At 43.9% G+C, this 136,160-nt stretch overlaps 3 protein-coding genes across 7 annotated transcripts; all 3 read left to right on the top strand.

Annotated features, from left to right (window-relative positions):
* Positions 1–11,524: 11,524 nt before the first annotated feature.
* On the top strand, positions 11,525–46,918 carry LOC133111977 (DNA-binding protein RFX7). The gene is made up of 9 exons (XM_061222630.1): positions 11,525–11,973; positions 24,514–24,547; positions 33,969–34,054; positions 35,320–35,442; positions 36,157–36,276; positions 37,927–38,008; positions 38,237–38,444; positions 38,710–38,993; positions 39,284–46,918. Exons 1-9 carry the CDS (start codon positions 11,840–11,842, stop codon positions 42,662–42,664), a joined length of 4,452 nt encoding a protein of 1,483 aa, XP_061078614.1. The 5' UTR covers positions 11,525–11,839; the 3' UTR covers positions 42,665–46,918.
* A 4,281-nt stretch (positions 46,919–51,199) lies between these two features.
* Positions 51,200–90,467, top strand: LOC133111153 (E3 ubiquitin-protein ligase NEDD4-like). Of its 5 annotated transcripts, XM_061221307.1 has the most exons (29): positions 51,200–51,463; positions 53,160–53,233; positions 54,799–54,877; positions 54,987–55,025; positions 57,832–57,885; positions 69,756–69,806; positions 70,370–70,431; positions 72,709–72,805; positions 73,348–73,511; positions 73,949–74,066; positions 75,171–75,272; positions 75,642–75,716; positions 76,645–76,764; positions 77,889–78,149; positions 78,282–78,359; positions 78,951–79,005; positions 79,208–79,266; positions 79,614–79,679; positions 80,013–80,242; positions 80,892–81,013; positions 81,216–81,286; positions 81,891–81,986; positions 82,488–82,561; positions 83,499–83,559; positions 83,856–83,915; positions 84,056–84,163; positions 86,838–86,934; positions 87,106–87,178; positions 87,669–90,467. In XM_061221307.1, exons 1-29 carry the CDS (start codon positions 51,419–51,421, stop codon positions 87,769–87,771), a joined length of 2,694 nt encoding a protein of 897 aa, XP_061077291.1. In that variant the 5' UTR covers positions 51,200–51,418; the 3' UTR covers positions 87,772–90,467. The 5 variants fall into 5 exon arrangements, with proteins under 5 accessions (XP_061077291.1, XP_061077288.1, XP_061077287.1 ...); XM_061221304.1 differs by lacking the exons at positions 51,200–51,463; positions 53,160–53,233; positions 54,799–54,877; positions 54,987–55,025; positions 57,832–57,885 and adding an exon at positions 59,304–62,293 and having other exon boundaries at positions 75,645–75,716; XM_061221303.1 differs by lacking the exons at positions 51,200–51,463; positions 53,160–53,233; positions 54,799–54,877; positions 54,987–55,025; positions 57,832–57,885 and adding an exon at positions 59,304–62,293.
* A 5,569-nt stretch (positions 90,468–96,036) lies between these two features.
* On the top strand, positions 96,037–132,362 carry LOC133111929 (protogenin A-like). The gene is made up of 19 exons (XM_061222568.1): positions 96,037–96,103; positions 97,977–98,279; positions 110,060–110,204; positions 110,717–110,850; positions 111,348–111,644; positions 111,912–112,071; positions 112,438–112,685; positions 115,737–115,901; positions 117,443–117,748; positions 120,154–120,342; positions 126,715–126,810; positions 127,108–127,294; positions 127,707–127,834; positions 128,548–128,718; positions 129,894–130,076; positions 130,822–130,945; positions 131,123–131,249; positions 131,489–131,602; positions 131,964–132,362. The coding sequence occupies exons 1-19, from the start codon at positions 96,037–96,039 to the stop codon at positions 132,360–132,362; spliced, it is 3,543 nt and encodes a 1,180-aa protein (XP_061078552.1).
* The last annotated feature ends 3,798 nt before the right edge of the window (positions 132,363–136,160 follow it).

Here is a 136,160-nt window from a genome sequence, read left to right as displayed (position 1 = left end):
GCGTAAAGAAATCAATACTCACCGGCTCTTATGCTAAGTGCCTCTTGTGTGAGCAAAGATTGAATCTTCACCGGGTCATGAATCATTTACCTCGTGATTAATAACAGCTCAGTTTGGAAGTACAGGGATCCCACACTTTACTGTGTTCCAGTGCGATAAGCCTGCCTGTGCTTTAGCGACTGAAACAGATGGGCTGCCATCGAAGACCTGCCATGTAGTGACCAAATGACTTCATGTACAGTGTGTATCTTGAAGACTTGAACACTGTTTTGTCGTCTGTGTTTGAAGCATTAAGATTGTTTTGTGGGAAAAGGGACCTTACAGGATGTGTGTTACATGCACCAGTTTGTTTGTCTTGCATGCTGCCTGTTCGAGGGATCTGTACTGGTGCCTGCCACTCTTTATATGGGGAGAGTTTGTGAATACTTTAATTGAATCTGAGGCCTTGTGTCAAACAGAAAAATATACTGAAAAGCATAGTAGTATATAAGCAAAGTATACTTGAAAAATTGTATTTTCCAATTTAAAATGTTTTGTGTATACTTTTCTGTGACTTCCAGATCTGAGCCTGACTTCATTGGAGAGCAGGTTGATTATTCCAAAGTATTGCTTCTTTCTTTTTTTTTTTATGAACATTTTTTCATAATTAACGTTCTGGTTTTCTTACTGTGGGGAAAATGGTTTGACATATTGTGATAATTTGTCTCCATTTTCCCTTTCTATGTTTAGGAGATTAAATCTGAAGATATAAGTGCAGATGTGTCCACAGGGGTCATGGGTAAGGGTTTTACTTGACTCTTCAGTGTAAGCTTTTGTTGTGTGTTGTGCTCTATTAGATGGTTTATTGTTATTTATTGTGTTTATCTAGAATCCAAAGTCGCTTCTGTTTCTGCAAGCTCTGCTGGGAGTTCCGATGGTGCGTTTGCCAATCCAGGATCTGAAAAGTTGAAGGACAGTGGAGATGATGAAATGGACAGGATGAAAATGAAAGAGGAACACGTGTGGTAAATTTTTACTGGATCAAGGGGGCCAGAGGGACCACAGCCGTCTCTGCTGGAGATGACTGAACCAAGCCTACCGGCTGAAATTATTTGAATGTCTTTATATTTATATTTTTCTTAATTATATGCTGATTCTTTTAAGTAACGACCATATTCTGTGTATATTTCTCAGTATTTTTCAAGACCATAGCCAATTCTGTGTCTTGGTGGTGGGTGGAGAATCGATTATACTTAGGTTATGCAAAAGTTGCATGTGCAGTTTTTGACACAGGTGCATCAGTACAATTCAGTTCAGTCAAGTTGAAGCATTCGACAATATGAACACTGTGAAACCTGCATGTGTTCTTCAACTCCCGGTAGAAATTAATTTTAATTTTAAAAGCTTTTCACTATTCCATGATGCTACTTATATATTTCACTCAGGTTTTTTGGAGTAACTAAACTGTTGATGAAGATTAGCCGTGGCAAGACTGACAAAAAATGGAGCAGAGCTTTCGTAGGCTTTGTGACTCTGCTTTAAACCAGTCATGCTTGGTTCAGACCAGTTGATGATTGATGGTTCACCATTGCTTCACCCATTCTTTAGTTACTTCAGACCTTACTCTCCCAATCACTTGTACCTGTGTTACATCTATACAGCTGAAATATGTGAAAGGTTTGTTGACTTTTTTGTACAATTTTCATCTTTGATTTAATGACAAAGTTGCTTTATTCAGGAAAATTGTTTCATTGCAACATTGTTTTGTATTTTTACTCTTGATGTAAGTAAATCTATTTTCTAGTGCTGTCCCCTCTCCACTACCTGAAGTAACTGATGATTTTTACATTTATTTATTTTTATATTTTATTTTTACACATGGTGTCAGACTCAATAATTTTTGGCAGGGCAGTCTGAGGGTTGCCATAGTTACCTGTTCCATGAACTGATGATGTCATGCTTGGTCTCCATCTTGCTATGCTGTCAGATGCCTGTGTGTTTAAGTGATCCAGTCGTCCCTTAAAGGCACAGCTCCTTTCTTCTCCATGCGTTCCATCACTCAGAAAACCCGCAAATGTTACAGCAACGTCAAACATTATTGCTGCATTTCATGCAGTCTTGGTCGATCACAATATGATTTCAGAAATATTGGTTCACAATGGGCTAGTCGCTGGGCAGAAAACCTCTTCTTGCTGTGGTGAAATCTAAAACACATCTGTCAAGGGTGCTGTGTGGATTCTCTGATCCGGTTATAAGAATTAATTAAGCCTTGAGTGGCAGACAAGCACCAAAGCGTTCCTGTTCCAACAACTCCCATCTGATCAGTGCCTGCAACTCAAATATTAATACTCTTGAGCATTTTCAGTAGTGCTAACCAGTCTGGTTTCTGAGTAAGGAATTAACTGTTAATTTGGAACCACATCACAAGTCACGAGTAGCCTTCTAAGAACAGTTCAGAGAAGGGACTAAGGTACTGTTTTGAGGCAGCTGCCATTGTTATCTTTAAGCAGTCTTTGCATGTGTGTTGCATAAGCTGGATTCATCCTGGACCCTTTTTAGTTCTGAGGTCTCCATTTTTAATTTTCCACCCAGAAACCAACCCCTTCTTTTGAGGTATGTTTCTCTGCTCCCTCATGGCAATATATGTAATGCTGCCAGTTATTGTTTTATTGCAAGGCAGAATTGTCATAGAAATGTTAACTTGCTTAGTTGACAGATTAGCCAGTTCTCAGGAGAACCGTGAAACCAGAGCGGTTTTTTTCAGTAAGTGAAATGCATTTGTTGTAGAACATAAAATGAGACATCTCATGAGAATGAATTGCTGATTAAAATGTATAGTAATGTGTATAACATGCCTGACTAACTCGGTAGGACAGGTTTGCTGCGCGAACGGGCTGAAGGGAGGTCTGGCGCCACCTTGTGTTAAGCAGCTGCATGTTCAAGGACTACAGTCTCCTGTATCAGTTCTTCCTGAGGCCACATTGTTTAACATATTTCACTGTGAAATATTTTATGTCTGTAAATGAAGAATGTGTTCTTGAATTATTATTTGTTCCCTATGCAGAAGCAGACCAGCACATGGTCACCGTTTTTATATTTTATATCTAAATGATACTTAATTTTCTTCTCACTGACCAAACTATTAAGAGCATAGCATATGGTGGGCGACAACTGGCCCACTGGCTGGCTGGTATTTGAATAGCACATGGCTAGGTATTCAACAGAAAGCCAGGGTTTCCTGTCTTCAACACATTTCTTTCCAGGACGTTTTACGTGGGCAGCACCTGAAATGTACAGAGGGAGAGACTGAGATCACCGTTGTTGTGGAAAGATTGATTGTAATGTAATCGTTCTTGGGAGTGTGGCTGGGCACATTGCACTGAAAATATTTTCCAGGACAAGTTAATTGTTTTCCATGATATTAAAGGCAATTTTCCCGTTTACAATGACTGGAAAGCTGCATGAAAATATTCCAGGTTTTCCATGACGCCCGGAAAGCGCATTCGTAAACGAGCCGATGTTATTTGTGTAAGGCACAGTCTCGAGTGTAAACGGGCGGAGGTTTTAACGAGCGCCGAGACACTTAGCAATGCAGCCGGCAACCAGAGGGAAAGGAGGAGATCCCTTCTCTGTCGCGTCTACTGTTAGACATCCACCGAATGCTCGTTAAGGGATTTTAATGAGCTTTTTATGGTATTTGTTTTCATGACTTGTATCAGGGAAATGAAATGCACCACAGAATCTGATGCTTGGTTTGTGTAAAGTGTGTTCTGTGTTGTTTGCTACTGGGGTGGATGTGCATATCGATCGAATGTACCTGGGTCTAGGGTGCATATAGATGTTCATATTTGTGTGAGTGAGAAAGGTTTAATAAAATCCTGTGAAATAATAATAGCAGTTTATATCAAAGTTGTAGACTGATCTCATTTTAGCCCATGTTAGTGAAGAATCTCATTAGATACATTTCAGTTCCATGGGAAACCATTTAATGCAGTATACCAGAACCTAAGGTATACCAGCAATATGTTACGTTTAAAAAGCAAAACTTCTCTTCATTGACATGTTTGTGAATGGAAAAGGATAATCATATTTCAAAGATTAAGTTTTACAGTCCTAGCAGCAAGTTTGCTGTGCAAACATCTCACTTCAAACGCATTCAAATTGTTCTTAGTTCTTCCTCCATTGAGACCTCGTTCTACAATTGCATTGGAATGCCTTTTAGAGACTCACATATCCATATTTGTGCATATTTGTTATGCCCACAGTACATAATCCTTCATTCATGTCCAACATGCATGAACTTCAAAAAGTTCTTTATGACTATTGCATTAGTGAGCTGTCCCTGCCGAGCACCGCCTTTGTGAATGTATTCTATATCTCTGTAGGATTGCATGATTAAATAAATATTAAATTAATAAGCCTTTTAAAATCCAGGCTTGTGACTCACTGGAGACCTGGAGTCGCCTGCTCCTCAGATTAATAGTTCTGCCGAAATTCCCTCCTTGTATGAATATACATGTATTTTATAACGTGGGTGTGAAATTAATTTCGATCAAAGTTGTTTCATATGGCTGCTTAAGATATGTCTATTCTCATGAGATGTCAAAGCCTCAATCTTTTTATAGTTTGACCTTTCACTGCATTCATTTAAATTTTACTTCCAAACCAGTGATTCTTCTGTTTTTTTATGGCACAAGTTATCACTAATGTCTGCAAAATAACATGCTAACCACCCAAACTTGTATTCACATCTTTCCTTATGCCTTTCCTTCACTTTGGTTACACAAAGGAGGTGGTTTATTTTGTAGCAGAAATCAGAGGATTTATCTATGACCAAAATATCCCTGGTGGAGAAAACGGCACAGATCGTTGAACATAGCTATGCTGGAGGGAATAGTTTTGTTTGACCTGGTTGATCTACAGTCCCAGTTTGGCCGGCACTGCTCAGTTGGGCCAGCTTTGATTGATGCTAATCTGTGCTGTTTTCCACCCAGCAGGAATGGGCTATGATTCACAATGAATAATATGTCTATCCAGGTAACTATTATAATTTATTATCTTTGTTCACTGCATTAAGACTGTTGCGTTACAAAACATATACAGGTTGACCACATTGACAATGATTAACAGCACCAAACCGTCACGTGAACGTTTTAAAACTGAAACGGGTCTGAACGTGAAGCTTTTTCAAAATTGTATTAAATAACTGGTCGCCTTGTTAATCTTCTCAAAAACTACCCTCGTGTAAAAGCCAGCGATGACCAGTTTGAAATATCAGCTACCCGTAAAACATAGCTTCAGCTGGTCAAACCATATTGAGCATGGAGCTGGTCTGGTCCACCAGCTCCCAGCTGTTTCAAAATCTACGCTGAACAGTTTTTTTCAGCAGGGTGTGCAAATGCGAAACAAAACAGCCAGTAAGAATAAATACATACTGACTATTTGACCCTTTTTGAAGTGTTCCATATCTTTTGAAACTCAGTTTGTGTTAACACGGCGTTCGGGAGTGTTGCCCCAGGCAACAGCTATAGGTCTCTACGGAGAACGCAGGTGTTGCCAAAGTTCGTGGCACTTGAGGAACAGCGGCAGGCTCACCTTTACGCCTATATATCTTCGCTTTGTTTCATTGTGACTATTTGGATGCTACAGTTATCAGAGGTCTCACTAATGATGCTCGGTGGGAGTCGGTGATTGTCAACGCTGCGCTGAACGTGGGCGACACCGAAGCGAGAAGACTCCTTGAACAGCGAGCAACTGAAGCGTGAGTGGTCCTCCTCTGATCTTCCTCATCATCACGACTTTAACACATAAAAAGAAGAGCACAGTTGTTGTTTGTTTTTCTCTCGTGCGAGTCTAGACATCTGTATATCCCAACAGTGATAACAGTGGATGAACATATTTTGCCTGGAAAATGTTTTATCCTCTTCCCTTCAGACGTGGCTTGCCAACACTACCCCTTTCATCCCCCTTTTCTCGAATGACACACGAGAACGTCTGTTTTGTGAGCAACACTCTAAACCTCCACCAAATAGTTTAATTTTCTTTCAGAGGGCTATGACATAATTTATCCTTAGTCTGTTTATTCTATATATTATTTATTCAATAACATTGAATTAAGAGATGTTTCTAGGAACATGATGAAAAAGGTTGCATACTCGTACTGTATAGGCTACTACAGCGAGGCACAATAAAAAAGTGTCAAATGAGTGCAGGGGAAAATACACATCATGAGAAGTGTAGCTTGTAGGCTTGTAAGACATGTACATCCCTCAAGTCAGGCAAGGATGAGATCTTAACATGTAACCATTCATTGGAGCAATGCTGACTGTTCTCGGATAATTTGTAATACGTGAGTGAGCAAACGATAAATGTGATACTGAAGATTTAGTAAAATAATATATAGATACGCACATCGACCAGGGTACAAGGCAATGGGGCAGTTGCGATTGTAATGCGATTGTAGAGCCTGCACACTCAAACTCAATATAATAAGCAATTCTGTATTAGTATCAAACAACCTTTTGATCCATTGTGGATATTTGTCAGGTCAGTTGTTTGATACTAATAAAGAGTGTGCAGACTCAACTTCAATTATAAACCGAAGATTTCTGAAACATACTTTACATGCATCTTTTCCGAGTTGGGCCAGTGTGGGTGCAAGTTATTTGAACTGGCCCATGGGTACTACACATGTGTCCTGACCAAAACACCTTACTTGCCAACTATTGATTATATAGCACACAAACTAATAGTAGGCAAGTGAGCTGTTTCAGCTGTTACATGGCCATGGTTCAGCCAAAGCCTCTAAAATCATGACCTTGATGAGTTTAATTGGGTGCTTGATTTAGTGCTTGAGTAAACAAAAAACTTTTTCAGATCAAGCTCCGCTAGATTAAGATTGAGATCAAGACCAGCAAGCTCAAATAGTAGACTACTTACATATGTAACTGGTTGTATTGGCTGACAACTGCTTATGCCATTAGTTCCTACAGCAATACTTTGAGGATAATGAGTGAAATATACATTTCCTTGTCACATGTCCGGGAAACACTGTTGGCAATTAGGCTACTATTACTTATTGAGATGTAAAAGCTTCAAATGATACGGAACTGAACACTGAGGACCAAGGAAAACTTATTGCCAGAAGAAGCAATGATAATTGATGAAGCAACAGACACGCGAAGTTCGAAGTGTGACTTTAAAATTACACCACTAGATGGCGGTATTTATTAACCAAAAGCAGAGCCAAAGCTCACTCTCCAGGCAGCCTGGCTTAGTCAGAATTTTCTTTGAACGAGTGAAACAATGGCTTCCATTCATTAATTGTAGATCTCTAACAACAGAGGTCATTATATACTGCTTATCCACTAAGGCAATAAAATATGGTCAAAGTAATGACGAGAAAATGGACACAATTTGTTGGCTGTGTACAAGAGGTTTTACCAACATCTTTGGTTGTATTGACAAAGACAGTTGAACAAGTGTGCTGTCATCGTGGACTGGATTTGCAACAAGTTTGTGTATTGTTTAAATTCCAGAAAAGGCACTATATAGCTGCAAAGCGGTGATATACAGAGTCCAAGCAGGCAGTGCACAATGCCATAGACCAAGAAAAAATTAGCATTGTAGCTTGACCTTTGAAAGCTTTCCTTTGCAATGTAGTAAGGCAGTTGAACATAGTGTTCATGTTCCAAATTGCATGTTGATCAGACTTGATGAGAAGATTTAAAAAAAGAAATGTTTGTTCAACAACGGCTAGCAATGCTAAATGTCCAATTATTTTTGAGGGGCCATGTTTTTCTACTTTAACTGTTTTTAACTCCTTTCAAGTTTAGTCTTGTTCAGATCGACATGCCCTGTGATCCAAAAAGCATCTTTCATGGTCAAAGACTAAGTCTGTAATTCATCATACCAAAAACTAGAACCATCACATAACATTGTATGCTAATTATCATATCATTGGCCAACATTTAGCCATCTTTTAATATATGCACCTTTCCTTTGCAATTTAGTTAAACAGTTCAATAAAGTGTTATTGTCCCAAATGGCATCTTGCTCAGACTTATGCTTTATAAGGAGAAGTTTTTTAGGTATTATTTTTTCAACTGGAACAATGACTAACAATGCTAAAAGTTAGATTATTTTATAGGGACAATGTTTTTCAAGCTATTGACTCTATTCAAGTTTTGTTTTGAATCAGAACATGTTTGGAATGTCTGGAATTAATTTAAATGATTTTAATGGACATGCCATGCAAATGAGTCAATTTGATTGGTTTGCCATATCAACTATCCATCCATCCATTATCTTAACCCGCTTATCCTGAACAGGGTCGCTGGGGGGCTGGAGCCTATCCCAGCATACATTGGGCGAAAGGCAGGAATACACCCTGGACAGGTCACCAGTCCATCGCAGGGCACACACACCATTCACTCACACACTCATACCCACGGGCAATTTAGACTCCCCAATCAGCCTAACCTGCATGTCTTTGGACTGTGGGAGGAAACCGGAGTACCCGGAGGAAACCCACACGAACACGGGGAGAACATGCAAACTTCATACAGAGAGGCCCTGACTGACTGGGATTCAAACTCAGGACCTCCTTGCTGTGAGGTGGCAGTGCTACCCACTGCACCATCCGTGCTACCTGCATCAACTATTGCATTGTAATTTAGTTAAGGACTAGTCCAGAGAAGATACACACCAACTTATCAACATTAATTGGATGTACAGTTCATGATTTTTGGTGTTTTTCATAAATTTCTAATTAGCGGAATATAGTGGAAAGCATTTTTGGCCCAGCATTTTTGTTCCTTGTGAACAGGGACATCTATCAGTCTTGGTGCCATGTCTCTGAGACATCCATCCATCCATCCATCCATTATCTTAACCCGCTTATCCTGAACAGGGTCGCTGGGGGGCTGGAGCCTATCCCAGCATACATTGGGCGAAAGGCAGGAATACACCCTGGACAGGTCACCAGTCCATCGCAGGGCACACACACCATTCACTCACACACTCATACCCACGGGCAATTTAGACTCCCCAATCAGCCTAACCTGCATGTCTTTGGACTGTGGGAGGAAACCGGAGTACCCGGAGGAAACCCACACGAACACGGGGAGAACATGCAAACTTCATACAGAGAGGCCCTGACTGACTGGGATTCAAACTCAGGACCTCCTTGCTGTGAGGTGGCAGTGCTACCCACTGCACCATCCGTGCTACCTGCATCAACTATTGCATTGTAATTTAGTTAAGGACTAGTCCAGAGAAGATACACACCAACTTATCAACATTAATTGGATGTACAGTTCATGATTTTTGGTGTTTTTCATAAATTTCTAATTAGCGGAATATAGTGGAAAGCATTTTTGGCCCAGCATTTTTGTTCCTTGTGAACAGGGACATCTATCAGTCTTGGTGCCATGTCTCTGAGACAGATAGTTCAAAATGACATTAAATAAAAAATAGATCAAATGCAATAGGGTACTGGTGGACCCCTAATACTACTAATAATAATATTAATAATAATACTCATCATCATCATCATCATCATCATAGTAATTCCTTTTCAGGGTTTTAAACATGTTGAGTGAGCATTTCTCCTAACCTCCTTCAACAGTACAAAATCTCAGTGGTAGGTTATCAAATATGCAATACACAGGTTTAGAATTACATGGCATAAATTTGTTTAAAATGCAACCTAATCTGGTAGTTCGCAAAAACACAGGATTTTCCATCCAGTTCTTCCTGTTTGTCCACTGCACATTGACTGAATACACAACAAGGTTCATGCGTAGATACTTGTATATCAAATTACATTCCTGAGGAAGAACTGTGTAAATGTACCAATTTAAAATAAGAATAAAATAAAAAAATGAAACAATGTTCATTACATTCTCCATTGTCATGTCAATTTAATGATATAACAACAACTGTGTTAAATGAAAAGTATGAACTGTAGTTCCAGACCTAGAAAGTCCTGGTTGTAGATTACGATTATTGTTTCACATAAAATGTATGAATCTTAGAATAGAGAAGGCAGGGACCAAGTGTGTACATTTGTTTCCCTACTGTGTAAATATAGGTAAGTCATTTGTATGCAGAAGCCAGTAACCTAGGCTAGGGATTCTCAAACTTGATCATATAAATCATCCACACAAAAAAACAGATAAAATATTAAACAATGGTTTAACGGATAGTATCCTGTGTCTGTGCCCCAAGACTTTTCATTGTCAGATTATATTTTTATAAACTACCTAGATACATTGTGTTTAAAAAAATATATACTTCAGTGTCTTTCTTATGAATTATAATCTGTTCGAATCACATGGATATATTGTTGAGATGGCTAGTTAGCATGCTATGCTGTTAATTCATGACACAGACCCTAAACAACCTTGGCTGCTGAAATGCCTTTTTGTGTGGTAGTAGGCCTGCATACACAAGTCACAATTGATTGTTCTACAAAGCAAGTTCAGCTATTATAATGTAATAAGAGCACAAAGAGGTGGCTATAATCTCATAATAACTCTGTACATAGTTTGTTATGAATAGTTTTTGTTCCTGCATGTATGTAGATAGCTCAAGAATATGACGTAATCAAACATGGCTTTCTTTGATTTGAGACAGAGAATAGCATACAAACTTCACTATAATACCATACAGGACAACACAGGAGCAGCCTAATGATTCTGCAAATAGAAGTCAGTACAGTATGTTGGCCCAGCAACAATCCACAATTCAGAAATGGTGCACTTAGATTGAGGACATTTATGTGACATCATGCACAGCACTGAGCTACTGACTACAAGTCTGAAACCTTGTGGTCATCCGGCCTGGTTTTGCCCTGGTATATGCATAACAAATAGATACTATGCTGATAGAGGAAGTATGCAGTATTCACTGATGGTGTTTATTCACTAGCCTTGACAATTGGAACAATACTAAGGGCACCAAGGGGAAAAATTAGGTTTTAAGGCTGAAACCATATTACAATGTCTACGTGAAAGCCTCGAGCTCCAGCTTGCAAGGCACTAAAAAAAGAGTAGGCAAACCTAACTAACCATCTCCTAATGTGGTCAAATTCTATAGATTTGGAGGGTGCACTTATAGATATACCATTATACATTTAACTACGGGAGCTAACAGTTAACTCCACTGAAATGGATTAGGTCCAAAAAGGAAAACGAATAATTTGGGGCGCCTTCAATACATTTTTAATGGAAATTGGGCGTGATTGATACCATGGTTGTGCATTACCAACCGACGTAATGTCCAGTGTCACAGAGTAGTCAAGCTTGGCTACAACGACAAAATACAGGATCGTGGAAATATATTTAAACAACAGAGCCTGAGATTGTTCATAATATAAACAGAATAGTTGAAATAGAAAACCAAACTGTATGAAGAGCATGACAATTGACAAAAAGATAAATCATAGAATGAATATTAAATGTTCCAGCGGCTCACTCTTCTTCGGTTGCCATTGTAGCTAATGTTGTTGCTGCTTTGCTGCTGCAGTGCGCCTGCGCAACCACTGCCTGGCAGCAGCAGCAGCAGCAGGCGTGCTGGTCGCTCCCTTGGCTGCAGCGGAATCCCAAGCGAAGCGTGTTTTTTCCATTCCCTTTACATGTATCTTTTGTACATACATGTAAAGTGTCAGATGCGAAGTATTTAGTCATGATTTTCCATTATTCAGACCGGTGGATCTAATGATAACTGAAACGGCAGCAAAGGGGTGGTGGTTCCGTGATGTACTTTAGTCGGGGAAGAACTGCTTTCTCGAGGTCCAGGTTGAGGCCTACTTGTTAAAGACCCCCCTCCTCCTCCTCCCCTCCTGAATCTCATCGTGATGGCAGAAGATCAACAACAACCTGGTCACCTACAGAAGCCTATCTCGGGAATAGGCTCTTTACCATCTCTGGTTCCAGGACTGCAGGGGGCGGAGGCCAGTGCATTGCAGCACAAAATAAAAAACTCCATCTGGTAAGAACTTAAAAACAAATGCTAGACGGTTAGCTGTTACCCCTCCCCCTTTGGATCAATGAAAACATGTGTGTGTCTTGGTAGCGCGCTAGCGGGCTAATCTGCAATAACATTGCTTTGCGATTGACCATTGGGGTTTTCATGCTGCATTTATTTCATGAATGTGTTAACATAGAAGTGACGTTATAGCTGTTAGATAGCCTAGCTTACGTTAAACATTATCCACCGTGAAGCAAGTTGGCTAACGCCACAGTATAAGAAGAGATGGCTCAATGAACGTTAACATTAATTGCCATGTCATGTTAATTTAGCTAAATACTCATCGGAATCGAAGTGTCATTATTTTGACTAGTATTACCATTATATGTGGTGGTTAATCTGGTTTACTCGAGCCAATACTAATCGCCGTGCCATTTAACTATAACGTTGTTCAAGTTCTGCTCTCAGCTATTGACAAATTCATTATAAACACAATTTGTTTGATATGATGGCCATGGCAGGAAGACTATTTTGATAACAAATACTGAAATATGGCTAATGGCTGAATAAAATCAGTTAGCTAGGTTGTGCTGTTTATGCTAGCTACATAGGTGTGTCCTGTCCGAATTTAGCTCTTCACATTGCACTGGTGGCTAGCTAGTTAGCGTATTGCAGCCGTGCGAGTTATGCTCCTGTTTTAAGAATAAATAATTGGGTACAGGTAGTGGGTAATGTATTTGGTGCAACGTAATGTCTGTGCTACTGGAGCTTCTGCACTATGGAAAATACCCTCATTTGCGACGCTAAATACACATCACAAATGATGCTACTAGCTTTGCATGTGCAGATTACAGTGACTGAGAAGGATTTGCTGGGAAATATTAATTAATACTTGTGCAGTCCATGACGTGCTATGGGTCGTAAATCTGACAGGGTGTATGGTGTTATGCGTATCTAACCAGCTTGCTAGCGTCGTTAGCTAGCTAACGTTAGCATAGTGTCAATGGCTGTCCGTCGTTGGCATCTCATGCGTATTCTTTTTACGCTTTATCGTGGCGAAAATGCTGTAATGGTGAAAACGCTGACACGGTTATTCGTAGCCCCCACCGCCCCACAACCACCGACAGCATCATCACCACCCTGAATTTTCGAGAGCTGAATATTACAAATATATGACCTCCAGTACGCTATTTGCCAGCAGGCGTAACGGGTACACACAGTATTGTAAAAACCAACAACGGGCAGTCGTGGGGTGATGGTAGGCGTTGCTGACAGTAAATCCTCTTGTTTTTGACATTGCCACGCCTGCTTTTATTTCCAAAACTAAGGTGTTTTGCATCGTTTCTGATATCTCGATATCACTAGCTAATTTTTTTTTAACGTGATACAGAATCCTCCCATTCAGTTCATCTTGACTACAACCGCTTTTTACAGGACTACTACTGCCAAGTGCCAGTGTTACTATCTCGGGGTTCCTGAGTTTGCGGTCTGGTGCCATTGCAGTAATATTTCAACGGCTTTCCCAGCAATTATTCAGTCTTTTGGAACACAGAAAAAATATACTCTACAGAAAATCGAGCGTGATAGACAATATCTTTATGCATTTATGTGCATTTCCTCAAAAACTTTGTGGCAACAGGTTCATATATTGCTAATCGTACCAAGGGGCAAGATTATGCAAACAATAATTTTTTTCTTTTTGAATGCATTCAACAGTGATGGATCTTACTTATCTAACTAAACGAAAATGTGTGATCTCTGGATGACCTCAGTTTAGAGAGGAAGCCTCATCTCAGCCTCCTCCCACCTTGACTATTACAGGGAAGGAAATAGGCACTTGCTTTATTTTATTTTCATCTTATTTTCATCCACAACAGGATGACCAATGAACAGACATTGACAAACAGACTGTTTTGATTTCTGAAGAGTGTTGACCACTGCAAATGTGGTTGCATTTGGTCATGATGTCCAAATTTTGCCTGTACTGTCAAAAACGCATCACTAAGAAAGAATGGTAGGGGTTGTTAACCAGGACTGGGCTAGTATGCTGTGTCTGAAAGTTTGTGCGTATCAAAGACTGTTTCTGAACCACATCCTGCCTCTGGCCTAGCCTAGTGCATTGTCAAAATATGCATTGTCCATCCAGTCCACATTTTTAAATTACTTAGTCCAGTATGGCTTTGTGTAGTATTTTTTAAAAGGCCAAATTCAAAAAGTATTGTTGTATAGTTTAAACCAGTGTGTTATAAAAATGTTGGTTTAAGAAATGTATCCACTCTGTTGTTCCTATTGCAATGAACAATTTTGACATTAATTTTCAGCTTGTATTGCAACGCCTGGATACAGTTAATAATAGCCATTTAGCTCTCTGTCATGATAGTGACATTTGGTTGAAATGCGTGGAGTTTCCAATTTTCAGCATATGTCTGATAATATTTATATAAATGTAGATATTCCAACGCCAACAGAAGGACTGTGATTTCCTATGTAGTCCATGTCTTTAAAATTCTCTGACATGTAAAAGATCTTGTTTGTCGAGTAGGTTAACATTTCCATAACTGAATTTTGGGCAGAAATTCAAGCTCTGCTCTCCAGTCAAAATACCAATAGCACTCTGATCTGCATAGCTGAATCAACTCAAAAATGAAATGCATAAATAAATAGTTGGCATTTATATAGCGCCTTTATCCAAAACGCTGTACAATGATGCTTCTCATTCACCCATTCCTACACACACCAACGGCAATTGGCTGCCATGCAAGGCACCAACCAGCTCGTCAGGAGCCTTTGGGGGTTAGGTGTCTTGCTCAGGGACACTTTGACGTGCCCAGGGCGGGATCGAACCGGCAACCCTCCGACTGCCAGACGACTGCTCTAACTGCCTGAACCAATGTCGCCCTATCCGTCTGTATAATTTTAGCTGATAGCTTCTAACATACCAGAACAGTTCACAATGTTAGTTTTTCTGCTGATTGCGTTTTTATGATGAATACACATCTATTAGTAATAAGTTTGGATCCTGAAAATATGAGAATCTCATTGTTGGATATGCCTGTGACTTGTTGCTTGTGGCTATTAAAAGTAGTATAATGAGGATTAAATATACCTACTCCATACCACTGTCATTTTACCATTATTACCACTATTGTACCTTACAATAGTGGTAAAAGGGATTTATTATAACAAGGAAAGAAGCGTTTGACATGATTGTTTTAGTGCACTAGTTGTGTGTGCACTTTCAGATGCTTTGTGGGAAACAGTATGCCTGTTGCAATCTATAATTAGATGTACAGACTGCATAAATAATTTTAACATGCTGTCTACTGTGGTTATTTAAAGAAGTAAATCTAAATGTCCTATTGTGCTGCTCTCGGTTGTACTGGCCAGAAAACAAGTCTGGGCTTGTTCTCACTGCACTTACGTGCCTGTTACATGTGTGTGCTTCATGGCAAGCTCGACTGATGAGGTGCATTTAGGCCTATATGTATATTTTTACCTTGCAAAGATTAGCAAACATTAAGATACATGGTTTCACAACACATGCTGGTAACTCAGCCAATATTTTGTGCTGTTTTAACATTTTTGGAATCAAGGTTGTTACTGTATTAGGTGCATGCTGACCTTGGTAATCATGAAAATGTTCAATCTTCTCAAGCATTTTGCTGTGTTTTTGTTTGGAATTTTATACCCATGCATTGTTACTCAATAGTGTGTTGAATAGGCTACATCAGTAAAGCCTTAACATTACCCCTGATATAGATTAAAGTGAAATGTTTTGTCATTTTATTTTCCTTTATGTTTCTCATTTAATTAGTAATATAATCCGTGCAATTATGTGTTTATGGCCACAATCGCATACTTTAAACATGCCATTTTAGGTTTTTTTTTAAAGACAGATCTTAGAACAAACCCTTGCCAATTGCCCAATGTGTTTAATTGGTACTTCCTTGATTGTATATTATTATTAACCTCTCCGTGATAACCGACCGGTGTATTTGTTCTTTCTGCATTCTTCCTAGCTCTGCAATTTTGTATCTTTTTTGGTCATTCAAATAAAATGGTGTGGGTTTGTTTTTGCACGGTTTATTTCTTGTTCGATACAATGAAACAATGAAATGCACTGTGGTCTACCTTATTGTTTTATTTGTATTGTCGTTCAGCCAACGCACCGTCTCCTCTGTGTGAGGATTGTCTTGTGAAATGGTTCAGGTTTATTGTCATTTGTAAACATTCTTCACCTGCTTGTTAATGTAATGTACACTCTGAGGTATTGCAGAGCTATTGAGCTCATTTTAGAGTTCACCACCATCCTGTTTTTCTGCTATGATGTCTTCAAGTGCAGTGAGTTGGCAGAATATTCTGAAAAAATATGCAGTGTGATTTGTGGAATGCCTTTCTGAAGTACACGTACACGTACAAGTGATGGTATACAGTGGGCTCCAGAATTATTGGCACCCTTGATAAACATGCACTAAAAATGCTGTAAACTAAAACAAAGTTTTTTGGCATCAAACAAAGTCTTAAATAAAAAGTCTTTAAATAAATAAAAATATTTCACCAAAAAGCAGGTTCCACAATTATTGATACCCCTGGTTTAATATTTGGTGCAAACACTCTTGGCAAAGATGACACCCATGAATCTTTTCCTATAATTTTTTGGTAATGTTAAATAACATATTTGGAGGGATTTTTGACCATTCCTCCCAACTTTTCAGAATCATTTATATCCTTGGGATACACCTCTCTTTAGTTCAGACCACAGGTGTTTCATGGATTTAAGTCTGGAGGCCATTGAGGTGGCCATTGAAGTCTGGATTTTGATTATTATATTATATTTGGAGCCATTGTCCTGCTGGACAATCTCCCTATGACCAAGTCTCAGCTTCCTGGCAGAGGCAACCAGATTGTCTGCCAAGATTTCCTGGTACTTTGTTGAATTCATTCCATTTCCCATCTTAAATAGCGCCCCTGAATCACTGGCAGCAAAACATCCCCAAACTGGCAGCAAAACATCCCCAAACATGATATTTGGCACTAAGTATGAGGTGCTTCTTTTTGTATGCATTCCATTTTGTCACCAAACATGTTGATGGTGTGTATGGCCAATTTTGTTCTCACCTGACCATAGCTCATGACTCTTCCAGTTGTAGTCCAATGAGGTTTTGCAAACTGAAGATGCTTTGTTTTATTTATTGTGCTCAGTAAGGGCTATCTTCGTACCACCCTTCCAAAAAGTGTGCTATGGAGGTACCGTTTTATGGTTTTTTTTGTTGTTGTTGTTCCAATCTCTGCACCATCTTCCTTGTCATTTGTGGTGATAATATGCACTTCCTGGCAAATTTTTATTATTATTTTATTAATAATAAAAAATATAATTTTATTATTGACCTTACAGTGTTAAGTGTATGTTTTTCCATTTCTGTATTTTTTGGTACCTATTACCTAACTTGTGATGGGCAATTACCATCTGTGTCTTCTGAATTGACAGTTTTTTGGCTTTTCCCATGCTGATGGTTGACAAAGTGATTTTGCGTGCTTGTGACACCATTGTTATGCTCTAGTGAAACAGGAAGAGCTGGAATGGCACACTATAGTTCCTTTTGAGATTAACTAAATTAAGGTAAAATTGTATTGCCAATTTCACTTTGATTGTATTACAACAATTATTAATAATGTGCCAATAATGTTGGTGTGGTTTTCAGAAAAAAATGAGATGAAACATGACCATACCATAAATGTATTGAAATAAAAGTACAGTTTCATCCATTTTTATTAAGGGTGCCAATAATTCTGGAGCCCACTCTGTATTTGGGCAATGCCAGCATTATGGATGTGACATTTGTACACAAAATGACAAACAAAATCCCTCAGAAAACTACTCTTCTTATGTGCAATGTTAATGCATATTATCATGGCATGAGGGGAAGGCCTAAAATAAAAATGATACAAATATTTTTAAGGCAGAACAAATGTGATGCAAAAAGACAGGTATTTTGGCGAGACTGTGAAAAAAAACTTTGAAATTTAAAGTTTGATATAAAGTTTGATTTGGTAATGAGGTAGGCTTGGCTGAACATAAAAATAGCAATTTTGAAAATATTTATCTTCGTCTTGATTTTTATGAGGAGATACCAGCGTTATGGATGTGACACGTCTGAAATGCACATTGTTTGACGATTTACTTCCCAATTAAATTTTATCAGTTGTTGTGATCTGAGATGGTTCTGAATGTCAGTTTTGACATTGAGAAAACCATCTGAAATGGTTTTGAATGTTTTCAAGATGGCCACCAAGTAGCATTGATTTCAATGGTAATGGCACGAATGCAAAACAATTTTTAAGCATTTTCCTGTTGTTAGCCTACATTTTTATCAGATTTCAAAATGGTCACAATTGACTGTTTGGGACATAACAACTTTAATTGGGAAGTAAGTTAATTTTTTCATGCTCAGGTTGACATTAAAACTTAAATAAAAATTGTCCTCCATCAAACAACATTCCATAGAACAGTGTTTCTCAACTCCAGTCCTCGGGACCCACATGCCAGAAGGTTTTTGTTGTAACCAGTAACTCACACACCTGATTTAATGATTGAACCAATCAAACCACAAAAATGCCCTTGATTAGTTAAATCAGGTGTGTGAGCTACTGGTTACAACAAAAACCTTCTGGCAAGTGGGTCCCAAGGACTGGAGTTGAGAAACACTGCCATAGAACACTGTCTCTCTACTCCAGTCCTCAGATGCACTTGCCAGGTTTTTGTTGTAACCAGGAACTCACACGCGATTTAACTAATCAAGCACATTTTTGGTTGTTGGATTGGTTCAGTCATTAAATCAGGTGTGTGAGTTCCTGGTTACAACAAAAACCTTCTGGCAAGTGGGTACCGAGGACTGCAGTTGAGGAACATTGCCACAGAATATTATTCATATATTCTCTTCAAATTTAATTTAATTTAATCTAACTCAGGTTTTGCCACACCTACTCCAGACTATAGCAGACGTGGGTCAGATACATAATTGTTTTGGTTTTGGATATACTGAGTGTATTGGATTTTATGAAATACTCTAAAAATTGGCTCTTAATTGGCGGAATGTCACCAGGCAAGATCAATCAAGCACAGAAAAGTATTTCCAAAACAATTATGTATGTAACCAAGATCTGGACTACAGTATAGAGTGCAAAAGTAGCTTAATTATTACCAATTTCTCTTCACTTATGCTGCTGCTGTTTGCATTAGTATTCTCTTCACCAGGTAATTACAAATTTGAGTGATAGCTACAAAATTCTGAGAATTTAATTTAATTTGATTATTTTTTTTGCATTTTGTGGATTCATGTTCATATACTGTTAGAAACTCAACTTTAGTTTACTTGAAGTTTCAGCCAGGGTTGGAAACTGATGAGTAGCCTCTCGAGGAGAATAGAAGAGAGTTTGTTTTCATCCCAGGTTCCATCAGCGACAGCCTTGCATTCATGCAGAGTTCAAAACATAGTTTTCCCATTTCATTACAGAGCAGGAGAAAAGATGACTCAAAGGCTTTACTCAAAGGCTTTGCTAATTCAGTGAGCTGCATTTTGAGAAAATGCCTGTTTTTCCAACATGTGGGTGACCCATTGATAGACACTACTTGTTCAATTGGCAAGTGGGAGTTTGTACTGAAATTAGAATGAATAGAAAGTCAGAGGTTCCTTTGTATTTTGTTTTATTTGAACTCAGATTTTATTGGTTAAGTGAGGCTCAGTAGACACATTCACTGTGGGAACAAATAAGCACACACAATTGACATTTCCCTATTTAAAGGGATGGTTCACTTTCTGTGGTCTTTTTATTGTTCAATGCATATTTTCAATTGGGCCTGGCAGTTGTGTGGTGATGGATATTTTAATATTTAGAGAAGTTTCTGATGACCTGCTGATTTGCAATGGCTTCATGGTCTGGAGCAAGAAAATCTAGCCTGCTTCAGATATCTCTAAAGCTGCTTTTACTGTGGCATTGATAAACGTGTTGTTCTATCATTTTTGGGGTATTTTTGTTGCTCCTTAAAATGGATTAGCCTTTAATGTTTTTTCCATCCTTGCTGAGTCTGTTTCTGTAATTTAAATGGAGGCTTCATGTCCCAATTGTACGTTTGCTATATGAGTGACTCATTTTGGCAAAGAATTGTTTGCTGGAATAGGAGACGGGAAATCAGATAGAATAGGAAGGCAGGGATGAAGTCCCAATCCGGGCATTGTAGATGAACCTTCAAAGAGAATTGGAAATGAGCTTCACTGCTGGCAAACATGGCGCTGATTTCTCAAGGCGGTGTCCTCTGGTGTATAGGCTAACACTGCAGTTAACGCCACTGAAACAGTATTAGCAGAAATAATAATAATGAATTGTTAAGTAGCCCAAAAAAATAAATACAATAAAAACATTCATTTCTTCAGCCGTCTGGCTGTGTAGAAATGGTTTTGTCTATTAAGGGTGGAGAGAAGCCATTTAAGCCTAAATGGATCCCACTGGGAGGTGGTGGTAGATTGTAAGATGGTTATCTGGTAGGATCTTCATGTTTAAATGTGCAACTGCCATTTGTCCTTCCCAAGTAACAGGCTTTAAACAAACTGCCTTTGTGTACCTAGAGTAGGTGGGGAGGCAGCACTGTAACATTCACTGTTAAACCCAACAGCCACCAATCCATTCCATTAATTCAGTTTTGCCCTTCATTTCAATGTGATTTACAGATGAAAGCACATCTTGGTGTTATGAGGAAAGGGGTGGTTTGGTCACGTCGTCGCTGGAATAGTTGATTTCACTGTTAATATGCAAATAAGATCCGTTACATTTTCCACATTGAATGCAGAAACCTGGTTGCAATTTGACGTGTGTTCTGTAATGTAAATCCGTAAAGGCCAACATGACCAGTGAAATATTGCTTATTGATATTGACCCCAGAATGTCTCTAAGTCATATCTCCCTCACATGCATGCACTTGTCCACATATGTACACACACGTGTGAATTGATTTGAAACTCTCTCTTTCCATACTTTCAGGCTCAGATGCGTTGCTATAATGATTTGTTCTGGATTTCTTCACCTAGAATGAACTGCACCTTGACCCTCCTCTGTCTGCCTGTGCAATTAAACAAAAAAGACATTACATTTGGCAGGAGCAGCCAAGGTTTTCAGTTCTGACATTGAGGGAATCTGAGCTATGGTTGAGAACACATTGAATCTGGCTGGAAAAACGTGACCAATTTAACGTGAAGTGAGTTAATGCTGTCAAACCTGTAAAACAGTTCACTTGCTTCTGTAGCCTTTGATGAAATTAATGGAGGCAAAATGGGGGAATGGTCCACCTATTCAAATTCAGTGCTTTAAGCCTTCCTTGTGGTCCTGGTTATTTTATTATTTCGAAGCGTTTTCATTTAATTTAGATTCCCTTCAAATGCGGGATACTTAATGGTTTCTCTGAGTTTGAAATGCTATTGCTATGCTATTACTTTAAGGACATCAGTCAGAGTGAGGGGTAGGGAAACGTTCTTACCGTGACCTAGACCAGGGTATTTCGGGACAAGCAGACATTGTTCTCTCCACTAGTGACCTCTTAACACTGGAGTAATTCTCTGAAGATGAAAGAATCGCAACGGGGAAATGGCTGTCAGCCGTGTGTATTTCTCTGTATTTCTGTTTATTTATTTATGTACGGTGGGAAGTGGTGTAAGGACAACGTCCAGGTCAGCATGGGTTGAGTCAAATGAAGTTAAATAAAAATGTATTCTGATTCATTTTCCAAAAAATAATGCTGTGATGGGGTTTAAAAAAATGTATTGGCTATAAAATGTTATCCAAACAACCTTTTCTATTTCTTGACTGAAAAAGGACGTGGCAAGACAAATTGGTAATACTGCCAGATATATGGCAATACCCATACGAAGGTATGCAACTGACAAACTGGAAATTGTTTGTAACAAGTGCAGTGTTGTCAACCACATACAGTGGGCTCCAGAATTATTGGCACCCTTAATAAAAATGGACAAAAAAGGCTGCATATAATAAACAACATGGATAATGATCTATATTTATGTCCAAACATACCGGAAAACTATGTTCTTTTATTTCAGTACATTAACATTACGTCTCGTTTTTCAAAGTTTTTTATTTAGTAATCAATTTCTGGAAACCAGAGGTCCCAAATGATTGCCGCCCCTAACAATTATTGTAAATAAAATCAAAGTGAAATTGACAATACAACTTTACTTAATCTCAGTCTAAAGGAACTATATTCTATCACTTCCTGTTTCTCTAGAGTAAAAAATGTGGTAACAACATGCAAATTCCATTTGTCAACCACCAGCGTGGGAAAAGTCAAAGAACTGTCAATTCAGAAGACACTCACACTTGACCATCACAAGTCGGGTAATGGATACAAAAAATGTACATAAATGGATAAACATCCCACTTATCACAGTAAGGGCAATAACAAAAAGGCGTAAAACATATGGAATGGTCACAAACTTGCCAGGAAGAGGATGTAAGTCCACATTATCTACATAGATGTAACGCAAGGATTGCAGTTTAAGAATTGCAGAGATTGGTTGTGTATTGGGGTCACCCAGTGTAACCCCCCCCCCCCCCCCATAAAATGGCACCCCCATACCAGCAGACTCTTTGGAAGGGTAGCACAAAGACCGTCCTTGAGTGGAATTATGAGTGGAAGAGAGTGCTATGGTCAGATGAGACCTAAATTTAACTGTGTAGCCATACACACAATTCGCAGTCAGCAAAATAGAATACATACAGGCAGAGGCACCTCATTGATGTTTTGGAGATGTTTCGCTGCCAGTGGTCCCTGGGCACTATTTAAGATCAATGGCACAATGAACTCAGCAAAATACCAGGACATTTTTACAGAAAATCTGGTTGCCTCTGCTAGGAGTCTTAGGTCATAGGTAGATTGTCCAGCAGGACAGTGACTCCAAGCATACATCAAAGTCCACACAGTAAAAGTAAAAACAAAAAACAACAACCATATTCTGCAATGGGCATCTCAGTCTCCAGACTTAAATACCATGAAAAACATGTGGTGTGAGCTGACTGGGTTAATTGCAAGACCAGCTTTGGCAAGGGGTGTATTTTCCTGCTCAGAGTGGGGTGGGGGTTTCATAATGTAACTTAACAGGTAAATTAATGAATGAATAAGAGTGTCTGTGAGATTCAGGACCCAACCGTGCATTCACAGAACATCTACTTGTGCTGAAGCATCAGTCCCTACAGTAATATGTTTTGGCCAGTGTCCGTTAATAGCCCTTTTTTTACACCACCACCACCACCACAACCACCCATAGCTGCCTTCAATGCAACATCTACAGGGTTTTCTTGTTTTCATTTAAGAGCAAATTGCCAATACCCCCCCCCCCCCCCCCACTACCATGGGGTTAATTTAAGGCTAAGTCTGTCTAGTTAAGTCGTGCCCAGTCTTTATGCAAGCTGGACGAAGACTTTAATTGTCATGAGTTTTACCTGGACAGAACTCGCCTAGCAACAGTTTAATACGTCTACCCTGTCAAATCTCACCCAGTAACAGCCTGTTAATCCTTACTTACAGTCCCACCAAAGAATAGCTGAATACTATGTGCCATCCAATCTTAACCTGGTAAGCCCTGGAAGCCTGGCTCGTTTGGCGACAATCTTAGAAGTCTTACCGTCTGTCCAGCTGAGTAACCACCTGATCAACCATATCTCGGATTGAAAAATAAAACCTGGATGTTTTTGTTTGTTTCTTCTTCAGCTGGTTAGTTTTTTTTCTGTCCACATTGTAGAGCTCAGTTTTCAGCCAGTTAAAATAACATACTTTACTTTGGCTAGTATAAAACATTCCGAGTTATTAGTACAATTCTTCTGTGAATTTGAATTGCTTTTCTGTCCATTTCATTGTTTTCAATTAAAAACACAGCCTGCGACCTTCAACGCTAGTCTCCACCTTCCTCAATCCAGTGCCTCCAACATAATATTTCTCTGCGTTCATAGATCTGCATTTCACAGTTAACCTCTGAGTGTTTCATATGGTGCGTTGTCCCTTTTCATATTTATAGGCTGGTTTGACATGACCTGACATTTCTGGAGGCTTTTGAGAGGTAATTAGGTTAAAGCAGGATAAGGAAAACAGCACATGCTAGTAACGTTCCTGTGCTGTTTTTGAGCCTGTTTACTGTGGGAGTGAAGGCGATGTAGGTGTTGGGGGGGATTAAGGGATGCATTGAACATTTACATTGGGTTTATCTGCAACATCTCAACTGTGGATTAGCCTATATAGTGGTTCATATCAGTTGGGGAAGCATCGCTGACAAAGATAACCCAGGCATAGCCAGGGTATTATTATTAGACTTGTGCTGGGCAGTGTCTCCTTCTAACACATGACATGTGCTTTAGATATATTGGCTGTGGTTGAGGAGAAAGGTATTGGGAGGTCATTCTTCACATAACTCTGATTTATTAATATATCTGGGTTAGGTTTGTTACGCAACTTGTGTGTCTACTTTACTGACTGTCTGTGTTCCTCTGTTGTTTTCCCCCCAGCAAATCTGTACAATCAAGAGTGGACAACATATTGGTAAGTGATAACAAATTAATTTAAGCTTGACTTTGGTTTTTTTATGAACCTTAAAGAGTTTAGAGCGAGAGAGAGAGAAGGTCATGAACCTGAAAGAGAAAAGGCCTACATTTTGAATACCGTGTAAACCGTAATGGTGTCCAGCAAAATCCTGTCATTTTGAGTTGAGGATTAGATTGAGCTCTCATTGGAGAGCAGACCTTTTGAGAAATATGCAAAAATCATAATGGTGGGTGAAGAAAAGGTTTGTTCTGCATTCCATAAAATCACAAAACCAATTCATATGAAATTTGCATTATGGAATGCACTACCCCATCACACCCTGTGCAGAAAAGGTGCCCACAGAGATTCTTGATTATATTAAATAAAATAGAATGAAAAAAAAAAAAAAAAAAGTATAATGTTTTGTTTTCCTTGCTCCTAGTTATGGACAGAAAGATGTTTACGTACAGCACAAAGGCAAAATATTTGCAGTTTGACCTAATAAAATGACAAGAATGCTTTGCTGCAATGTAGGTTTCAGTTTGAACAGGATTTTAAATGCAGGTTTCTGTTGTAGCTGCTGTCCAAAGTTGAATTACTTTGACTTCTGACATTTTGAACATTGTGTATATATTTACCCTGTCAGACCTCTGCCTGATTTGTTACAGGTTATGCTATGGCATGTTACATAAGCAGCTCTGAGTCGGTCCTTGGGCCCTAATGAGGCTGAACCAGCGCTCCCGTTTTGCTGATATTGCAAGTTTGCTTGTCTTTGTTTTAGATGATAGTCTGTGCTAGTCATGCTATTTCTGTTTTCAAAACACAAGAGCTGTTGTGGTTTTTGAGATTGCTCTAGGAAAAGTTTTGGCTTCAATGCTTGGCACTGTATTATAGGCAGAGATATTATTTCTGGTGTTACGCCATAACACCAGCCCCCCTGTTCGGCTGGGACTTCAGGACGGCACAGCATGTTCACATTCTAATGCTGATGAAACAGTCTCTCTTGGCGTTCATTCAAGGTGGCAAACATTAGCTAACGTTCGCCAACATATTAAAAAAAAATTATTTTCGTCGCTAACGTTAGCCACCAGTTTGAAAACGTGGTGCGTGGAACAAAAATGGCTGCTGATAGGGAAATTGCAGAGAGAACACATTTTTAGGCTGCTATAATACACTCTAATCAACATAATATTTGTTCTTGCCTTAAAAAAAGAAATCACAGGTAAGCAACAAATCAGCTAGCATTGTTAGACCTAAGTCGCATCTGTTTCTATTAAAAAGCCGTTGGTGGTGAACTAATATTTAAAATCGCTCAACAGTTACTGTTTGGCGCAAACCTAGGTCACCGTGAATGTTTTCTGTCTTGAATGCACATCAGGTAACTGAAAGCAAAGACTTCTAGAACACTTGGAATTTTGGAAAAACATTTTTTTTAAATCTACTTTTTAAGGGATTAATTTAGATGATAGAACAGAGTGACAGAACCATAGAACAGGAACCCTGCAGTTTTTATTTATTTATTTTTTATCCTGTTTTTACTCCCTGCTCTGGTGCTGAATCTGGACTGCACCAGGGTTGAATGTGGCCAGCAGCTCTGTAGTAGGAGCTACTGTCACCCTGGGGAGGGAGGGCTTCAGGCATCCAGGGAGCAAGCATCTCATCGCAGTCTGGCTGTCGAGCTACACATGAAGTGTCTTCCTCCGACTCGTGTCTGTGTGTCACCAACTTGTAGACTGCGGGCAGAAAACAAGCCATGGCAGGGCATCACATGCTTCAGATGAAGGCATATTCTTGTCTGTGCTCTCAAGGATTGATCGGAGCAGTTGCTACAATAAATGCTGCTGAACACATTTGGGCAAAGCAAACTGGTTGAAAAATGTGTATCCATCATATGGAGCCAGTGCAGGTACCCCATTTACCAGAGGACCCCCTCTCCTGCAGTGAAGCAGGGCTAGCCCTCATCACTATCTTCTGTGGTGGATAATACCACATGACCCCGGACACAGTCTACATTGCCACAGTGGAGATTAATTGGATTGAAGACCCAGGGGCTCATTAAGAACTTATGCTTTAGCTGGAAGGTGGCAGCCAGGAGACCCCAAACATCTTGCATGTATAAGAAAATATAAGCAGATATTGGTGCTTTGGCGTACACTGGTTTGTGGTTCATGTCCATGGGATGGAGGTGGGGTATCATTAAGCATTTGCTTGTTTTTTTAACAAGCCCCCCCACACACATCTTCTGTTCAGCTTGAACAGCATCCAGCAAGTTTGACGTGATACACTTGGGGAAACAAAAGAACAGACTCCCTTGGTATTGCATGTTACCTTGTCTTACGACCTCGTCAGTATGGAGAGCAGCTCTCAGCCTTATAAGGAGGGGCTGTGCGTTGAAGGGCTTGAGCTGTTCCATGCAGTACAAGTCCACCATTACTCTTCCACTTCCCCTTTTATTAAGGGAGAATTAGCATTTATTTATGTGTGTTATGTTATGTTGGTTGCCATCCACAGATGGCTACCATCCACAGATGTTAACCTGGGCCTTACTCCTGGAGGTGTTACACAAATGTGTAACGCTTGCTGGAGGGGCGGGGGGGCTGGGTGTGATTGCTCGGTTAATAAGATCTGGGTGCGCGTGCTTCTCGCTGGGCTGGAGAAGTGACAGGGAGGTGGAGGTGTCTCTCAAGGATGGAAATGACAGAAGCGTGGTGAAAAACACTCCACCTCCTCACTCGCGCTCCAGCCCTGAGTATGCGTAGCTGTGTGGGCAGGATACACACTGTTGTGTTTGCCACGTATTTCAGTTAAGATGGGTGAATGTCTGACAGGGCCAAACCAATATGAAACCATTTTTTATTTTAATTATATTCTTGTCCTTAAAGGAAAACTGCTAGCTAAAACACACTTGCAGCATTAGTAAACTTGATATTTAGGGGGCCAAGCAGCAATGCTGGACCTTATTGTATTTGTGTTTTATTATGTCTTCTGCCATTTTCTGCAATTCCATCAAAACCGCTTGTTAACTTTTGTCAAAATGTTGCACAATCATTGATCCTGGCATACAATAGCCATGCACCAAATTTCACCCTAATTTGCCTCATGGTGGCGCTATTATTGACAGTTAAATTAAAAATGAAAAAATATGTTTCTCATAAAGAAATTCAGCTAACAGCAATAGATGCATCTATTGTTGTTCGTTTTTAGTTGGCACGATAGTGAGTTAAACTCTCTTATTAAACTCCATTCGGCCTGCTGCCAATATCTCCATGTGACGTCATGTCGTCCGGACTACAGAACTCTAGTTTAATTGCGATAAACTGAAATACTAGCTACGCACAATTAGACTTGGGTTGCATTGCCAATATGCGAATTCTAACAATGCCAAAGTGATTTGTGGGTTTTCCTTTAAAGTGCATTTGGCTTTTAATGACCTCTGTATCAATTACCTAGCTACCTGTCTGTTGTAATTTACCTACTGTAAATATGTTGACTTGTCATAGTCTGAACAAAATGGAGGCCCTCGCGGAGTTTGTAGTGCTGTGTGAATCGGTTAGAGAGGAGGCCCGTGTATGACTGTCACACAGAGATGGAGGGTCTCTGAAGACCCTTAAGTGGGGTCGGTGCCAGAGAGTGAGAAATGCGCCTGACCTCTACGCTCCTGTCCGCCTTCGCTTTGTTATTGACTCTTGCAATCTTACACACATTCTTGCATCAGCACCCGTCATTAAACTTTTATTCCAGAGTTGAATTCCATAAGGGATGCATTTTTCTCCCCCCGTTTTTCTTACATTCATTTAAGCTGACTTTGTTTTTATTTCTGCTCTTAAGGAATTCTCTGAGACGGGAGAAAAGCAGGAGAAATATAGTATTAGTATCCATGTTTCTGGAGCTCATCTCAGGCACGTTTGTTCAGGGAGGTTGTTTTCATTTCTGACTGACATGGTATATTCTCAGCTCAAAACTTCAATTTCCTAACCTTTTCCAAAATGACAAAGATGAGGTGGAGGTAGGTGCCAGAAAACATGTCCCCAGTGAAGGGACCCTACGATACTATACGATTGATCGATAGTTTGATTGGTTAGTCAGTCAATCAAAAGAAAAAAGGATAAATGTATGTTGTAGTAATGTGGGTGTGGAGTGGTATTATATTACTTTGTGTAGAGAATGGTATATGTAAAATACATTAACTTATTTTTTAACCTTTTGGCTGCTCGCAAACCTGCTATCGCTGATCCTAAAGCTTGCAGTGGGAAAATCAGGCCTGCTTCAGATAACAGCGGTAATTTTGGGCCTGGGTCAGTTCACCCAGCCCCAATCTTTGCCCCCAGGTATTTGCATAGGAATGAGACTGGGGTCTGATCTGGGGTCAGCCCTGGGAAGTAGAATATTTGCATAGGAACTGAGACAAAGCTGATCTGGGGTCAGCCCTGGGAAGTAGAACGCATTTGCGGTGCTGTGGTTGTAGGTGCCTACAGGCCAGGGCAGGGCAGTGTAATCCCTGAGCACTGCAGTGTTTTTTACCGTCCAATGGGATGGGTGCCTGGGGGAGGAGCCACAGATCCCCATCCCCACTGCATCAGGCTGAGAGACCTTGAGGTAGAATAGCCATCCAAAATACGCAGCGTGCTTCTTTTTTTTCTGCCATTTATCTTGCTCTAATTGCTTCATTCTATAGGCAAAATAGTGTTGTACTATCACAATTAATCTATTGTGGGAAAAAAAACAGTATGTACCATTTAAAATGCTCTCGTGAACTTAACTGTCTGATATGGCAGCAATTATTCATAAAGACCCTTTAGAAATGTATTACGTTGACAAGTAGGAGTCTAGGATCAAGCTTGTTTGTAGTGCAGCAGTGCTCCTAAAATGTGTTTTTGCCAGAGCTCCTCGCTGTGTTAACGGTGGACACGTCGGGATAGTGTGAAGGACAGGTGTCCTCTGCTGTTTTTGGAATAGGTCCCAGGTCAGGGGTACCTGCAGATGTTCCACAAAAAAATGCAAATGAGCGTTTTGAAGGGCTCGAAGCTGACGCAGTGTGGCCAGGTCCGCTGGAGCAGTGCCAGTGAGAACACGGCGTTAGTGAGGGGTGGCAGAGCGGGGCGCCGTAGTTTCGGGAGCGCCAGCGCGCGCGCGTGCTCCTCTGTCCGTTCACCTTTCTCTCTCCACGCCTCGCGCGAGGCTGTCTCCCTCCAAAAATGGAGAATCCTGCAGAGGCAGCCAATAGGGTGGCTGTGTGCGTACGAGTAAGTGTGCGTGTGTGTGTGAGGGAGAGAAACACTATAGAGAACCACTTATTTACCTTGCCCACCCCACCCGCCCCTCCGTTCACAACTGCAGCTCAGTGGCTGATGACTTAAGCCATTCATGAGCTCTGGTTCCCCTAGCAACAAAGAAGCGAATAGAAAAGATTGGGGGTGAGAGGCGTCTATTCTTAGAAACCAATGGAAATGTGTGGGGAGAGCTGGAGTGTGGAGGCATCGCGCTACAGGTCAGCCTGTCTGTCCCCTGTCCACTGGGGGGGGGGGGGGGGGTAAATCCAGCTCCCTCTGTGTATATCGCTGCTCATTGCATTCCCGGCGTCTGACTCACTGCAGTAGTCTGGTCATAAGCTTGTGTTTCTGTGTGTATATGTATGTGTGTGTCTGTGTGTTACTATCCGGGTCTTGTGCCTGCGCGTGGTGTTTGTGTAGGTTTGCGAATGTGTGTAGTGTTTGTGTATATATGTGTGTGTGCGTGTGTGCCTGTGTGTTAGTATCTGGGTTTTGTGCCTGCGTGTGGTGTTTGTGTAGGTTTGTGAATGTGTGTAGTGTTTGTGTATATGTGTGTGTGCGTGTGTGCCTGTGTGTCTGTGTGTGAGTATCTGGGTTTTGTGCCTGTGTGTGGTGTTTGTGTAGGTTTGTGAATGTGTGTAGTGTTTGTGTATGTGAGCATGTGTGTGTACGTGTGTGTTACTATCTGGGTTTTGTGCCTGTGTGTGGTGTTTATGTAGGTTTGTGAATGTGTGTAGTGTTTGTGTATATGTGAGCATGTGTGTGTACGTGTGTGTTACTATCTGGGTCTTGTGCCTGCGTGTGGTGTTTGTGTAGGTTTGTGAATGTGTGTAGTGTTTGTGTATATGTGCGCGTATGTGCTTGTGTGTTACTATCTGGGTTTTGTGCCTATGTGTGGTGTTTGTGTAGGTTTGCGAATGTGTGTAGTGTTTGTGTATACGTGAGCGTGTCTATGTGTGTGACCCACTTCATGACGCCACCTAGAGCCAGTTTGCAAGGCACTGCGGTGTCTCTGTCTGTCTCTGTAGCTGAGCGAGGTTTCCACATGATTAACTTTGGGTATTCCTCAGATTAACCTCAGATGACTCTGCTAGGAAGGGAGGCTGAAAATGGGAGCCTGTGCCTATTCTGCACATGAGGAATCTGTGATTGTGATTCGAGTTTAAGGTGATTTTTCAGTGATTTCTCAGCGTAGCTTCCTCCACACCATGCATACCTTGGGAGGTATATTAGCACGCATATAAATAGCGTATGCCCTCACATTCAACATGTGTCCGAACAGGAGATGTACAATACTGTGCTGTAGTGTTTTCGGCTAAATTACAGTCATTGCACTTCATTTGCTTTTATTTGTGTATGTATTTATTTTAGAAAGAGAGTGGGGGGGGGGGATACAGAGTTAGTAAGCGGGTTAGGGTGTGGGCAGGCAGGAGCGTGAATGGCTGCATTCGCTTCTGCTGTTCGACAAGCTGGGACGCCCATTTTACACGACCTCCTCGCTTAATAGTCACAGACACGGATGAATCGAGCGTTTTTCCGGGGGTTTGCCCGATCGGCGGTCGGCGTTGCTGAGAAACGGCGATGCTGGACGTGCTGTTCTCTCCGGCTGGGCTGCTGCTGCGCGCCTGCAGCCAGCCAGTGTCTGCCTCCTCCTACTCCAGCAGAATTTAAATCACGCCTGCCCCTCCCCGCCATCTTCCCTCTTCCCTTTGAAGCGGGGCGGCGGAAGAGCCGTTCGCCGCCTCTGTCTCCGGGCACGGCGGCCATCCCGCACGCGCTTCAACACCACGCCGTGACCGCCGGCGTGAGCGGAAGCAGAGCCCTGCGTGTGTGTGTGTGTGTGTGTGTGTCTGTGTGTGTCTGTGTGTGTCTGTGTGTGTCTGTGTGTGTGTGTGTGTGTGTGTCTATCTGTCTGTGTATGCCAGTCTGAGTGTGTGTGCTGTATGTGTGTGTGCCTGCCTGCCTGCACGCATATGTGTGTCTGTGTCTGTCTGTCTGCTTGCGTGTGTATGTGTGTGTGTGCGCCTGCGTGTGTGTGTCTGTCTGCCTACGTGCGTATGTACTGTATGTGTGTGCGCCTGCCTGCATGCATGTGTGTGTGTGTGTGGGTGTGTGTGTGCGTGCGTGTGCGTGTGCGTGTGTGTGCGCGCGTGTGTGTGTGTGTGTGTGTGTGTGTGCGCATGTGTGTGTGTGTGTGTGTGTATCTGTATCTGTGTGTGAGTGTGTGTGTGTATATGTCAGGTCTTCCCAGTGCTTATATATGTGCAGGCCTTCCTCTCTCTGTATCACAACCCCAAATTCACTGCATATTACCAACAAATGACCCTTCAGTGTTTCTGTGTGTGACATTCTGTCTGTCCCCTCTCACTCATGTGGGCACTGTTCAACTGATATAACCGTTTCAGTATAACCAGCATATACCAGTATATAACTGTACCAGTATAAACTGTATCTGTTTGCCCATGTTATCTCAAGCCCTTGCTGATTTCTCATTGTGTCTTTCATTTTGTGAAGCCTGTTAGCCCATGTCAAGAATCAGGTTATTACTTGTAAAACTGTCCCAGTTTTTAGCCCTAGTTCCTCAGCTGTCCTCCACCGGCACAATGTGCTAAGCATGTTTACTAAGCGCGTTGAGCCCTCCAGTGAGAATCAGTGTAACAATCTCCCTCTGGTTGCGGGGTTGATGGAGAACTTTATCTTTGCTTATGTTAGGCCTCCTGCGTCTCCTGGAGACTGTTTCCCTGGGAGTATTCCTGCTCTACTTTAACCTCATATCAAGGGTCAAGTCAAACGCCCTCCCCTTCCCGTGTTGCCTTTTCCAACCTAAGAGTCATTGTGCCTCATTTTGAGTGCCCCCCCCCCCCCGAGTTGTGCAGTAGGTGGCCATGCAGTGTCAGGAACACATTGGCAGTTCACTGGGAGAGTTGTAGCCGGGTCTCCCCCCCCCCGTTCTGGGAATCTTGTCATATGGAAAGTTCCGGGCGGGACACAGTGCATGTGGGTGCAGTTTGGGGTGTGGCGGAGGAGAGATGAGCGGAGACGTGTCTGGTCCATGTCACTGGCGGGATTCCTCCCCGGTCCCGGCTGCCTGCTCTTGCTGCTCCTCTCTCATTAATCCCTCATTTACCTCCATAATCTCATTTTCAAGATCATCCCTGTTTTTGCAGCCAGGTCGGGCTGGTTTACGACCCGGCCATCATTTTGTACTTCGTGAAGTACAGTGATGTAAGGCCCTTATCCCAGCATGCACCCCTGTCCTGTCCTGCCATGCCCCCCCTCACATACAGCCTTGGAGCAGGTAGTCTAATACGCATTACTGCAAGTAGGAGGGGGATGATTCCTGCCTGTTTCTTGTGTTCGTCTTGTTGTCTGTTGAAAACACTGCACACACAGGGGCACTGTAGCAGAGATGCCCTCAATTTGGGCCACTAAACGATCTCCCAAAATATCCAAGTCGGTATCGGGATAATATGGGACTGTTAACACTCCTCACTTTAAACGGTTCTCCGGTTTCCCCACCGATGGATTCCGTGTCCCACTTGTAGGCCAAAGTCCTCCAGCTGAACGCCGCCCTCCTCTCAGTAAGTAGGGCAGCCTGTGCTGGGGTAATTTGTAACTGTCAGCCCCGTGCGTCCGCCGCGTGGCCGCAGCTCGGTAAAAGATGCAGGCGCGCTCTGCAGGGGCGTTTCTCCGCCACAGCTGCGCTGTCCTCGTTCCTCCTCCTCGCGCTTTGGGCCGGTCTCGGCCGCGCAGGCCCGAGGCTCCCGAGCCTCCGTTTGGGCGCCTTCAAACGTTCTTCTGTGTCTTCCACGGCTGTTGAAGAACTGTTGCAGTCGCTCTCTAACGCGGCAGTGTGTAGCGAACACTCCGGGCGTCTCACTGCCCGGAGTCTCATACAGCAAGCCTGTCTCATCTGTGTTCATTTCCTGATATGCGTACATACAGTATGTTCCACATCTCTTAATTAGTTTGGGCATGTTTGGGGCAGGGTGTGTTCAGGAACTAATTCAATGAAACGGGCAACCGGTTTCTTGTTAAATGCTTTTTTTCCTGAAATAATATGTCCAGGAATAATATGTTTTGGCTCCAGATTACCTTCAAAGAAATGTTCAGTTTTTATTGCATATGTTTAATGTACAATGTTTAATGTTCTATTGCCTTTTCTGCAGCAAGATGTGGAGAAGTTTACAGACATTGAAAAACTCTACCTCTACCTTAAGCTGCCTTCTGGTCCCAGCAATGCCACTGACAAAAGGTAAGTAGAGTTTCATAGAGTTATTTCAATATAGAACTATATATAATTTTTTTTATAAGGGAAACTCCACTTTTCTGTGACAATGTGAAACATGTTTCAAAGTTGTGACTAATACAGGAGCCCACATTCTCACGCATATCATTCTCATGGTATCACTACATTATTACATTACATTAATGGCATTTGGCTGACTTTTGTCCAAAGTGACTTACAGTTGATTAGACTAAACAGGAGACAATCCTCCCCTGGAGTAATGCAGGGTTAAGGGCCTTGCTCAAGGTTATTATTGTGGCTACACCGGGGTTCGAACCACCGACCTTGTGGGTCCCAGTCATGTACCTTAACCACTACTCTACAGGCCATGTGGTCCAATCAGTATTGCATTTACCACACCCACCAATGTCAAGTGTTAGCAACTGTTGTTCTGCTACCACCATTCACATGTGTGGATGATACTTGTTCTTGTGTCAGACAAACCCACTATGTGTCATTCTCACATCTCACTTTTGTCTCGCATGAACCATGGCAACAGAGGAGAAAACTTTCAACCCCCCCCCCCTTCTAAACAAGGATTTGATTCTCTGAAAGAAAGCAGAGCATAGTTAATCATGCTGCAGCTTTGGTATGCCTGCTTTACTGTTGATTACGGAATTAAGGCTTCCCTATGGAATACAGAATTCAGACATTCCTTCGGTGTTTGCATTCTGTCGCTGGAGACTTTCTCTGCCCTTCTATTATTGAAACCCTCCTCTGTGTTTCTCACAACCCCCCCACATGGACATACAGCACACACACACATCACAAACAACCCCCCCGCATGGACATACAGTACACATGCACACACACGTACACACACACACACACACACACACACACACACATCACAAACAACCCCCCCGCATGGACATACAGTACACATGCATGCACACACACACACACATCACAAATGCACACACACATGCACACACACATCAAAAATGCGCGCACACACACACACACACACACACACACACGTACACGTACACGTACAGAAAAAAAATTCATAATTTAGTTATCAAAGGGCCATCTGGACTGGAAAGCACTATTTTATTATTATTATTATTATTATTATTATTATTATTATTATTATTCCTCCCGATCGCTCTCTTTGTAAGAAAGTGTGCTTGTTCTTTGTTGTGGAAATTGGGTAGATTTTATTTTTATAAAAAGTGGTTTTGAAGCTAAAGTTAAAGCATTGGGTGTGAACTTATTTATTGTCGTTCCAGCGATCAGAGTTCCATGTCGTCCAGCCGAACACAGCAGATGCACGCGTTCAACTGGATCCGCAATCACCTAGAGGAGCACCCCGAGACCTCGCTCCCCAAACAGGAGGTCTATGACGAGTACAAGTGAGTGCCTGCTGTGGGCTGGAGGCCGGCGTGGCCCCGGGGCCCGTGTGTGACTCCCTCTGCAGAACGCAGATAAAACCTCAACAGTGATGCAACGATAGGTCTTACAGTAAAGACATGCCTCCGCAGTTCAGCAAGTAGGTGTTTTCAAACAAAAGGAGAGAGAGATACTCACATGGATTCTGGAGTTTAAAGAGGGAAGAGATTGTGAGTCACTCTGGAAGAGTTCCAAATCGTGTACCAGCAAGCAGGAGCGCTCCAACCGAAACTAGATCTGGATTTTGGCGTTAAGCCCCGAGTTGCGTGGCCTGAAACAGGGCTGCTGTCCTTGCTTAGTCTTACTATTTGTAACACACACGTTGTTTTTGGAAGCATGTTGCCATCATGATGAGCTGCTGAATTACTGTAGGCACAGTCCCAAATGAAAAATGTTTGCATTAGAATGGTAATTAGTGGCCATCTTCATTATATATTAAATAATATTGTATATTATATCATATGTGTAGTTAGATTTAATGGTTTTCTGTATAATAAATATTTAGTTTGTTTAGTGTATCATAACCCCTACAAGCTGCCATAGTCTTAGGCTTCATCTCTTTCCAGTGCTATTTCACAGTAACTCCTTTCTCCCTTATGTCTTGAGTGATGTGTGTAGGGTACGTAACAAAATGGTGCCTGTCCTGAAATGAACATTCCTTCTGCATTGTTTTTCAGGAGCTATTGTGACAATCTGGGCTACCATCCACTTAGTGCAGCAGACTTTGGGAAGATCATGAAAAACGTCTTCCCGAACATGAAGGCACGTCGACTCGGCATGAGAGGCAAATCAAAATATCCTTCCATGGGAGTGAATAACATAACCTCTCTGTGTGTTACAGGCAAGCATCAGCTACCCTTCATTAAGCCACCTAGTATAGAACAGGAACTAAATCAGCAAAAACCCCTCCCACCTACCTGCTGAAGGTGGATTGTGTGACTTCATACAGGAATAATCTTTTCATTTTCAAACAATGTCTGTTAGTTTCAGTCCTGTCCAACATTTCTATAGCAGTCCAAACTAATTGGGAACACTGTGACATTAAGGCAGCAAGTTTATAATTATTTTGCTTTGGGAAGGGGGGAAAAAGTCCTGGGCAAAACAATATGTGACTACTGTTTACGTCCAGTTTCTATTCTGATCTCCTGTGCCCTGAAATATACCATGTCTGTTCTTACGGATACAGCAACGCCCCAAAATCAGTAGACCTCAGACAAATATGTCAGTCCAGCTAAATGTTTGTGTGTCCGTTGTGGCTGCCACTAATTGTCTTGATTTCCTTTTTGTTGATTTCCTCATGATTTGCTCAACCTCTAGCTGGCCTGTGTCTGTCAACTATCTGCAGACGTGAAAGATGCCTAAAAACTCAGACATGTTTGATACATCAGACTTCCAATCTGACATTTAATTGAGTGCAATTTTATTTGTTTTCATTTTTGCATATTTGTTGTTTATTACTTATGAGCAAAATTTGCTGGTAAACACATGGTGGGGTTTTCTAAGAGGGTATCCTGTTTGTCTTTACCACTGCTTCCTCAGAAGCTAATCAGCGCCTTTATGTATAACACAAATAACATTTGGTCTCAAGTGACCATTGCTGCATGTCCTGGTGTGCTCTTGTCCTGGATATTAAAATGAAACTGACGTCACATGCAAAATCATGTCCAAGATGAAGTGGTATATCTTAAGTGCTAACACTTGAGTTCTTGTGACACATTTGGACGGATTTGCCCTTTTGTTCCGGAGGGCTTCAGCATTAATTGTGCGTGAATGCAGCACATTCATGTTTCACCCATAGCAGGGGCTTTCAACAGTTTCTGATCCACAGGGTAAAACAGTTTTATATTTTAAAATATTTCCCCAAAAATCTGTATATAGCCATTGCATATCAAGTTTGGCCAAAACCCCCTACAAGTACCTTCAAGGACCCCCTGGGGTCTGCGGGCTCCCTATTGAAAACCATGGACCTATACAAAAAGGATAGCACAAATGTGCTCTGCAGGGCTTGAGATGTTTAGACTCGTCATTCACTTATATTTCTCATAAAACCTTTAAAAACCTGCACCGTAGTGTTTGATTGTTGGCAGTAATGCTGGAGGGGAAAAGGTGAGCTTCAGTGCTGGTGGCTGGGGGATTGTTAGCTATGGAAGCTGTCGGCCTTGGCCAGAGGTTTGAATGCTGTGCACAGCATGCTCCATTGCACATACTGATTCCCTCCTGGGCCATTTTCTCACTCACACTATTCAACAGCCCCTTCTCCTCCAAGTAATGCGCTTCTCCGCTCAAGGGACATTCAGGTTTGATCTGATGATTAATTATTTATTTTTAAATTACATTAGATTTGGGGTCTTATCTTCTCATTTTGTTGTCATGTTCACGCCCTGGAGTATTAAAGTCGAATCAAATGCTGTGGTTTTGTTCATTGAGCCTTAACATCTCCTCACATACTGCTATAGTGGACTAAGGAAGAAGGCATTTGTTCACATGCCATCTCTGCCCAACCTGGATCTACATAAAACAGGAGATGGGGTAAGTTTTGAACACAGTGGAGATTTTTGTCCCCCTTTTTTAAAATCCCTTTAAAATGGGACAATTTTAGTGAGCTATTGTGACTGACTGATCTGGGCTACCATCCACTTAGTGCAGCAGACTTTGGGAAGATCATGAAAAATGTCATAAACTGATCATCATAAACTAGATTTTTGTAAGTCACTGTCACTGTGAGCGCTTGGTCATGCGATTTCCCTCTCTGGCCAGTGTGAGGCGCTGGAGCCCTCGGGCCAGCTGCCCAGTGCGGAGGACGAGGTCCGCTCGGCCGCCTGTGGCCTGGTTTGTGAGTGGGCTCAGAAGGTGCTGACCCGGCAGTTTGACTGCGTGGAGGACCTGGCTCGCTTCTTGCTCAACAGCCACTATATCGGCACCAAGTCTGTCGCGGCGCTCACCGTGATGACCGGAACTCCCAAAGGTACTGGAGTGGACAAAACCGGCAACAGGGGGTTACTTCCTTTCTAAAAGAGAAGGATATCTATCTGGTGGTAGTCAGAAAAAAGAGTAGTGTTCGAATAAGTTTTGTTCTTGACAAATTAAATCTGAGAGTAAGTCTGAACATGTTCAGTTTGTGATGGCATGCATACCGCAGTTTCAGGGTTATTTACTGCTGCAGTTCTTCACCCCCTCCTAGCTGTAGTTGCTTTCTGACCCGACTGACTGACTGTCCCGTTTGGTCTCAGGGGTGAAGACGCCGACGCCAGGCTCCGCGTTTGTGCCGACGGCGGAAGCCAACACCTTCCAGCCCCAGGTGAAGACCCTGCCATCCCCCTCCATCGATGCTAAACAGCAGCTGCAGCGCAAGATTCAGAAGAAACAGCAGGAACAGAAGCTTCACTCCCCGTTGCCAGGCGACCCCCAGGCCACGCCCGGCACAGGGGCTGCCATCCCCTGTGGAAGCCCCGCCCTGCTCTCCCCGCAGCCCACCATTGGCATCGTGGTGGCTGCCGTCCCGAGTCCAATCACAGTAAGTCCGGCTCCAGCACCTTGTCCTAACTCTGAAAAGGTCACGTTCATGGTTCATGCCTTGTCACAAACCCAAGTGACATATGAGGCTATTCTTATTTTCTAAATAGCATTTGTTTGTTATTTGTTGGAGAGAATGTTTAGACGTTAGCAACCAGTCATGAAAGTCAATTCCCCTTAGGCCCATATTATATTTTGATCTAGAACTTGATTTCATGAATATGGTAGTATGCTAATTTGCCTTGTGCATGTGGGGCCTTGTCTGATTGTTTTCTACATGTTGCTGTGCAGGTACAGAGGGGCAGGCAGTTGATGACCTCTCCCAGTCCTGTAGGCACGACGGAAGGCAAAGTACTGCCGGTCAACTTTCAAGTGGTCACCCAGTCAATGCAGCCTGCCAAGCCGTCCCCCAAGACGCCACAGAACTTCTCCGCCAGCCCTGTGGGGGACCGCTCAGCCCGCCACCGCTACCCCCAGATCCTGCCCAAGCCATCGGCCACCAGCGCCATCACCCTGCGCTCGCCCCCGACGCTACTCATAACCAACAGCCCCATCAAGACCGTGATGCCCACGCCGCACGTGGGCTCCGTCAACGTGGTAAAGATGACGGCAATATCCTTGGCGCCTAGCAGTAGCACCACGACCACCACTCTGCGGCCCGCCTCTGCCGGTGTCTCGGAAGAGCACAGACACGTCCCGCAGGCCAGAAGTGGCTCTGCAGCCTCTTTGCTGTCCCCTATAGCCAAATTAGGGCACGCTGCTGCCATGACCCCCACCATCGACATCAAGATGGAGCCTGAAGCCATAACAGACAGCAACCAGGCCCTCGTTGCTGACAGGCTGCACGCCACTCAGGAAGCCGGCAGTAGGCAGAAGGGCGAGGGAGGTGCTAAGCCCAGGGCCGCCAGCGAATCAACGTCCCACGCCAAGGGCTCGTCGGGTCTCGAAGGAACGACCAGGCCCAGCTGCGACGAGAAGTCCCCTTCCAACGACAGCACTGTGGCAGCTTCTGCTAGCAGCAATAACAACAGTAACAATAACGAAAGCACTTTGTACCTGACCATCTCCAGTCAGAACACCAGCATTGCTCTGTCGTCCGGCGGCAGAGCCTCTGCTGCAGCGTCGCCCAAGGAAAGCTGCCTGGGACCGAAAAGCCCGAGGAAACGAGCCGGCTTCAGTCTGGAGTCGCACACCATGCCCGTCAAGAAGGTGTTCATCTCCCAACAGCCGATTGTGGGGATTGATAATAGTCCCAAGCCCGGCATCAAGAAAATTTCTAGGGCCGGGACACCTGCTAAACCCGAAAGCGCACCAGCAAGCACACCAAGCAAAATAACCGTCAAGCTGAACTCGACTGTACCGACTCGGATACTAGCGCTCTCGGACTCCCCTGTTGGAAACGTAAGCGGTTTCCAGACTGTTGTCAAACCCCAGACGTCCTCCCAGGTCAAACCTGAAGGGACACCGTCTGACATGGACACCAGCAGCAGCAGCAGTCTTGTTTGTCAAAACCCCACCTCAAACCCAACGTTACTGCAGCATATCACAATCAGCCCGCAGGTTGTGTCCACTGGCTCGGACGTGCTTGAGGCCTCTGCGGTAAATGACTTGAAGAGCTCCATGTGGGCGGAAGGGCAGCTGGATGGCATTCAGCAGCAGCAAACGTATGTACAGCAGATAACAGACCATAAACAGATCTCTACGCCCGTGATGGACCAGCTCCCCACCATGGCCCAAGCCGCAGCCTCAAGCCAGCTGACTCTCCACCCTGACATCATCAACTTCGCCGGAACCCAGTCCAGTGTGGATTACTTCCCCTTCAACGATGACGACATGACACAGGACAGCATTGTGGAGGAACTGGTGCAGATGGAGGAGCAGATGAAGTTGAACAGCGGCCTGCAGTCCTTCAGCAGCTGTGTTGACCTCGAACTGCAAGACCAGTCCACCGTGGTGCAGGGTGCCATCCTGTCCACTCACCAGGTGGGCAGCACGCCCTTCTACCACTCAGCCCACAGCAGCACCACTCCCACTCACACGCCTACGCCGACTCCCACGCCCACCCCCACCCCTACCTCCGAACTGATGGGAGGGGTATCCAGTCTGACTCGGGAGAGCCCTTGTTCGCGGATGGCGCCCACCACTCCAGTGGACAGCGCTCTGGGAAGCAGCCGGCACACGCCCATCGGGACCCCGCACTCAAACTGCAGCAGCAGTGTCCCCCCCAGTCCGGTGGAGTGCAGGAACCCTTTCGCCTTCACGCCCATCAACTCCAGTATGACCGGCTTCCACGACGCCAGCATCATCTCCAGCAGCCCAGTCAAACCCATGCAGAGGCCCACCGCCACCCATCCAGACAAGGCCAAGCTGGACTGGATGAACAACGGTTACAACAGTGGCTCTGGAGCCTCGACTATATCCAACAATGGCATCGGCATCCTTCCTAGCTACCAGGACCTGGTAGAGGACCATTTTAGGAAGCCCCACGCCTTTGCCATTCCCGGGCAGTCTTATCAGGGCCAGTCCAGGCACGCCGATGGCCACTTTGGCCGTCTGACACCTATATCCCCGGTGCAGCAGCAGGTCACTGGAGTGACCAGCCTAAACAAGCAGGAAGGCTTTGCAGTGCCTGCCCCCTTGGACGGCAAGGCCGCAGGCTCTACGGGAGGCGGAAACTTCCGCTGTCGCAGCGTAAGCCCCGCCGTGCGACAGCGGAATCTGAGCGGGAACACGGCCTACTCCAACATCCCCAGAACCGTGGCGTCCCCCTTCAGCTCCCCCATCACCCCGGAAGTTCTCAACATCTTCGCCAACAGTCAGTCGGACGTCAGCAGCAGCAGCATGGCCCAGAGGAGCCAGTCGGTACCGCTCAACGTGATGATGCAGACCGAGGTGTTGCCCATGCAGAAGCAGAGCAACAGCAAGAAGATCACCAACGTGCTGCTGAGCAAGATGGACTCTGATGGCGACGACGCTGTGAGAGGCCTGGGCATCAACAACCTGCCCTCAAACTACACCGCCCGCATGAACCTCACCCAGATCCTGGAGACTTCCACCACGGGCTTCACCACCAGCACTGGAAGTGCCAACCACCAGGCTCTGGGCGACTCCAGCCCTTCTCCCTATGAGTTCCAGAGGCCCGGGCACCATGTGAAGGGTGTCCGGAATGACCAGATGGGCTTTGTTTCCGGGGAGGATCAAGCACAACCGGGGCCCGGAGAGCAGCAGCTGGAGCGGGAGCAGGAGCTACAGCCGCAGCTACAGGACCAGCAGGAACAGAGCCAGCCACAGCTGCTGTCTGAGGACCAAGAGCAGCAGCAGCAGCAGCTGGATTTCAATAACACTGTTAAGGACCTGTTAGGGGAGGATGGGTTGAACCCCAGCTCCCAACTGGTGGGGCAGGTGGCATCAGAACTCAATGCAGTGGCATCCGATTTCTCCAGCGACATCAGACTGACTTCGGAACTTTCCAGTAGCATCAATGACCTTAACACTTTAGACGCGAATCTACTGTTTGACCCAAATCGACAGCAGGGGCAGTATGAAGACCCTACACTGGAAGAACTGAAGAATGATCCCCTCTTCCAGCAAATATGCAGTGAGACTGTCAACTCTGCTAGTTTTGACTGGCTGGAAAGTAAAGACCAGCCTACCGTGGAAATGTTGGGTTAATGTTTTGTTTTTTTTGTTTGTTTTTTTGATACAGTTTTTTATTATTTGTTTTAATTATTTTTTAGTTGGATGTCTGTTTTAGTATTTCTCTTTCTCCGTCTCACATTGTTTTGTATTGTACAGCACACTGCAACATGAATCTGGACATTTTCACATTTGTCCAGTGAGAAGTGCCAGCCTGAAGTGAAATTATCACTCTTGTGAGTGTCTCTTTTCTTTTTCCTCTCTCTCTTGCTCTCTCTCTCTCTCTCTCTCTCTCTGTCTATCTGTATCTATCTCTATCTCTCTCCCATCTCTATCTCTCTCTGTCTCTGATATTGGAAAGGAATCATTATGGATTGCAGCTGGGTAATTCAATTGAGACACTGAGGTAAATTAGCATGATTGAATTTTCACACTGTCAATTATTGGATGGTGGAGATTGTTTTCATTGGATGGCCAGACAGCTACATTATGCTTTTTTATTTATTTATTTTTTAAAGAAAGCCTAAATATGGGATAGTAGGGATTTTTTTAATTAAATAGTCTTCTTTTCACCCTGGTAAGTAATGTTCACTCCATTGCCAGAGGTTATGCTGTTGAACAAATAATGCAATGTTTTTCAAAGGACAAATCATTAAGCTGTTTTAGACTGTTTTTCTTGGGGAAAATTAATCCTTTCTCAAAATAAGCTCTTGACACATGACAAGAACCTCTTGCTTTGGACTGATTACCAAGGATTGCTCGGAAATGTGGAAAACTCTTGCAGTCCATATGTACTTTTGAGTTCCTATTAAATGTTTACCACAGTGTATCTTTTCACGGAGTAACCAGCAGCATACATGACATTATGTGGGCATTTCTAATAACTACTGCTGGTCTCTTTTCTTGCCATTTCAGGTTGCTCAGATTGTAGCAGGGTGCTACCAGGTGCTAAATTAAAAACAAAGATAGAATCATATACCAAATCAGTGGTAAAACCTTTAATATGTTTTCATTGTCCGAAAATTTGAAAAGAATACATAAAGTCTATATAAAAGGGAAGTGTTTTTATTTTATTTTTATTTTTTTATTGTTTTTTTCCCACAAAAATGGTTATTAAATTTATTTGGAAATAGGGAATATCACATGAGGGAAGAATGGCAGCTGGATTTTGTTGGCAGTGCTGAACCGTTTTAATGTCTTATCTGCATTTAAGAATTGGGGATGTGGCATTTCATTTGCAGCTGAATCGGGGCTTCTGTGATATGAGCTTCAAAGCCTCTCGGCAGCTGTTGAAGAAGTGTATTGTGATTTTATAAAAACAAAACAAAAAATAGTTAATTATGTATTTGCATACATTTATATTGGGTAATACATAAGGGTTTGTTTTCCCCCCTTTTATAAATTAACATTGCATTTGTTCACTTTTTTTATATAGTGTAGTGGTTGGCCTGAATTGCCTGAGACAGTTCTAGCTTGCTGAAGGATCAAGCACATATTTGGTGGGAAGGAAGAGATTGGCTTTATTTTGCATTAATGTGTTTTGAAACTGAAGTGCACAGATATTGCCTTCTCTTTGTAAAATTAAAATTAAAATGACACCTGAAGGGAAGAAAACATTTTCTCAATGGAGTTTGATGAACTTGTGTCGTTTAATTTAGAAAGTTGATTGTTACGAATGAAAGGCCATGAATGGACGTGTGTAAAAATGGATGGATAATGCATTTAATTTTAGGCAGGACTAGTCTTACTTAATGTTTACCACAAATGTTGAAAGGTATGAGCAAAAGGTCAGTATTGTCCTAGTTTTCTTGTTCTTTTTAAGTTTTTGTTTGTAACTACGTGTCTCTCTACTTTTGCGAGTTCAGTCCCACAGGCCTCCAAACCATTTGACCCGTCTGAATGGTTGAAGTGTTTGCATGTTAGGTAATGCTTCAAATCTGAATATGTTTATCGCTTGTATTCTTTATAGGATATCTAGTAGATGGGTATGGATGCAGTTTTTGATTGAAAATGTTGTCAATGTTGTCAGTCGGGAATGTGTTGATGGGGAAAAATACATTTGGGAAGAGAGGTCCCAATTTCATTGCAGCTGTAAGTTCAGTGGGATATGGGACATCAGCTTCATAAAAATCATCAATTCTAACAAATGATGTACAATATTCGAAATTTCAGGTCAGAGGTATCAAACCAAAAACAACACATTGCTTCAGTGGCATTGCTTCAGTGAGTTCTTTAGGTTGTTTTTAAATCTACCGACATGATACGCTTCTACATCCATTACCACTGAGGATAAAGACAGAAATATTTATTTGTATGTCCTTTCCCATCTTCTCTTCTGTTTACACTCTCTTCAAGCAGAACACGGGTCACCCTCCGTAAACAGTTTTTCACAGTGGGTTGTTGAACTTTTAGAGGTTACCTTTCCCAGGTTAGAAGAAGACAGAAAAATATGGAGAAAATCAAGTTTGTTGTTTATCAGGGCCTTGCGGTGATTCTGGAGTATCAGCCTTATGTGCATACCAAAGAAAAGCTATTGAGATGGAGAGGAAAAGAGAATCAGATCTGTGAGTATCGTTAAATCTGCTTACCCAGTGACCCCCCACTCCCCATACAGGCCTCTAGCCTTCACAGCACACTGGTTTGAAGGCTTTTACAGTTATGGTCATTGTGAAGTCCTTTAATTTTGTCCTGCAGTTGGGATGGAAATGGAAATCAGTGTTTTTACTTTATTTATTTTTTCTTTTTCTTTTTTTTTTAAAGGCGATGACTTCTCTTTAGCACTGGGAAACTTGTATGGAAAAGCATGCTAATATCCACACTACTGGTGTTTTAAAAAAAGAAAAAAATGAAAAAAAGATGATGTAGCAGGATGTATTTTGGGTGAATTTTGTTGACTGTTGTAATTGCGCTTAACCCTGTTAAAAAGCTCCATTTGTAAATATGACAGATCCACTGAAAGATCCAATCAATCAAGACATGTTGTATTATGACCATTATTGTACAAAACTACAATTCTGTGCACCTTCACAAATACTACACTGAGTATATTGGATCTATAGCCAGTGAGATATGCTGTGTTTTCCGCTTCTGGCTCCTGTCTTGTACAGATGATGATGTTTGTTTGGTTTCTAGCTTTGTGGTGTCTGTCGTTTGTTTGCTCTGAAATGTATAGATTTCTGCATTTGCAGAAGAGATGTGTACTTTGGGTAAGAACAATAGCATGGTTTTTAAGAAAAAAAAGTATTATGATATATTAGCAGGTTGCTTGTCTTTCTGTGACAGATATGTTTTGTGCCCAGAACTTTGCAGCAGACACTGGAAATTTAAAGGTTCAAAGGTTCAAATTTCAGCAAGCTTTCGGCGGTTCATGTTATTGCACTAAACTTTTTATGAACCAAGGGTTTGGCACCTCTTTTAGGACAAATGCAACACAATTGAAGCCCGCAAAAAATAAAAAAATAGAAAAAGAAAAAATATTTTTTATAAACAGCTTAAATAAGATAAAAAATAATGAATAAATGAGAAGTGTCATAAAAAATGACAAATTAATTGTCTTATGTAGCAATGTGCATTGATCTCCATGAGATAAGTCTTTACGCATTCTCATACAGGAGAATATAAAATGCGATTTAAGGAAAATTTTAAAAATAAAAAGAATTATCAAATTTTCCTTCACCATGTTGATAAATGATCATAAACATGCATGTGTGTTGAATTCTATTGTACAGACTATCCTTAGTAACCACTTTCTTTGCTGTAAAGAGGACTGGTTCTGTCAACCAGAAAGGTGTACCTTCTGTCACGACAAGTTACTTGCATTGTTCGATGTTTACTAATACAGATTAGTACGTGTTCTATATGTTCTGTTTATGAATTTATTTGGTTTATTTGTGTTTTTTAAATTATTTTTAAGAAAAATATACATCTGTGAAAAGTTAATTTTGTTTTCCTTTTTTTTTTTCTAAATCATTAAAAATAAGCACTGATGTTTGGAGTGAATGAAGAAAAAAAAAAGGCTTTTCTTGTAGTGCACAGGAGCCTCCTCATGCCTCTCTCTGCTGTCCCTTTCACTCACCCAGTAGAAACCCTTCTTTAAATGCTCCTCCTCTCCATTAGACTTGTAGAACCTTCCGCAGTAATGTTGTTGTCTGGTGTAAAGCGGACCGTACAGTAGTTTGGTAATGTTGCGATAGCGTTTTGGCCATGTTAATTTTTTTTTTTTCTTTTGTTCTTTTTTCCATTGAAAAGTGCTCAAAGATGTTGAGATTTTTTAAGTGGTTTTAAAAACCAATAAACTTTTTTTAAAAGAACATCATTGCCTTAAATGTATTTATAATTGTGTGTGTATGTTGGGGGGGGGGGGGGTGCCATCGGTATAAAGATAGTGATCTAAATATTGCATTTTCTGATGGGTCTTTGATATTGCAGTTGAATACAGTGAGATTAATAGCTGATGAAACGGAATAGGCATATCAAGTGAGCACATACATCTTGGTTCCTGAGCGATTCTCTGTGTAGCTACTTTACAAATCAAAGCACAGATGAAAGGGCTGTATTAACAGACAACCACTTAAGTGCTTTTTTCCAATACCTGCCTGACAAACAAGGTTCAAGGTTCCTGCTTTGGTCCTTGCAGTTACAACAAATTGATCGCAGATGCACGATAGCGTTTCAGCATTGATGCACGACTTGAGGAACAAAGGCTTTCATCACCATGGTGCTTTTAAATGTATTCAAGATACTCTCATTACTGTAAACTGGGAACAGCTGAAAATTACATTACTAGCAGCTGAAAATGTCCAAAGGCAGATTGGTACCAATTATTTGAAATGTATAGATATATAGGATGCATGCCATTATTCTCACGGTCTGGGCATAATTTGTATTCACAGCAATTTTGGAAAGAATTGTATTTCTCTATCGAATGGATAAACCAGCATAACTTCACAAAATGGCAGAAGGTGTAATGTGACTTTACATTTTTAAATGTGGGTTGAATGATTCAGTACAAACCTGAAGCCCTTTGTGATACAGGTACCACAAGACATGTAAAATAAAAGCCAGTTGTGTTCATCTTCCCAAGTGCAAGGGATCCCACATCCTCATTTAATTTGGGGTTTATTTTATGCTGCTCATCATTGCTTTATTAATCATTATATAAGCTTCAGAAGTGGGTAGTTTCCAGAAATTAATGATGAATTCTAAACTTTGGTCAGGCATCATGTAATAGGCTGTACTTCTATGGTCCTGGCTTGGCTTTGGACGATCTCTCCTGCACCTTGCTGTCCTGCCATCTTAAACTGAAGCTAATATTTGAATGTTGTGCTGTAACTCCCTCTGCTGGTTAACAAGTACAAATGCCTCGCATCCTATAGCCTGTCACTTAACCTCAAAAACATCTCAACGAGCTATGTTAGACTTAAGTACAAGAACAGAAATATAAAATTCAGAATTCAACCAGAACAATCCAGATATGTTCAGAATTATGGAACAATGATTTGGAATTTCACACAGTATAATTCACTTCTAAACGATTGGTGAAGAGCAATATTAACAACATTGCTCTGTTCCGTTATTAATATACGTATGCCTATTTTGATCTTTCTTTTTGTAATGACAAATTAAGGTTAAGGATGAAAGTTCCTCACAACGTGAAAGAAACAGAAAGGATCATATTAGTAGTATATTAGTAGTATATATATACATCCGGAAAGTATTCACAGCGCTTCACTTTTCCCACATTTTGTTACAGCCTTATTCCAAAATGGAATAAATTCATTTTTTCCCTCAAAATTCCCCATAATGACAACATGAAAGAAGTTTTTTAGAAACTTTTGCAAATTTATTAAAAATAAAAACTAAGAAATCACATGTACATAAGTATTCACAGCCTTTGCCATGAAGCTCAAAATTGAGCTCAGGTGCATCCTGTTTCCACTGATCAACCTTGAGATGTTTCTACAGCTTAATTGGAGCCCACCTGTGGTAAATTCAGTTGATTGGACATGATTTGGAAAGGCACACAACTGTCTATATAAGGTCCCACAGTTGACAGTGCATGTCAGAGCACAAACCAAGCATGAAGTCAAAGGAATTGTCTGTAGACCTCCGAGACAGGATTGTCTCGAGGCACAAATCTGGGGAAGGGTACAGAAAACTTTCTGCTGCTTTGAAGGTCCCAATGAGCACAATGGCCTCCATCATCCGTAAATGGAAGAAGTTCGGAACCACCAGGACTCTTCCTAGAGCTGGCCGCCCGTCTAGACTGAGCAATCGGGGGAGAAGGGCCTTAGTCAGGGAGGTGACCAAGAACCTGATGGTCACTCTGTCAGAGCTCCAGCATTCCTCTGTGGAGAGAGGAGAACCTTCCAGCAGGACAACCATCTCTGCAGCAATCCACCAATCAGGCCTGTATGGTAGAGTGGCCAGAGGGAAGCCACTCCTTAGTAAAATGCACATGGCAGCCCGCCTGGAGTTTGCCAAAAGGTACCTGAAGGACTCTCAGACCATGAGAAACAAAATTCTCTGGTCTGATGAGACAAAGATTGAACTCTTTGGCGTGAATGCCAGGCGTCATGTTTGGAGGAAACCAGGCACCGCTCATCACCTGGCCAATACCATCCCTACAGTAAAGCATGGTGGTGGCAGCATCATGCTGTGGGGATGTTTTTCAGTGGCAGGAACTGGGAGACTAGTCAGGATTGAGGGAAGGATGAACGCAGCAATGTACAGAGACATCCTGGATGAAAACCTGCTCCAGAGAGCTCTTGACCTCAGACTGGGGCGACGGTTCATCTTTCAGCAGGACAACGACCCTAAGCACACAGCCAAGATATCAAAGGAGTGGCTTTGGGACAACTCTGTGAATGTCCTTGAGTGGCCCAGCCAGAGCCCAGACTTGAATCTGATTGAACATCTCTGGAGAGATCTGAAAACGGCTGTGCACCGACGCTCCCCATCCAACCTGATGGAGCTTGAGAGGTGCTGCAAAGAGGAATGGGCGAAAATGCCCAAAGATAGGTGTGCCAAGCTTGTGGCATCATATTCAAAAAGACTTGAGGCTGTAATTGCTGCCAAAGGTGCATCAACAAAGTATTGAGCAAAGGCTGTGAATACTTATGTACATGTGATTTCTTAGTTTTTTTAATTTTTAATAAATTTGCAAAAATTTCAAAACTTCTTTCATGTTGTCATTATGGGGTGCTGTGTGTAGAATTTTGAGGAAAAAAATGAATTTATCCATTTTGGAATAAGGCTGTAACATAACAAAATGTGGGAAAAGTGAAGCGCTGTGAATACTTTCCGGATGCACTGTATATATATTTTTATTTTACGAGAAATTGATTCCCTTTCAGAGCCTAAATGATTATCGTTTCCCCTCTTCCCTGTTCTACCTTCATTATAAACATTTAAAATGATATATTGTTGAATGCCCACCAGGTTTTCAGGTTTTAATCGCCACTTACACCTGGCCTACATATTCAGATGATGTGGTAAGCCGAACAAGCTTTTTGATGTCTGCTCTTTCAGTTTTTCTGTTCTTTTTGAAGAGTGCAGTAAGATTTGTCACAACGTGAAATAACCGGATAGCTCGGTCCATTCCAAATTAAGCTTTACTGACATTAGTTCTTACATTACATTACATTATTGGCATTTGGCAGACGCTCTTATCCAGAGCGACGTACAGTTGATTAGACTAAGCAGGAGACAATCCTCCCCTTACAAGCCCTTTCCTCTTGAAATAGGCTACTGTTTATGGTCATATCATGCTGACATTGATCATAGACAGAAAAATAAATTGAATGGAGCGCTAATGGGATCTGAGCTCATGACGGGAAACATTACATTATAGGTAGGCTATCTGGCAGACGGTCTTGTCCAGAGCGACGTACAAAAAAGAGCATACCCATAGCCAGGGACAATTGTGCTGAAAGACCCGAGACCTAGAGGGAAGTACTACAATTTCAAGATGCTTGATGCTGGAAGGCGGGTACAGCAAAAAATACAACCAGTATAAGCATGGATCCCAAAACAAAATATCAAGGCACTCCGTCTGCGGGTGGAAAAATATAAAAATCCTTTAAGACGTGGTTAGCTACATGATTGCAGCGACCAAAGCTCATGTACGCGTGGTTTTTAATCATGTAAGAACTTGAATAAAGGCTTTTACTATCCCGCGTCTTGAAATAAACGCTGAAGTGTTTAAAGACCCATATAGACCTTTAAAATAAACCTCAATCACGATTATTTACTCCAGTGACCCTGGTGACGGCGAGTCACGATTGCTCACGCAGGTGACTCCTGTTTGACGTAGCCTGAGCGTGACAGTCGCAACATAGTTGTGGGTAAGTTACTGTAACTAGCTAACTCTTGCATAACACCTGCTTTAAATAAACATCCACCGTGATATCATAGGAATTCATAGTTATGTAATATGGGGGCTTATTTGTATTATTTCAAAGTTTTTAAAACTTTGAACCAGGATTCTACAATCGTGACACCCAGTTCTGACAGTTTGGGTCCACTCCCCCACATTTTTCCTTCCCAAGAGTGGGGCGGAGTCCGGAAAACTAAGCGGAAGGAAAGCAGATCTAGTCAGGTCAGGATGGTGGACAGCGACCATTGAACTGTAATATGACAGCGACAGCGGAGTATTGCAACTGATTATCATTTAGCGTGTGAGAGTGAACTGGAGGAAGTGAGGCAGTTAGCTACGTGATCATATTGTTTTCTCATATTTTACTCATTACTCATACCGCATATGAACTTTTAGAGACCGTGAACACGAGCATGGCTGCGATTGTATCCGAGATCCGAGGCTTACAAACTGAAGAGGTAAGTTAAGAAACGCACAAATAGTTAGCTAAGTAGCTATTTTCGTCCGTAACATCGTATTACATGATAGTCTTATTACATGAAAATGTCATTTAGCGAGCACTCAAGCTAGCTATGCATTATTAATTTTACTTGGCTAGCTCTAAGGTTAGCTTGCAGAATGTCTAGCGTTAGCCATCATTATATTGGTTCGCTAATAACGTTAGCCAGCTAGATATAACGTTATTTGCTAGGTTAGCGAACTAGTCAGCGTTGTACTTGTTTATGAGTAACAGAAACAGCCAATTTTGACACGATCAGTCTATCTAGTTACAGAAATCCTGGCAAATAGCTAGTTGGCTAGCTAACGTTAACTTTGCTAATCCGCGCTGAAGTTCGCTAACTAACAGCTAAATTGCCCGATTCTGTTAACTTAGCTAACTTAACGTTACAAGAATTATAACAAAGTGTTATCTCTAACTAGCTCGGTAGTATTTTGGTTATGTTAAAGTTAGCTATGCGGGCTAAGATAAATCATAACTCGTATCTACCGTGAGCTATTTTCTTTATCCTTTTGGCTATTTAGATATTGCAATCAGTGTTTAGATCAGTGCTAGGCTAGCTGCTCGATCTGTAATGTTAGATTAGATTAGTTATTTGTCAGTGCAGTGTAAGTTAGAGTTTTAGCCAGGCTAGCTAAAATAACGTTAGAGCTAGGATTAGTTAGCTAGCTAACTTAAGTCAACTTGGCTAGCTGGATAGCTACATAAGAAATTATATTTGAAACAATCACAGTAACTTAGGTAACGTAACTAATTAGATTTTTTTGCGTGATACGTGGTTAAACGTTAACTGTCTAAGCTAACTATAGCTTTGTTTTATGCATAATCACACTCAAAATTATTTTAATTGACAATGAAGAGTCATTTCGTCACAAATTTAGAGGCTGTTAAGATTTAGCTGGTCAGTCTAACAGTTACTGATTCTGTTCGTGTCACTTGATACAGTGACGTCAGATCAACGAGCATACAAATGAAGGGATGGCAGCGATCAGGGTAAATTTATTAAGGCGGTTTATGTCAGGCAGGCTAGTCAGGTGACTGTGAGTCAGGTGTCTGGCACCGATCGAAGATTGTAACTGTATTATATATCAAGCAGCTGTTCTTTCGTGGGCCCTTGGCATGTACCATAAATTATGTCTAGCCTGCAATGCCTTGCATTGTCTACCTTCTCTTATGAAAGCTGAAATGCAAATGAATGTAGTCTAGCCTAAGTGAAATTCGATGTTTGCTCTCTTGTTAGATATTTGAGTTATTGATTCGTTCATGTTTCAAATGGCTACTGTTGTACATCTGGCAATGTCGTCTCCATCTACACGCACAGTAATATTTTAGTTCGAGCCCCTGTATCTCGTTAAATTATTCATGATATATGAAGCATACTTTTCACCTTTTCTATAAAACGTTGCTTGGTTGTCCTGAATTGTAAGCAACCTCCCAGAATTGGTGTATTTCCTAGACAGGTGCTTGGCCTCGCAAGCCTTATGACTTTGCATGCTGTCATTTCGTATACATACAAAACATTTTTCGTTTGCGGTAGGTACCAGAATGTCCTAGCACCTGAAAGGAATGTCCAGTTTGCGCGTTAATGATTTATCTGGCTTTTATGTAATGTGTACAATGCATGGTCTTAATGCAACAAACATGCTGGTTTGCAGGATGAAACCAGAGTCCTGAGAGTGAAAATTGTGGCTGGAATTGGACTGGCCAAGAAAGATATATTGGGAGCCAGGTGAGTTTCAAAAGAAATATTCAGTGTTGTTTACTTTCTTGTTAGGCCTCCATACTGGTTATTGAGGTTGATGCTGATCTGTCAAATGCTTTATCTGCTGAGGTTCACATTCAGTTTTGTTTGCTTATTATTCCACAAAATATACATGTAAGGAGATCCAGCATGTCTGGCCTGATGAAAGTATATGGGACCCCCTCTATCATAATTAGTCGCAAGTCGCGAAGGCCGATTTCACATAAATCGATGTTAAGGTTTAAATTTTTTGCTTTCATCTTCATCTTAACAAGAACAATAACTGTAGAACAATGTCTTGGCTTTCATAATCTGCATGTCTTAATGCCAAATTCCGAGTATAGTTTTTAAGCTTTTAAATACAAGATGTCAAAGTGAAAGTAACCACAGAGTTGTTTTTTTCTTTTTTTTGCTCAGTGTCGGTAGTCTCTCAGCCTCTCTTGACAAAACTTTGAAGCCGTTTTTTTTCTGCAAACATGGCCTGAGAGATAACTTTGGTATTACGTTTTGGGGACAATGTGACTGATTTTGATAGAGCGGGTGACTTATAAGGGCAGAAGTGTAGCACACTACAGTATAATGGGTAAGGAACTGGGATTCTAACCTAAATCTTGCAGGTCTGATTTCCAGGTAGGATCCTGCCATTGATCCATTGAGAAATTGATTCATTATGTATCCAGCTCAATAAACTGATACTATGTTTAAAAAAAAAAAAAAGCAAACCAAAAAAAGTTGTGCCAGTTGCTGTGGATAAGGGTGTGTGCCGGTACTGTCTGTATCAGGGAGCATTTTTAATCATGGAAAGGATGAAAAATGAAAGCAGGTATGAAAGTGTTTGCTGTTTCCTCCTCACATTTAATTTTGCACTTAATTTGCCATTTTCCATCAAGTTGTAAGACACATTTTCTCTGCTGCCTTAAGACTGCACTGTCTGTCAGCACTGCTGCGGCTCAGCTGTGATGTCTCCCGTGTTAGATGGATAAAACATTCAATCAATAACCTTTTCAGTCAATCACCCTTCTCAATGGAGCTGTCACTGTCAACAGGGACACGGCAATTGATCAAGTGAAACTCAACACTGTTGTGGTTGCGCTATGGCTATAAATGAGTATTACCAGTTGCGTAGTTCTGACAGTGTGATTTTGGTAAAGATTATCATATGACGATTGCTTGTTTTATCTGTAGTTCCCCCATCCAGGTATTTATCTTTGCAGTGTAATGGATTTGCTCCTTATGAGGCTTGAATTGTAAAGTGAGAACAACTTTTTTAATGAACCTTTTTTGTAGGTTGAGGCTGTCATTGAGAGTGACAGCACTGGCGAAGATGATTCTCCATAGTTGCTGTGATATATGGGCTTTAAGCTTACTGGGTACCAAAACTACGTGTTTCAGAGCTTAGGTTGTATCCCAGTGGCTTATGAAGGCAAAAAGACCGCGGTAGATGATGCACTTCCAAGATGTTTCACCATAGGCATCTTCTTATACATTGACATACATAAAATCTGAAGTGATAAGAAAGAGTCTGACTTGAACGTGTCTTTCTGCTGTTACAGTGACCCATACACAAAGGTGTCCCTGTACGATCCTGTGAATGGAGAACTCATCAGTCTTCAGACTAAAACGATTAAGAGGGTAAGTATGCAAGAGTGTTGTCTCTCACACACACAGCACTGTATATAATGTACATTTTTGGAGTGAAAATGGCCTAATATTTTTTTCCTCTTCATGTTTTGACCTTCAGACATTGGATCCAAAATGGAATGAGGAATTCTTTTTCAAAGTAAGTACTCAATCTGAGTCTGATAATGAGCTCCCACTGATATCTCTAATTGGATGTGATTTATAGAATATTAATTGATTTTTTGCTAGCCAGAAAAACACTGTAGGCTACAGTACATGGATATCCTGATCATGGAAGAAGTCTTGTTCTTGTGATCTCCCACATAAAATCCTTTGCGTGCTTGGAGCTATATTAGCCTACCCTGTTCTGAAGCACATGAAAACATATCATTTTAATGCAGATTATCTCCACTGTAGCTTCAGCGTAGGAGCCATTTAGACGGTATCTCATTGTGTTCAGTGATCAGCAGTGATACAGCATATTAGGCTGTGCAAGGCTTTTAATACAGTCCCAGTTTCCCTGGGATGGTGGGTTGGTGGTGGTACCAATACTCTCCACTGGCTTTGGTAAGACAAGTCCAGACCCACTGGGATCGTTCATCATGAGTGGCAGGAGCTGGGGCCAAATAGAAAGTTCTGGCCCAAAAACCTGGACTGGGAAATTCCCTGAGTGCTGCCGGGTCCGTGTAAACGTAACTGTGAGCGTGAGAAGAAAAACAAGTGAGATAATGGAAGAATACTGGCAGGAAATCTTTCAAAGTCGCCGTGCACTTTGTTTGATGCTCGAAGCCTGATGCTCGAGTCGAAGGGGAAGTCCACTTCCTGAATTCATTTACTCTCTCAAATAGGAGATAGTATCCACTTTTTCATAGCAGTTTGTTGTACTGTTTTTAAAAATATATATAATTTTTGTTTAATAAAATTTAATTATTATTTTCTATAATTATTGCTGTAATTTCTAGTGTTGCATTGAGAGTAATGCCTCACCAAACATTTCAAATCCTCGATGGACTATATATTATGATCTGGACCAATTTACATTCTGATAGGAAAAATGTAAATCTTCATTTTGGGTGTTTTCTGCTTTTTGCTTTATCTTTGAGATGATCAGGTGTCTTAGTCAGCAGTAATACTAGAGGGGATATGGTATATGCAATTGCATTAATATTTAATAATGGTAGTATCAGTTGTGTTACTCAGACAGGATGCAGAATTTGATACATTTTGACCTACTGTAACCTATTTGCTGATTTGGCATCAAGCTATTTTGTATATTTTTAACTTTAAAAATGGAAAGCCATTAAAAATCAGCATCTATAGGTCAATATAGGTTAGTATAATATCTGTTTCTGTTTTTGATGCAGTCTAAATTTATGCCTCATGCATTTCTGGACGGTCATGTGGAGGTTTTGGTTATTGCCCTGCGAAGGTTGAACTATTTAGCTAATTAACATATGAATTGAGAAGGTATTACTATTAATACAATACTGATATAAAATCACCAAATACTGTACATACTGCATTGTCTAGTACGAAAAGTTTTGTAAGAACATATCAGATTTTAGACATTTTCCTTGGACCAACTGGATCCCTACAGGAAACCAGCTATTTGCTGTTGTAATAAAAACCAATGAAGAGTATTCTCAGAAAAAGAACATTGAGAAGGAATCTGTGCAGTATTAATTCACTTGAATGGCTTCAGTCAGATTTTTGAACCCTTGGTAGAACCCTTTTGAACCCTTGCTGCATCTAACGCTCAGCTCATCTTAATAGTGGTCCTTTTCTATATGGCAATAGTACCAGGTTTACTCTTCTGTCCTCCAGTACTGTGGAGTTCTTCCAAAAGTTCATGCCCTCACGAGCGATCTAAGAATTGCAAATGGGCAACACGCTTGCGCAATTTGCGTACCTCCGGAGAGCACGTAGCTCTTGTGTTTGTTGTAGGAGTCTGATTCATCGGACTGCTCTGCTAGTAAACCCAGGATGAATTGTAGCCAGGCAGACAATAACAAAGCGACTGAGCGGAATTCCTGGATGCCAGGACTCGGTCCAGAGGGCTGTCAGAACCTGGAGGCGGGCCTGAGTGTGTGCAGGGCAGACGGCTCTCGTGTTTAACACACCGCCGTTAAGCCCAGACGCTGTCGGCACCCGTCCAGCGCTCCCTCGTTACCGGTCTGGGCCTCCCCGCGCGGGCATTGTCCTTATTTGCAGCTCGGGACGCTGGGAATATTTTCCCCAGAAAGGATATATTCCACGGAGCTGCTCGCTGCTCACAGCACAGGCAGAGAATGAGTTTAGTAACGCGGACCGCGGTGTTGTGCATTTCCGCCGGGTCGACTGCGGATTAGCTGAGCACCGTGCTTGCTGAGGACAAGTGGTTCTCAATGTGCTTTTCAAAAAATTATGAGTTTGAATTATTACGATTTTTGATTGTCCTCCAAGATTGTCTTGATGGGACAACAGGTTGTATTCTTCTGCTTATCTATAGCCGAACTATAAAATGTCCAGCTGTCCCCTGTAAAATATAAATGGATGTCATTGAACTGCAGTATTTATGGTACCCAGCTTTGCTAATATATAGTAGAAAATAAATCTGGCTTGGTTTAGCTTGAGGTATTGATTGATTACCTTAGACCACACAGCTCTCAATCATGGACTAAGCAGTTTACCTGTAGTAAGTTGAAACATGGAGTCCTTTGTTCTGACGTGCAGCTGGACTTCGGACTTCAGAGATGTAGGGAGGCCGTACACCCAGTTTGTTTAGCCTTTTGAAGTGTAGGTTTTTTGGAATGTTTTGGAACTCCATTACTTCTCAATTGCCAAAAGTGATTGTTCCATCAGCATTATAATGTACAGTACAGTATTCTCTGCATGTTTTTGATCTTACACCTGAAGGGGTAAATAATCTTTTTTTTTCGTGTTTCTTTGTGAGGCATTGCATTTGAATTACATTTCCTCTTTTTCAGGTTCACCCGCAAAAGCATCGGCTGCTGTTCGAGGTGTTTGACGAGAATCGTTTGGTAAGTCCCCCCCTTCAGGCCACGGGACTGTAGTGACATGTTGCTGAGGGCCTCCTGACTCTGCCCGTGGTTAGTTCCCTGCAGGCCGCCAGGAGACTCACCCAGGGTGGCAGTGCTGCAGTAGATGGAATGGCTCCTGACTGTCTGTGTTCCCATAAGCTGGAGATGTCAAACTCTACCTTGCATGGCATTCAATCGGCGTTGGTGTGTGAATGTGTTTGTATGAATGGGCGAATGAGAAGCATCAGTTGTATAGCTCTTTGGATAAAGGCGCTGTATAAATACCAGCCATTTATCATTTACCATTTACCCCTGGAGGGCTGTCCTGTCCATTAGCTGCGAGAACGGTGAAGTTGCGAGTTTAGAAATCTGAGTAACTGTTCAGTGTTTATAGAGGGGACTCAGGAGAGGGACCACGGTTGTATCTAGCCCATCATGTAGTAGCATCATGTTCCTTTAAGCACTGTACACATTCAATTCATTTCATTTAAATAATATTTGCAATGTCAGTTTCTCTGACTACAGATATTGGTCTGTAGTAGTTGGACAACAGTTGTATCTGGAAATGACATGTTACCCGTACCGGATAGTATGACGTGCCAACTATCAGGCTCACCCCTAGTTTCAGCATGAATTATTCATTTTAGCCATTGATTGGCTGAAGTGTTGGCACACTCTGTTCTTAAGGCATTAATTGGCTGCTGACTGTAAGGAAAGCACGAATACACGCAGACACTGGAGTTTGATGCACTTATGCAGTGTCTGCGCCGTTCAGCTAGTAAAAGAAGCCAAAGCTGGTCTTTGGGGGTGAGTGTGTGCACTTTGGGGGTGAGTGTGTACTGATTGTCTCTCCTGAATGAACAGTATGTTGCTGTGATGAAGCTGGGTGATGAATATACAATTTGCATTTCAAATTTGGAGCAAAGGAAAAACACACTGGCGATTTAAATGCTGTTGGCCAGTGAAACAAATAACCGATGTGTTATACCCAAGCTTAACCAAGAATACAGTGTAACATTTAGCCGAGTTGTTCTGAATATCTGAATTGTTCAGTGCCTTGAGCTACTGAATGTGCCAGTGTATCTTTTATTGCTATTTGTTGCTGTAAAACCCAGGTATGGGAAATGGAATCTGCCCTGGTGTGTAATTAAAGGTGAAAGCTAATATGTGCAGATGCTGAGTCTGACATGGTTGTGTTTTTTTATTTTTATAAATACTGCATGCTAATGGCTGCCACACTAATGCCGATAAAGGTTAAGCAAACATTTGCGCAAAAGTTAATGAGGAGGTTTATTAAACAAGCCAGCAATGATTACTTAAGACTTGCATATACTGAGCTTCCGAATACTGCTTTCTGTCAACTTTATGTAAAAGTGCTGTTGTGATATCAGAGCTGGGGACTGCTGAAGAGATTTCTTGGACTAGTCAATACATTTGAGTCACATTTCAGGAAAACATTTCCTCGGATATACCAAGCAGATAAGTTATCTTTAAATGGCTACACTCCAAACGGAATATGTGTAACCAAACTTTCTCTGGGTTTTGCATGCAGATGGTGAGTTCGGAAAGAATTGGGGGTAGTTTGTGGCTGTTAATAAACTTGTTGCCCAGGACAGGGCTAAGTCTGACGGTGTCATACATGTGGATATGTTGTAGTCGTGGGGGGAGGTGGGTCTCTCTCTGTCAGTGGCGTTGGCAGGTGGTGGAGGCTCAGCTAGCGTGCCCTGCCTGGGATCCCCTGGCACCAGTACACACATCTGACAGGCGCTTTACTTGGCAAGACCCGCCGGTTTGAGAGCTCTTGAAAAGAAGGTATTTTCCGAAATGCGGCGTGCTGGAAAAAGGCTGGGCCCGGGGCGCTGTCCAAACAGGCGTTGGAGGTGGCGGGCGGTGTCTTCGCCCACTCCCTGAAGGCGCTGAGGACAGCTGGCAGTCAGACAGGCTTGAGCAACAGGGTGACACGGCAGGAAATGGCAGCCGCGGTCCTTCCCGGCCGTGACGTCAGTACCACGTCCCCGCCTCATTATTCTCCAGTCAGCATTGTAGCCCTCAACTTCCTGTCATTTCCCGCTCCCAAAATACCCCGCGTTGTTTACGGTCACACTCCTGTCACGGATGTCAGGAGCGAAGGGCGAGGGGCGCTTTTAAAGCACTTATAAACCATAATTAAACCGATGCTGGCATCCCGGGCTTTCCGCTGCCAAGATATATATTTTCCTTTTTCCCCGCAGCGCTCCGTTCTGACATTTACAGCTGTGAAATGGGAGCATAGTTTCAGACTAAGTTTGGATAAGACCGGTGTATTTGTTCAGCTTTTATTATGTATTTTTTTGGCCGGTCATTAACGGGCTAATTCGGCCGCGCGCTCCTCTGTCTGCCGCTCGGGCTTGCCTTGTCTGTCCGTCAGAAGGCTGTCGGGGCTCGTGCCTCCCTCCTCCGAGCTGGCTTTCCACACTTCACCCTAAACCACTATCAGCTTCCTCCTGCTCCTCCTCCTCCCCTCCACACGCCTGCACGCTCCCTCGTGCCGACGCTGTTCGGAAACTCAATCCTCAATTTGATACTGAATTATGCCGGACCCCGTTCCTCCTGATTTCCTGTAATTCTATCCCGGCGGGTAAAAATATTAGCAGCGGTTCGGCGAAGAAGAAACTTTAGACACGTCGCTGCAGCTCGAAGTAGCACTGGTGCTCCTGACGTCCGCGAGCAGAGGGCGTGCGGAGTCTGAGTCTCGAAACCGCCAGGAGACCCGTCGCGGAGTTCAGTCCGTATTTATTTATTTATTTTGCGTATTTCTTCTCGTCCGGTGGATTTACTGGCGTGGGTGGCGGGAGCCGCAGTTGCGATGAGGTCCGGTCTGGGATCAGCCGCGCGGCTGAGCGCTGTGTCTGTGGGGCGGGTGCTGTCTGCCTCTCCGCGGCCGAGCGCGTTCTGGCTCCTTAAAGACGCGCGGCGTTAGGATTTCGGGAGTCTCCGGGGGCTGCTCCGCTCAGCCCCGCTCTCACACGTCCGCAGTTCATCTGACCTCCCCCGGCTCACAACTTCAGCGCGGCTCCTGGAGGAATGTAGGCTGTCGCCGGGGCTCTTTTGGCAGCCCGCTAATGACCGTAATCACAGGACGGGGATCCGGAGCCGGCTCCCCGCTCCCTCTCTCTCCCCTGGATTTGGCCATGCTTCCCTCGCCCCGCGCCCGGCCCGGGAGCTAGGGCGGATGGCTGGGCGTCTGCGGCTGCACTTCGCCAGCCGGCGGAGCAGCACGGACCCCTTGTCTGAGACCCGCGGCCTGGGCGAGGGCACGGACCCCTTGTCTGAGACCCGCGGCCTGGGCGAGGGCACGGACCCCTTGTCTGAGACCCGCGGCCTGGGCGAGGGCACGGACCCCTTGTCTGAGACCCGCGGCCTGGGCGAGGGCACGGACCGCCCGGGGGACAGCGTGGCCCACGGCGCTGTGCGCATGAGGACAGCCCCGGGGCAGCAGGGGCAGCTGGGGCAGCTGGGTGCACTGGCTCCTGAGGACAGCAACTTACCCAAGCGTGGCGCAGGCTGCTGCATGACGAGCACACTACAGATTTCTCTTCAGCCCTGCAGGCAGGGCGGGGGCCCGGGGGGCCCGGGGGGCCGGGGAGGCAGCCCCAGCGGTGGGGACGTGGCCCCGGGCCTGGACGGCGGCTCCTGTGACAGCAGCTCGGCGAGCGACGGCGGGTACTGCAGCAGCGGGAGCGTGTTCGACCCTGAGGGCCCCGAACGGGCGGGCCCCGAGCGGGCGGGCCCCGCGCCCCTCAGACGCTGCTCCTCGCTGGTCATCTTCCCCCGCAGCCCCTGCAGCACGCCCCCCGCCTCGCCCCTCGCCCCCGAGGCCTCCTGCTTCCACACCTCCCGCCAGCTGCAGCTGCGCGCGGGAGAGCCGGCGCAGGAGGGCGAGCGGGGGGCCCCCAGGGGCCCGGCGGCCCCCGCTGCTAACGGGCCGCGGCTGTGTAGGACCGGTGGCCCCTGGGCCGAGCTCCGGGCCCCGCCCAGGGGGGGCCGCGAACGCGCAGAGCGGCACTCCAGCGTCCTGCTGCACTTTGCCCAGGCACGCCCGCCCGCCCGGGACCGCCCCGAACCCCGCCCTGAACCGCGCGTCGAACCCCACCCCGAACCCCGATACCGCCACGTCAAGCTTTTCCGCAGCACCTCCGCGTGCCAGCCGACCGACCGGACCCAGGGGTGGCCAGACCGGGGCGGGAAACGCTCCCATCATGCACTGCAGCGGAGCATCTCCCTGGAGGTGCCCCACCCGCGTGTCTCCTGCCATTTTGGCCCCCCGCACCTGCACATTCACGTGTCCCGCAGCCCAGCGGGGACCGTCGCTGCGAACAGCAGCCGTAAACCTGACCGTGTTCTCAGCTCCTGTGGACAGAACGCCAGGGTAAGGGGCTTCTTCTCTCCCCTGTTTGAGTGTGGATGACATGTCAGAGTGCGCACTTGTCCCAAGCTCTGTTGACTGCGTAAATGAACAAATTCATATTAATAAGGTCACTGGCAGTCATGTAAATGAGTGACTCGTAGTATTTAAGGTCAGCGTAATGAAGTTTCATAGAGCGTATGCCAGCACTTTATTTGCAATCATCTCAGAATGGAACACGATACTGTTTCCTGGTATTCAGGATGGTGATTTCCCTGGTAAAGTGCTGCACACAAGTAAGATTTAGGGAAGATAAATACAGGTTGTCCTGCTGGGAATTCTTTGAAACAAGGAAGGAAAGCGTTGCCATTGAATACTGCCATTAGCACTAATGGAATGCCAATAATTGAATTGCCTTGTAGTATCTGTTCACGTTTGGCCCAAATAGCAGTTAAATAAGAGGTGCGTTTGCTATAACTGTGCCTCTACAGCAAGACGTAAACACAGACTGCTGTTTTGCCGTTGTTTGCCTGGGATATTGTGCACCCATTCCACAGCTGTTGTCAGTTTGCAATTAATTCAGGCCCCAGAAGACCATGCCAGCCGCCTGTGCCATTAACAAGATATTAACATCTGCACACCAGGTTCTGCTCACTCTCACTACTCAGTCTGCAGGAATCTGATTTCTCTCCTCAAGAACAACAAGCGTTTTTTTCTCTTTTTTTTCCGCCCTGCGGTTAATCATGTCTGAACGGCATTGTGGAAGGAAAATGCGTACCGAAACAAAAGTCTTAAATCTTATTTTATGAAAAGGGATATACATATTATAGAAACCGCAAGGAGAAGGGAAGTGGCTTCATAAACATTGAGATTATACGGAAATTGCCGGAGATTGATGGCGGCTTTGAACTGGAATCACTGGCTGTTTGCGTTTTATGGGCCTTTTTACAATTCCGCAAAACCGTGTTGTGAAATGTGAGCCGGGCGCATTGATCTTTTAGGCCGGTTGAAGTAGGCTTCCCCCACGGTAAGCCTCGAGTGGGAAGCCAGTTCTGTTCCGTCTTTAGTCCAGACTTGGCAGGCCGTCGTCCGCCTGGACCAGAGGCAGTTGTGGGTAGCCGTGCGGCTTCGCTTCTCGTCGATCTGAACCGAGCTGTGCGGATGGATGGATGCTGGGAGGCTGTAGAAAGAAAAGAGTGTAAAGAGTTTATAATAATAAAGTAAGAGTGAATGATTTTATAATAGAAAATGGACGTGTGGTCGGTCTGCCTGCCTGCAGTGTCTGGTGTGAACGCCAGCGAATTAGAGCAAAGCGGGGTAACTGAGAAGGTGCCCGCCACAAAGTCACACAATGAATTTGTTCTGATGACGACAAGCGCGTTTGGCTGCACTACTGAAACCAGTGAGTGGTGTCATAATCGGAACACGACTGTGTCCCATATGAGTGTGACACACCAACGTGTGAAAGTGCGGTCCGCACTTGTGACGCTTGTTCTTCTCATTATTAGGCTATTAATGTTTGGCGTAGTCGGTTAGCTGAAGTGTTTACACTTGGTTAATTATAGGAGGGTGTAAAGAGGGCCCGGCCCCCCCCCTTCCCCAAACTATATATAAGCACCATCTGAAGCATTTCTCTGGACTCCAGAGAGTCTGGGCTGTCGATTCAGATTTAACCGTGTGATATAAGAGGAGCACTGGGCCGTGTCAGTGGTGTACAGACCCGGGGGGGCGTGGGGGACCCTGCAGTTAAACGTGTGACACCCCCGCGGTGTTTGTAAAGCATCGGGTGTCCGTCTCTCTCCAGCCTGTCAAGAAAATCCCCGACATCGCAATTAGCCTCGACAGAGACAGGCCGCCATTTTCCCCCTCTGTACTCCGTGCATGTCACCCAGCTTGAGACAAGGTGACATTTACTCCTGACTGCTACACCTGGACGACATGAGTCTTTCTGTCCATTCAGTGATACTGTCTTTGTTCGGGTAATGAGACATGTTTTACTTGTACTTTCTGTGCTAATATTGTGTGTTGGGAGGTGTGTTGATTTTTCCATTTCATTGAATATTTAGCCAGCCGGTTTGTGTTCTTCTCTATCAAAGTGTTTGTGGTGCTTGAAAGGTGCGCTGATGGGCAAGGTGTGTCCCACCAAACCCCACCAAACCCCACCAAACCCCCGCCAAACCCCCGCAAACCCCCCCAAATGGGCATGGAATCAGCTCCTCCTCCATGGCACCTTCTCAGCAGCTGTAGTCCCTCTGTATCTGCTACCTATTCCCTCCAGTCTCAGTAAAACTAACCGTACTAAATGTGGGCAAAAGAGCACTGACTTCAGCCAGGCTGCATCAGGCCTCCATAAAATGAAATTGATTATTCACCAAATTTGGCATCCGATGCTCCTGGTGGTTTCACACTCAGTTGATTGCGAAATGGTTCCACCGTTTTATCGCTGTAGTAACGTGCCTTTATAGCAACCCTTACCCGAACCCTCTTCAATTCTCTGTCATAAAGCTGTGTTTATGAAATATTATTTCCCTAGCCTGATACGGATAGTCATTTGAGGAAAACAAAGGGACATAAAACAATGTTTTAGAAGCTTTTAAATCCCACAGTCTCTTCTCTACAGTGGCAGAAGGGCTTGTGTGAAGAAAGGTGGGGTAGGGGAAAGGGCACAGAGCAGTGCCCTCTGTGCCCGAACTGTGCCCGAACTGTGCCCCACCTTGAAAAGGGCCCTTTGTTGGCTGGATTGGAAGGCAGCCCCCAGTCTCATAGGGGTGAAAATGCCCCCTGAGTGAGGTGCCCAGGCCCCAGTTCTCTTTGTTCAGGGAGAATGCTGTTTTTCCCTCTGAGGCTGGGATATGTGTACCTTTCTCTGTTTTTGCCAGTAATTTTAACTTGTTTTGAAGTCCTGGGCTCCACACCAGAGCGCAGATAGCCAGCTTCCACACAATGGACCCTTCCACTTTCTTTTCACTGGCTGCTTATCTACTGCACTGTATCCTGTTGTTTCCAATGTATTTCAGAGGCCACTTTATGGTTAATATTTCTCTAGGCTGTTGTCTGTTCTGAGATTCACGTACAGTAATGACGGGGATGATAAAATCGACAGCGATAGTCTTTGTAATATTTGCTTAGCCTTACTTTGACTTGTTTAACTTATATAATAACTTATGTAATATTTTTTAATGAACTAAGTCTTGAGTTTAGGTTGGGTGACATAATTGCTTATTTCGTGCATTGCTCAAGCTATGCATTAGTCATATGGTCATACCCTACCAGAGCATTAAAACGCGTTCTGAGCCCAGGGGCTTTTCACCACACTGCTGCGAACATTATAATCATGACAGTGCACTCAGAGAAGCTCTATATTGAACAGTACACAATATTCATGGAGTGCAGAGTGTCTGCTGTATGTTATTTAGTAAAGACACTAAAAAAAGGATTTTAAACCGCAAAACATGAAATTTTTACTCTGGATGATTGAAAGATGGCAGCATGGTTGTGGTCAATGAAATTACTGGCAATTACAATTTTTGGAGTGGTCCAGAAGATGGACTTCTACGATGATAATAATAATAATAAACTTTATTTATAAAGCACATTTAAAACAACCATGGTTGATCAAAGTGCTGTACAAAACCAGGCAATAAAATTAAAGATAAAATGAAATAGAATGAGATAAAATGAAATAAAATGAAATAAAATGAAATAAAATGAAATAAAATGGAATACATGTACATTATGTTGATTTCCCATTTATGTCTGACATAAAGGCCTCACTAAAAAGGTGGGTTTTTAACAAGGATTTAAAAACATCTATGTTTTGGGCAGATTTAATATGTGGCGGTAGGCTGTTCCACAGCTTGGGGCCAGCTACCTCAAAGGCCCGGTCACCCCTCCTAGCTCTCCTCGACAAAGGGACATCCAAAAGTTGCTGATTGCATGATCTAAGTGATCTAGCTTATGTGTGTGAAAAGAGAAAGGGAACCCTTTTGTGTACAGTATGCAGTGATGGGCAGTGTACAGTATGCAGTGACAGGCAGTGTACAGTACACAATGACAGGCAGGAGTCGGTGTATGTAAACACAGTGCATGCAGACATGTGAAGGCATGGACACAGGAGCTGAGGTGCCTCTGGGAGCCGGGTCATGTGACAGAGGAGTCCGCCGGTCCCTGTGCTTCGGTGTCCAGTGCCGCGGTCATGTGCTCGGCATTCTGTGAGTCTCACAGGCAGCTGGCACGTGAGACTTCCTGGCTTTCACTGGGTAAACAGCAATCACGCTCCACTGTAAATGGATAGCAGATGGCTGTGTGTGTGTGTGTGTGTGTGTGTGTGTGTGTGTGTGATGTCTCTTTCATCAGAGGTTTGAAAAACAGTTTCACAGTTGCCATGGTGAGATTTTGATATGGCATTCTCCCTGTTTGTCTCGCACGGCCTTGTGTTTGTTATCCAAATGTGGACCGGGGCGTACGTACACAGGCATAAACTATACCGCTGCCGTCTAATCGATTGCAAGTCTGGGAGATTATGAAGTGCTTTTGTTATTAATGATAGGCAGTATGTCGGGTGATTGTTATTCATCGCTGTATAATACTCAGCTTGTGCTGATTGAGGCGGTGAAATGACCCGTGAGCTGTGTGGCTGGACGGGACAGGTTGTGTAAAGCAGTGCACGGATTGCCTTGAAGGAGCTCCCCACCTTTGGTCCCCACAGCTGGCTGCTGCTCTCACTGTGTCCCCTGCCTGTGGTGGTCTGCTGAAGAGCATGCCCTTGGTGGGGCACAGGCCGTAGTCCTCTCTCCTGAAGCGGTTGTTAGTGCACGGCCTTGGCTCTAATCTGAAATGTCTGTGCAGAAGCAGCTATGAACGTTTTCCATCAGAATTTTTCCATTCCGCTTTTTTTATTTTATTATTTAAAAAAAAAAAAATTATTTAAAGGTACAATAGGTAATTTTGGACTTCTAATGGTCAATAGATGAATTACAGCAACAAACACGCTCAAACCACAACACTGTTTATCCCCTTCCCTTCTCTGTGAACACCTGACATTGAAACGCCTTTGGCTGTGGCAGTTAGAACCAATTTTCATCCAATGAGCTTGAATTATTGTACAGCTGTGAAATGTTTTCATAGTGCCGGCCCGTCAACTGCACATTTTGAAACCCGAATTTAAGGACTATGAACACAGGCCGAGAGTGAGTCAACATGTCAGTGAGCCTTTTTCAATGATAGGAAGGGATTTACAATGGTCAATGTTTTTACACAAATTAATGTAAAGCTAGCTTTAATGCACTATCAGTATTTTTATATTTTTGTATTTTCCATATACTAATCACCACCTGCCAAAAGGTGCATGAACAAAACGGTTTGTATACTTTGTTGTTTATGATAATCACAATTATTTAAATTGTCTGTGTTTCTGAACTCCCTTAATGTAAAGGAAATGGGCATAACTCCCTTTTGTGATGATGAAACATTTTAGATATTATATTTTTAGGTCAAATGGGGCATTCAAAATCAGCTGTCTGCATTCTATTCCTGCATTTATATTTGACTCTGTATGATTAATATGTGTTGAAATTGACCTTAATGAATAGAAATATAATTGTTCTAATTTGCTTAATTGCAAGGTTGCTTGCAACTTTGAGTGAAGTGCAGAAATGAAATGATTGAGATCAGTTTAAAAACGAACCTTAGAAAAGTACAGTCCCAGCTGGAAGTAGTTTCAAGAACTATTTATTTCCACCAGAAAAAACGCCTCCCTTCCATGGCCTACTTTTTCTCTCCATTTTTTTCTTTATCTTGGAGATGAGTTTGGTCCAGTGTGACTTGACTGGAGCTACTTGTTTTTGTTTTTTTTACATTTATTTATGACTTTTTTTGCAGCTTTGAGCGAGGCCTACTTTTTTGGAAGTATATTTTTCAAATAAAATAACTGCCAAACCAGTCATTTATTTTCGTTCATGACTATTGCTTTTTCGACGGAGTGTGCGAAATCATGCTCGATAGCTAATAGCCGGTTCTGATCCTGCTGCCTCGTGATTGAACGTGACCCACCACCTAGACCTGCACGCAGCGGCTTCGGAGTCCACAGCTTTGAAAGCTGCGACCAGGAGACCTTCTCTGTCCAAGGTGACATCTTCGTGCTCAGTTTGACGGTCAAGATTTAGTTATCTTTCGCCGTTCTGGGTGTTACCCCGCTGCAGATGGGCTGGCCCTGTGAGAGTCGCATCGTGCCCTGAGCACGACCGGGCCCCGTGTTCAGGGAGGGAGGGCTGCCTGCGTTAATGGCCCCGCTCCTGCCTCAGGCGCTCTGTTTGTCTTGGCGGCGGTGTGGGGTGCGGGCGGAGACCCGCGGTAGTTCTGCTGAATCAATCTTTTCATTGCTGCGGCGCGGCCGTGTGACACGTTAAAGATGTTTGTTTTGGTCGGTGTGCTTCGGCGGAGAGGGTCGTTCCAGACGCGCTCCTTATTTTTAAAAAGCATTTCTTTCATGCATTGTCCTGGTTCGGGTTGGCACGGCGTGGCTCGCGTTACGGGAATCGGTGCAACCGCAACCGTGTGCACGCGCGTGCGTGCGTGCGTTTGCGTTTCTGCATGTGTGTGTGTGTTTTCTGTTTATTGGTTTGTGTATAAATGTGTGTGTGTGTGTGTGTGTGTGTGTATGTATGTATTTGTGTGTGTGTGTGTGTGTGTGCGTGCGCGCATACTTGCATGAGTGTGTTTCTGTGTGTGTGTTTTCAGTTGATTTGTTTGTGTATAAATGTGTGTGTGTGTGCTTAAATGTTTGTGTACATATTTGTGTGAGTGTGTGCGCATGCGTGAGAGACATTGTCCGCCTGCCCCACTTTTCCAGTCCACAGCCCCCTGGAGTCCTGAGCCTGTGGGTTATTTTAGCTGCTTCAGCATCATCTCAAGTGTGAGGGAAATGGCTCTGCAGTTCACATATGGGCACAGAAGCATAAGTGCATTTTTGTCCTTGATCTGCCTGCCCATAAAGGGAGTGATTAGAGGGACCACAGAGTGGATAAACGCAGTGGAGTATTTGTTGCTGTACGGGCATGCATTTCTGACATTCACCAGTGCCCACTTTTCACTATTTTCCCATCTGAAGGCTGAGCAGAAGGCCGAAACCCTTTTGTCTGCGTTTCCTCTCTTTTCCCTGCACATACTACCTTGCATTTACACACCATTTATTCTTCAGTAATTCTTTCTTTAAAAGGACGGACTGCACTGCTTGAGACAGAACTGTAATGTGTGAGTATACACGCACACGTGTATGTTTGGACATTGAGAAAATCAAAGCATGTGAGCCCCATCAAGGTGCCTGTCACTTGTGAGGTCAGCCAACTCTCAGTTCCTGTGTGAAACTGTCTGCTTTATTCCCTGTGTGAAACTGTCTGCTTTATTCCCTGTGTGAAACTGTCTGCTTTATTCCCTGTGTGAAACTGTCTGCTTTATTCCCTGTGCTCTCTCTCTCTCTCTCTCTCAGACACGGGATGACTTCCTGGGGCAAGTGGATGTGCCATTGCACCACATTCCGGTGAGTTTGATTCAAGAAAGCATAAACCGCGCATTAGTGGGCCTTTTCAGCGCATGTTAAAATGATTGTTATGCGTGCGTACATTCGTACTTGCGTGCGTTTATTTTTTGTTCCGTCTTTGCTTTAGTGCGTTGACAGTGTATTAAATTGAGTGTATTAAAGTCCTTCATTAAATTGATCCATCTTTAAACGGTATTTGGATAGCTCATACTGACAGCTGAATCACCAATAGCTGTTTACTTAATTCTGTCGCAGAGCCTGCTGTAATGGTTCTCATGGCTTTGACTCTGTAAAGACGGGGCCATTTCAATGCTTGCCACCGCCACTCACAAAAGCATAAATACCCTCATTTTGTGTTGCCATGACAGTTCATTTGTGTGTTCTGCATTATAAAGCAGGAGTGTGGAAAATTCGTATTAAAGTTGTTTTCTACTGCCTCATCGGACCAAAGTTATGAAGGTCATGTCTTTGATTCTAAGTGTATATCATAAATTCATGCTCAGAACCATATGTATAGGCCATATTGTTTTAATGTTTTTTTTGTTTCTTTAATTTTATTTCAGACAGAAAATCCTAACATTGAAAGGCCATACACATTTAAGGATTTTCTACTTCACCCAAGAAGGTTAGCTTTGTATCATTTTTTGTTTTAAACCGTTTTCTTTTTCCACTTATGTTCTGTTTCCAATGTTTATTCTGTTACTAAGGTCCATATCTCTGGAATTTCAGTAACACTTTTGTTTCAGTGTTTTGCATATGTCTCTATACGGTGCAGTCCAAGTATTTGGACAGTGACACATTTTTTTTGTTTTGTTTTGTTTTGGGTCTACACCAGCGCACTGTGTTTGGATTAGAAACAATGAATATGAGGTTAAGGTTCAGACTGCCAGCTTTAATTTGAGGGTATTTATATAAATTTACATTTACATCCGCTTTTTCATGTGATTATGTAGTACAACCTTTTTATGCATAGCCCCCCTCATTTTAAGTGACCAAAAGTTATTGGACAAATTGTCATTGTAATTAAATAAAGTCATATTTAATATTTTGATGCAAATATTTTGCATTCATTGACTGCCTGAAGTCTGCAACCCAAAGACATCACCGCAGATGCTGGGTGTCTTCACTGCTGATTCTCTTCCAGGCCTATACTGCAGCCATCCTGTGTTTTTCAGTCTTGCTTCAGCGAGTGAAACACATCTTCCATTCATTGTATAAAGGTCAGGTGATTGACATGGCCAGTGAAGAGGATTCCTCTTTTTGGCCTTGGAAAAACTCTTTGGTTGATTTAACAGTATGTTTGGGCTCATTGTCCTGCTGCACAGCGCAGCGGTGTCCAGTGATTGGTTGGATCTGAGCTCAGGCTGGGTGATAAACTATATTGATGATTGTTGGAGATAACGATCATCGCCCAGCATGGGGCTTATTGGTTTTCCTTTGTTTGTTTTTCTGCAGTCATACCTGATGTAGGTAGTAAGCATTTGCTTTCAGGGAAAATACAACACCACCACTGTCTACTTGGTGTTGATAAGATGAAAAATCAGCTGCAGGTTCTTGCAGCATCCACCTTCCTGCTGTTTTTTCATCGCCCAGTGGATATCAGTGGTGATGTTTTTCCCGGAAACATTTTAAGTGTTTTGGATGTTTACTACAGGTATATTTAAAGAAAAAAAGACTAAAAGAATGGCAATACACCACATGGTAGTGAGTGCTATTGTACTCAAAGAATATTTAATAATTATAGTTGCGGTACATTGCCTGGCCCTATTCAGATAAGATGGCTCTCGACATTTCAAAATTCATCCTGCTATTCCCATTAGTGGCCACATCATCAGTAAAGACATTTGAGCATCATTATGTAAGATATTTCATAAATTCTCAAGCTATAATGCTACCTCCACCATGTTTCACAGATGATCTTGTATGCTTTGGATCATGAGCAGATCCTCTCTTTCTCCATGTTTTCTGCTGGTGTCTTCTCTTTATATTAGTGTTTGAAATATCTATGCCAAGAGTCTGGAGGGTATTCTCGGTCTGTTCGACAAGTGAAACGTTTTTTTTCTTCGCAATACAAAGTATTTTTTGGTCATGCCTGTGGTCTGCCAGGTTGTTTGCTATTGCCGAGCCCACCAGTGCGTTCTTGCTTCTTCATTCTGATTTTGACAAATATTGGCTATCTCTCTGATTAATTTATTCATATTTTTCATCCTCATGATGTCCTGCTTTACTGGCATTGACACTTCAACAGGCTGCAAATGCAAATGCTATACCTAGAATCAGCTCTTGACCATTTTTTCGCTTTCTTGTTCACAGCTGGCCAAGAGACAGCTGAGCAGTCAATTGTCCAAGTACTTTTGGTCCCCTAAAATGGGGGACTTCATAAAAAGGGCTGTAATCTCTGCACAGATGAACCAATATGGATGTAAACACCCTCAAATTAAAGCTGACAGTCTGCCGTCTTTACCCCCATTTTCATTGATTAATTTTAAATACAATGTCATGGGGTACACAAGCACAACTAGAAGAATTGTGTCACTGTCCAAACACTTACAGACTGCAGTGTAGATAAATAATATCAGAGGTCAGCTAAAAGTGTACAGGCTAGACTGGCCTTCGTTCCTGACTGGATGCTTTTATTGGCTCTTTTATGCACTTATGGTCATGGGATGTCTCGAGCACGAATATGAATGGAAGCTTTATTGTTGAATGCAGGAATCCTAAACCGGTCTTTTCAGTCATCCAAGCCCCGTATTTAAATATTTAGGTCGAGTTACTGCAGGGCACATCGGTTAGTCGCAGATACGTTATTATTTATCATCTCCCATTCTCTACTCACTTGCTGTAACGGGGCAGCGGAAGGGGTGTTTAATTTATGATTTTATGCTCTTCTTTTATGGTGAAGTCATAAGTCCCGGGTCAAAGGTCACCTGCGGCTCAAGATGACGTACATGCCCAACGGCCTGGAGGAGGACGGCACGGAGCAGGGCGAGGATTTGGACGTAAGAGTTTCAGGAAATCCCCCTTACAGCTGTCCCAAATTCTTCAGGGTTACCTGCGTCAACAATGCCAGCCTTTATTTCTGAAACAAGCGCGTGATCCTAGTCCTGAGGGTGGTGAGCGGAAAAAACCCCAAAATGATTCGTTCTGCCAGGGTTCACTGAAGGGTATCAAGTTCAGGTGCCTGGCTGCTGTTTCAGGCAGTTATTGATAAAACCACCCAGTCATCATTCTTGGGACTGCCTGCTGCAAATGTTGCATTGGAACGCGGCGTCTGAAAAGGCCAGACTATATTTATCCTAACCTATCCCTGTGTCTCTGGTGTCTCACTTAATGGTGGAAAACACAGATGTTTTTAGGTGTCAGAAGAACTGGTTTCTGCTAGGCCACAAGAAGACTGTTTGCTGAAGAGGAACAGGAAGTGGTGTTGTAGAATGTGTTTGAAGAGATGTCCCCGCCAGCTTTGTTTGACCTGAGCAAATACTGCAGCTGGTAACCGTGGTGATGGTGGGGCCTGACCGTGTGGTTGTGTCATGTCGTGCAGCCTGGCTGGGAGTTTCTGGAAGGACAGGACATGTCTGGTCCCCAGCAGAATCCCCAACCTCCTGCACTGCCAGCTGGGTGGGAGGAGAGACAGGACAATCTGGGAAGAACCTACTACGTCAACCATGAGACCCGGACCACACAATGGCACAAGCCCACAGTCCAGTAGGCACTTGCTATTTGCTCTCTCTCCCTCTCTCCCTCTCCTACTCTCGCTTTCTCTCTCTCTAAAACAACTATAGACTTAGCTGCACTGGTTGAGTCACAGAGACAGTTCAGTTCCCATGTTTTTTTTTTTCCTGGGGGGGGGCAGGGCATGCAAGGTTTAGCACTGACACACCCATGGTATGAATTTTAACTGAGCATTTGATATCACTGTGGGTGGGTGTGTGAGCATGGGTGGACATGTGCTTGTGCGTGCGTCTGTGTGGCCTGGGGCAAATACATTTTTGAAATCTACAGCATTTCAAAAATTCTCTAGATGGAAAATGTGAAAATACTTTCTGCACTTCCCCAAGAATATTTTGCAGGTTTGTGAAGTATTTCAGAGAATTATTTGCGCAAGGTTAATTGGACTCCTGTTCCCTGGGTTCTTTTTACAGGAACAGTGAACAGGAAGCAGAACGGAGGCAGGCCAATCAAATGGAGGCACAGAACGCGTTCACCGCCCGGCGACAGATCACCGACCCTGTGGAAAGCCTGCAGCGGGATTCTTCAGAGGTCAGAGCAGCCAATCACAGCCCGCTGTACAAACAGTGCTCCGCACAGGCCTATCACAGGCACTCACTGTACCAATCCTTTACACGTAGCACATCAGTTGGCTAATCCCCGCACCACACCCAACATTCCCTTGCAATGGCCAATGCTCAGTTCCATATTTGGGCCTGTCCTGGCGCTGGAAGGATCTCTGTTGATTTGGGAGAGAGAGCTGTAGTGTGCATTGTAGTGTGCATGGCCTCTGATATGTGTGGATTTGACTGTCTGCTTCTTTCTTAGCCTGTAACCTGCCGGGGAAGTGGGCTGTGCTACCAGGCTTCTGGCAGCCATCGCAGATAGCCTTTATGTGCTCTGTTAACTAGGGGAGTAGCTAATGAGAGATGGGTATTTGGGGTTAGTCTTCCGAATGGACCCCACCCATCCCGGCTGTACAGTGTACACAGCATCACAGCAGGACAAAGCTCCATAACCAAGTATGCCTGTTATTAATCATGACCCTGTTATTAGTCCTACCCTAAAATTGGTGTGTATAAAAAAAATGAGTGCGCCTAGTCACAATACCGGTCCTGCCACATATGCTGTTCAAAGACACACTCTACTGTCTGACGTTTAACTCCACTTGTCATTTGTCATTGTTCTTTGGTTTAAGTGTTTGTCTTTCTGCTGCAGAGTCTAACCAGTGCTATTTGTGCTTGCCTGTGAGAGATTTTTCAGCATTGAGCTTTAATTATATCTTTTAAAGGTGGTATTTCCTGTTCGACTTCTTCGCCAGTTTATGTACGTTGATCGAATATGATAGAGCCTCACAGGCGTGACTGAGTGGCATGTTAAACGTGTATCTGTTCTTATCTGCGGTAAGTTTGCAGAATGCATATCTTTTAACTGTTTGATGACACCAAGTGCAGCCTGTGCTGGTTTAAGGAGAGCAAGAACTTTAAACGTTGTCTTAAAGGAGACCTTTCCAAAGATCAGCCTCTGAGGGTTCACCAAAGTATCCCAGGAGGCGAAGCTGAACTGTGAAGATTTGGATAACATCTTTGTTTAGCAGTGTGTTTGCATGTGCGTCTGTGTGGTGGTACTGAGGAAATGCGCACGGCTTGTTTGTAGAGCTGGGAGCTCATCACGGACGAGATGAACGCCATCTGTAACGATCTGGCTGGACTGCAGGCGTCTGAGCCTGTGCATGTCTCCCGGCAGGCCTCTCTCACGGTGCGTCCGCGGTGTCTTCCTGCTTCCACTTCCACCTGCTGTCGCGCGCGTTTACGTTTGCTCTCCCGGTAAACGCAAACACGCGCTGTGCTCACGGCTTCTCGGGGGGCGGGGGGCGGGGTCCGCTTGCTGTCCTGTGCTGCTTTCACATTTTTAACATTGGGGGGCTTTTTGGGGGGGGGGGGGGGGGGGGGTTTCTAAAATGTTACCATTCTCATGTGGGTCCCAAGTTGTGACAGCCAGACCTGGAGACTCAGGATAACATGAGAAGCGGTGATATACTGCCTTGGCTAAAATTAGGCCCTTGTAGCAGTGTGAAATGCATATGAGCCCCTTCCTGCTTTAAGATTGATTGTTCTGTTTCCTCAGCAGCTGCAGGGTCAGCCCAGTCGCCGGAACAGCAGCCAAAGCCAGCCAGGAGAGGAGCATCCCACTCAGCCTGTGGTGTGTGTCTCACGCGCCTCTATCACGGCGTGTTCATCCTTATTATTCACCCTGATTATTCACCGCTACTGTCACTGTGCAGGGAGACCCACAGGGCATTTATTAAACCTCTACACGTGTATTTATTTAATTTGCTAGTGCAAATGCCGCAGATGTCAACGTTGTTTAGCGAGTGTGTCCCAATTATTTATTTATTGTTTTGAATGGCTGCTATACGGGGAATTTTGCTTGGAAAGTAGAAGTCTGGATTTTGTCTGGCCGGATCTTCAAAGGAGCTGTGTAGTTTATCGGACAGGCTCATGAAACTGGCTCCTTGCGGTCTTTAGATGCTTGTTACGCTCTGAATGTCCGTGTTTAGCTCTGCGGAATATTTTCCCTGAGCTCTGTTGTCTTGTCCGGCCTCCGCAGCGGCGTTACACCACAGCATTCCTGCCGCGATCCCGACCAATGAGTGAGACTCGCGCCTGGATTCGATCGACGTTCGTCCTTATCTGTGACCCGCGATTCAATTCCCGTCTGTGTTTTTCTTCACCGAACCAGTTTGGCGGGGTTAAAAAAATTTTTTTCTCGTCAGGCCATGTTTTCTTTGGAATGAAGTTGACACTTCTATTCCGTCGCAAGAAACAGTTGAGCGGGAACGTTGACTGAATCCAGGCCTCAGACTCGCCCAGATTGGTGTTCAGCGGTGCGCTGCTCCCAGACCGCTGCATAGCTGCCCGGGTTGTGTTGTCCTTTCGCACTCCGAATCCGTGGCATTCCGTTCACCATCTGAACAGTAGCTGCGTGTCGGCGACCCCTTGGGGAGGCCATTTTAAGTACTTCGGGGAAAAGGGGGGGGGAATGCTCTGGTGGAGGCTGTGTGGCTATGTTTAGGCCAAGGCGCATTCTTACGCGGATGGTTTCTGTCGTCCCCTCCCGCGGTCGATAGTTCGTCCCGACCTCGACGGGCCTGCCGCCGGGCTGGGAGGAGAAGAGGGACAGCAAGGGCAGACGCTACTTCGTCAACCACAACAGCAGGACCACCTCCTGGACCCGCCCTCTCATCCAGGTAACCCCTGACCCGGCTCGCGCGCCCAATCAGGACTCTGTGATGACCCTGTGAGGCTTGCGTAGAGGCGCTTGATGTTCCCCAGTAGTTAATGAGCAGACACATGACTGGTGACTCACCAGCTCTCCATTGATGGCAGTGCCCCTTTCTCATGCTGATTTTACTCCCCTTTCAACAAGTTGAGTTATGCAGTTTGAACTCCCCTGCTGGATAAATGATCTGTGCTCTCTGCTGGGGCCCTCTTCATAATGGAAAATATGACCTGCTTTCAATGGACACATGATCGCATGTTCGTGTACACACACACACACACACGTACACATACTGGCGAGCGCACACACACGCCCACACACTCACACACACACACACACACACTCACTCACTCTTCTTCACCATGTGTGTTCTGTCCTACACACACACGCACTCTCTCTCACACACACACACACACAACCACTCTCACACACACACACAGTCTCACACGCGTACACACACACACACACACACACACACACACTCCCACTCTTCACCATGTTGCGGTGTGTTCTGTCCTAAACACACACACACACACACACCCACTCACACACACACACACACACACACACACATACACACACCCCCCCCCCCCCACACACTCACACTCACACACACATACCCACACTCTCACCCACACTCCCACACACACGCTCACACACACACACACTCCCGCACCCATACACACACACACACACACACACTCACACACGCACTCACTCACTCTTCTTCACCATGTGGCGGTGTGTTCTGTCCTACACACACACACGCACTCTCTCTCACACACACACACACACACACACACACACACTCCCACTCTTCACCATGTTGCGGTGTGTTCTGTCCTAAACACACACACACACACACACACACACCCACTCACACACACACACACACACACACACCCCCCCCCCCCCCCCCCACACACTCACACTCACACACACATACCCACACTCTCACCCACACTCCCACACACACGCTCACACACACACACACTCCCGCACCCATACACACACACACACACACACACACACTTCCACACCCACACACACACACTCTTCTTCACCATGTTGCGGTGTGTTCTGTCCTTGCAGACGACCTCGGAGGGCCCGCAGGCCGCGGCTGCAGCGGAGTCCCAGACTCCGGCGGTGTCCCAGACTCCGGCGGTGTCCCAGAGTGCCGCGGGGCACAGACAGTCCAGGGTGTCCCCGGCCACGTCCCCGCAGCGCTCCTCCCCCCAGCACTCCCCCAAACCCCTGCCGAAGGTCGACGGCATGCCCACGGGATGGGAGATCCGCAGCGCGCCCAACGGCCGACCCTTCTTCATCAACCACAAGACCAAAACCACAACCTGGGTGAGCTGCCCCACCCTCCCCCCCGTCTGTGGAGACGGTGTAGGCCCAACAGGGTCTGTACCCACAGGGCAGAGACCTCCGCTGGTCTCAGGCCTCTGTCTCACTCCTTTTCCTCTTTCCCTTCATAAACAGGACGATCCGAGGTTGAAAATCCCAGTCAGTGTGAGAAGGCGAGCTTCGCTGGATCCAAACGACCTTGGGCCACTCCCTGTAAGCACCTCTAGAGCCGCCCCTGATGGCAGCAGAACCCAATGAACCGCTCAGCTTCCAGCCAATCAGAGTAAAGCGCAGCACTGCTCAGCTTCCATAGAGCCAATCAGAGTTAACCGCAGCACATCTCCGTTTCCATTGAGCCAATCACAGTAAAGAGTAGCTCTGCTCAGCTTCCATAGAGCCAATCAAAGTAAACTGCAGCACATCTCCGCTTCCATTGAGCCAATCACAGTAAAGAGTAGCTCTGTTCAGCTTCCATAGAGCCAATCAGAGTAAACCGCAGCACTACTCCTTTTCCATTGAGCCAATCAGAGTAAAGAGTAGCACTGCTCCGCTTCTATAGAGCCAGTCAGAGTAAAGCGCAGCACTGATCAGCAGTTTGAGTAATGGAGAGCAAAAAGGCCAGCAGTATTCACTGATCTTCCAGCAAGAATCCGATCCTGCCCATCTGCTCTCTCTGTGCAGTTAAGACAAATGATGAAACCTGATTACGTAACCACAACGAGAAACCCCTTCTCATCTGTTTTCAATCTTGTGTAAAAATGTGAGAAAAAGAGGAGAATAACGGTCCTGTCGTGTCTCTTTTAGCCTGGGTGGGAAGAGAGGATTCACAGTGATGGAAGGATGTTCTACATAGATCACAGTATGTATGGCGTGCTTCTCTACACGGTGCTCTCTCAGTCTTTGCCTTCTCTGTAGCATGATGTTCAGTCTTATCTTCTGCATTTCACTTTTGCAGTGTTTTAGCGAGATGCCTGTTTGCCCTAATTCTCATTGTTATGTAACCACTTAAAAATATCCAATGAAAAAGAAAAACAGCTGATGAAAATAAAATGTATTTTTAGACACTAAGGCCACTCAATGGGATGACCCCAGATTACAGAATTCAGCCATAACTGGACCAGTGAGTATATTAAACTGATTTGTTGTAATGTTTTAAACCGCAAGGCTAACTATGACTAAGAGTTAATCAGGGTTATGCAGAGATGGTACCTCTGAGTCGTTTCTGAATGGGAGTGAGAGTAATCAATGAATGTGACCGTCTGGAGACGATGGTCTCTAAATAGAAGTGAAACGGCAACACCAGGGTAGGCCATTGGCTTTATGTCGAGGACTAATCTGTGCTCATTACTTTCAGACCTCTTTCCGTTTGGAGTCAGGTTAAACCATTAGTGTGTTAAGAGCACAATCAATCCAGGGCCCTGTTCTGCCTTTAGCGGCTCTGTTATGACTGGACTCATGTTGTTTCAGGCTGTGCCTTACTCGAGAGACTACAAGCAGAAGTACGAGTACTTCAGGAAGAAGCTGAAGAAACCGGTGAGCTAGACTTATTTGTCTTCTGCTTTTGAGCATTTAGCTGCTGCCACATGATTGGCTGTTAAATATTTGCATTAACAAGCTGGTGTACAGGTCTACCTAATAAAGTGCTCACGGAGTATACAGCACAAGGTGTGCGTGTGGCCAAGACTCAGTAATGTGAGTTTAGTTCAGCAAATTGAACGATGGAGTTAACTGAGGAGCTGCAGCCTTTTATACTCCTATCATCAAAGACACAGGAGAGTGTTCCTCCCCCAGACGTGTGAACAGGTCCAGCTCATGTCATTTAAAGGCAGGGGGTAACGCTAACCCACCTGGGCTGTCTCCCGCCAGGCCGACATCCCCAACCGCTTCGAGATGAAGCTTCAGCGCTCGGCCGTGCTGGAGGACTCCTACAGACGCATCGTGTCCATCAAGCGGGCCGACTTCCTGAAGGCGCGGCTGTGGATCGAGTTCGAGGGCGAGAAGGGGCTGGACTACGGCGGCGTGGCCCGGGAGTGGTTCTTCCTCATCTCCAAGGAGATGTTCAACCCCTACTATGGGCTGTTTGAGTATTCGGCCACGTGAGTGTCCCTGAGCGTCACGCCTCTCCCCCCCCTGTTCTCTCTGGTCTGGATACCTTCTCACCAGCGTGTGCTCTTCTATGAAGCATGCCAAGCGCTGCTGCCTATCAGAACAGAGTTTGCAAACAAGTCTGCCCAGGCACAACAAGTCTGTCTCCAAACAGACTTCAGTTGCAGGTGGACACAGCATATGCAGCTGAAAAGGGGGACTTTTTTAAGCTGCATATCCAACAGGGGTTGCTGGCATGTTAGCTGGTGCTGTCATCCTGAGACCCTCCCTGTCCTGGGTGAGCCCAGAGCCAGTTGCACATTGCTGGTTGGGGCTGCTGGGACTCAACACCAGACCGTGGGGCCCATCCATGCACTAGAGCAGGGACTCAACACCAGAGCGTGGGGCCCATCCATGCACTAGAGCAGGGACTCAACACCAGACCGTGGGGCCCATCCATGCACTAGAGCAGGGACTCAACACCAGACCGTGGGGCCCATCCATGCACTAGAGCAGGGACTCAACACCAGACCATGGGGCCCATCCATGCGCAAGCAGTGCCTGAACGGGGCGGAGCCTAGGCAGGCCCAGTATGGGGGTGCTTTAGTGTGTGCTGCACGACCCAGCTGTTCCTCACATGCCCCATCTTTTCTCTCACAGGGATAATTACACACTGCAGATCAACCCCAACTCCGGGCTCTGCAACGAGGACCACCTGTCCTACTTCAAGTTCATCGGGCGAGTGGCTGGCATGGCGGTCTATCACAGCAAGCTGCTGGATGGTGAGCATGTGTGACCTCCTTTTTCCTCTCTCTGTCTCTCCTCTCCTTCTCTCCCCCCCCCCCTCTCTCTCTCTCTCCCCCCCCCTCCTCTCTCTCTCTCTCCCTCTCCCCCCCTCTCTCTCTCTCTCTCTCTCTCTCTCTCTCTCTCTCTCTCTCTCTGCTTTGTGCTGTTGTGAGTGTGGTTTCTTCTTCCTCTCCCCAGCGTTCTTCATCCGGCCCTTCTACAAGATGATGCTTCAGAAGCTCATCACTCTGCAGGACATGGAGTCTGTGGTGAGTGTGCACAGATACCATTTTACACGCGTATGAGACGCAGCACAGACGCCATTTTACACCCGTGTATAAATGTAGCGTGTGCACATTTTTTAGGCCTTTTTCAGCTTTATTGGACAGTATATAGTATAGAGAGACAGGAAGAATGGGAGCGAGAGAGAGGGGAAGACATGCGACAAATGTCGGACGGTCGGATTCGAACCGCCGGCGTCGCGGCTCGCAATGAGCATGCGGTCAGTGCTCTACAGGCTGCGCCACCGAGACACCCCAGCGTGTGCACATTTATATTCATTCAGTAGGTTCTCTTATATTTTTATTTTTACATATAATCAAGGTGTACAGGTGCATATATTTACTGAAGCTTTTCAGGTTTCGTACCATGCTTATGGGTGCAGTGGTTGTACCCCATCAAACCAGCCCGGTTTGAGTGACAGTTCTCTATTGCACTAAACTTCCAGCCTGTACATTGTGCATGTGTACTGAAAACCGCATTTTGTATAGCTCATAATCCCAGTTTAGTCATTTGTCGGGTGCTATTTAGAATAACGTATGTAATGTGCGTGTTGTCACTGTAAATATTGATAATATTTCATTAAAATTTCAGGACAGTGAGTACTTCAACTCCCTGAAGTGGATTCTGGAGAATGACCCAACAGATCTGGACCTGAGGTTCACCATTGATGAGGAGCTCTTTGGACAGGTGGGTCCTGCTGATCATCAAACAACAGTTTCGGAATTAAATTATAAGATTGTTATTTTCATAGTACTGGCACACATTCTGGAAACGCTCTGCTGAAATAAAAAAGTTCAGTACTCTTAAAAGCCCTTTCTTCTGTTGTTTCTTTGGCCATTTTCATCTGTAGAAATGTATGTGAACTAATACATATGGGAAAATGTAACTTTTTTAACACAAATGCTAATTAGTTTTATTTTGATATTACATTTCTTACGTATTCCATTTTGTATGTGAAAAAGAGAAATTGTTGCAAAATTGCATTAATCCTCAAACTCTTTATGAAGAGTACTCTATAGTTAAAATATAGACTATATATCATGTAAAGGAAAGATGTTTTTTTGTAGCTCCTTTGCTGATCTTTTCCTTTGTGATCATTGTTGTGGTTGAGTTTCTGTGGATAGTTTTGCGTGAGGATGAGGTCTTAAGTTGAATATGAACGTGTGTGTTCTCCATCTGCCCGGTCAGACTCACCAGCATGACCTGAAGCCTGGGGGAGCGGATATCGTGGTCACCGACCAAAACAAGGACGAGTACATCCAGTAAGGACAACCACCTGTGTGCAGATAAAGGAACCACATCTTCTCATTGTGTCCTTATGTGTGTGTGTTTGTTTGTTTGTTTGTTTGTTTGTTTGCTTGTTTGCTTGTTTGACCATACGCTGTGACTCTTCTGTCCTTATGTTAGTGTGTGTGTGTGTGTGTGTGTGTGTTTGTTTTTGACCATACACTGTGACACTTCTGTCCTTGTGTGTGTGTGTGTGTGTGTGTGTGTGTGTTTGTTTGTTTGTTTGTTTGTTTGCTTGTTTGACCATACGCTGTGACTTCTGTCCTTATGTTAGTGTGTGTGTGTGTGTGTGTGTGTGTGAGAGAGAGAGAGTGAGAGTGTGTGTGTGTGTGTGTTTGTGTGTGTGTGTGTGTGTGTGTGTGTGTGTGTGTGTGTGTTTGACCATACACTGTGACACTTCTGTCCTTGTGTGTGTGTGTGTGTGCTTCCCAACCCTTCCTCACGCCCCTGTTGCTGCTTGTCTAGAATATAGTTAAGTCCCATTGTTCTTGGTTTCATTTATCTATTTTAACGGTTTTAAGACATAAAAGTGGTTGTTTTTTTCCCCTCATTAGCAGTGATACTAAATGCACTGAGGTGGAAAATCCAGGCTCAGAAAATAAGTCATTCCCAGTATTTTGTTCCTGGATTTGCTAATTAGCATTTCTTTAGCAATTGTTCTAATGAGCAATTCCAGGAGGTAGCCAGGAGGAAGAATTAATTGGTAAAATCAGCTGGCTGACTTAATGGGTGGAAGAAACACATGGCAAGCCTTTTACTTTCTGACTCCACCACCAGAGGGCACTGCTTCCTCTGGGAAATGCTCACTATTTATAACCTTAAACATAAACAATGATAACCTCAGTAGTTTTCTTTCCTCGAAGATACGAACATAATCCTAACACCAACTGCTGTTTCCCCCCTCAATTTCAGCCTCGTAATTCAGTGGAGATTTGTGAATCGAATACAGAAACAAATGACTGCTTTCAAAGAGGTAAAGACCATCACATCCTAGTATATCCCACCAGCCCTCCTCAGATTTTGGGGTTGTCTTGTACAATGTTGTAACCCAGAATGTTTTATATTTTTTTAAACCTAATTTTTAAAAATACATCAACACGGTTGCCTTACATTTCAGTCCTTTGGTAACCTCTTAAAGACAGAACTGAAAGTTGATGACCTGCTCTCTGCATAGGAGTCACAAGTCTTTCTCAAACTGTAGTGCTGTTTATTTGTGAACAGGCAGGGCAGTCATGACCTCCTGGCTGATGTCTGTGTGTCTCATTACAGGGCTTTTACGAGCTGATACCTCAGGACCTCATTAAGATATTTGATGAAAACGAGCTGGAGGTGAGACCCCCCCACCCCTTCCCCTCAATATCAAGGTGCCCTAATTTGCTCTTAGTGTCCTGAGACTGACCTCCCTGCCCCCGTCTCTGTCTCTGTACCTGCCCCTGCCCCTGTCTCTGCCCCCCCCCCCCCTCCCCCAGCTGCTGATGTGTGGCCTGGGGGACGTGGATGTCAACGACTGGAGGGAGAACACCAAGTACAAGAACGGCTACTGCGCCAACCAGCCCGTCATCCTGTGGTTCTGGAAGGTATGCGCTGTCACTCTCTCATCCCCGTGTCTAAGTGACACTCTCAGATGTAACGATACAGCGGTGACGCATTTCTGTTCTTTAGGGAATGCATGTCTTGGCTTACCTGACTAGACAGGGCTCTTGTTTTTCAGGATCCTCTGCAGTTTACATACAGGAATGGTGTGGGAGTTGATGATACGTTGTTATTTATACTGGACAAGATCTACAGTCATTTTGAAACAACTGCCAGTTCTGTTAGGTTTATGTTTTTTAAGTCTTCTAGTGCTTTTAACACAATTCAACCTCATATTTTAGCAAACAAATGGATGACATTTAAATTGCACAACTCAACAATTGCTTGGGTCATGGATATATTTCTTGTCTAGACCTTAATTAAGCCTTGGTTTCACCTTTGACAGTGCCATTAAACTTGAGAAGCAAATTAGTGCTGTTGTCAAAGCTGCCTTTTTTCAGTTAAGACAAATAGCCAAGGTCAAGGCCTATCTTTCTCAAAAGGATTTGGAAAGAGTGGTCCATGCTTTTATAACATCTCGGCTGGACTACTGCAATTCTCTATATATAGGCTTAGACCAGTCCTCTCTCTGCCGTCTGCAGCTAGTGCAGAATGCTGCTGCCCGCCTTCTGACTGGAAAAAAGAAACGGGAGCATATTACACCAGAGCTGTCATCCCTACATTGGCTTCCTGTCCGTTATAGGATAAATGTGTTTTTAAGGCAATGAATGGTCTAGCACCTACGTACTTGTCTGAACTCCTCAATATGTATTCCCCAGCTAGATCACTTAGATCATGCAATCAGCAACTTTTGGATGTCCCTATGTCGAGGAGAGCTAGGAGGGGTGACCGGGCCTTTGAGGTAGCTGGCCCCAAGCTGTGGAACAGCCTACCGCCACATATTAAATCTGCCCAAAACATAGATGTTTTTAAATCCTTGTTAAAAACCCACCTTTTTAGTGAGGCCTTTATGTCAGACATAAATGGGAAATCAAGATAATGTACATGTATTTCATTTTATTTCATTTTATTTCATTTTATCTCATTTTATTTCATTTTATCTTTAATTTTATTGCATGGTTTTATACAGCACTTAGTGCTTTATAAAGAAAGTTTATTATTATTATTATTATTATTATTATTAATTTGTCAGACTTGATACCATTTTAACAATGACCGGGGCCCCATGAGGTACAGTTTCATTCCACTTTTTATTCACACTCCATGCAGCTTACTATAGGCAGAGTCATCCATCTTGTAACCTTCAAAACTTTCAGATGATTCCGCCTTAGTGGGCTGACTTAATCAAGGCATTGACCTGGCCTACAAAAGGGAGGTTGAATCATTTGTTAGCTGGTGTGATTTTGAAATTTGAATGTTGGCAAGACCAGGGAGTTCATTATTGACTACAGGAGAAAGATTAAGTGTCTCCCCATTTTTGATTAAGTGATTTAAGTATTGTTGGTCAGCAAATAGAAACTATGCAGTCATACAAATATCTTGGTGTCCACCTGGACAATAAACAAAAGTGGAAAAAGAACACTTATGTTGCATTCAAGAAGACACAGTCAAGATTATTCTTCCTGAGGAGGCTAAGATCCTGAGATATTAGTAGGGAACTCCTGCTTGTCTTCTATCAGGCGATCTTAGCTAGTGTCCTTTATTACACTGCTCGGCTAGAGGGGCAGTATCACGGCGGAAGATAAAAACAGGATCAATAAGCTGATCAGAAAGGCTGGGTCTGTGATCAGCATGGCCCCAGATTCACTTCAGGTCACTCTTGAAAAGAGAATAAGGGCCGAGCTGCTGACGGCCCTGTTTTATGAAGGCCACCCATTATATGGAGTTTTTCATTCAGTGAGGTTCATTCAGTGTGCGATTGGTGATGCCTCGCTGTTCTATTCAACGTCTCAGAAGGTCCTTTGTTCCAGCAGCGGTCAAAATCTTTAATGAACGCTTAAGTGATTCACGGCAGTTTCCAGCTGTTAGTCATGAGAGATCAGGCTTTTTACAGTGTTGTTGTATTGGGAATGTAATGTTTGTATTTTGTAGTGATGTGGTGGCAAATTATTTTCCTCCACGGGGAGGCATTTTTTGCTTCCTTTTACAAGCAAAAAAGGTACAAATTAATTATAAACATTTACCATTTAGTAATACATATCGCGCCTTTATCCAAAGCGCTGTACAATTGATGCTTCTCATTCACCCGTTCATTTACACACTCACACACCAACGGCGATCGGCTGCCATGCAAGGCACAAACCAGCTCGTCAGGAGCAATTGGGGGTTAGGTGTCTTGCTCAGGGACACTTCAACGCACCCAGGGCGGGATCGAACCGGCAACCCTAGACGACTGCTCTTACCGCCTGAGCCAATGTCCCTCCTATTACTAGTGTGTGTATTGAATACCACCCCAGTGACAAGCACGTGTTTCATTACATTACAGTTGTTAGACTAAGCAGGAGACAATCCTCCCCTGGAGCAATGCAGGGTTAAGGGCCTTGCTCAAGGGCCCAACGGCTGTGCGGATCTTATTGTGGCTACACCGGGAATCGAACCGCCGACCTTGCGTGTCCCAGTCATGTACCTTAACCACTACGCTACAGGCCGCCCCTGTGTACCCTTACAGGTACCTTAACACACCTTCCTTCCTGACTGAGTGCTCTTTGTGAAACTCAGGCGGTGCTGTTGATGGATGCGGAGAAGCGGATTCGTCTGCTCCAGTTCGTGACCGGCACGTCCCGCGTGCCCATGAACGGGTTCGCTGAGCTGTACGGTGAGTCCTCTTCCCAACCGTCCCTCAGCGACGTGTAACCGAGCCGTTCGCTCTGTCCTGAGGTATGACAAAATGGCCGCCGGGATAAAGAGTTCTGCTCTCCACAGTCACAAGATCTTCCCCTGTTTATTAAGCCTCATTTAACCACTGTGTTCTTCTCACCCAAACCAGGCTCCAATGGTCCACAGCTGTTTACCATTGAACAGTGGGGTACTCCTGACAAACTGCCCCGAGCCCACACCTGGTGAGTTTCTCAGAGCTCATGCTTTCTGTGCTATTTCAAAACTGATCCAGGGTCAGTTTTCTCCACTCAAAGTCACATCTCAACCATTTTCTATGTAAAGCTTTTTAAAAAGTAAAAAAAAACAGGCTGATCTAGAGTCAGCTGAATATACATTACATTACATTAATGGCATTTGGCAGACGCTCTTATCCAGAGCGATGTACAGTTGATTAGACTAAGCAGGAGACAATCCTCCCTGGAGCAATGCAGGGTTAAGGGCCTTGCTCAAGGGCCCAACAGCTGTGCAGATCTTAATGTGGCTACACCGGGGATTGAACCATCGACCTTGCGTGTCCCAGTCATGTACCTTAACCACTACGATACAGGCCGCCATACACACAGACTCTCCACACCCCTAGAGAACGCAGATCTTCGTCTTTCCAGAAGCTGTCGCGTGGCGTCTGTGTATTGGAGCTGATGTTCTTCTCTGCTTTATATTTCTCCTCTAAAGCTTCAACCGCTTGGACCTTCCCCCGTACGAGTCGTTCGAGGATCTGAGGGAGAAGCTGCACATCGCCATCGAGAACGCGCAGGGCTTCGACGGGGTGGATTAGGGGCGCGGGGCAGGCCGGCGAGGGTAACTGAAGAGTACACCTATCGGTGGGCAGCGCTGGGCAGCGCTGGGCACCTGCACCCCCCCACGCAGGCAGAGCACGACAGCCCTGGATCAGCCCAACAGAGGAATACAGGAGGGGGGGACAGTGTCCAGAGCGCAGAGCTATATCACCCCTGGCTGCATGTTCTTAACGCCCCTTTGGAGCATGGGTTAGATAACGGAAGAGCTCAAATATATCCCTCCACTCAGGTGTTCGTTTCTCTGATTGTCTCTTCTTTATACGAAAGCGTTTACAGAACTGAGGCCTGGCTACAGTCCTACCGCACGGAGCTTTGTGATTTATCTACAAACATATGCAAGCGTTTCCTTTTCTATCACTAACGCCATGTTATTAGTTTGACTCGGTAATGAAATATTTAAAAAGCATGAGAAATGGAAAAACTACATAATGCTGTAAGGTGCTTGTGTTTGTGTAGTTCATAATTGTACAATATATGTGCATATGCATGTATACACATGTATACTGATGTGAATGTATCGATGCAGATACACATAAAGTATGTTTATAAATGTATGCCTGTATATCTTTGAATAGGTCTACTGTGGAAAGGGGTGTATCAGATTCAGAGGCTGACCTGGTGAAGTCCATTTGGTCTTATGCAGTAGAAACCTACGGTTTATCAGTTCTATCAAGGACAGCCAGTCTTTCAGAACGACTGGGTGATCCGACAAATAATGTCCAACAGGAGTCTTACAAACTTGCAGTCTTGTAATCATCTTTAATCGGCAAACAGCTTATCCATCTTTTCCGGTGTCTTTTTCCAACACGGGTTTACAGTCCTGTCCTGTCATACGCTGCTCTCTCATTAGGGAAAACTGTATTGCCTGCTCTCTGAAATGGGCCTAGCTCTGCGGGTACTTAGGTCGCTGGTTATTTTACATCTGTGTGTGCCCTGAGAAATGAACGGGAGAACATGCCTTTTTCCGATTGAAGTCGCCTTTTTTCTTTTTTTTGGGGGGGGGGGGAGGGTAATTTTTGATGGCCGCAGTTATTAAAGATGATGACCCCTCAGCAAAGATTCCCGTGTCTTAGGTTGCAGGACAGTACCCTTTGTGCACTAAATGTGAACTAATTTTGGTTCTGGCAGTGGAAATACATTGCACGAAGAGTAGAATAGCTACAGAGGTCACATAGAACTTTTAATCAGTGTTTCCTATTCCTGTTTACTTAGTTGTAGTCCTTAATTGTTCCCTTTTGGTGGAGCAGTTAATTGAATGTGTCGGCCTTTTCCTCCACTGCTATGTCATCTTTCACTTCGGGAGAGCGTAGGCGACCACTGCTACGTCATCTTTCGATTCGGGAGAGCGTAGGCGACCACTGCTACGTCATCTTTCGATTCGGGAGAGCGTAGGCGACCACTGCTACGTCATCTTTCGATTCGGGAGAGCGTAGGCGACCACTGCTACGTCATCTTTCGATTCGGGAGAGCGTAGGCGACCACTGCTACGTCATCTTTCGATTCGGGAGAGCGTAGGCTAGCACACCTCTCCTCAGACGTTGTGCTGCCAACCAGTCTGCGCGGTTTCATTGTCATGGTGATGAGCCAGGGACTACCCTGCAGACTGGAACCCTTCCTATCTGGTGATGCTGGCCTGCAGCGCTGCTGGTCTCAGCTGGCCCAGGCAGAGTTGCCATTTGATACCAGGTCAAAGTGACGCACCACGCCAAGAAACAGTGCTTATGCAAAACAAGCCCCAACTAGCCTGTGTCTTCTTGTCATAACTAAAATAATGTTGTGATGTGCGCAAAGTTTACATGAATTTCAGATGTAGATAAAATATAAAAACCAGCCAAATGGTAGTGAGATCTTCCCCATTTAAGTTTCAGTACTTATTCGTTGTGTAGGTTCATTAAAATCAGGTTTTGAATAGTTGTCTAAAAAGGGAGGCTCTCTCCCTCTTCTGTTTGTAGTTCACTAGTTGTCACTGAAATATAACTATTGAGTTTTTTTCTTTTGTATTGCTTAGTTTTCTGGATTTTGATGTCTATCACTTTAATTGAACATATGTTTACACTGTCTGGTGTTTAAATCCTTGATTTTATTTTCTACTGTCTTGTATGTTAAAAGTTTTGACTTTTTTACTTGTGCTGTTAAAGAAAGAAGCACGTTTGCTATGACTTGTAGTTTTAAAATGTTTTATCATATGAATGTTTTCATATTTCAATAGTGAAGGATTGTTTTTACTTTAGAATTCTCAGCTCTTAATTGAAATTTTGACTATAAAATGTTTACATGTAAACATTGCTGAAAATAAGCAAATACTTTCTTTTTACATGTAATTTACAAGACTGTTAAATTACAATGCCTTTATTTGTATCATAAATTGTACTATACAGTATTTTGATTATCAGAATTATAATGTATTGAAATATATTCTTATCCCTGGGGAATATAGTTTAATGCCCTAGAGTTCAATATATTTAATATTTCAGACAAAATTAAGAAAAATGTATATATCATAAATATGTTGAATACATATTATTCTAATAAGAAATGTATTTTGTATTAATTGAATACGTTACTGTACAGTAATATTTCATCAACATGTTAACATAGATTTTAACATCAAAATTGCATGCCCATGTAAATGGTGGCATATTTTGAAAAGTAAATAAACAAAATGTGACTTCCACTTGTCTGAATATATTTTCTTTCCTTTATGACATTCTTTTTTGCACACGCTTTCTTACTGCTCGGTTAACTGTGCATAACTGAACAATACTGGTACTACTGAACGACCCTAATCAGCCGTCAGCTTACCCGACTGTACTCTCATTTTGCAGGTGAGACAGAATTCGGTGGAGCGGTATATTCGAGTTCTATACAATACACCGAATTGTGAGTTCGGTTTAAAGGGGAAATCATTTCCTGAAGATGTTTAAACTAATGTAGACCTACTGTGTTGTCATTAGCAATAGCACGAGAACGGAACTGCAAATACTTAATCTAGATCTAGATATAATTAATGAATTCACGCTCCATTCCCCGTGGAGATTTTTATTTATTTATTTATTTGCAATACCATAATCTAACTTCAAGTCACAACTTCAAGTGGATTCCACAGTGCAAAGGTGTATCTGTCCGTCGGAGCTGTAATACCAGAGCAAACCAGATAGTGGCGTTAAAATGCTTTTTATTTATCTGTCTTTTGCGCAATTCTTCGCCACTGTAGCCGTGATATCCCTCTAGCTGTGCGCAGCGGTACTAAATGTATCGGGTGTCCACTACCAGGATAAAACGGTCACTTGATAAAAAGACAACACGCGCGAGTTCACTTCCCTATGACCGTTATCTTTGTTATTTCTGTGCATGTGAGTAGCGCTGGCAGACATGCTGCTACGTGGCAGGGTACAGCTGGACTATTTTTCATTTTGGAACTGGTGTAGCCTAAAACAGTACTTCAGCTGTTAGATGGTTTGTTTTCCTGTCATATACTGTTCTTACTTTGCAATATGTGATGCAATAATTGACGTGAGAATAGTTTTAGAATTACACTGATGGCTAACAGTAGCCTACTGGGATTAACATCTTTAAAAACACATTACTAGTTTTACTTTTGTCAATTGTTATAATCACTGATTCATTATTTGAATCTTTAAAATGGATTAACAAACTCTTCCCCAAATTGATTAGAGCACTGCCTTCTAAAGTGGGCTATTATAACTTTGCCCAGTGTAAAGGATCTCATATTTCAGCCCTGAATGAATTCCGTGAACGCACCCTTTTACTTTCGTTCAGAGACTTTCACTTTTTCGGTGGAGTACGGGAGTAGGACAGCCTAGCTCTGTCAGAGATGCTCTGTGTTAAAAAGCTATTGATTATGTCCACCAGGCAACGGCTCCCTCCCTCCTCCACTCTCTCCAAATCTCCAACCCCCCACCCAGATTCACACTCTGTGGGGGCAGGGACCGCCCTCTCTTCTGGTCCAGGTCATAGGTCACGCTCAGGGCCATGCAGCTCTTTGGACACTGCAAGGGTCATTGGGGATGGGCTTCTCTCAGAGCAGAAGACCACTGTCCTCGGCCAATAGGACCGCAGCCTGGAAGAGCCGGATCTACTTTTCCCCAGGCCCCAGGAATATTCAGAACATGATAATGACTTTTACTCTATTGATCAGGGCATGGAGCTTGACCTCTGTTTGCGTGGACCCCCACCCACACACCCTCAAACCCTATATCTTCCACCCCAAAAACCGGTCAGTATTGGCAGTTTCTACGACCAAATCCCAAATAGATGCTATTGGCGCTGCCATTTTCTAAATGGTCAGCATATGGTCATCTGGAATGAGATATTATGCAACAGCAGGTTAACATTGGCAACTTAAAAAACAAGTATACATTCACATTTAGTGTAATTTGACGTATACGTCCATACATACATTCTTCGCAGAATGTATCTTACAGAGTTTAAAACAGTATTAATTGTTATTGCAGTGATTTATTCAATTATGTGTATTCATAACCTTTCTTATAATCAGTCTGCTCAGAGCACAGTCACTGCTTCACATCACAGTCCACCAAAAACACAATCTAAACATTTTAATAGAAATATTGTCTTCGAGAAGGAGAAGAGCATACTGGGGAAAAAGCTTAAAAACCTTGTCTGGGATTGGAGTGCATTTATACAAGTTTACTAACGCACATTTAGTAATTCACTGTCCTATTCCCAACTAATGGTCACCAAGCAGGAAAACATGCATACTGACAATTCAATGGTGAGACCAGTTAACTGGAGATTATATCGTACGATTGGGTGAATCTCAAATGTATGTACTCTTTTATGTTTAGCTCTTGGTCATGTGTGAACAGACAATGTCATTTTTTGTGATCTTCATGTGTGTCTTTGCACACAACAACATTTTGTGAACCTGGGCATTCGAGCAGGCAGTACAGCTGGGCCTATTGTCCGGTCGCTGAATGAGGATCTGTGAAGGGGAGGGGGGGGGAAGGGGTCACCCTCCAAAAAGAATTGAGTAGTGGATCAATATCGTCATTTACTTGGCAGCTGTTCGGCTACCATCAATATTTCCTCATAATTACCAAACCCAGTTTAGGAGGTGCTGTCTCACACTCCCAAAGCATTATGCTTGTGTGAACAGGGCCCTCTGTTTGTCCATCCTCAAACTATGATTTCACTGTGCATACTGTATATTCACAGTGGATAAAACTATAAGACAATTGTTTTGGAAGTGTCTGTCATTATTATTTTTAAGAATTGTATTGGGGGTTTTTTTTTTTTGTCTCAGTGGGCTATAAGACAGACATACAATTGCCAATTCTGAGCTTAAAAAGATTTAGATTTCATTTTATGATAATTTTAAAATAAAATGTAAAAAAATGTATCCTGAAGTTGATGTACTTTGCTGCTGTATTTTAGCTGCTTGTCAGGATGTCTCAGCTCATGAAGCTGATTAAACTTGGTAATGAATGCAATGGATTCCCTTTCTGACATCTTCACGGGGATCTGAACCCAAAAACCACACGGGCATGGCATCTATAATCAGCCAGAGTTATTTAATCAATATAATATAGAACTTCATCCATTCAGCTGTAGTATATATTTAAAAAGACCCTTTCCCCACTTACCCCAACCAATTGCTTATGATGTTAGATGCTGCACAACTGTTACATTTCATACAACATCCATGTCTCACCCAGGATCTTTAACCCCACAAAACCATTAAGACCTAAATCTGTAAAATCAGTAATGTCCCACCCAGTGGCAACCACAGTATGGAACAGCACTCTATGCGTTTAAACCCAGTGGCAACCCCAGTATGGAACAGCACTCTATGCGTTTAAATCCAGTGGCAACCCCAGTATGGAACAGCACTCTATGCGTTTAAACCCAGTGGCAACCCCAGTATGGAACAGCACTCTGTGCGTTTAAACCCAGTGGCAACCCCAGTATGGAACAGCACTCTATGCGTTTAAACCCCACTGCCAACCCCAGTATGGAACAGCACTCTATGCGTTTAAACCGAGTGGCAACCCCAGTATGGAACAGCACTCTGTGCGTTTAAACCCAGTGGCAACCCCAGTATGGAACAGCACTCTATGCGTTTAAACCCAGTGGCAACCCCAGTATGGAACAGCACTCTGTGCGTTTAAACCCAGTGGCAACCCCAGTATGGAACAGCACTCTATGCGTTTAAACCCCACTGTCAACCCCAGTATGGAACAGCACTCTATGCGTTTAAACCCAGTGGCAACCCCAGTATGGAACAGCACTCTGTGCGTTTAAACCCAGTGGCAACCCCAGTATGGAACAGCACTCTATGCGTTTAAACCCCACTGCCAACCCCAGTATGGAACAGCACTCTATGCGTTTAAACCCAGTGCCAACCCCAGTATGGAACAGCACTCTATGCGTTTAAACCCAGTGCCAACCCCAGTATGGAACAGCACTCTGTGTGTTTAAATCCCAGTGCCAACCCCAGTATGGAACAGCACTCTGTGTTTAAACCCCGGTAGTCTCATGCACTCTTACATCTTGAAGCTAATATCCACAATAATTGATCCAGAGGCCACGCAGTTTGTTTGGCAATAAAACGCCAGCATATTGATCAGTTCCAAGCTGGTTTCCAATTAAAATAAAGATCCCCAACCCTTAAGATATAGAGAGTCACAGAATGATCTAATATTAGTGAAAGAGTTTGTCTGTATGCATCATATTATGTACTGGTAAAATTTGTAAATAGAAATCAACAAGATAAACACATGACATTTATCTGTGCTGTCCCACTCCAATTTCATCTCTTTTTCGAATGGGTCATCTTAATATTGGGGGTACCATTTCCATGACTTAAGAAACACTGTTGCATGGAATTGTGTTTCAAACCATTTTAGACAGCTGAACTTAATTGAGAAATCTTGGATGACTTCCACATCATCCCAGAGAACAATACTGGAGTTCTATTTACACAATATTCATTACCGAATCTATTATAATGGCTGTATTTCCAATTAAGACCTCAAATACTATGTGAAAATAACTTCACTGCGTGATGGATAAATGGCACGGGCAGATGTGAATCCTAAGATTTAGATTTACAGAATATTATAAATCCTGCACAGAGGACACATGGCCATTGACCATTTGAAAGCATCCAGTAAACATGTAGTAGTGACATATGCAGATTGTGATTATTTGCCAAATCTCCTGTTCTGATTAGGGCAAGATGTCACTATAATATTTTAAGACCACTGTTAAGACTTTTAAAGGGTGTTTGAAATCCACATGGTGTTTTACTACCCCCTAAATTAAACCCATTTGCCACCAATGTTTTACAAACACCACTCTATAACAGTCCTACATAACAGAATAAAGACTGAACACTGCTAGAGAATGAGTGCTGAGGTGAGAGAGTTTTCATTTATACAGCCAGGTGGGGACAAACCTAATAGTTGCTATAACTGTAGTTGATGGTTGACATTGGCAGAGTAGGAACTATGCAATGGTGTAGTGTAGTGGTCAGTTCACCATACTCCCCCAATTCCCCCAACATCCACAGTTACATGCAGTGAATTAATTTGTATCGAATTTACATTCATCCAAAGTCGTTGCTATAATATTATTACACATTATTATTTTGAAGGTGCACAAACAAAATATATATTGTTCCATTCTTAAATTTGAATAAGTTTATTTGACCTAATAATCAACTAAGGTAAATGTTTTATATATTCATCACTTGCTTCTCATTGAGCCAGCCACTGAAAGACAGTACTATTAATATAACAATGTAGACCATCTAGCGCGCATTGCAGTGGCCTACATTACAATCAAGAAGCTAATATCCAAAGCGACTTACAATATGCGATTACAGGGGCGATATGTATTTCACATATTCATGGTGATATGAACTCCCGTCATTTGGGGAGCTGGAGGATGAACTCTTCCTTCCCAACATTGATTCGGATAAAATACCGCTTCAGGACCTGATCCAGGATCAGCACATCTAATTCTCTTCATAAAGGCAATCTATGCTCAGAAGGCTGAAGCAGAATCGGGGTCAGTTTCTGGATGAACATCAACAGCTAAGCCGTGGAACACACATTTGGGGAGGGAGTGTCCCTTTACGCCAAGAGAAAAGTAGTCCCTGATGCGGAGTTGAGGCGCTCTCACTTGAAACCTGAATTTGCACAGTGCAACGAGAGGCAGTAGTCACCAGAAATAGCATGCGAGAACAATTTAAATAAATGGCGTATTTTAATAGGAAAATATATCAGCGTTTGCTGTTTTTTGCAGTATCTCTTCAAATCTCAGGTAAGTGATTTTTATTATATCATACATTTTAATCACTTTTTAAAATATGTTCTAATGTTTTTGATGCGTGCATCCCTGGTCACCATAGCGTTGTATGTCATTGACGCTTGTTTATGTATAGATTGCAGAACACTTAAGCGCACACAACTTTACAACTGTCTTACAGAAATTATGTTGTGGATTCGCAGTTCGTGCATTTCTGAACGAAACGTATTGTGAAATTGAAGTGACAATTTGATTGTTCTCAAGTGGACACCGGACGTTGTATCGTTGTCCAGTGTCCTGGGAGGGCACGGTAGGCTAATGGCCGCGCTGACCACTGGTCAGGACATCTATTGTCCGATTTATCTCGGGTTGTCCCCAAATTATATAAATGGTAACCTATACGTTTATCAGTTTCTACCTGGAACGCGTGTTCGGCTTCGTGGATGTGCTGTTGCAATACAGCAGCTAAGTTCTGGGAACATTTCTGCTACACGTGGATGGACTGTTGTGTTTGCTTGAGAGATAGCCAGCCGAACACAAGCCGTGGAAATATGTGATTGCATTTCTTCGCATTTCAATTGGCAGTATCAATGAAATATGGCAATAGAATATTTGATGCGAATATATTCGTTTCGTATTCTTTATAGGTTTTAAAGTTAAATTGGTCCATAGACGATGGAATAATAGCAACCTACACCTACCTGAATATGCACGAACAGTGCTGTCTTTGGATAGTTAATGCTGACTACGATCGCGACATTACAAATGGTGTTATGATCTCTTTAAACAAGATGTGCCCAAACATAGACAAAAAATAATCTTTATATTGCATTTCACGGTTTTGGATGTTGTGTGTATTGCTTTGCACTGCCTGAACTTTAGTGTTGTATAGCCTGCTGGTAGCCATAGAACGAAGGTATGACAGCACGTGGCTATGTAATGCTGTTTGTTTATTTTTACTGTGTTGGGACAGTTTGTGAAATCAACTTCTTAAGGGAAGATAGCCTACATACGTGTGCACTTAGGGAAAGCGTGGATTCGCGGTAGCCTACTGGCAACTAATCAAGATAAACAAATGACTGCTCAGTGTTCATCGTGCTCTTCATCACCCCAGCATGTGTCTACGATGGAACGATTGGGTTTATTCAACGAAGCTTGGGGAAGCCGAAAAAATAACGGCTCTCTTTTCGATCAATGTTTATTTAAACAAGTCTATTTATTGACAATCCACAAACCGATGTATAAACGCATTTAAATAAGCGTGACGATTTTGTGACGTAGCCATGCTAATAGACTATTAGGGTACATGTTCTTGTTTTGTCTTTTTTTCTGGGAAAATATCAATATGAACAGTACTCTCCCCTACGTCAGTCCAGGCCCTGTTTGTTCAGTGGACATAGCTTGTTTTAGGTATTGGGGAGGCTGCAGAAACCCCAAGTTTAAAAGGTTCATGTCATGTGTTGTTTGTTCTGTGTTAGTTTTCCCTGTATATCACAACACTTTTGAATCGATACTAGTCGGCAGCTTTACTTTTTTCCCACTTTTGAATGAAATGTTGCCCATGGAATCAGATAATTCGGAACCAGTAACTTTATGAGCCTGGGCCAGACGCTTAACTGGATTAAACATATGCAGGAGTTTTGGGAGGAGTGGGATTGCCTTAAGTGTAGGTTTTTGTCATTGAACTGCATTGCTTTCCCTTACCAGTAGTGACTTGCATCAACATTAGAATATTAAGTTAGGAACATTCTGGTCAGATATGTGATTTTACACCTTAAAGGGCTACTTCCAGGGCAGGCTTGTCTAGGCCACAGTCGTGTAACTGCCACCCCTCCATGACCCATCCCTCCTCTGTGCTGTGAAACTGACTGCTCCTCTCTCCTGGCAGGTGTGTTATGTTTTAGTGAGCTGTTTTTCATCAAAGAGCCCCATGATGTGACTGTGGTACGGAGGGACCCAGTTATTTTGGACTGCCAAGCACACGGAGAGGCGCCCATTGATGTCAGGTGGCTGAAAAATGGAGTACGAGTCTCTGAGAATGAGCGGGTCTACCTGCTCTCTAACGGCTCGCTGTACATCTCCGAGGTGGAGAGCAGAAAAGGAGACAAATCAGACGAAGGCTTCTACCAGTGCCTTGCACAGAACAAGTATGGAGCCATCTTGAGCCAGAAAGCTCATCTAACTATCGCAAGTAAGTATTGCCTCGAAGCGACGCCTCACTGCCTACAAGAATGCTCAAAGTGGTAAATCTAAGTGTGTCCAGTGGAACAACTACAGGTCATCGCTGGTGATGCGTCTGGTTATGGTGACTTCAGCACTGGTAGCAGCAGGTATTTGGTGGGGAATGAGGGTGTTGAGGGTGTGGACTTCAGCCAAGGAGACCTCATACTGTCTCTTTAATATAATTAAGCTCAACTGAATGCAGTTTCATTTGAAAACTGAGATCAACAGAATTGGAATATTGGAGAATAGGAGACTAGGTGATACACTTTTACATCATTTAAAATGCTATTATTTGCTCCAAAACAAGGGGGGGGGAAAGAGACTCCCAAAATCACAAGCTGGGTGCTGTCATTTCCTTTCAGCTTTGGGACGTCTAATCTTTTGGCGGGCTGACTTATCCTTTTACTTCAGAAGTGTAATGTGCAATGTTGCATTTTGGGAATCCTAATTCTCTAATCCGTCTAATAGCCCAAGAGCTGAAGGGAAGGAGGGAGGTGGAGGGGGGTGGGGGTAAACCAATCAAAGCCAGAGATAGATGCCTAAAACCCAGAAGTTTCTCTTGTGTAAGAAAATGTGTCCATTCATGTGCAAATGAGGGGAGCTCCAGGTTTTAAAGGGTTAAGAGTTGCCCAGGACGCGGGTTACCCTAACCCTAAAGAGCAGATGACCCCCATTCACAGGCCAGGGCTTTCATTTCATTGCTTCCACAAAGTACGTGGTCAGTAGGAATTGTTCTTCTGGAATGCTTTTTTTTTGGGGGGGGGGGTGGGCATATACGTGAGCAGGCTTTTTGCTTTTTAAAAGAGGGGAGAGGCTTTGTGAGGGCCGGCCATTGGGGGACCGCCCTCCGCCCGTGTCACCACCCCAAGGCCATCCTTCGCCCCGGTGCGAACGCGCACAATAGACTTCGCCTGCTCATCTCTCCCCTGCGCTCCCTTTCAGAGGGGGGACCGGAGGTTTTAAGCAGCACCTAGTTCTAAAAATGCACCTTTACTCATTATTGTCTTTATTGGTTGTGCCTTTTGTGTCAGCAAATTGAGCCACATTCAGATATGATTGATCAGACTTGAGACGTAATACTCTTGGTTCTGTGTTACCGTGATTGCTGATTTTGTGGCCAGCTGGAACTTAGTCAAACCCCTTTGACCTTCATAAGAAGAGCCCAGATTAGTACTGTGAGAATTTATATCAGAGAAAGTTTTTGGTGTGACCAGCCAACATCTTAGATAGCCATTATAAGCTACACTTGGTAAATTTTAAGTATGTCCAATGGAAATCTTGAAAATACATCTTGTCCGTTTTTTCCAGAACTGCGTAAGAAAGCACTTGCCAAGTTATCTTTTAAAAAACAAACAAAAAGACAACTAGTGAATTTATCACAGAGCAGTTCTCCAGTGTCCATTGAGAGATATCAATAAATACTTCAGCTATAGTTAGTGACAGCGTGCTTGGTTTTCTGACATCTGTTTATCTACGCATGTAAATGTATTTTTTAGATTTACATCTTGTGGAAAGTGAGGCGGATGGAACCCGGCGTGCAGCTGACAGGAAGTTGGTTGTTTATTTCCTTTCCTTGAAAGGTGGAAATTGGATTCTCAAGCAGGGGGCTTGCCCCTGGCTCTGCTCCCTGGCTGCAGCACACTGAGCTCGGAGCAGGCCTTGCTGTTAAAGAAAAACAAAAATCTGCTTGCCCCAGTGCAAGTGCCTGACCCCCAACATCCTGTTTTATCATCTCAGTCACTCTCCCACTGACAACATGTGCCTCTGTGTTGAGTTCACCATAGATACAGCTGGTCTTTTAGAGGTTCTCTTTGGAGCATAAAGCACTCTGCTTTCTTGATCTGAGCCGGACGATGCACTGGCAGGTAGATGGCAAGTCAAGTCAATTTTATCTATGAAGCACATTTAAAAACAGCATTTACAGTCAACAATCCAGTTCATTCCACTTTGCTTATGAGCTTAAGGGACTCCAAATTCATTTTATTTTTCTTAGAAAAGTGAAATTGACCAATTGGCATAATTATGGCAACAATGTTGTTTGTTTGCAGGATACCACAGCCTTGCCAATGTAGTGGTAGTAGACTTCAAGAGACTAATGAGCCTTCGGTTACATTGTCGAAGGTTGGGGGTGGAAGGGGGTACAAATGCTTGCTGTAAAACTGCAGAAACCACAGCAAAGCAACATCAGCAGGGTTTTTGCACCTGGACTTCAGCACGGCATGTACATTACACGTTTTGCACCGGGCCCTGTGTGTACCTGTGGGTTTATTCATTGAAGTTGGCGTGCTGTTTTTTGTTATGAACTTAAGAGGTGGTAAAATCAGCCAGAGGGGTTTACAGGCCTGTTTTAAAGGGACACTTTGCCGTGATGGACGGTCTATCTTAGAGCTCATAACATTTGCTGGTACCTGAGAAATGCATCATGGTAGAATACAAGGGTGGTAGTGGGGTGGGCCCACACACACAGTCACACACTCGCACTCATTCGTACTCTCTGGAGCGGGGCTGTTATGGTATGTGTTTGAGTGTCTTCTTACCTCTGTGTGTGACTTGCCTTGCTGGACTTTAGTGTATGGTCAGCCACTGAAGCAGAATCAGGGCTTAACCCCCCCCCCCCCCATCCACTACCATTAGGAATTAATGAAAAGCTATTCACTTGGGCCTCCTTTGTCCAACCCCCCTCCCCTTGACCACCCCTCCTGAAGTAAGGGAGTGCTTTCTGAGGGCACTTGTTTGTCCAGAGATCAGTGGACAGAACAGCTGGGCCTTTTCACTATCGGAAGGCCAATTATTGTTCTGGTGAAAAGTCACCTCTGAATGTAGTGCATAACTTTTCTAAAAAGTATGAATCTGCTACTAATGTACAAACTGACACTCCGATGGCATTATAAGTTAAAATTTGTACTATGGATTGAATACGCTTTATTATTTTTGTGTTATGTGTAAAATAGTTATGTGAGTTAAGGACAGTGTAACCTTTGCTGCTGAGATGATGTAATTGAAGTATCTCTTTTAAAAGTTATTTTATCGTACACAATGTTTAAAATGTAATCTGTAGGCCTTCTATTTGCTTTGAAAATAATAATTCAGAGTGTGGCTTGTGGCCCTTTTAAGATATGCTTTATGATGAGCCGGGATGGGCCAGGGCGCTTAAACCAGGGGTGCCCAGGTGTCGGTGCAGGTTTGGTATAACCCCAGCACTAAGACCATGATTAGATTATTAGTTTAACCAGATGCCGCAGTGCTGGACTAAAACTAAAGCCATGCACACACATTGGCCCTTTTGGGATAAGAGTGGTTCAGTCAACAGGTTCAGCCTCCACAGGCCGCTTGGCACCTCCCCCTCTCCGAACCTCCACCTCATGCTCACGACTACTGTCTGTTCTGTTGAGGTCAGAACTGTAGAATCTCTCCCCACCTTCAAGCGCAAACTGAAGACGCACCTCTTCAAGCAGCACCTCTCCCCATCCCTCCCTACCTCCCTGTGAACCTTAATTGTTGTCTTTGTGATTTAAGTTGTGTTTCGGTTTTTTTAGTTGGCTAGGTAAGCAGTATTTGGATAGTTAAGTTTGGTCACTTTTGCTTTGTTGTTTGTTTGTTTATTTGTTTGTTTAAAAAAAAAAAAAAAAAAAAAAAAAAAAAAGATAGGCCCTGGTCCTTATCTTTGTTGTTCGGGTAGCAATTGAAATTGTACTTCCCTCCAGGGTCTTTCAGCGCACTTATCCCTGGTTATGGGTATGCACTTTGTTGTACGTCGCTCTGGATAAGAGCGTCTGCCAAATGCCAATAATGTAATGTAATATAATGAGTAAAAGAGAACTTGAAAAGTTCAGGTACGCTGTGAGACTCAGCTGGTCAGAATTTGAGGTGGACTCTTGGGCAATGCTTGGACGATTAGCACAGATACGCTGGGATATTGAACTGCTCTAACCTCATGTATTGAACTTGTGGGTTACTACATGTCTTATTGGAGGGCCTATGTGTGACCTCTTTTGCAGGCTAAAATGGTTTGCTGATGTTAATTATGGTCTTTAAATCTTTACCATCATACAGAAATATGCCCAAGTTCCTGGCATCATGAGTGTGATTCATTGTGAGCCCAGGAGTGGAGTAAGTCACATCTGTCTCATTGCTCTATAATCTAGCTCCTAAATAATTCGATAAGAAAAAGTGTTCCCTGGTTGTGATCTGCTGAACTGTTTTTAAAGAAGAGAAATCGCACCCTATTCTAGAGCATGAGAATTGAGTTCTCAGGCCTTCCTGCTCTTCCTGCGGTTGTGTTCAGCTCTGTAATCTCAGATCTCGGAGGTCAGAAGTTCCTGCAGAATGCAGGTACCGAGGCAGGAGGAGGCACTTAAGGGTTCCTGTTTTTCCTCATCTGAGGGAATGGAAGCAAATTCCTTTCAATTTGCCAAACAGATTTACTATGTTTCTTGTCAGATGAGCCTCTCGATAATCCCAAAATTACATTCCAATAATTAACGTTGCATCACGCTGCATATCCTCATTCGGGAAACAGACCAGATTCTGTACATTCCGCATTGTATATTCAAAACCTGCCGGAGTTTAGCGCATACGCTAACGATAGACACGTCTAAAAGCGGAATGAAAAGTATGATGGCTCGGTTAAACGTATTCTCGTTTACTCTCACATGTTTTGTCTCGTTTAATTAAAAAAACCGAAGAACCTGCACAAATTAGAGACGTGAAATGCGTAATGAAAGGACTAACCACTGGAGGTGAAGGGATAATTATGCAGAGACTTCAAAGCTTATGAAATGAAGAAGAGCGTTATCCTGGAGAGCCCTTCTCCGCCCCACTGCCCCATGGGCTGAAAGGGCAGGGGTTTGTGGGTTGAATGGCTGGGCCACTGGTCAACGGGCTGTCATGGAGGCATTATGTAGCCCAGATCCAAGCAGCCTGCTCTCTACTGATTGATTTGTGGAGCTTTTCAACACTTTCAACAGCCTCCCCCCCTCTCATTTGTCCATTGGTGTTTTCCCGTGCCGGACCTATCATTTATTAAGCTCAAAAGAAAAGCATCGCATGGGGGTGGTGAGAGAGAGACGGAGAGGTGTGTATGTATGTGTGTGTGGGTCAATCTCAAATGAAAATTAAGGTTGTCTTTAGAGAACCCCCCCTCCCCCCCTTCTCATTGAGTCATACCCCCTGAAACCTAAGATATGTCCGTTTTCAGTGCACAGAGACAAAGAGCAGAAATGGGATAGATTTGTCAACAAGCTTCTTCTGTTACAAGATGGAGAGAAGGCCACCAGGGAAGGGCCTGACAAGTGCTATTCTTGTTACATAGTTTGAAATGCCTTGAGTGTGTGCGCTCGCTCTGTAAACACAGAACGGCCAGATAAGCTGCATCAATCCTCTCACCGTGGCTCCCATGTGAAGTGGCCTGGATGTTTCTCTCTCTGTCACTCCCTCTATCTCTCCTTCTCCCACCTTGTTTATGTGTGAACTCACCGGTGCTCCACGCTGGAATGGTAATCTCTGTCAGAGGGTTATTCTCTTCTACATTAGCTTCAGAATCAGAATTTTGTTGATCACAGCTTGCCAATTTTTGGGTATTTGCAAATTAAAAAGCAGTGAGCCAGTGTTTGCTAGACTATTGCAATGGCGATGTAGTCGTGAAAGCTAGTGATTGGAGGTTTGCAGTGGTCCTGCGTTACTATCAAAGATGGAGCCCTTCAGCACTGGGTATGAACATTTTGACACACGGGGCGGCTGGAATGTATGGGGCATTTGGTTGTGCTCAGCAGGCCATGGGGTGACCATTTGCAGGATTGGGTGTCCGTGTCTCCACTTAGCTGTTTGGCAGATCATCCCAGGCCAAACTGCCAGAGCCCGGCTTATCGCCGCAGCCTGCCCACCTTGTTTCAATCAGGAGGAAGCGGAAGCTACACAAGTCGACTAAGAACCGCTGTGCTATCTCTCTCTCCTCTGTCACTTCCTGACTTTCAGCTCCACTGGGAGCAGTAGGGAGGGTGGGGGGTTTGTAGAGCGCGGTGGGGGCTGGACTGAATTAGCCGTGCTGAGCGCACAGCCATTGTCCTGCCAATGGACACTCCCGTTCCTCTTGCGCCCCCAGCTTTAGCCCCATAGCAGTTCCTCTGGAATGCCCCCCGGTAGCTCACGGGTTTAATGTTACATCACATCACATTACATTATTGCCATTTGGCAGACGCTCTTATCCAGAGTGACGTACAACTAAGTGTATACCCATAACCAGGAACAAGTGTGCTGAAAGACCCTAGAGGGAAGTACAATTTCAAGTGCTAAGGCTACAGCAAAGATAAGGACTAGGGCATATTTGATTGAACTAACAATGGATTATATTTATAGCCGTTTTTATGCAGCACAATGTGATGGAACAATTTTACAACCTTCTTCCTCACTGGCGACAATGCCTTATGCCTGATCATAAAATCATCAATATGATGTCAATTCCTCTCAAAAGTTTCTCTCCTTTAACTATAAAAAAAAGTCCTTGGGGAGTTGGTCAAATACAGAGCTTCCCAGAAACCCAGGATTCTGGCGTGACCCCGGGGGGTTGGGGGAACCAAGATGGCCCCTGACGTCTCTAAGGGAACCTTTGTCTCTTTGTGACCTGGTCACTGACCCCCTGTTTCTGCCCTGCTAGTTCTGGCAAGCCTGTTCAATATGCTCTCACGACAAAGGGGGGAAATTAGCCAATGCACCGGACACTTATTTTGTTCTAAATGTATCTGTACATTGTGTGTGTCTGTGTGTGTGTGTGTGTGTGTGTGTGTGTGTGTGTGCGCGCACAAGAGAAAGTGTGTGTGTTATTTCACTTTTTAATTGTTTAAATTTTTCCTTCAAACTTTGCTTTTTACTTTTTAATTGTAAACTGTAATCAGTTCATAAACACAGCAGTCTCATTCCAGAGAGCCTTTTTAGGGGTTGAATTAGTTCAGGCCTGCACTGAGAAATACGAGTCTGCCAACACCAAAGAGCAGAGCTTCATCAATACCCTTTAATTGATCTGATCTCTCCCTTTAATACATTCAGGGAGGGTGCATTTGTTTGGATATTGAATTTACCCTAGCGTTAGCACCTTCTGGAACATGCGTTTGTCCCACACATTAACAGTGACCGAAGATGCAAATTGGATGTTGCCGAAGTGAATGAACTACAGAATCATTGAGCGCACACAGGATGGCTCTTGTTTGATATTTCTAATGGAGAGGTTTGTGAAGAAAGCCGGAGATAGAAAGGAAAGCGCTAAGCTTTACGACCGCGGAATCCCCTCAGAGATGGGTGGCCCCTCCCCCGGGGTGATTGATCACTGGTTCGCATTGCCAGCAGGCAGGCAGCCGGGTGAGCTGGCCTCTTCGGACCCGGCCTATCTGAGCCACGCACTGGCCAGGATTTGTGGAGGGCAGAGGTTAGAGGTCAGGGCAGCGGAGGGGGCAGATGGCCAGATCCTCTCTATGCGCTTGTTGGGAATCTTCTCTTTCTCAGGCCCGGGCTCATTACGAACGAGCCCAGCTACACAAATAGTGGTTTGTGGAACCGGAAGGCACGGCGTTCTGTGTGATAAATAACCACACGAAAGTTTACAAAGGGGGGGGAACTGATTTTGAAAGTTAAGTGCTAGGGTTTAGTAACTAATGCTAAGTGATGACTGACAATGTAACTGGAGCCTTGAAAGCTTCAACAGACAAACCATTGCCTTTCAGTACCTTGCATATTTCCCATCCTTCTAGAGCTGTGTATACTTAAATTCTCCAAATTACCACTGATTAAACGCACTTCGTAGTTTATCATAGTACACAAGGATAGTAGTCCTATCCTCCTGGTTCGCAGTTCAACTGATCTTGCTCTTCACCTGCCCTGACTTCTCATTAATAGCCCTGAAGGTGCTCTGGTCAGTCTTAACGCTGTGAAGCAGAAGGTCAATTAGGTGTTCAGAGAAGCTTTTACCAGGCCACTGACCGCAGCTTGCTGCTACAGATCTCAGCACGTGGCCGAGCTGTTTCGCAGTGACGGACAGAGACCGCGCCGTCTCTTATCCCCTGACCTTTCCAAGCATTTAGAAGCACATCCATGGCTGCCCCTGGGCCCTGGAGTTAATTGGATGCCTCCTTGGCGTGGAGGTTACGTTGTGCAACAGTAAGGAATGTGCTTTGATGTTGATTGAAAGTTCCACATTTCACTTTTTTTTTTCTCCTAGCACAGTGCAGGAGAGGAGTGGCCCACACATCCGGGCAGTGATTCACGTGGCCCGTGATTCGCTGGCTGTAATGAGCTTTGGTCCATGTGCTGATCTTTCACAGAATGCGCTCTGATTATTGTCATTGTTTAGTCCACTACCTCACATCAGAGTCCTGCTGTGGAGGCTGTGTGCTGCAGGTTTGGCGCAAGATGCCAGCCAGCCCACAGCTAACAGACAGCCGCACGCTCTGTGAAAGGGACCACATTCCTAAGAGTGCAAGATACTTTATTTATTTCATTATTTTTCAGAGCGTGATCTATGACATTTAAAAAGTAAGGAAAGTGAATCCAAAATATTGCACTTCCTGTCAGGAAAACCCAAAGTATGCTTAAAATGAGTTCATATAATTTACAGTTTAATAAATATATATATATTTTTTGCATTAACAGGAGCTTGCATGAAGCTGTCTGGTTAAAAAAAGGAAATGGGCTTTGGAAAATGAAGCCCTTGGGAATGTGTGAAGGGGGATGGGAGTCAATCACTCTTAAGGGGCTGATTTATAAAAACCCGCTACATCCAGCTAAACTCTCTCCCTGGGTTTTATTTTCTGACAGAACCACCCTCTGTGTTTTCCAAACAAGAGAATTTAAGGGCCTGCACTGCCTGTCCAAGTGCTGTGTGCTAGCCATGACTCACTCCCCGGAAACAGATCTTATTCTTTCCAGCACCCTAGCACCTGCCATCTTTGACATCTTTAAAAAGCAATGTCACATGCTCTGTCAATATCAGTGCGATGTCAGTGCTTTTGTGTCAGGTGAAGATGGCTCAGCAATTATTTGGGCTATTGGCTATTGGTGCTGGATAAATGTATATTAAGCCCCCCCCCCCGCAAACATCTATCCATATCCATTATCTATTGAACTAAATCAGAAATTCTGAAAAGTGTGACAGAATTACACAGCAGTTAACAACAGCTGTATTGAGAATTGCATGTTATAGAATGAAAGCCAGTTAAAAAAAGAAAAATAACATATTTAATAGTGCGGCTAACCAGAAGGCTTTGTTTGGTATTTGGGGATCGGATTTGAGGTTAGAATTGAATTATATTTGAAAATCTGCAATTATCTAAAGATTTAATCTACATGCTTTTGAGTGCCTTTCCTATTCCATGGCCTTTAGTCTTTGCTTTGATGCCAGTTGCAGCAGCTGAATAATCACACCAGATCACATCACAACGCCTAGTGCGGATCTGCTTAGCTGAAATGTGAGATGACCGTAATCTTCCTTAGGTTCTTCCTGTATTTTCTTTAATTAAGTCCATTCTTATCTTCTGACAAGTAGATCTCCCTGTGTGCTATTTCCCACAGAGCTGATTTTCATTTTTGCACTGAATCCTGAAATACGCAATAATGTTTGTTCATCTCCACATTGTATATCTGTGCGAATTTTCCCAGAAAGCAGGATGGTTGACATGGAAACTGAAAGGGAACTGTCCTTTTTGATGAGACAGCTGGTTTGTTTGTTTGTCAGATGTGTTTTTGTATCAGACTGTTGTAATTTGCATCCATATAGTGTAACCCCAGTCTGTATTGGGCTTCTGTGGTATTGGCCTTGATTTGTGTGTAATCATTAGGTAGATTTTATCTGGGCTTTGACCTGAGCTGATTTTTTCCCCCATCATGGACCTCCCTAAAACATAAAAGGTGATTTACCTAAAGGTCTGTACTAGGAGAAGTATTGCCATTGATTTCTTTTAACAAATTATTGACCTGAGGCTTTCAGGAGAGATGGGGAGGGGTAGGGTGTGGTTGGGTAGTGGGTTGTTCAGGCGGAGGAGGAGGAGGAGGAGGAAGAGGAGAGGGAGGGAGGGAGGGAGGGGTCAGTTTAATGGCTTGGGTTTGACTGATCAATGGCAATGTGGGACTGTCATTTTAAGGTTCTTTTTCTGGACTCATTATCTCAGTCCAATAATCATTCAAGAATATAAGAAGAAAATAATAAATGAACAAATTAACAAATAAATTATCAACCTCTACAAATTGAATGACTCTAATAAGGTTAGTAATAATAACCAAAAAATAACCATGCAGATAAGGAATGGTCTTGTATATACTGCGGGAAGAAAACACAATATGTGGCATTGGCTGCAAGATATGTGGCCTCCTGACACAAAATGAGGGCTAACCATTCTGTTTCTGGCCCCTTGTATATAGGGGGGTTTTCCTAATTACTGTAGTTTGCAAATTTAGATAAAATGGTTCCGCTTTTACTAAATAAATGTTTTCTTATGTCCTGGTATTTTGTCCATGAATATGTGTCCTGAGCTGTAATGGCTGAAAAGGATTTTTGTAATACCTTTCTGGACGCAATAATTTGTATTAATTTCCGCATTGTATGTCTGTGAAGCACAGCACTGCAATAACAGGAATCACATGTACACCGGTGCGTGCGTGGCTTAAGGGAAGAACATGTCTTGTGTTTGCACATTACTGTCCTGCCTTCTGAAGGGTTTAGTAAAAGGCATCTGTCTGTGTGGACTCCCAGCACCCCAGGGTGAATCTACGCCAGCACTACAAATCAACCATTCTTGCCTTTCGATGCGCTAATAAACCAATTAAAACCTCAGGCTATTTACCCTGTGATTTAAAAATAGATGTTTCACGTTTGGTATTTTGCCTCACTATCCTGCTTTAAATATGTTTAAACAAACTCAAGTGTGTTAATTTAGCCAAATAAGTCAGTCTATCCATTTCTTATTGCCCAGAACATTATAAAAACAATAGTTTCAGTTTGTCTTATTGACATGCTATCTGTTCTTCAATTTAATTGGTTACTTGATGGGAATGAGAATCTTCATCTATAATGGATTAAACTATGACGTTCACCCTTAATGAACATGCAGTATGACAAACAAACTGATAAATGGCACACTAGTACATGCAAGATAACTTATCATTCTGATTCTTTCGGTTTAAATAAATGGCATCACTAGTGTGATTTGTGATTTGTCAAAGTTTAGTTTAGTTTTTCTCTTCAGGCTGTGGCTTCAGACAGTAAATCCCCAGGAAGATGAGCATAGCCTGGGTGCTATGAATAAGGCCTTTAAGCCATTGTCTCAGTTGTGTTTCCTGAAAAGGCCATTGATTTCCAGTGCTTGCATGGCACTGCTGATAACATGCGTTTGTGTGTATCCATTGAGTATGCGGTAGGTAGACCGAGGTGGGGGATGGCGGTTATTGTAGTTGCTGAGACTGGTATTGATTTTCAGGTTAACACGGTTATTTCATCTCTTTGGCTCTTTATTTAATTTTCGTGGATTGGCAGATTGTAACACCTCTGAAAGCACTGACAGATTAGGTTTGACTCTCCTCCGCTAAGCCCGGGATCAGAAGAGTTACTCCCCTACCTTTCGAGAGCACCATTTAATTTTGTTCTCCTCAAGCAGGAATGCCCATCAAGCAGCTCATTGACCTTTCTTGATGGCAGTTTTCTTCTTCTGTGGTCACCCTGTCAGAGCTCAGGAGTGCAGGTTTCTGATGCGCCCTCTCCCTGTGCTCCAGGTATTTCCCCCTTTGCGAGCCAGCCCACATCAGTGCTGGTCACAGAGGGGTCCGTGGCCAGATTCGCCTGCCAGATCACATCGAACCCTCCCGCAATCATTACCTGGGAGTTCAACCGAACCATGCTTCCTCTGGCTACTGAAAGGTACACACACACATTCTCTGGGCACATAGCCTGTGATGGTTTTCCCATGATTTCTGGAAATATTTAAATGGTTTATTTTAGGGTCAAATTTAATCTCGTGCTTGAAACCCAATCATTAGATATTGTATTTTTACTTCCATTTTCCTTTTGAAAACACTTAGCATTGTAGCTTACCTGGTTGCATCCCATATAAGGATCAGCTGTAGAAGACTGTGATGAATATTCTTTGTGATACCAACTGCTGGGTACTTTTGCATGACCAAAGGCATGTTACCATTGTACCCCATCACAAATATCAGAAAACGACTGAAAAGCACAAACATTTAACTTAACAACTGGTGAAGGTTTTCTTTCTTCATTAGATATCAAAGGTAAATAAACAAAAGGACAGTTAACAGTTAACTGACATCATCAGCATTGAACTATTGATGAATTGAAGGTGAAATGCCTCTCGTAGTCCTGTTGTGATATAATGACAATGCGCTGACTTCCCTTCTCCTGCACTCCTGCAGAATCACAGTGTTGCCCAACGGCGTGCTGCAGATCCAGGGTGTGGAGCAGGGGGACGCCGGGCACTACCGCTGCGTGGCCACCAACATCGCCAGCCGCCGCCGCAGTGCGGAGGCCACGCTCACCGTCACCCCAGGTACGTGCGACAAAGATGTGAATTTTATTACTGCTAAATATCAGTGTCTAATGAGGTGTCCATGAGCAGAGAATCACGTACCTCGAGGGTGGAGAACTGTAGGTAGCGGCCTGTAGCGTAGTGGTTAAGGTACATGACTGGGACACGCAAGGTCGGTGTTTCGATTCCCGGTTTAGCCACAGTGAGATCTGCGCAGCTGTTGGGCCCTTGAGGAACCCTGTATTGCTCGAGAGGAGAATTGTCTCCTGGAGCAATGCAGGGTTCCTCAAGGGTCTAATCAACTGTACGTCGCTCTGGATAAGTGCGTCTGCCAAATGCCATTAATGTAATGTAATGTAGGTACCTGGAAGTCAGCACCAATTAAAAAAGAAAGCCAGGGCTATGTTTGGATTCAAGGGCCAGACTTGATGACCCCTGGTTTATGGTGTGATCAGATAGAATTGTGGGTAATGTAGGAAACGGGAGGTCCGTGTGATGATTCCAGTATTTCTCTGCAGTGCCCGGCCCCAGGCTTCCGCAGAGGCCACAAATCATCGCTGGGCCCCAGAACATCTCCACGGCCCTACACCAGAGCACCATCCTGGAGTGCATGGCTACCGGCGTCCCCAGGCCTCTCATCTCCTGGAGCCGGGCGGACCACAAGTCCATCGACGTCTTCAACACAAAGGTGCTGGGCAACGGGAACCTGGTCATCTCAGACGTGAAGCTGCAGCACGCCGGCGTGTACATGTGCCGAGCCACCACACCTGGCACCCGCAACTACTCCATCGCCGCGGCAAACCTCACTGTGCTGGGTAACTTCTATACTGTCAATATGTATTTCTCACCAACTTTAGAGATTCATTGACCCTTTGTAGAGTAGTTTGTGTCTAGAACATTGCTTTCCGTTACCAGTAGTGATTGTTACATCACCATTAGAATGTTCAGCTAAGAGCATTCTAATCACATACACGTATAGGGTTAAGGAAAAACCTGAATTAACACAGTTTCAGTGACATCTACAACAGTTTGCAAATACAACAACATAGCAAAACTGTGTCAACCTGTTTCGACATCTTCAGCCCCTCCCTCGCTGGTGGAGTGGCCAGAGAGTCTGACCCGTCCGCGGGCGGGAACAGCCCGCTTCGTCTGCCAAGCCCAGGGCGTGCCCTCGCCCCACATCACCTGGCTGAAGAACGGGGAGAAGGTCCACTCCAACGGCCGGATCAAGATGTACAGCAGGTATCAGCTGCCAGACCGGATGTTTCTGTGCTTCAGCCTGCCTTTATCATTGTCTCAATGAGTTTGCTTGTGTACAAACAACTGATTAAATTCCTAATCTTGTTTTCTCAGTCATAAAGATAGCACATTATGGCCTCTCTTCAGTAGCTACTGGCCAAAATTACTCTTGACTGGATGTGAGCAGTGCCACAGTTAGGGAAGAGCTAACCAGGCCCTGTGATGATAAACAAGCTGAAGCTTTAACATTTCAGATAATTTATCTTTTACATAGACGCCTATTGTTCCTGTTATGGAGTTATGGAGGTTGTTTGTAGCCCTTTTGGAGCTTAGTTGAATGGAAGTTCAATTTGCCTGTCCTCCCATCAGTAAACTGGTGATCAACCAGATCATCCCGGAGGATGACGCCATCTACCAGTGCCTGGCGGAGAACGAGCAGGGCTCGGTGCTGTCCATGGCCCGGCTGATCGTGGTGATGTCCGAGGACCGGCCCAGCGCTCCCAGGAACGTGCGCGCCGAGACTGTGTCTAGCTGCGCCATCCTGCTGGCCTGGGAACGGCCGCTGTACAACTCGGACAAAGTCATCGCCTACTCCGTGCACTACATGAAGGCGGAAGGTGAGGAGGCCACTGAGAAAGCCCACATCCCATAAAATACTGTACTGCGGTCTCCCTTTTTATCAAAACCGGCATGGGTCCTGAGGTGTGAAGGCCAAGAACGCAGTCCCCCCCCAATATAGATATTTGTTGTGGAACTTTTGCCGTTGGTCTTGTTCGTGTCTCCACGGGCGATGGCAGCTACATGAGCGGTAGCCCACGTGAATGGAATCCGGGGGGCCTGAAACTTAATAAACGGGGCTCTCAGAATTCCCCCGCGCTCTCTCCCTCTCTTCCTCCAGTGCCCTGAAAAGGAACCTGAGATGTTGACCATCTGTTGTTAATAGTTGGTTGCCGGGCAGAGGTCAGTGGAAAAGAATGGCTTTCCCACTGACATCGGCCTTCTCTGTGCAAACAGAGTGCCCCATCCCCTTGCATTGCCCTGCACCCTCAATTCAGTGGAGATTCAGGGCCTCTGAGACACTGGTAGTCAAACATACCATAAATAACACTATCATATTTGCATGGGCATAGATGAGGGATCTCAAATCTCAAACCTAGATTTAAGCCATTGCTTTGTGACTGAGTTCACACACTTTCTTTCCAAGGCTTAAATTGGTTGCTGATTGAAAGGAACACACAAAAGTCAGAAGACACTGTGGCCCTCCAAGATTTGAGTCCTGCAACTTTCATTATCAAGATTAAGTGGACAATAATTTGCCTTATGGATTGTGTTTCTTGAGGACAAAATAGTCCTCACTAAACAAAAAGAGTCAAAAATAGAAAGAAAATCACATTTGAGTGCCACAGTGCATTCACACCAGCGATGTAGCTCCTAGCTTTCCTAGTAATTATTACTCAAGGCTCTCAGGACAACTTTGTGCTCTCATTGTTAAGTAAGAGTATATTTTAATGGCTGCATTTCTTCATCTTTCTCAGTCCACCCTGCTTGGTGTAAGCTGGTGTTGAAATCTTTAAGAGGAGAATGGCAAAAGAATGCATGCATGAGCCAAAAAAGAGCTAAAGGAACACCTGCTAAGAAATAAAAAAAACAACTTAAAAAAAAAATGCTGCTTTCTTTCAGAACGTGACATCCGTCTAAGATGTCGAGCACTTGATTGAGATTTAGCAACACATTGAGCTCAGTCTTATGGAAAAAAACAGGAGGCCATTTTGATTTGGATTGACAAGGCCTGCTCGTCACATTATGTGTGTGAGGTCACAAACGTTCAGCGTCGGGACTGAATGGAGGCTCTAATGAAAGAGTGGGCTAATTAGAGTGCATGTTAGAGTGTACTAATCCAACACTAGACATTTTGTGAAGGTATTAGGAGAGCGTGAGTCTGGTTGGAAGGCAGCTTTGTCTGCCCTACTACCTCTTTTCACCCACGCCTAGTATGAGGCCTTGTGAGCCATTCATTTCCTGAACAAGGCCTTTTTTGTTTACCCTCAAGGATCTTGTTTATCAGGTCAGGAATCAGGCCCTGCAATTCAGTCAACTCAAGCATTAAGTGAGTCTTTTGTGTGACCTTTCTCATCTGCGCTAATTAATGCGCTATCAAAGCACATTTGATAATGTGGGAAAGGTGCAAGTATGGAATTTGGCTTTAGCGGTGTTGATAAAATTGTCTGTTGAAGTGGGAGGAAGGAGTTTGATTGAGAGCGCATTTTTATGTTGTTGTTTTTTTTTTTCTTCTCTCACCCGGTGTTCCTCACAAGCTCTGTGAGATTCTTGGAAAAGGACAGGGCCCTCGGAAACCCATTGATAGAAACATTGCACGCGAGGTCCTCCTTACGTCTCAATGATTGTGCTTTAATTGGAGTTTACCAGAGGGGAAGAGAATGTTGTAAAAAGGGATATAGAGGGTCAGGACATTAAGTGAATGCAAATCTTAACACTTTTCTGTGACAGGTTCTTTTGATGGAGAACAGAGCGCCATTGAGTATCTTAAACTGGAGTCTGAAAAAACATTGGCAGCCTGCATTTCCCTCTTCCACAACACTCATAGTCTTTACTTTATAGTATAGCACTTTATAGTAAAGCTAGGTGATTTTTTTGTTGTCAAGTTTGAATTCAAACCAGTGAACCATTTTTGTTAGTGTAGTTTTGATAACGAGGGATGATTTAATCTGAGATCTGTGGGTCCCTCTCCGTTCTTACTCCCTGTTTGGGAAGGCAAAACCAACAGCCGGGCTCAGAGCCACCGTCAACCGTCTTGCAGAGGACGGAGAGTTTTGCCTTCCAGAGCAAAGCTCTCTACGGAAGAACGTGACCGTAACCTGGGTTCCCAGGTCACTTGGCTCTGTATTTTTAGGCGCCACGGTCATCCCCGTGTCCCCTCCCCACGTCTCCACACGGTGGGAATTTTGGTGGGAATACTGCAGTATCAGGTAGACCTATGATCTGTAGGGGACCTCCAGCTGGGACCCATGGGAACTGGGAGGGGCCCAGGGTGGCCAAACAGAGGATTCAGACCCTGCCACCCCCTCTCCTCTCCTGTCCTGAGCATAGCCAGAGTGGGAGATTTATGCTTTCACTGCAATGTTTTTATTGCATTCTTTTGCTGTTGGAAAGACGAGCATTGACTGGTCTTGTGTTAAAATACACGTCCTTCCCCATGCCACTGTTTTGGGTGAGCTGTGTCCATAAACATAAGCGTGGAGTCAATGCAAGCATAACCTTTCTGTGGTTATATATACAGCCCAAAGGGTCTGCTGTCAGTTACTCCGTAAATCCTTCTGCTGCTCTCATAACATTAGTTTTGAGTCATGATGAGCATACACTGGGATGCAAAATATAACTGTTTTAGAGAAATGGAAGCATTGGGGAGATGGGCATCTAAGCTTAAATTCAATAAAATGCTTGGAAATAACTACTCTATTAGTTGTTGTGTGTATTGTGTTTCTCTATAATACATATTAGCTGCATATAAGAGAGGGCAAATATCCCTGTCTCAAGTAGTTGTGTTTCTAAAATGGAAGGAGCTGCAATTAAATGAAAGGATTGAAAGGTTAGATAGTGTGGATTTCCTGCTCCTCTCTCCTCACTGCCATTCCTGTTATCCCCACCAGGGTTAAACAATGAGGAGTATCAAGTTGTTATTGGCAACGACACGACGCGCTACATCATCGATGACCTGGGCCCGGCTAGCAATTACACTTTTTACATCGTGGCCTACATGCCCATGGGAGCCAGCCGCATGTCTGACCACGTGGTCCAGCACACCTTAGAGGACGGTGAGTCAAGCTTCGTTGTGAGTGTGTAAGCTTCAGTGAGTATAAGCGAGTGTGAGTGTGTGAGCATGAGTGTGAGTGTGCATCTGTTTATTCTGAGGGGATGTGTGTGGGGGGTGGAAGGTGGGGTATAATGTCAGTTATCCAGACATTTACAAGCAGTTCTTCTGGCTCCTATTGGATTACTGCTCCTGGAGCATCAAAGATACTCTTGTCCTTTCCTAGCCTTTAATTACTTAACTGGATCAGTTATTACCTGGATTTATTACAGGTGGGTCAACCATGCGGTCAAAGTACTAGCTACTACACTGTTAGATACCCAGGCAGGCAATCTGCAGCTTTGTAGAACCACAGGAACAAGGTCACTTACCCCAGTGCTCCAAGGCAGTCGTTTGGGCAAAGGTTTTCCTGAAAAGCTAAACGTCATTATATTTCCACACCACATTCTGTCAGATGTTCGCTGGTTGATTATGCCGTAAATTACATACAATGTGCCAAACACATATGAGATGAAACAAGAATCTAAAGCAAAAACCAGCGTCATTGGTCTATTTGATACGATTTTTGGAATTGGAGAATTTTGAATGCCAACCTGTATCCTAGACTAGACCCTGGTCCTGGAGTGCCAGAGATATTGCTTGTTCATGCTCCATATGCTCGCATAATTGTGTTAATTAGGGTCATCTACTCATGTGCTGGACAGTATGCATGCAACAAACCAGGAGCATACAGCCCTCTGTAGTATCACTGCACTCAGTTTTCCCAGTGCTGTAATGATTTTCTCTGTGGCATTTGGCACTTAAAGGATTATGAGCGAGTTAGCGGTGTGTGTGGCCCTGCGTGATTGAGGTCTTGCTTGCCCGTGAGCGATAGTCACAGACCTCTCGCACTGTAGATAACGGTTAAACCTCAAAACCCTTAGCAGGAGGTCAGAGGTTACAAAGGGTACAGGGCCCATCGAATGGGGCTGAAGTTATTAAATAATAACACGTGGCCTCTGTTTTTTGAAGAGTAAACAAGGGTCCAGGTCCAGAAGCTGTTAAAACTGGCTTACTGACTTTACCTCAGCTTCTCGTGTTAAAGGGACATAGGCCCTTGTCATCTAACCTACCATTACTTTCCTCTCCATATCCCTAACAAGGAACCGCTTGCAATATATACAGTAATAAAGTTCTTTATTATTAATAAAATCTGTCCAGCATAAAACCTATCCAACCGCTTCTGGCTACAGTTTTGGTTATTAAATATGATTTGCCTTCTGAAATTACCAAACCAAATCTTTATTAAATCACTTGAAGTTCTCCTACAGTCTGTGTTTTGGAATTAATCTCATGCCTCTCCAAGTTCGTTCATGAGATTGTTTATTAGCATTTCTGTGCGTCCTGCCCTGTGCATTGTAAGAGTGTTAGTCACACTGGTGAGGGGAGGGGTTCAGCTTTTGGTAAACACGGGCTACATCATAGCATTGGCGGGCTAGCCGCTGGCGGTTTGGCATACGCCCATCCGTCTGTCTGACCGTAGTCTGTCTGTCTGTCCGGCCGCAGTGCCCCTGCGCGCCCCAGAGCTGAGCCTGACTAGCCGCAGCCCCACCAACATCCACGTGTCCTGGCAAGCGCTCCCGCTCAAGCTGAGCCGAGGGTCCATCTCGGCCTACCGGCTGTCCTACCGCACCAGCACCGACAGCAGCATCACCTCCCTGGAGCTGCCGGGCGAGCTGGGCCAGCACCTCCTGGAGGCCCTGCAGCCTGACACCATCTACCTGCTCCGCATTGCCGCCGCCACGCGTGTGGGCTGGGGAGAGCAGTCTGCCTGGACCTCCCACCGCACGCCCAAGTCCTCCAGCACCAAAGGTACCCGCTTCTCTCAACCGCCCAGATCACGTCTCTCTCAACCGCCCAGATCACGTCTCTCTCAACCGCCCAGATCACCTCTCTCTCAACCATTCAGATCACTTCTCTCTCAACCATTCAGATCACTTCTCTCTCAACCATTCATGTCACCTCTCTCTCAACCATTCATGTCACCTCTCTCTCAACCGCCCAGATCACTTCTCTCTCAACTGCCCAGATCAGCTCCTGCTGGTCAATCATGGGAGTAGTTTTCTAAATTAATTAATTCGGTTTTTTTTTTTTTTATGTGTGGGTCAGTCTTCTCCAAACATCACGTGTTGTTTAGATTATTATACAAATATAAATAGACATAATTCATTTTAATTTTAGTTTGTGTTGAATAGAATGAAACATAAATTATATGAATTGCTTCAAAAACAGTTGTAAACTTTCCGAATCTTACAGGCCGATAAAACATTGTTGAATCACCTAAACAAACAGAAAAAGCAATAATAAATAAATAGCGATGATTTAAAATGCCGGGTTTTATGAGGTTTAAAGCACAGCTGTGGGAAGAGTGGCCCGAGTTGGCCATGTGAAGAGTTTGCTCTGATAATCTTGTTAAGGCCTTGCGTTTGTTACTCGCTGACCTTTGACCTGGGCTGTCAGTAACGTCAGAGTGGCCTCGGTCATGGGCCATAAAAACGAGACCCAGAGGCCTCCGGGCGGGAGAGAGAGAATGGGAGCCTCTGCCCAACTGGGGGGAGGGGAGCCGGCCCTGTCCCCCTCTCTTTTAAATCTTTGTTTTAGAAAATCCAGGTAGGCAACGTACCTGTCTTTGTAGATAACCAGATACGCCCGTTCCTGGCATGTGGTTTTTTTCCAGGGGCCTGGAAACAGGGCTGTGAGTTGACCTGTCATGCTGTTTGGATGGATAGCCTTTTGCGTGGGGGGGTGGGTAGTGGGGGCCTATGCGGGGCCTGTTATATCCATCAGATAAAGCTAGGCTAACAACAGGGTGGAGAGCATTCCTCTTAGCAGAGCGACAAGACCAGGAACCAAAATAACTCAAATCCCACTCGGCATTCTTGCAGTCATTCAGGGTTTTTTCCCTTTCGGTTGTTGGTGTTTGCCTGGAGGTTATTATGTGTAATCCGAAGGAAATAGTATTTCTCGCTTCAAGACTTCCTTCGTTTTATATAAAAATATTTTCATCGCTTGTGTTTGTCAACAGGTTTTTTTTTTCTTCCCTCAAAACAAGTGAAAATTGAAATGTTGGCCTCCTGGGTGAACTGGTCTTAAGGTCAGGCTGGTATAATGTGACCTGCTGTATAGTCAATGGAAATTGAACTCATCATTAGTTAAACCGAATGAATCAATTAGCAGGCCTGTGTCTTTGGCCCAGATGTCTTTAAGTGATTCTCTCCTTAACCTGAAATCATTCCTTTTCAAATTGCTCCTGTGTGTTGGATACACACGGTAGAATAACTTCTGTTGATTTCCTTGGATGTATAAGAACGAAAGAAAGAATTGAAAACTCTTAACGGAATGCAGTTAGCCTGTGTGACACAAAATGACCGCTGCAAGCGTTAATGGACACTTGCGGTGAAAAAAGAGGCTGTGAATTGAATCTGCATAATGGAGGTGAACTGGCCCTTTCACACACAATGGTGTGGCCTACGCGTCAGGGTGGGGGTGAGATACCAGAGGGAAATCCTGCTGTTGTTGGGGGGAGGTGGGGGAAGGGGGTTTGCTGAGTAATGTTGCCTCATTCAAAGAAACCTCAAGCGTTTGATTATTGATTTCCTCCATTCCTTCCTCACACATGAAAAATCACAGCTCTTCTCTGCATCGGGTGCCATCTGAACCAGAGCTGAATGTTTTATCCCCTGTGCATGAATCTCTTAGTCCCCAAACATGAAATGCAGCCGGCCGCACACGTTTGCTTCATGCTCATCCTCTTCTGAACGTCCCTCAGAAAGGCCCAAAAGAAGAGGAACAGGGAGTTGCACCCACGCCTCCCTGTTCCTCCACGTCGAGGAGAGGAGAAGAGTAAATAAACGTGAAACGTACACTCCATTAGAGCGGACCCAGCTTTTAACCTTTGGTCCCCAGATGTTATCAGTGCTCCTAACTCTTCTGACCGTTCTCTTCACACTGAACACCCCTTCCTCACCCCCACGCAAGTATTCAAACAGGCTTCATTGGCACAATGGCCGAAATCTAGTGTTGCCAAAGCATTTTGGAAAATAAATATATAATCAACCTCACGCAAGGATTCAACAGGCTTTATTGGCACAATGGGCAAAATCTAATATTGCCAAAGCATTTTGGAAAATAAAAATATGAAACCAACCCCCTGCCATTCATAACGCAGTTCCCATAAAAATACCCGTTCCTGTGCTCCTCTCCCTGCCTGTCTGCAGTGCCCCTGGCCCCTGAGCTTCAGCTGGAGCCCCTGAACTGCACCACCATCGTGGCCCGCTGGAAGCCCTCCCCGGGCAACTCCGCCACCATCCAGGGCTACCGGCTCTTCTACCGGGAGGAGGGGGAGCCGGAGAGCGCTCCCACCCAGCTCCCCCCGCAGCGAGCCCAGCACGTCATGGGCGGCCTAGGTGAGTGCCCGCTGTCCGCGCGGAGAAGATGCTCCCATGATGCTTTGCAACCAGCCTAGGGGATGTCCGATGTAGCCATTAAAGTTTCCGAAAGAGTGTTTTCAAAGGGATACAGCGAGAGATCAGACACATTACAGGAAACGGATACCGACGGGATCGTAAACGCATCCTAAATGTGCGTGCACGTGCGAGAGAGATTTTTCTCAGCTATTTATACATCATATAAATGCCAGATTTTCCATGTGTTTTGAGTGCTAATTAAGGACTGAGAATAGCACAACCGTTTATCCATTCCAAGCCGTGAGCAATTTTCAGAAATCAATGTCTGTTTTACAAGGGCAGTGCTCACCCCCCCCCCATCTTGACCAGTATTTGTCTTTTTCAAAGAGCAAAAAGGCTGTGGTTTTAGTGAGGACAGTAAGAAAGAGTGGCACCGTCGGAGCTATTGACAGGCAGGCTCAGGAGTGATTCATTGGCACGTCTTTCATGTGCGCTGGTTTTGCCCGTCCCTGGGGGCCCGTGTTCTGGGTAAACAGGAGTCGATCGGCCCCCCACACCCCCAGCCTCCTCCCTGCTCCTGCACTGTGACCTTTAGACCACTGCGTGCCACCCCCACCCCATCTTCTGAAAGGGAGGGGGACCAGATAGCAGTGGGGGAAGCTGTGCAAGCATGCATTGTTGTCTTCTGAGCAGATACTTCTGGCAGTGTGTGTGTGTATATGTGTGTATATGTGTATGTATATGTGTGTGTATATATGTGTGTGTGTGTGTGTGTGTGTGTGTATGTGTATATATGTGTATGTGTGTCGTTGTGGGTGGGTTTGTGTGTGTCGGTTTGTGTGGTGTGGGGGTGGGTGGGGTTAAGGAAATCCCACACCCACACCACTGGAGTGGACAACTGACCATCTGTGGCTGGAGGATCAGCCAGGTGGCCAGCAGCTGACATTTAACTCAGGGTGCTGGAGGGACACTGGTCAGTCTGAAGCTGAATCACAACACACTTACAAGCTGTACTTATTTATTGAATGTATTTGTATCAGCAAATTTATTTGCAAGTGAAAGGGTCTCTGAGGTTTTCTAAGCAGGTAGTCCAGTAATTCACAAGGCCCAGTGGCGTATAAGCACTCTAAATTGGTTATGAGACTAAATTCTCCAAAAAACTTGCTGAATTGGGGGTTGCAGTGTAAAGTAGTTCTCCTGGACAGTAAATGAAGTGCTGAAGAGCAGTGTGTGTGTGTGTGTGTGTGTGTGTGTGTGTGCGTGTGTGTGTGCCCTTAGGGCAGAAGCGTGTGGTCTGTGGTGCTCACATGCAGTGACTCCCTGACTCTGTGGGAATCAGTAAGAAGGAGGCTGTTCTCCACCTGAGATCCAGTCCTGCTCTTGCCAACACTTTGTTCGCTTCCCCCCAGTCATTGAGCTGATCGCAGAACAGAAAGAAATGCATGCTGATTCGTCTCCTTTTCAAAGTTCTGTTATAAGAATTTTAAAAGCCATGACAATATTAATGTTCTTTTTTTCAACAGTATGTCTTCATATCTCCAGTATGTCATCTCCACAAAATCAGGCTCATTAAGAAGGATTTGTAACATTATTAAACTGGGTCCTTTCACCAGTTCAGGTTTAGCAACATCTGCCTGTATATTATTGAGGAGTCAGGCTTGGTTTGACCTTGTACAAGTACAACGTTATAAGTAGGCACATTTTCAGATTTTTTGAGTAAGTAGAATTACGTGCATGACTTATGTCTGTTAATATACCACATTGATGAGCACAGCCTTCAATAAGTCACATGACTGTGTGAGGTCAGACTGGTCAGCACCGTATTTTGCCAAGCAACTGACCTGAACATAGATAATCACATGTCCCGTTGAAAACGGTTAATCCAGGTAGTGAGCCATAAAATATCTTGCTGTTATAAAATACCATGCCCTCCCCCCCCCTTCCCGACCCACTGTAATATGGTAATAACTGAAAGCAGTACAGTTGAAATGTACCTATTCACGTTAAGGTGTCTACTTTGAGATGGAGACCGCCATTGCAAAACGTCACATCTTAATTTATGAGCAACTCCCAGCTTTCCACCTTAATCCCTTTCACTGGGCTGTCTGAATTCCTTCGCTCCAAAATGTGCTCTGAGTCTTTACTTTCTTTAGGCTCAATTCAAGACAATGGATGCAATTAAAATGTAAATAAGGCTTAATTTTAAATGAGCAGCAATGTGCCTGTGTCCATAAAAATGGTGTGATTAACCGGAACACAAACTCTTGACATTACATTGTTTAATCGTTAGTTGGCATCAAGAGATGACTTCAACCTCTCCAGCAGCTGTGCAGTCATCTCTTTATTTTCTGTTGAACATGAGAAGTGCTCTTTTTCCAATTGTGTTCCACTAGACAGAGGTTTCAGCTCTTAAGCATGCAGAGAGAAATGGCCCTAGTATATTCAGAGGGGTAGTGACTCGATGATGAATGCTTGCCTTTAACCTCATACTGGCCAAAGCAACCAGACTTAAGTACTTAATAATTTTTTAGGGTAAAACACGAGAGGTAAAACATGTAAAACTTTGATACTATTTAGCTTTTAGGCAAACTAAGCAGAAGGTACCCTTTAGTGGTAGGAGAAGGCGAGCATTTCTGGGCTGGCCTGCTTGTGTTTGTTATGTTACTGTATGTTATGTGTCCTCATACTTTAGGGTCATGTCTGAATCTTCACACTTGCCTCCTACTGAGTATACAACTTGTAAATGACTTATATACTCAATAGTAGACAAGTGCGCTGTGAGAGACAACACAGCCTAGGTCTTCCAGTGAACAAAATGGCCTCTTCAGCGAAAGTGTGATTTGCGTGATCCAGTTAAAATGTTGCCTTCCTATAGTCTAGATGGAGAAAAGGAGATTTAAAGTGGGCAGAGAAGCATATTGTTTATGCCTCTGTTCATGGGGCATGTTTTGGTGTGTGCTTGCCTTTGTGTGCATACCCACATGTCTCTGAATGCATACAATGCTTACATGGTAGTGCGTGCGTGATCATGTGTGCATGTGCACCTGTATCTGTATCTCTATATACATGTATGTGTGTGTGGTTGTGTGCTCAACAGTATCTGTATGTCTAAGTCTGTGTGTAGGATTGTATGTGTGTGAGTGAGAATGTGTGTGTGTGTGTGTGTGTGTGTGTGTGTGTGTGTGAGTAAGACAGAGAGAGCCCTCCTCCCTCAGTAATATATTCTGCGGTGTGGGTCAGTGTAGGAGGTGACATTTATGACCCTGGTTCTGCCCCTTCTTGCTGTGGCCCGGGGCCTCTCACAGGGCTGAACAAAGCAGTCAGGTCCTGCCGAGTCCACACATGGGCCATAAAAATCAGGTGACCACAAACAGCTCAAGAATTTCACCTCAGATACGAACTGGCCAACTAATTTATAGTTTGGACAAGGCGATTAGCATTTTGCCTGAAGGTTACCCTTCTTTTTTTGGTTCTTGTTAGGGTACTATTATTAAAGTAAAGATTTTTTGAAACTGCCATCATTTATCTTTAAAATGATCATTGTTCAACTATTATACCAGGATATTTTTATTTTAAGTCTTACATTTATCACGGTGTGCTGCTACAGTCAAAACTAGTTTTTGGTCCTGAAGACCCATATCAATCACAGCCTATTACATTACAGTTGAAACATTTGAAACATGTTTGGTTAAAACTGTATTTATGCCCAAAGCACAGCCAACTGTATGAACTCATCTTTTAAGATAACGTATAGTTTGCCAGGAGGGTTGTGAGCGGTGACATTGTCAGCCACACCCGGACGTTCTGAGTGCCTTATTTTAGCCGTTGCTTTGTTTAACTGAAATGCGTCTTCCTGCCGTCATTAGCCGTATGTGCCATCTCCCTTTTAGCAGCGTTTTTTGGTTCCACTGCTCCCCCCCCCCCCCAGCCCATCCCGAAGCAGGATTTAGCTTGCCAGGATTTCAGGGTCAGAGGTCGGGGCCCAGATGTCATGCCCTCCCCGCTCTCCCTGCCCCTGTGCTGAATAATTACAGCGGGACCATTGTGCCACGGAGCTGGACAGAGGGGCCCCCGGCCCCCACGCCATTCAGCTGGACACTGGGGCAGAGCGACAGCCCCGGGGAGTGACCAGGGCCAGGCTGACCGCCAGTCGAGGGGTGGTCAGCAGGCCTGGTGGCTCCAGCCTCGCTCCCTCTGTCTCGCCTCTCCTGTCTTAGCAAGCCCCAGCCCGTTACCCTGCCTTTTTAAAGAGTGGGATTATCTTCTCCCCCCTTCTATGTTAAATACCGCCATCCCATTTAGGGAAAGTGTTGGCACCTTAAAGTTATTCACCTGGTGGTGGGATCTATTTTTTTTGCAGCATTCAATTTTAGCCATTAACCTCGCTGCCCAAGAAAAGTCTTATTAAATGTAGTAAGTTAGATTTGTCTTTTTTTTCCCCCGGCCTTTTGTTCTCATCTTCGCTCAGTAGGGCTGAGGGTGAGGCTTGGGGTGAGAAGGCACTGAACACAGAGGGGGAAAAAAGACCCCCAACTCATATTGCACATCCGTGACCCCGGATTCTTTTTGAGTTTTATCTGGGCCTGACCTTCTGGCCCCAGACTGGCTCCACTGAAGCTCCTCAGGCCTCTAATTCCAGGAGCTGAGCACCCCCCACCCAGCGCTCTCCACAATGCTAACCTCACCCCTAGGCTTACCCCACCCCCAACCACCGCTCTCTACAACGCTAACCTCACCCCCACCTCGACACTCTTCTCAAACCCAGAGGAGAATCGCTTCCCCAAAAAATCCTAGCTCTGGCTTAAACACTTTACAAATGGTTTTATGTGCGAGACAAAATCGGAGACTAACAACAAAACAGTAAATCAGAGATTTTTATTGATAAGGTTTATTATGCCAGTGAAAATTTCCCAATAAAGGTAATTAATTTGACTGTCATTGTAGGCCTCAATCAATGCACGCTTCTCCCTCTGGGTGTCTCTGCGCATAGCACATGGGCATAATCCATAGTCACTTAGGAAGGCATTGATGGTCCTGTAGTAAAATGAACGACCTCCTCCTTAACTCCCTCTGAGTAAATAATGGGAAGCGTGAGCCTTGTTTTTTGTCCTGTGACAATACTGTTCAAAATGAACATTTACCCAATAATGGACAAACCTTTGTATTTGACTGTGACCACCTTTGGTTTCTTTTACAGTTGATGGTGCACTCTTCTTGAATACAAGCACAAAAAATTTACTTTTATGCGAGGACACCAATTTCTGTTTTGCTAGGCTGTACTGTTTATTGCATATATATGTTTTACCCTGGAGGTCTTTAATATTTCTTACTTGTGTGTCACATTTTGGTTCAGAGTCCTGCCATAAGCCAACACCTCAACAGCACATGCAGAAGCAGTTTTGCAAATGTACCTTAGGGCACAACCTAGTGGTCACATGGAGTATTGCATTGATTTATTGGTTTCAAAAAGTAGTATTTTCTCTCAGTAATACATTTTAGTTTAACCTTTTCTAAGAACCTGCATTTGCCAATCCTGTCTAAATACATATGCACTTCATATCTCCTTTCCATATGGAAACAAATGCTACCAGGCTACATTGGTGGGGGGAATATATATTTTTGACCTTTGTTTTATTATGTATGTATCCAAATCAAAGGAGATGAGTCACTGGACAATATACCCATAGTCTTTCCAACCTGCAAAAATAAATGCTTGGTGTTTTTGCACATAGTAAGGAATGCAGAGGTAACACAAACAGTCTTACCAGATAGGATAGGCTAATAATCCACCCAGTGCATTGTTCATTCTGTTTATTCTCTGCCTGCCATACTGTGGCTGGGCTCACGTCAGGACAGAAATTGGATTTGCATACCTTCTTTTGTTCTGTGGGTTTCTCTCAGGCCAGTTGACCACTCCTTCTCTCTAAAGGCCATTGTCCTGTGACCTTAGACCTCCAGAAATGGCAGTGACCAGTGGTCAGCAGCCAGCAGGGCCCGGGCTGGGACCCCTTCTTTTCTCTCTTCTAATGGCTGTGTGACATTGACGGATATGCTGGGGACCCCAGCCAGGACAGGCAGTGACCAGGAGGACAGGGCCTCCGTAAACTCAGCATCTGTCGTAGCGCTCCCATTGGCCTGCCCCCTACTCCCACCCAGTCCCCAATCCCAGCCCCAGCCCCCTACCCCACCCCCAATCCGCAATCCACACAACCCCGAGCAAGACCTCACCTGTATTACTGTTATATGAGCTGAGCCGCAATGCTTCTTGTTGATAGTGCAATATGGGTCTTGTAGCAATGAGGAAATGTGTATGCTATCAGTCACTGTGAAACTCATTTTTGATTAAGTTGTTTTCTTTATTTTCTTTACAAGACCCAAGAAAGAAGTACCACGTGAAGCTCTTAGCCTATGGCTTTGCAGGAGAAGGTTACCAGGCAGACCAGACTGTCAGCACTCCTGGATGTGTCTGTAAGTGTGCTTGGACAGTACAACTACGTGTAGATCCATATTCAGTAAAAGTAAAAGTAAAATAAAATGCCTTTGTTTAGATTTTCTCTATTCGTTTTCCAAATAGTTTCAAGTTAGTATTAAAGGAAAACATTGACAATACTGACACAAAGGAAATCAATGTGCGTAATACAAAGAACACATTAAAAACATAATGATATTTCTGTCTCCTGTTTTTGTACATCTCCAATAAGCTGCCATCGTCTTTCTGTGCTGGAGAGTGAAAATGAAGGGCGTGTTGTGTTTGTTTGCTTCCAGCGGTTCGCGATCGTTTGGTGCCCCCGCCTCCTCCCCCGCATCACGTGTACGCTAAGGCCAACAGCTCGTCCACCGTGCACCTGCACTGGGGCCGCCCAGCCTTCACCACGGGCCAGACCGTCAATTACACCGTCCGCTGCAACCCCGTGGGCCTGCAGAACGCTTCCCTGGTGCTCTACCTGCAGACGTGAGTGTTGCCAGCGCTCACATTGACCGGGGCGCACCTTTCAATTCTATTCTGCTGTAACTGTGTCGGGCTTTTTACAGGGCCACTGTCACTAAGGCTTTACAGTGGAAATACAAAAAAGATTTAGGCCTGAGCTCCAAAATGTGATTGGGTTAAAATCTCCCCAGTGGAAATACTCCATATAGTAGCAATTCCCTGCACTAAGGCTGAACTGAGTACGATGGCAATATTTCTATCTTTTAGAGGTACAGGTTTACAAAAGCCCTGCATTTTCTTCCAAAATATTATTTCTTTAACATTGTGTTTAATATGATATCTGTTTATGTCCACAGTTATTCAGGTTTTGGGAATTACCCCTCTTGCAATTTGAAGTTGACATTTCTTGTTTGTTTGCATTTTCTGTTCTTTTCAGTTCTGAACAGAGCTTGCTGGTTCGTGACTTGGAACCCAACACTAGGTACGAGTTTGCGGTTCGTCTGCATGTGGACCAGCTCTCCAGCCCCTGGAGCCCAGTGGTGTATCAGAACACACTTCCCGAAGGTAAGAGGACATTCCAGTTTGTCTTCCACCCATGTAATGTACGTCCATGTGTTTATCTCTGTCTCCATCCTCCGATAATGACCTCATCTTTGCACAGCTTGTTATGTCTCCAAATATTCCCTTACATGTATGGGCAACATGTAAGGTGTCATTAACAACACATCTGTCTGAAAGCTGGTCTGTAAACACATTGCACATTGTACTTTTAACTTAATCTTAATTATTTGCCTATTCCCCAAAGCATTTTTGATGCTTGCCCATTTTAGTATTTTAAATGAAGAATGATTTAGCAAATTAGAGAATCTGTTCCAACCTGGGAGGGTTTCAAAGTCTTCCACCTTTGGCTGAAAATGACCTTGCAGATTGCTGATTGAATGACTATTGTGAAGGTTCATCCAGTTATGCGTATGTCCTGAGCACAGGTGGTGTACAGTATAATGAACACACCACTGTTGGTGTGCTGTATCCCAGCTATCAGATGCCTGTGTGCTGCCTTGCTGCTTAAGTCACATATTCCGAATGGTGACAGAGCTTTTCCTTAACAGAAAAAACTTTTTGTGTATATTGTAAATTGTATCCTGATCTCCCATGGTTCACCAAGAAGGAAGTGTGTTCCCTGATGTTCCCTGACGTCATAAATGTTGCAGGTGTGCCTGTACCTGGACCAGGAGCACTGTTGTAAATTGAGTTTACCTCCTGTCTGTCCCTCCCAGCCCCCAGCCAGGCACCATGGGGAGTGAAGGTATCCCTGATTGAGAACGACACGGCGCTGGTGTCCTGGAAGCAGCCTGAGGAGTCCAACATGGCCGTGACGCACTACACCATCCTGTACGCCTCCCGGAAGGCCTGGATCGCAGGGGAGTGGCAGGTGCTGCAGAGGGAAGGTAAGAGGGAGACCGAGACCATCCGCACCTCCTCCCCAGCCCCCTGCCCCCAGAACCCTGCCCCAACCCCCACCCCAGAGCCCCTGGCTCCTGCCCCAGCCCCCTCCTCCATCCCACTGCCCCAATGGAAATCAATACATCATCATTCTCACCATGGTGATGGCTCCTGCTGTCCTTTCTCTGAGTCTTCATTCTTCTGTTTTAATTCCTGTTTAGTAGTAGATAACCGCCTCCCCTTGTCTTTTCAATTAATAAATGGATTTTAATTCCACCTGGTTCTCTTTGAAACAAAAGGTTGCCGTGTAAAAGACTGAAAAGAACTTTAATGTGTTACCGTTGAATTGATATCTTTGGAAAGCTGATTATCTAGGGCTAATTAACAAGAGTGAATAGATAGTGGTAGATTTAAATGGGTTAATGTTCTGGGGGGTAGAAATCCATTCACTTTCATGGATATACAGGCTCAACTGCACACATTTCTGACTGCTAGACAGATCTGCTATTGACAATGATGCAGGGCAGTGTAAGTGTTTGTGGGCTGCCTGTGCTTCTGGAAGCTTCTTGCAGGGCAGTGTAAGCGTTTGTGGGCTGCCTTTTGTTCTGGAAGCTTCTTGCAGGGCAGTGTAAGCAGTTGTGGGCTGCCTGTGCTTGAGTGTAATTGATTGCAGATGAGTTCTGGAAATGTAAGGCATCCACAGTTTACTTGAAGCCACCATCAGGGAGGTCAAAAGGGAGGACATTTAAACCCCCCCTCCCACCTCTGTCTCAACCTCTGTCCACTGTAAATCAGGCAGTCTTCTCTGACAGCAACTGCTGACCCCTCACCCCTGACCCCTCACCCCCCTGCTCTTCCCTGGCAACACTGGCCACAAACAGCTCCTCAGATGCTTAAGGCCTTTTCTTCTCCGCGTGTCGTAAAACTCCAGATTTTCGGCTTTTTTTGTGTGGCTCAGCAGAGCCTGTGGAGGCGAGAACAAAAAGATGGGTGGAAAACATTACACTGACTATTGAGTATTCTTACCTAGACCGGGAGATGCGTGCATCTGAGAGATAAGTAAATTATCATAAGAGGTAAAAGTGTTTGTGGGTAGTAGAGTGTGGTTTGTTGGTCGGGTGGGGGAGGGGGGACAGATGTGCAGGACTCTGGGCCCTGACTTACACTCCCCCTGTTCCAGGCTCTGCCACCATGACGCTGTTGGAGAACCTACTCCCTGGGAGCATCTACCTGGTGAAGATCTCCGCGTCCAATCAGGTGGGAGACGGGCCCTTCTCCAAAGCCGTGGAGCTGGCTGTGGTTCCCGGAGGTTCCCAGTCCGGTCACCACCCCAGGCGGTCCGGTGGCTCGGCCGAAGCTAAAGGTGAGTGAATGACACTCAGGGTGTCAGACACGGGGGTTCCTGGGGGGTTCCTCTGTGTACAGGGCGGCCTGTAGCATAGTGGTTAAGGTACATGACTGGGACACGCAAGGTCGGTGGTTCTAATCCCAGTGTAGCCACAATAAGATCTGCACAGCCGTTGGGCTCTTGAGCAAGGTCCTTAACCCTGCATTGCTCCAGGGGAGGATTGTCTCCTGCTTAGTCTAATTAACTGTACGTCGCTCTGGATAAGAGCGTCTGCCAAATGCCAATAATGTAAGGTAATGTAATGTAATGTGCAGTGCTGGTGTTACTACAGCCACACGGTTCTCTAACCCACGGGCTACAGAGATACCGCACTCCTCCAGTTTCCATTTGCTGTGTCATATTGTGGGGCCTGTAGGGTGTTTTCATAGTCATGGGCTTATGGGAGTGCATCAGAAGATGTGCGCATGATTTACTTAAAGTGCTCCTTGCAGAGGATGTGGGTGAAAGTGGAAAGATTTGCTAAAATTGCTGATGGCAGATTGGGGAGAAAATGCATTCACAAAAACTGTATTGGCTAGTTCTTGCCATTTTCTCTTATCAAGGCTATTCATTTAGTTAAATTGCATCTTCCCTGGTTCATCACAAACTTATTTATGAATTGGTAAATTTACTTTCTCAGCTGTGGCTTAAGTCTTTCGTCATGGTGTAGAAGGAGTGTCTGAGGCAGTTCCTCCTGTAACCATGGATACCTGTTTTACAGCGTTCTCTGACGGCTTCTACCACATGGACCAGAAATCCATGACCGGTATCATCGTCGGAGTGTGCATCGCCCTGGCTTGCATTCTGCTGTGTGTCTTGATCCTTGTCCACAGAGGCAAAGCAAGGTATTACAAGGCTGTGCATGCACTGTGTGCTTGTAGATACGATCTTGAGGACATGTCACAAAGCTGTCCTTGATGTTTAGTGTTAGTTCAGTTATTAGTTCATTCATTCAGTATCTCAAGCATGTTGCTGATGTGTTTTTTGTTCTTTCCTTCTTCTCCTCGATCACGTGATTACAGGAAATCCTCCGCTACAAAGTCTGCCAGGCAGGCGAACGGTCAGGCCGTTCCTCTATCCGGTGGGAATCAGGCAGAGAACGCGGAGGCCATGATGCCAATGATCAGAAGCCACTTCATCGATACAAAGGTAGGATTTCCACTGTCTATATCTGAACACAGGCCACAATACTGATGCTGGTGTCCAGCATAAAGGGATCGGGCTGTGATGCCCGGTGGTTTAATGCCACAGGCTGTACTACACAGCCTGTTTACAGCTTGTGTTTTATTCAAAGATGTTCTGGAAATCACCATGAATAAATGGTAGGAAATAATCAATCTAAGCATTTTCAGACCCGCAGCATCATGGCAATGCATTCTGTTTTCCAGGGAGGGACCAGCCTGATCATCGACCACACCGGGCCGGTGATGCCCGGTAGTCCAGGCAGGAAGAAGTGGTGGCTCTGTGGCAAGGAGGAGAAGAAGGAGTCCAGGAGAGGCCAGGTAAGAGTCAGGGGCTGTGAAATAGAGACTGGTCTCGGGCAGGAGTACAGAGTGTACCTGGGTGAGCTTCCCACAGGGCTTCTCAAAGCCATTTACTGTCCGTGTGAACGGCACTTACATGTACATACGGTACAAACATAGTGGGAGCATATAGTGTAAAGCATTGAAAGGGATGGAAATATTGTCTATGAACCTGTGTGCACATGTGCCTTCATTTATTTATTTCATTGTAAAAGCCCAGACAAGCCCAGAGATGACGATAAAATATCTATAATACCTTGGTAAGCTTTCTTAATGTATTGATTCTGGTCAATTCTGCCATTGTAATCTATTCTTCCCTTTTGGACCTTCTCTCCGACAGGCTCAGAACAGGGCCCATAGTGCGTGCCCCTACCAGCGGGGAACCACAGCCGTGACGTACGACGACCAGCTGCCTTCTTCCCCAAACCAGACCACATCCTTGAAGGTCCTGTTCGGGCCCTTGGGGGACACCGAGGGTTCCCAGAACAGCGAGGGCAGCCACGAGACGGGCGACTCTGGGCGCTTCTCCCACGACGAGACCGAGATGACCAACCTGTCCTCCGGGCGTGACAGCCGGCGTGTTTCCCTGGGCGCAGAGGACAGCGGGACGTCAGGAGACAGCTCCAGCCCCCAGGAGGAGCAGCCGCACCTCGTCGTGGAGATGGGCGACTGTACAGAAACGCCCGGCCTTGCCCAAAACCAGGTCCCAGACCCGTCCCAACCTGCACTTCCTCTCTAACAGTGTGAGCCCCCCTCCCTGCCAGCAAGCCAAAAAAAAGGCAGGATTTCTGGAAAATTCTGGGTTCTGGGCCCTATGTTGTTTTTTTCCAGGAATTCTCCTTTTGTGAATGTGTTCCTTTTCTTTCTTTATCCTTTTATTTTATTTGTATGTGTGTGTTTGTTGAAAAAAAAATCTCACCCACCATGAATGTTTCAAAGATTGTCAGAAATGTGTAATGTGTCGGCTGCATCTCTGATGTTATTTAAGAGTATATCACTGGAGCGACGGGACCGTTTACCCCCCGCTCGCTGTTTATCTACCTCAGTTTACCTCACGGGAAACTCCAACTATATATTTGATAACTACTTATACCCGAGTTATGTAATGAAACCCTGCATTTGCATAACGGTCGATACTTCCTGATAGCAATAATTTGTGAATGTTAATTTAGTAGTGGTTTTATGTTTGTCCGTCTTTTTCGTTCTGAAGTAAGAGATTGTAAGGGTACAGCTTTGCTTAATTATACGTAGTTTCTTTTCATTTTTCATCACAGGTGAAATGGATGGTATATCAGCTCTTATAATAGAGGTTGTTAGCTGAGCCATTCTAAGAATATTCAAACCAATGAATACAATAATGTTTTGTTGTATGTCACCCTTTTAAGAGGTTGGATTTGTGGCTCAATTTCTCTCCTGTCACTCGTGGGCCAGTGCAAATGAGCAGAAAGCCTCAACAAATGTAGCATTTTATATACCGTATTTCTGTAAATACCATTTCATGGTATTTCATATTGTTTCGGTTATATTCCTCAAAGAAACATTTTTCTAAAAACTTATTTCGAATGTGTTCTCAAAATCTTAAAAAAAAAACCCTGGACTGATAAATTCTTATTCTGGAGCAGGCCAATTATACATAATCACTGCTTTGACGTGCACAGTTTAATGCACTGACAGGCAATTCATTGTTTTCAGGCAATTCCTGTTTCAGATTAAGGCAAACCATAGATTTGCCAAGGCGATGCAGTAATTTGTAATAAGTAACTAGAATTATTTTTACTTACTTCTTTCCTTCCAATGTACCTCAGTTCTTTCATGCTGTTTGAAGTTATTCACATTCAAAAGACTGAATCCATGAGAAGCCAAATCAAGTATTATGAATGTTAATTTCAGTTCATTTATATGTATTTTAATGTTTTGCTGCCCTTACAATCTCTGTGTCACGCTACCTCATTTTAAGTGTTATTTGTAGTGTTATTATTTTCCTAAACTCAGGGAACAAGGTTTAGAACATTTGAAAAACCATGTATTATGTATTGTCACATGGTTGACTCACAGGGTATCTTAGTAGAGCTGAACCATGTATTGTAGGATGTAGTTTCTGTAGATCAGTGAACGTGTCTCTAGATTTTTTGTACCGATAATGGGTCATGAGTTGGATTGCTTAGGTGATTTGACCCGCCAAAGATTAAGTCCTCTTCACTTAGTAGAAAAAATATTTTCAGTTTGTGTGATTAGTCTCATTTATGGCAGGTTTTCATTTGAAGGTTATGTACTTATGTACTTGTTTTTCATTTAGTAGATTAAGAACTAACCAAAAATTGCCTCTACTGACATGTTCAGTATGGCGAACCTTAAAAGCTTTATAAATGGCCTTAGTGTGGAAAGGGAGATATCAGATGGACGATAAGGCTCCAATACCAAAGTGTAATTCTTCAGTGTGTGTGACCCTTCACACACGGAGATGTGGGACGTGTAGAATGTCTGTTGAAAACCAAAAATGAATAAATGAGAGTAATGATAGAGAGGTATGATAATTATAAACCAAAAAAACCTTTTACTTCCAAAGATATATATTTTTCTTGGCTTATATGTACTACTGAGTACACATTCTAGTCATTTTTTGCTTTTTGAAGTAGTCAATGCTTTATTCTTGAGTAGAGTTTAGCACTTGTCTTTGGAATTAGTATCATGTTTCAGTTTTCAGATCGCTGCAAATATGCAATGGTGACCGATGCTATTATCCAAAGAGTTGTTTGCTTCTTCACTTGTGTTCATTTTTATCTCTTCGCTGATCCTTGGGGGAAATGAGGGTCCCCCATGCCAGACCAAAGATTAAATAATATGTCCACTGGATCAGTTGAGATGCTGCTTTTAGAATTTTGAGACGCCTTGCACAGTTCTGTGCCCCCGTTATATAGCCAAATGAGTTGAGATGCGGGTAACCTCGTAAGACAGAGCTCCCAGAATTTTGAGAGCTTTGTCAGTGTACGTAATAAGAGTCCATGCGCATTCACCAAATGGTCCAGTCATTTGTTTCCTTTAAGATCTCGACTGTCACATCCGGATGAGTTTGCTGTTATGGGAGAAAATTGTATTTATGTATATATATATTATATCTCGTCCTGCATTGTGAAGTCGTTTTCGAAATCAAAGGATTCTGAAAATTGTTCTGGATCATTTTTGCGCAAAGAGCAAAACAATCAGTTTTACTTTCTTTTGAAAAAGCAAACAATGTAAACCAAAGACTTTTCGGTCACCATTGCATATTGGCTTTTTAGATCTGCGTAGGTTAATATCGTTGCATGATATTTTGCCATTTTCTAATGTTTAAATGCTTTTCCCACCATTTTAATGTTTCACAATTCCTAACGAGTATATGGGTGTCTCTAAAACTACAAACCAAGATGAGTGAAATACCATCAGTGCTTTTAAACCTCCATTCTCATTTTTCTTTGTGAATAAAGACAAAGGCAGAATGATTTTTATATAACTATTTTCACTGAAGGAGAAATACTGACTTTTATTATATTAATTTCAGGGGTACATCATGTACACCACAGTACTGAGAAAAGTACTGGCTGAATTTTGGTTTTACCTAGAGATGCCTAAAATGTGTTGATGTTTGATAAGAATGTGAATATATCTTTGAAATTGTTGTAGATGAGCATTATTCTGGAAAATGTCCAAACTGTTTTTTGTTTTGTTTTTTGAAATTGTACTGCTATATGTTGAATTGAAATCCAAAACTATTTGCAACAAGAATGCTGGAATGAGTTATTGAAATGACAATTTCACTTCATTGTTTTAAGTAACGCATGCACTTCAACTCGAATATTATTTTTGTCATAGCATTTTCAGCAAATGTATGTTCTGGGCACTTTCACTCTTCAAATGAAACACAATCAGTCTTTTTCATGATTAAACAAATTGAGGAGACACGAGGGATGTATCCAGGACAGCCATTTGCTGATTTGTGTTCAGCTAGAATAAATGATTTTGTTGACTTTAATATTTTGTCACACAAATGGATCATTGTATTCGCTGTAATCAAAGCCGTTTTTCCAGCTTTTCACAGAGAAACGATGTTTTCAGAACTACTGGATGCTAAAGCTCGAGGTGGCAAGCGTTACATGGGCGTCAGAGACGAAAGCAATGCAAATATAATCCTACGAGTTTTTTTTTTTTCTTCCCCAGAAATCCTTATTTTATTTTTAATATTATTTCTTAACTGTGTTCTTTTGTGGACATGTGAAATTAAAGGGATGAAGCAGACTCTGAATTGAGTGATTTTAAGTCGCCTATTCTTCCACTTTCATTCTGTGTAAAGGCCGTGCAGGCTTGTTCTGCAGTGCTTCTGGAGCTGGGGGTTATATATACAGTTCAACTCAGGGGAGCCCCCAGGTCTCTACCACTGCTCGGATCAAAGCGTGCTACTGGCCTTGAATTTTGAATGTACCCCAATTTTTATTTTACTCATTTTTGTCCAGTTTCTTTCTTTTTTTATATCCAGTGTTTTCCTTTTTGTACCAAGATTTTG

This window comes from Conger conger, chromosome 15, assembly GCF_963514075.1.
Source record: "Conger conger chromosome 15, fConCon1.1, whole genome shotgun sequence".
NCBI lineage: Eukaryota > Metazoa > Chordata > Actinopteri > Anguilliformes > Congridae > Conger > Conger conger.
The sequence above is the reverse complement of the archived record's forward strand: the minus strand, read 5'-3'. Positions and strand labels throughout refer to the sequence as shown.

Bases quoted from the DNA above. Each gene is read 5' to 3' on its own strand.
- LOC133111977 (XM_061222630.1), top strand. From the start codon at position 11,840: ATGGCAGAAGATCAACAACAACCTGGTCACCTACAGAAGCCTATCTCG. The intron at 24,548-33,968 runs GTAAGTGATAAC...CCTTTTCTGCAG, and splicing joins CAAGAGTGGACAACATATTG to CAAGATGTGGAGAAGTTTAC. The intron at 36,277-37,926 runs TCCTTCCATGGG...TCTCCTCACATA, and splicing joins ATGAGAGGCAAATCAAAATA to CTGCTATAGTGGACTAAGGA.
- LOC133111153 (XM_061221303.1), top strand. From the start codon at position 61,097: ATGGCTGGGCGTCTGCGGCTGCACTTCGCCAGCCGGCGGAGCAGCACG. The intron at 78,150-78,281 runs GTGAGCTGCCCC...CTTCATAAACAG, and splicing joins AGACCAAAACCACAACCTGG to GACGATCCGAGGTTGAAAAT. The intron at 79,680-80,012 runs GTGAGCTAGACT...GTCTCCCGCCAG, and splicing joins GGAAGAAGCTGAAGAAACCG to GCCGACATCCCCAACCGCTT.
- LOC133111929 (XM_061222568.1), top strand. From the start codon at position 96,037: ATGGCGTATTTTAATAGGAAAATATATCAGCGTTTGCTGTTTTTTGCA. The intron at 110,205-110,716 runs GTACACACACAC...GCACTCCTGCAG, and splicing joins CTTCCTCTGGCTACTGAAAG to AATCACAGTGTTGCCCAACG. The intron at 110,851-111,347 runs GTACGTGCGACA...ATTTCTCTGCAG, and splicing joins CACGCTCACCGTCACCCCAG to TGCCCGGCCCCAGGCTTCCG.